The 125,018-nt window shown below is 45.1% G+C and overlaps 9 protein-coding genes and 1 long non-coding RNA gene across 11 annotated transcripts; 6 read left to right on the top strand and 4 right to left on the bottom strand.

The window, feature by feature from the left end:
• Window positions 1–5,741: 5,741 nt before the first annotated feature.
• LOC131879376 (protein l(2)37Cc-like) lies at window positions 5,742–7,067 on the bottom strand. Its single transcript, XM_059225676.1, has one exon. The coding sequence runs from the start codon at window positions 6,827–6,829 to the stop codon at window positions 6,011–6,013; it is 819 nt and encodes a 272-aa protein (XP_059081659.1). The 5' UTR covers window positions 6,830–7,067; the 3' UTR covers window positions 5,742–6,010.
• Window positions 7,068–14,731: 7,664 nt separating this feature from the next.
• On the top strand, window positions 14,732–19,174 carry LOC131879274 (peroxidase-like). Its single transcript, XM_059225548.1, has 10 exons — window positions 14,732–15,028; window positions 15,107–15,361; window positions 15,432–15,569; window positions 15,642–15,902; window positions 15,971–16,357; window positions 16,799–16,977; window positions 17,129–17,315; window positions 17,371–18,041; window positions 18,113–18,423; window positions 19,030–19,174. The coding sequence occupies exons 1-10, from the start codon at window positions 14,878–14,880 to the stop codon at window positions 19,097–19,099; spliced, it is 2,610 nt and encodes an 869-aa protein (XP_059081531.1). The 5' UTR covers window positions 14,732–14,877; the 3' UTR covers window positions 19,100–19,174.
• Window positions 19,175–19,315: 141 nt separating this feature from the next.
• Window positions 19,316–22,739, top strand: LOC131879171 (chorion peroxidase-like). The gene is made up of 11 exons (XM_059225419.1): window positions 19,316–19,431; window positions 19,486–19,698; window positions 19,761–19,901; window positions 19,982–20,242; window positions 20,318–20,698; window positions 20,770–20,942; window positions 21,003–21,189; window positions 21,258–21,519; window positions 21,590–21,995; window positions 22,061–22,371; window positions 22,436–22,739. The coding sequence occupies exons 4-11, from the start codon at window positions 20,215–20,217 to the stop codon at window positions 22,563–22,565; spliced, it is 1,878 nt and encodes a 625-aa protein (XP_059081402.1). The 5' UTR covers window positions 19,316–19,431; window positions 19,486–19,698; window positions 19,761–19,901; window positions 19,982–20,214; the 3' UTR covers window positions 22,566–22,739.
• A 2,267-nt stretch (window positions 22,740–25,006) lies between these two features.
• On the top strand, window positions 25,007–27,704 carry LOC131879170 (alkaline phosphatase 4-like). 2 transcript variants are annotated; one of them, XM_059225416.1, is made up of 7 exons: window positions 25,007–25,217; window positions 25,311–25,540; window positions 25,611–25,800; window positions 26,262–26,506; window positions 26,580–26,822; window positions 26,890–27,472; window positions 27,549–27,704. In XM_059225416.1, exons 1-7 carry the CDS (start codon window positions 25,091–25,093, stop codon window positions 27,686–27,688), a joined length of 1,758 nt encoding a protein of 585 aa, XP_059081399.1. In that variant the 5' UTR covers window positions 25,007–25,090; the 3' UTR covers window positions 27,689–27,704. The 2 variants fall into 2 exon arrangements, with proteins under 2 accessions (XP_059081399.1, XP_059081401.1); XM_059225418.1 differs by having other exon boundaries at window positions 26,890–27,482.
• Window positions 27,705–28,170: 466 nt separating this feature from the next.
• On the top strand, window positions 28,171–43,843 carry LOC131879222 (abnormal cell migration protein 10-like). Its single transcript, XM_059225481.1, has 5 exons — window positions 28,171–28,613; window positions 31,730–31,986; window positions 36,897–37,173; window positions 39,697–40,901; window positions 41,695–43,843. The coding sequence occupies exons 2-5, from the start codon at window positions 31,865–31,867 to the stop codon at window positions 42,626–42,628; spliced, it is 2,538 nt and encodes an 845-aa protein (XP_059081464.1). The 5' UTR covers window positions 28,171–28,613; window positions 31,730–31,864; the 3' UTR covers window positions 42,629–43,843.
• A 4,673-nt stretch (window positions 43,844–48,516) lies between these two features.
• Window positions 48,517–65,882, top strand: LOC131878729 (uncharacterized). The gene is made up of 8 exons (XM_059224836.1): window positions 48,517–49,434; window positions 54,429–54,573; window positions 60,371–60,447; window positions 60,852–61,112; window positions 61,886–62,185; window positions 62,565–62,784; window positions 62,906–62,970; window positions 64,006–65,882. The coding sequence occupies exons 1-8, from the start codon at window positions 49,200–49,202 to the stop codon at window positions 64,785–64,787; spliced, it is 2,085 nt and encodes a 694-aa protein (XP_059080819.1). The 5' UTR covers window positions 48,517–49,199; the 3' UTR covers window positions 64,788–65,882.
• A 124-nt stretch (window positions 65,883–66,006) lies between these two features.
• Window positions 66,007–69,319, bottom strand: LOC131878728 (ATP-dependent RNA helicase DHX33-like). The gene is made up of 9 exons (XM_059224835.1): window positions 68,979–69,319; window positions 68,189–68,487; window positions 67,788–68,112; window positions 67,453–67,716; window positions 67,237–67,366; window positions 66,889–67,172; window positions 66,654–66,822; window positions 66,358–66,561; window positions 66,007–66,277 (listed from the first exon to the last, which is right to left on the bottom strand). Exons 1-9 carry the CDS (start codon window positions 69,224–69,226, stop codon window positions 66,083–66,085), a joined length of 2,118 nt encoding a protein of 705 aa, XP_059080818.1. The 5' UTR covers window positions 69,227–69,319; the 3' UTR covers window positions 66,007–66,082.
• Window positions 69,320–71,370: 2,051 nt separating this feature from the next.
• LOC131878730 (chitin deacetylase 8-like) lies at window positions 71,371–80,374 on the top strand. Its single transcript, XM_059224837.1, has 4 exons — window positions 71,371–72,003; window positions 72,072–72,289; window positions 76,244–76,510; window positions 77,842–80,374. The coding sequence occupies exons 3-4, from the start codon at window positions 76,244–76,246 to the stop codon at window positions 78,697–78,699; spliced, it is 1,125 nt and encodes a 374-aa protein (XP_059080820.1). The 5' UTR covers window positions 71,371–72,003; window positions 72,072–72,289; the 3' UTR covers window positions 78,700–80,374.
• On the bottom strand, window positions 73,452–75,720 carry LOC131878731 (NPC intracellular cholesterol transporter 2-like). Its single transcript, XM_059224838.1, has 4 exons — window positions 75,546–75,720; window positions 74,682–74,792; window positions 74,422–74,603; window positions 73,452–73,676 (listed from the first exon to the last, which is right to left on the bottom strand). The coding sequence occupies exons 1-4, from the start codon at window positions 75,637–75,639 to the stop codon at window positions 73,575–73,577; spliced, it is 489 nt and encodes a 162-aa protein (XP_059080821.1). The 5' UTR covers window positions 75,640–75,720; the 3' UTR covers window positions 73,452–73,574.
• A 29,498-nt stretch (window positions 80,375–109,872) lies between the features above and the next one.
• Window positions 109,873–110,656, bottom strand: LOC131878732 (uncharacterized). Its single transcript, XR_009373065.1, has 2 exons — window positions 110,435–110,656; window positions 109,873–110,366 (listed from the first exon to the last, which is right to left on the bottom strand). It is a non-coding gene; the product is annotated as an uncharacterized LOC131878732 (long non-coding RNA).
• Between the last annotated feature and the right edge of the window lie 14,362 nt (window positions 110,657–125,018).

The raw sequence follows: 125,018 nt of genomic DNA, 5'->3' as shown, positions 1-125,018 counted from the left end.
AGTGGGGTGATCAATTGGTTTTTTGAGTTGAGCGATAAAGTTTGGAGTGCATATTCATGATAAAAACAGGTCACATGGTTGTACAGGAATGCTTTGTGCTTTTCCTTGAGGAAATTGACATTAGGTTTGACATCCATCTTGGAGTTTGAACTATCTTGCACTTAAACTATTTTGATTGTTCGAGTTCTGGTAATATGAGAGGTGTTGAACAAAATATGTAAGATTTGAACCTATGTTGTTAATAGGATAATTAAGAACATTCCATATAAAGCCGAGACGTAATTATGTCTATTTGAACGAACGAACGAAAGAATTACAGAAGTCTAATAACATACCCATTGTTGCAGTAGGTTCCGTTGAGACACATTGATTTAAGTTAGAAAGTTAGAGCTACACTTGGAACTCGTTACAATTACAGGATAACCATTTTACGTTAAAAGCATGCATTTCATTATTCATCTTACAAGCCAACGAGATGCTAATAATCTTGAACTTTCTTTGTTTTAAGAACTGGGAATCTTGGTTCGAAAACCTGCGACCAGGACAGGGATGCATGCCCCTAAAAGCAGGATTCTAGCGACGGGAAATATCACTTTGCAAACCCTATTTGCCATCGAGGCAGATCATGTAAGATAATTGGGTCAAAATAATCAAAGAAAACTCATTCATATTTCAACGATGACGGTCCATCCGTTGAAGCGCTTTGTTCATAACTCTGATCTTTTGCGGATCCATAAATTACTAGGGTTTCATCCCATCAAAGAATATTTGCCAAACGACGAATTGGGTTATAAAAACATTAAGATTAGTCATGGACGGTATTTGAAGACATACAACAAAAAGGTATTTGCCTTGGCCTTACTAACTTGAAGGCCATAGCATAGCCACTAGACCCCTCTGAACTTAATGAGATTTACTATCAACCAATATGTGACATGACATGGGATCGGCAGCAAAACCTTAAACCATCTCTGAAAAGTTTGACCAAACGCCTCAAATTCATAAAGTTTTCCTCAATCATGAAGGAGCATCGGCAAAAACAGGCCAAGGAATGTGACCATCTTGACCTTCCTGAGATCTCATCTCACACAAAATAGCACAAAGTAGACCAGTCTGGTCGCAAAACCACAGCTAATGGTTGTCTGAAACAAATTCCGAAGACGAAGTCGAAAACTGAAGAGTCTAAAGCCAAAGTTCCGGATGCTAGCAAATTGGAGGCCAATGTTAAAATGACCGTGTCCTCGCATATCAAGGTACATCCTGATCAAACACACACAAGGTATAAAAGAAAGGTAGACCTAAATCAAGTTCCTTGACCAGACTCCACTTTATTTTGCTTATTTATTCCATACACACTCACTGCATACCAAATTTTTCATTCCCAACTTTGGGTGGACCCAACCGACCAGACCGAGACTGCATTGGCCGCTGGTGGGCCTCAAGTGTGTTTACTTCTGCACGTACGTTCGCCAGCCTCTATCAGAGTAAATGTACCAGGAGAAGGATGGATAGACCACCCACCACCACCCAACCACCCATACAAAGCTTGTCTCAACGAGGTCCAGGCATCGTCTATCTAATGTAATGTATACCTGCGGTACGCCGAATACTGGTCCACAAAGAACTTGACCCTCTCAAAAACACTCTGTTTATGGACTGCTTTGACCGCAACTTGAATTTCCTTCCTCCTACAATGTGGAACCCAAAAGAACCCTGGTCAATGTGTAATAGGCCTCAAGTATTGAGGTAAAGTGCAGGGAATGATCTGTCCTAATGAACAATGCAGAGGATCGGTTAGTTGTCTCTCTCTCTCTCTCTATCTATCGCGGCATGTTTTTTGGTAAATAAGAAGGCTTTTACCTGGTATGGCAAGATGTTTGGGATCTTCTTCATCGCATGGAACAGAGCCAAGCCTTCTGGGGTTTTTTCCCTCGTGTTTCGTGTTGTCAGCTTGTCGTGTCATGCAATTTTCCGATCAAAGACAGCCATTTCTTTTCTCCCTCACTACTCAATTTGAGGGGCTCGTAAAATTAGCGGATGACGTGGAAACGCGTAGAACCTTGGTAATTCAGGTGGGACGATTGGCATGCACCTTTTAGAGGAAGTGAGAAAAGCAATATTGGACGGGGGACGTATAGACATTACCTCACACATGCTACTTTTAAGCGTGTTAACAAAAGACCCTGAAAAACATGAAGAGCCAATTCGAGCTCTCCAAAGCTCTCCGAGTTGCGTTGGAGAAAATGATTGAGCTGAGATTTATCCTCTGGTTAGTGGGAGTGTCCCACATTTCGAGGTGACATAGTGGATCCATGCTGTTTGCCAAATCAGTTCCAGTGAGAGCAAAGGATGAGGAAAATCGATGTTCGTAATCAAGAGCTCGTAAATCAAAGGTAATCACGGGAAACGAAACCGATGGAAGCAAAAGCTTCGGAGAAGACGCCCGGAGACCCCCTTCCCTCCAAGTGTCTGTGAGTTGATGAGTTGAGGAGGCGCAAAGGGGGAGGGAGGGAGGGAGGCAAAGAAGAAGACTTTCATCATCAAAAGACGGTTCATCTCCATCTCATGCTTGCTCTATCTTGCTTGTTGAGGCTGTCCCCGGGCATCCATCCTCTCCTCTGGTCGATAAACCCGGGGATTCTTGAACATGTATAATGCACACCGGCCTCGATTCTAACACGTCTGGCTCTCCTGATATGAGGTCGGGTTCGCTCATTTTTGGCCATTACGGGAAACTCGAGAGTTCGCTACACATCAGGCTTGCATAGATTTTAGTGCAAATGAGAATGATGTCATTAGGGACCCCAAGTACGAAATAGGGATAACCATAGGGTACGTCCAAGAAATTGTGGTTTCACTTTGAACCTTCTTGTCATTAATGCATTCGTAAAAGAACTAGATGCTCAGATTTGTGCTCTGAATTTTCAAATGTGCCGTCATCTTGACAAAAGGATTTTCTTGTCCGAGTGAACAAAGATCTGATGGGGGCATTAGGAAATGCGCTTGAATTCCTCGGAAACTGACCCATGTCCAACTGCATTTTGATGCGTGCCAATGGACACAAATGACTTTCTTGGGGTGATTGTTCGTGATTCAAATCCAGCTTTCGAAGTAGAGGAACTCCTGGAACGGGTATTTGAACGGTAGCGGTTAATCAGGTGAGCACAACAAAAAGATTCTTCATTGCCCGTAAACCGATCAAGTGGGAAGCTAATTCGATCGAACCGATACACCAAAAACTCTTTGCCGGAAAATGCCTGATTAAGAAAAACAAAACTCAGCGGAAAATTCATTGAAGGATAAACTTGCCAAAGCCTTGAAAGAAAAGCTGTTTGTTCAAGGCAGTTCCTTTCTCTGCATGAAGTTTATAGACATGAGGTTCGAAGACAGCTGATATGGTCAAGGCATCTTTTCATTTTGAAAAGAAGGACAAGGGCTTGGGCGAGTTTCCCTTCAAACGAGAAAACGAGTTTAAAGTGTTGACCATGTTAACTTTTTGAATTCCAAACTTGAATAAATATCTTTCCAAGAGAGTGACGGCCATTGAATAGTTTTCTTTTGTGATTTTCAAGGTATATAATCTTGGCTCAATTAGAAGACAACGTTTGATGTTATAAGATTTGCATTCTCTTCACCAGTGACTAGAAACTTACATTTTTAATGCTATCAGTCACCAATTGGCTCGTTGTAGAGTACAGGCTTCAATAGTGACCTAAGTGGCCACCAATCTGTCATGGTGAGAATATTTGTTCGAATCATGATCATTTTATTGACAGGTTCCTAATTTTCCGTTAGCCAAGGACGCTAGTGAGTCCATGCTTTGGCATATCCATTTGAACAATGTACTTTGAATGTTTTCCTTATTGGCGTGGGGGGTTCTCGGTCTAAAACATATCTGGGTTTGTTTTTAAATTTCCTTGGAGAGGAAGGGGAGGCTGGATTTGGGATTTTGTTTTAGAATTGAGTTCTTAAACCGCAGAAATTCCAATATTTATTTCTATCGTTCTAACCAAACTTCAGAAGCGCGAGTGACGTTTTTTCAGTGAAATGTTAAAACGGTGTAGAGTGCAGCAAGGATTCTGTTCATGATGATTTGTATTAAAATATCAAATTTTGAGAGCTTATCTATCCACCATTCAATTCAGCCTTATAACCAGAAAGCTTTTTCACCTTGGGATGATTCAGTTCGACGACATTCTCTGTAAATATGATCTGTGTTTCCATCTCCAATGCAATAGCTATCACAGCAAGCATAAACTTGAAACAAACGCTATTCAATCTCTCCTTACTATTTTCAGTACAAAATTAAAAGCTTAACCTGCAAGTTCTTCCCACAGATGTACAATGTTGGGAATTACGCTCCCAGTAGCTGTTTAGGAGTGCGAAAAGATGACAATCTAGAAGAAAAAAATGACTTCAAAATAAAAGCCTGTCGCCTTTACTAGTATCCATTCTCTTTTACTCATATCCGTCGATCCTTATATCATATGATTTCCCTTCAATACACTCAATTGGTCTAACATCTCTCATTCGTTCGGACGGCCTTCCGGGTTAAGTGGCCTCCGTCCAAAGATGGCATTCGGTCGAGCTTGGAGCCCACCAGAGCACGCGGTTTTTTGTCCAAAATGTACATTGTAAATGCCATCCGACTACTGTGGTTTGTACAACCAAATAGTTTCTAAAAAAGATTACTCGCTTACTTTCATGAAAAATCCAGGCACACCAAACGCATGATTTTAAATGATCATTCTTCTTCTTGATTGAACAACTTCTTGCGTTAGGATTGGGAAGAGATGTTCATAGGATAAATAGTCTTGATGACAAATATTGTTTCCCACACAGATACCCTCAAATTCATTGTTTTAGACCAACTAAGTTGAACAAATTGGTTCCGATATTCGAGCAATAACGTGTAAGTACTAAAGCTACTCTATACTGCTCTTTTAAAGTTGATCCCTTTCACCCTTAAAAGGATCTGTATGTAATGAGAACAGTTTTTTATTGCTCGGTTGAAAAAAAGCAAAACATAGTGTAAACGGTACGAGGCACCAACAAAATATGCTGAAAACAATCTTAATCTGTGGGTTGCAAATGAAGAAAAGATTATAAAGCCAACAGCAAAACAAAAATCTAGGCTAAATAAGAGTCATCGACATTCTGCCCATGCAAACTCTGCCATTAGTATTCTTTCCAATTGTAGAAAACTGCCTGAACAGTCTCGTTTTAAAGGGAGAATTATCATGATAGAATGGGACTTTTTTCTACTTTGTAACAGGCTTACAAACCTCAGGACGGCTGACCTACCGAAAAATAATCACTAGGTAAGCATTAGACACTGAGGAGCAACCTTTGAAAACGACCTTTGGTCAGGCCCTCTAGATTCACTCACACCAGTCATTAGGTGATATATTGGCTCTAGGCTCAGGCCTCGCATCGGCCAAGTCAAAATAATCGCTTCAGGAACGCGATCTCGACCTAGAGTTGTTAAAAGGGATCAACACGAAGATAAGTATCCACTTCGCCACTTTAAAAGGGTGGCTTTTCTCGGGCCAAAAATCATTAGTACCTCGACTTCCGGGTGAGCTAAATGGGAGCAAATTTGTTGCCCAACGGCCCCATTTAATCCAAGCCAGCCCTACCAAGATCCTTATCAGCATGATGGAGCATATCGTAAATCGTGGAACTCGAACCCTTCCAACAAGGACCACGCTGCGTGCAAAAATAGGTCAAATCCGGTGAAGCAGGATTAGATAATAAATGTATTCATTCCTCTGTATGCATTTTGTGTCGGTCCTGATAGAGTAGCTACTCACGATCAGGGCCTAGCCCGGATACAAAACAAAAATTTATGTGAGGCGGCACAGGGTGGGGGGGAGGATATAACCTGGGTCCGGATACGAGCTCGGACAATACAAATGCTCAGACACCGACCCCACGTCTTTCTCCAGACTGGTGGAACGAAGGCTCATGGTTTCTGAATGGGAGGGGCGACAAGAGGCGGGTTTTAGATTCATTGAGGCAACGACAGCAGCGTTTGTTGACCTTGCGGCAAGTAAACCACATTGCGCGAGGCGGCCATTTGTCCTGAAATCTCCTCGGCCGTTTCGATACGTCGCAGCTCGACCAAACCCTCGCCGGCCTTTCCGAAAGCCTTGGCCAACAAATCCGCAGCCTCCGTGTCGCCCTCAGCCGAAATAATGGCGGCCTTCTTGGTCTGCTCGGCCATCTCGACCAAGAATCGGGCCTTCTCAGCTTCCTGTTGGGCCACCTGCTTCAACTCGACGGCGTGCGTAAACTCACGGCCGAAAGTGCAATGCGTGATCGAGATGTCATCCAAAATGAGCCCGAATTGCTGGGCACGATTGGTGAGCTCGTGGTCAATGCGGGCCGAGACCTGTTCCCGCTGCGTGATCAGCTCGCCCGCATCGAATTGGGCCACCACGGCTTTCAAGACCTCGTTGGTGATGGAGGGCAGGACTCGGTCCTCGTAGTCAATGCCCAAGGTGGTGTAGATATTAGGCAGGGCATCGGGTTGCGGGCGGAACAAGACACGGAGCGTGATGTTCACGTTCTGCAGATCCTTGGAGCCCGTGATGGAGGGCACGTTCTTGGGACGCGACCGGATATCGAAGATGATGGGCTTCTGCACCCAAGGGATCATGAAGTGCGTGCCTTCGCCCATCACGTCCTGTTTGACGCCGCTGAAGCGGTCAAAGATGACGGCCCGGTGACCGCCATCCACGTTGTACAATGCGGATTGAGCCACACCTCCGGCGATAGCCAGCCCCACGCCCAATTGCCCCAAACGATTAAAGAGTTGCGCCGCCATGCTGGCCCAGGCTGATGGATCCAATGAGAGAAAGAGAACGGTCGATCAAATCCAAAAGAAGGGGCGGGAGGGGCGGGAGGGGATCAGTATGAGCTGTGAAACCGAAACGTCCGGTGTTGTTACTTGTTACGATCAGAACAACGCAAGTTGTTCGGAAGTTCGGCCATGTGATGTGTTACCCACAGTCCACCCACAGCTTGTCCAGGTGCCATGAACGTAAAAGCGCAAAGTGGCCTCCATATACTAGATCGATGATCAAGCTCCGACCATTTATGAGTTGAACAGGATTTAGTCCAGCTGGGCTGTGGGGAATATGAATTGTGATCAGGGGTCTAAACGGTCTAAACGCTAAACATGGAGACAAGGGGCGATAGGTGGCGCCGAAAATCCCCCTGTTTGGAGACACTGCTGAAGTTCTTGAGCTCCGTGAGCTTCCCACAACAGACAGCAGCTGATGAGGGAGAATCAGGGCGATCAGGGCGAGAGAAGGAAAGCCATGCTGTGATCGAAGGCTGTTGGTGCGGACAAGGACCATGCGGAATCAGGGCTCCCAAATCAGTCTTCGTCAATATTAATAGTCGACGCAAGTGTCAAGAAACAATCACAAAACTTAGGCCAAAGCCAGAGCTGATTTCAAGCCTTAGCTAAATACTTGTAAAACTCACGCACTAACGCAATTTTATAAGCGGTATTAGTTTAATATACTTAAACTATATCACACCCAAAGCACATACTAACTTTTACCGTTTGACACAATACAAACATAAAATCTGGACCAGTTGAACAACATGGCCCATGTGACAATGCAAATAGACGCGATACTGCTACTACTGTTAAAAAAAAGCATTTATAAGATGCCATTTTCAAAAAGCTGTTCCATGGAAGTTAGGAGAACTCTCAGTCAGTCCCTTGAGAAAAAATCAGCATTTGATAAGACATTTTTCCAAGTCTGAAAGTCAGACTTGGACAAATTTTTAAATAATATTCCAGATTAACCCTATATTCAAGGACTAACTGAGGTTCATTATAGAGACGTTGGCTCTGGGGAAGTTTGCTCTGGGCGAGTTTCCTTGGGTAAAAATCCATCTGGAGAGTGTGGGGAGAGTTTACAATAGGGGAGCTAAGCATCTTGATAGGTGACTACAATATCATCTAATTGCTCAACTTGACTAGCCATGGCAGTTTCAACAAACTCTCGAGTAGATTACGCAGAGAACCACTTCCTTTACAACTGGTGCATCAAATACCTTTGGTGAGGATGACTGAACTTGTTTGGCGTGTAAAAAAAGTCGAATCATATTTCGGAAGGATAAGGTGCGTTTCCTACCAGATCAAAAAAAAGATTTACTTAACAGAATATTTTCTTGATGGCAAGTGTAAATATGGTTGAAGGAATCATACATGAACGTACCTAAACCTCACCAACTTTGGACTGAATCTTTGTCTTGAATTCATTGGGCACTGATCTTGATTAACTTGATAGAGATAGCGAGCTTGCGTCGACTAAGAACTACAGGGTTGGGCCTTTTTAAGCGTGCACCACTTTACATTTGAATTTTCCCACCGTTTCGTTACTGGCGGCCTCTGAAAGCTTCAAATATGTACCACTGATGTTATTGTGAACAAGCGAATCCAAGTTGAGAGACTAGAAACAATGGTAGCCTCAAAAATGGACCTGAGGTGTTGTGTGATTGACTTGTTTAAGCAAGGAAAATCTAAGGGCGATATTCTGCAATCTCTCAAACCCTCAAAGGTTGGTCAAAACTCTCGAACAATTAAACGATAACTTGAGCTCGGGGCTTCATGTGATAGACCTGGGAGGGGACGAAAAAGGACCAAAAGGACCCCTGCCATCATCAAGAGAGTCCGCGAGAAAGTGCGTAGAAATCCCATGCTGCCTCAAACTGATTTGGATAAAGACAATGAAATGTCCCCAAAGACCATGAGAAGGATGCTTAAAGAAGGCCTGGGATTCAAGAGCTATCGGCTTAAGCACCGGCACTTGATTTCTGCCTCAATCAAGGCCAAAAGGCTTGACCGATGCAAAAAGCTACTTCAGAGGATAAAAAATGGCACGCTCCCAAACCCAGTATTCAGTGATGAAAAACTTTTCACAGTCCAGGCGAAGTACAATCGCCAAAATGATCGAGTCGTTTCAGGTGACATTCAGTCCCTGCCCATGGGAAAAAAAATCTGTCCTCAGGCGCCAGAAACCCGCCTCTGTCATTTGTCCAGCTCCCAACCCAATGCCATCAACGTCGGGAGCTGACAAAAGATGTGTTCAATCTGACCCATCCAGTCTAATGCAATGACCAAGATTTTCATCATTTACCTCTACCCACTTGTTTATGTACCATCTGCAATTTCCCTCTTCACTTTTTTCACGTGCACAAAACCAATCCTAGTCAAACTCATTGTGATATCACTCTCTAGTCAACTCTTTTATCAGTTTTGACCATTTTATTCTTTTATCAAATGCTTTTTGTATATGATATTTATACATACAGTTGTATACATTTTACAATCTGACAATGACCAAGAGTTGCAATAAAGTTTATTATTATCATTAACTCTGAACATGAAAACCATAGAAAAGTAGAATGCTTAAGTCCACAGGAGCTGTACTGGATGAGCATGATTTTAGGTAAGCTGACGCTGGGTGGCAAGGGACAATGGCACTTCATGAACTCTTGCTTTAGGCAAATTAAGGTGCTGTCAAGTGAAGAAAATTCAAGGAAAATGTGGTCCAGCACCTTGATTTTTGGCATTTTTTGGAGAGGGAGAACTAATGGTGTATTTAGACGACACTTGATTGTCAAACTTGCATCCCTGACTCTGGTACCAGCAAACAAATGAACCTGCCAGAGCTTGCCTAAACGTCCCCATAATGGGGCTCAAATTGCAGTTTTTATCCATGTGGTGGAAACGTTTAACTGAAACGCAAAGAACAAGCCTCAGTTCAAGCGTCCAGAGGTGTCGGAATTACCTTGATTACGTAAAGTGCAATCATGTCGCCCGCATTCAAGCACATTGTTGGGAGATTGACACAAAGTTCCGAATGCCTCATCATTGCGTTGCAATCTTGGATACATTTTCTGGCACTTTCGAGATGCATTGCTAAACAAGGGCATTCAATAGCATATGTTATTTGCTCTGCTAATGTCCGAATCTTTGTTTGACATGTTACGTGTGTTATGCTCAAAAAAGCATGTATTGATTATTCTACTGCTCTTTCTACATGCATAGTTGTAAGATTCAATGGAAATTAAAATAAAACAGGACTAACGCACGTTTCATGCGAATAGGGCTAGTCAAGTAAACGCGTTCATGAACAACTGACGTTATTCCATGGAGAAAAATCAAAGACAACATGCCCAACCAAACCGCACTGTGCATGCATTGGATTTTGACATTTTTTCCATTTTACATGCTTGTATAGGCAATTAGCCTTGTGGTATTGGGCCAATTTGATAGTGCGTTCACTGATTAACACCAAACATGTTCATTTAGTAGGGTTTTGTAACACAACTCGCTCAAAATCACTCGATTATTGAAAATTCAATGGGCGAATGGTGTGAGTTGACTGTGATGTTTGTCTTAGTTTTCTCTCCCCAAAATACCCAAAATCAGGGTGCCGGACCACATTTTTCCTTGAATTTCCTTTACTTGACATCCCCTATAGGGCTTGTTTAGTGAACGTGTTCATGAACAACTGATGTTATTCCATGGAGTAAAATCAAAGACAACATGCCCAGCCAGACTGCAATGGGCATGCATTACATTTTGACATTTTATTTCATTTTAGCTGCCTGTCTAATAGTGCATTTAGACGACACTTGTTTTGACATCTATTGTGGTCACATACGGCTTTCACATAACATATTCTCGAACACAAGGCCACTTATTTGATTTGGAACCTGCTCCAATTTTCTGCGATATGTGAATCAATTCTCAGGCAAGGTCAGCGCAATCGCCCAACGCAAGATTAGGGGTGACCTTAGGGATACAATTGCAATTGGGATTTTTTTTTTCACGATCCTCAATCCTGTTTGGGGCGAAATTATTTAATGACTAAAATTCAAGTTTGAATGTGTTCAAACTAACGGCATCTGCGAGATATGTTGGAAATTTGAAGAAACAAAATGCATTTTGACATAGCTTTGAGTGGTCAGATATGGTCTCCCCTGGAGTTTAACAATTGACGGACAAAGAGCTCCCATTTCAACCAGCATGACCAGCAATGAAATAAATCAGATGCTTTGGTTGTATCAAACAAGTTTTCACATGAATGGGTGAAAATAGCTACACCTACAATTTTCTACCCTATTCCCCACATCCAGGACCTTCCTTGCCAATGACAGGGCAAGAAAGTCATCTCTAAGGTACATTTGGTCAAGGTTATGTAAGGTTAGGTTAGGTTAGTTCAGGTCAAAGCCTCGTGTCGAAGTCTAAGATATCCGGCATCACTGAGAGGACCACTCTTCTGTCGTGGAGGCGCGTTGTCCATTTTAGAGAATTACCCTTTGAAGGCCTGGCCGATGCACAAGTTGCTGTCCCAGAGACTCGTGCTTGCCACACCTCCATCACTGGTCTCCTGTGGGAGGAACCGCCGCTCACTAAAAGTGCTACATTGCTCTGTGACACTTGCCCATTTGTCCTTGCAGCATGACTGCAGCGTGTTTTTCAGGCTTTCCATAACCTCTCACATCCTGGTGCCCTAGCAACCTGTCGCCTCCTGGACGTTTTGTCTGGAACTGGATGAACAAGGACATTGCCCAATGGTTGCACAGTTGTGTGCCGTACCAACGTTCCAATGTCTAGCGCCACACCACTGCACCCCTGCACTAGTTTGACCCGCCTGGGCATCACCTCAAGCACATCCATGTCGACATTGTTGGTCCTCTTCCCGTCTCTAATGGGTTCCAGTACCTCTTCACCATGGTGGACAGGTTCACGTGTTGGACAGAGGCAATACCCATCAAAGACCAAACATCGAGCACTTGAACGCAAAATTTGTTGCAACATTGGATCTTCCGCCATGGCGTTGCACTACACATCAGTTCTGATTGTGGCCGCAAGTTCATCTCCAGTTTGTGAGGTGCCCTAGCCAAGCTTCTTGGGTGCCGCCTTACCCAAACAACACCGTATCACCCATAGAGCAATGGGATGATTGAACAATTCCAGTGACAGCTGAAAGCTTCACTTCGTGTAACTGACCTCTACCACTTGGACCACCGAGCGGGCAATCATCATGCTGACCATGCTGCGCCAGCCACAGCTTCGTGAGATCATGCAAGGTCTCAAAGCTTCTGTCCCACTCTTATATGTCTGCCCGTGCTCACATGTTTCCACTACTCTCCAGTCTGTAGACTACGTCTTTGTTTGACTCAAGGCTGGCCCCACGCCCTTGCAGCAACCCTACAACGGACCTTACAAGATGCTGGAATGCCATGACAAACATTTTGTATTAGACCTTTGCAACCGCTCTGACTCCGTGTCCATTGATAGGCTAAATCCGGCCTTCATCTGGAAGCACTGCCCTAGCTGGCTATAATGTCTAAAAGGCCTAATTTCAAGGCCAAAAACCATAACAAAAGTGCCGATTAGGACCGTTAAAGGAAACTTAATAAGGTATTTTTAAAACAAAAGAGCATGTCATCGAACTCAGTTGGTTCAAAATAACCGCTTACAAAGTTGCAGTCTTTCATTGAAAATGTTATCCACACTGACAGGCCCTCTTCAGGGGAATCACGCAATTACTCGTACTTCAGGTTTCGTGGTAGTTTGAATCACTTCATATTCCCCGTCAATCAGAACATTTCTTTGTGACTTAGTCCAATGTTTTATTATTGTTCATGACTCGTCCGTGGCACGTGACTCCGATAAGTACCTCAAACCTTGATAAATATATGTCTAAGAATTATAGAGATGTTTGTTTAAAGTGCCCTTGGAGAAAATTGAAACGCTTTTACACAACAACAAACAAATGCAGAGTGCTCGCTTAAAGAAGTAGAAGATAAAATGTCATGAAACAACATATTTTCTGACGTTTACTGTTTGCTTTTATCAGGGTAAAATCATCAGTACAATCATCTACAATCGAGTTCAATGTCCGAGTACGGCATCGATCCAAAGGCTCGTATTTTGAAAAAGTCTATGCAGATGAGATGATGAGTAAATACGGCCAAACATTGCATCATGTCACATTTTGAATGCTAAAGTAGGATTTTTTGCATTTTATACATATCTTATATTTCTTATGCACATTTCTATGCACATTTTGACAGTGGCCAAATCCCAAAAACATTGTCCGTATTTTTCCGTCAAGTTAAGGGGTTGTAACTGAGTGGCTGAAAATGGATCGCAAAAAAACAAGGCAAAAACCCTCCACTCAGGTGCCGTGGGTTCAATTCCCACCGTCGGAAATTCGCGTTTTTAGAGAGGATATGTGGCTAGCGCAAAATCTGAGTGCCAGAGAGGTCCCCAGTTTGATTCCCCATCTCAACTTTTCCTACCAAGACTTCAAACTACCAGCAACATTCACAGAAAAGGAACCAACCTTAAGTTGGACAATAACATTGCTTATTGGAAACGTTGGAAAGTGTGATGGCAGCTCTGTTTGCCGACAAGGCTCACATCTGAATATTTCAGCAAAATCAAGGGGTTGTGACCATTCTAGTTTATTGGCAACTTGCTAGTTTGATTGTCAACACAAATTTCCAATGAACTTAACTGAAGATACAAATATAATCAACTAATGATAATGTAATGGAATTCGGGTTAGCTTGAGGGAAGCAAATGCACATTGTTTTGCACAAACCTGGCATTTGCCTTTTTTGTTGCTTAAGTATTTAGTTTGCGCTGATTTGTCCTTAATTTGCTTCTTCAAATTTAAAACATTTTCGTAATTTTGAACCCAATTTCCTAGTTGCAGACCATACCGTTTTGTATGTTTTGATCAGTTGTGCAAACATTAGATTTTAGTGCAAATTTGTTTTCATACGTTTGTTTGCATGTTTAAGTTCTTTACATACCTTGTGTCAAAAAATGAAAACAATTCTACATATTTCGGCAGTTTCAAATGATGAGTCACTGAGACCGATACTTGTGTATCTGCCCGGTCAAATCTTGTGGCTATCTTTTGGCAGTTACGAAACAGGAAACTTTTAAAGGCCCATATATGGTTTTTTTCAAATGGGCGGAATTTTGGCGTGAAAAGAAAGTGCACTCTTTTGTTTGAGACCATCCTAACTGATTTGTAAGTTTGGTCAGTTTAGGATCAGACCGTTTGACGCGGGGAAATACCAAATATTTTTTAAGTGAAGGCGGCGAGAGCTCGAATGAATTCGGGAATACTTGCTTGCTTGCAAGTGCCAACTTCAGAGAAATATGGGTCTTCCCAACAAGTCAAACGCATGAAGGACCATGCGCAAAATACGCTTCTAAAATCATTGATGGTATCCAGCAACTTCGATCCCAACAAAATAATGTGGCGTTCTTGCTTGGCTATGCACCTCTTAAAGACCTATTCAAGACAATCGTTTGAAACAAAGGGCAACCATGGCTATTCTCAGTTGGGTTTGCTTAAGGGTTATCGAGTACTAGGTTCAGTTCACTATATCGTTATATACGAATAACAAATAGGTATGAACAATAAAAACCAGATTGGCTATCAATAGTTGGGATGGTATGGTTCTTCATGCTTTGTAGCTTGATTGACCAAGCGCAAGTTGGTGAGTGTATTTCAAAGCTCTTTTTGTCTTGGTATGTCCACATTTGGTTGGAAGTCTGCCTCATCCCTCTTCGTACTACACTCTACAGGTACCGTACATACATACGGAGATGCCGGAGATATATAAATGGGCAGACAGGTCTCTCCTCCATCAATCTTCGAACATATCATAAGGCGTTGGTATTGTAAAACTGGATTTGGTCGCGAACCCAACTGGAGAGTGTTCTCCAGGCATTTATTCAGTCGGCTTTGGGTAGCCGGATGGTGAGCATCTCTCGAAAAAAAAACAGTCGTACAGAACAACCTAGCTAACAAGATGAGACAAAAGTGCGCGGAAGTTGTTTTCGTTGTCAGTTTGTGTCTTGCATTGGCTTTTGCACAAATCCAGTTTGGCGGTAACACGAGAAACTCTGGATTTACCAACCAAAATGGAAGGCAATCCTCCAATTCCGTTGGTGGTGGAAGAGGTTAGTGCTAATGATTGAAACTTGCGTAATTGAAGTCATTGAACTGTTACAACTCTCTTGATTATGAATCCTCTCTAGGGAGATGTTCTACTGTTAGCGGTCCCAACCCAGGAAAACCTTGTATCTTTCCTTTCACATATCAAGGGGTGACTTACAAGGGGTGTCCCATTGATCCCGAAGATAGTTCTAAGAGATGGTGTTCCACTCGAACGGATCGAAGTGGAAATCACGTCACGGGACAAGGCGAATATGGCCATTGTGATCAATCGTGTCCAATCCATAGGTCCCAGAGCAACAATAAAAGAAGACCCGGCTCTGCACCCAGATCTGAAGGTATGCTGTATTACAGTTCCTCATTCTGAGATTCAATGGGATCCATAACCAGATCCATTTATCATCTCAGGCTGTGCTGGATCCGAAACTTGCCATGCCATTTCCGCGTGTGCTCTTCGATACAGAGTGGGCGAATTATTGTCCAAAGCTTGTGTTCAATCGAATGGTGCCGCTGGATTATGTTGTAATGATGTGACAAGCAATCGAAGTAAGTGAATTTAGGCCTACTCAAGCGATTGCCACATCCTGCTCATTGGCATGTCTATTAAATGTTCCGCAGACATTGCTATCCCCAGATTAGCGGAGGTTGTATCCTTGAGGGGTGTAAGCAACGAAATCATTCCTAATGGAGAGACTCGGCGAGTCCTAGACATTGGAGAGAGCTTCTTCTCGAATGTTACGAGGTCGTATCCCAGGAACGTGTTACCCAGAAACAGTGGGACGTTTACCCATACAAGGCTTCAAAAGCCCAAGAAGGGCACGCAAAGACTCCAGAGATTGGCGGTAATTGCTATGGAAGCGGCTAGATCACTTCGGAATGGTAATAATCACTTTATATATATACATGGGCTGATTTGAGGTGAGGACCGCAATTTATTTTCACTTTAGGAGGGAAGGTCCAACCGAATACCATTGCTGTGCGGGGAGCCGACACTCGTAATACGGTTCTCGAGGACTGCTACGATCCGATCACTTGCGATCAGTCTATGAGGTATCGAACAATCGATGGGTCATGCAATAACCTTCGAAACCCGTTGCAGGGGAGAGAATTTACACCTCTCAACCGCATTTTGGACAATGCATATTCCGATCACATGAACTTGCCTCGATTGAGCTCCACAGGCTCCGTTCTCACGTCTGCTCGAATTGTCTCAACTGCCACCAACCCCAACTCAAACCAGCTAACATCTTCAGCTCAAAATACGGCTCTCTTCATGAGTTTTGGACAATTCCTGGATCATGATCTCTCGCATGTGCCCATTCAGGTCAACGATGGTAAGTTGCTCAGAAGGCAGGTTTTTTTTCTCAGAGACAATGAACAGATAATTTTAGTTATGTCCGCTCTTAAAGGTCACTCTTTTCTAATATTTAACTGAAAAGGCAAGTGTTTGATGAAAAATATTGTTGTGATGAACGCTGATTGGCTATGCATTATATTTGAAGTAGATCATGTTTACCATAAAAATATGGTAAACTGAAAATATGTTGTTCGGATCGATCAATATGACTTAAGAAACTTTTTTTTCGAAAGTCGGCTCACGAATTTTGATGGCATGGTGTTTCCAGGTGTTTCTGATACTTTCAATTTCATTTTGACGAGCAGAGAGACGCCATCGGGCAATTTTCTTTTGCAAAGTGTGATGGCCTTCGAGGGACAGCCAAAGTCATTAACTACTGTAGTACACAGGGACTAAAATCATCATCTTTCTTTTGAAGGTGGAGCAGGAATCAATTGTTGTACCGAAGATGGCCAATTTGCAGATGACGCTGAAGTGTCGTGTTTTCCCATCAAACTTCCAGCCAATGATCAAACGTTTGGGGGACAAAGTTGCATGAACTTTGTACGATCTCAAAGTTCACCTAATTTTGAATGTGTCCCAGGGGCAACTGAGCAGGTATTGTGAAAATTATGCAGTTTATCACAATTTTATCCTGAACAAATGTAGACGGAAGATTGTAACTGTGATTAAAGTTTATGCAAGGTTGCTTTTGTCAGGCACTCCTTGAAGTGAGCTTCACTATCAAAATTGTCATTTTTCGACCTAGATGAACCAAATCACTCATTGGCTGGACTCGTCTAATGTGTATGGATCAAATGAGGAAGAGGCCGATCGTTTGAGAAGCAAAGTTAATGGCTTACTCAAGACCGATTTTGATCCCAGCGGCAAGGAGTTGCTTCCCACCAATGAGAACGAAAGCGATTGCAAAGGAGACAAGAAGTGTTTCTTAGCAGGTAGGTCCAATGCTTTTGGAAAGAAACACTTTTAGACACTCGATTTCATTGCCAGGCGATGCCAGAGTAAATGAACAACCCAATTTGGTGGTCATGCACACCATATTCGTCCGAGAACACAACCGCGTGGCCAGAATATTGAAGTCCATCAATCCACAATGGAATGACGAAGTCGTGTACCAGGAAGCCAAACGTGTGGTCAATGCCGAGTGGCAACACGTGGTCTACAATGAGTACCTCCCAATCCTTTTGGGGTCGCAGTTCATGGAAGTGTTCGGGATCCTACCTTTGAACGGCGTACATAGCACGGATTATCGTAATGATTTCGATGCCCGAATCACGAATGAGTTTGCCAGTGCTGCTTTCCGAGTTGGACATACTATGATTCCCTCCTTGGTTAAACTTTTAACCGCCAGACGGCGCCAGGGGAGCGATTCAAATGGACTAAGCAGATTTTTCTTCAACGTGGACACAATTCGAGAGGGGAAAATTGACGATCACATTCGAAGCATCATAAGTGAACCCATTGAGGAGGTGGACAATAAGTTCACGCCCGAGGTCACAGAGCGACTTTTTGATGGAGCCCTCAACGGAATGGACCTGGTGGCCCTGAACATTCAAAGAGCCCGGGATCATGGAATTCCCAGCTATGTGTCTTATAGGCGGATTTGCTTGGTGGGGAATGCGCGGACTTTTGACGATCTCAGCAATGTCATTTCCCGAGAAGTGAGAACCCTCGAAATCAGTCGAAAATGAGACGATGGCAGAGCAATTTTTTTCTTTTTCTTATCCCACAGAATATTGAACTGCTGAAGAGAGTCTATGATCGTGTGGAGGATATCGACCTTTTCGTTGGCATGAGCATGGAAAGGCCTCACACGAGTGGGGCTCTGGTGGGCGAGACCTTCTTGTGCTTGATTGGAGACCAATTTGCTCGTCTCAAAAAGGGGGATAGGTTCTTCTATGATCTCAAGGATCAGTCGGGCAGCTTCACTCTGGACCAATTGGAAGAAATCAGGAAGACTTCAATGGCTAGATTGCTTTGCGACAATTCCGACGATTTGAAGGAAATTCAACCCTTGGCCTTCAGAATCCCACTTGGATCCACGTAAGTTTGCGGGTTATGGCTGGGGTCGGAAAGATCTTGGTTAAATGAAGGGTCAAGCTATTTAGGCTACGTTTGGTTAAAATTACCTTTTGTCATACACAATTTGAAATCGATGACCAGAAATGAAAGGTGAGGAATTTCAATTATTTTATGAAGAAACTTGCGTAGAAAAAGCAAAGATTTTTTTTTCTCTCACACACACGAAAAATGCCGTTGAAATAATTGTAACCAAAACTGGTTTTTTCCTGATTGATTTGAATCTGTCGCTATGCATCCTTAATGTTGGCCGTATGTGTCTACCGGCTAAAGTCATATTTGTAAATGTTAAACTTATCTAAGCACTGGATCTTTAAACTGTAATAGATAAAGCTCGGTCAAACATTATTCGTCGAGTCTTTTGTTCGGTTTGACTCAGGTTTAGCTAAAAGGAAATGTTGTTACCTTTTTAAAACTTATTTTAAAGGCATTTGTTGTGACTGGCCAGAACTAAAGTAACCCCCAAAAATGGAAATTTTTTTGTCGAAATTCATATCTTATCGTTCCGACCCTCAGCTAATACAGTTCTGGTATTGTTATCAATCTAACAATTGGAATTTCCTCTTTCAGCAACCAACCAACAAGTTGCAATGATTTTCGCACCATTCCATCAATAGATTTCAGTCCTTGGCGGCAGTAACCCAAACTGGTTCTTTTTTTTGTAAATTTAAATTAAGATAATGTGAAGCAAAAATAAAGCTAATTCTCAACCGTCTCCACTGATGATCTCTTTGTCTTGAAGTGCACAGAATTGATCCGTCCACTTCCATTATGACAAAATAATCGCAACCAGAATAGAAGGTAATAAAAAACCAGTTTCAGCCTACAAAGACAGCCAGTTTAGTTTGCCAAGTAACTTTTTCAATGCAGAAAGGATGGTTGTCGACCAATGTTCTCTGGTTAAGATTTGTCTTCACATTCTGGTGCTTTTAGTAGCTCTAAAGTCGTCCAACTCGCAAAATACAACCTCAGGTAACCATTGGTTTCATTTTTATGCCTGATTCCAAAATGACCCATTCAGATCAGTTTGCTGGACCGTATCTGGTCCCAATCCGAATGTTCCATGCGTGTTACCATTCAAACACGAAGGAACCCTGTATACAAGATGTCCTCAAGACCCTGTTGACCTTAAAAAGCATTGGTGTTCCACCAAAGTGTCCGAGGACTTGATCCATCTTACGGGACAGGATGAGTATGGCCATTGTGGATCCGATTGTCCCCTGGAAGCTACCACGAGCGGTTTGTATCATCAACTTGTTTGAAAGTCAACCGCATTTAAAGGCAATTGTTTTTGGGACAAGGTTGTCGACAACCGGAAAAGTGCCGTCCTGTCTCAGCTTGTGCCTTGCGTTATTCACAATAGACTGCCAAAACTAAGATCTGTGACCTGCCAGACATACGAGGGCTTGGCCTTTGTTGCTCAGAGTTGAAGAATTCCGATAGTGAGTCTCAAATTTTATGCTTTGTCTTCGGACAAACAAACTGCATTAAGAAGAGTTGTGTCAATGGTCTATTTGAACAGTTCGAAGCGTTTTCCCGGTCCCCAGTGAGCTCTCAACGAGAGTGGCCAATGATAACTTTGTTTCTCGTGGGAACACCAGAACTGCTTTGGCAGCAGGATCCGATTTCTATCAGCACCAAACTGATGCTATTCCCAAGGCCAGTTTATCTAATTCGACGGAGACCTTTGTCTACTGGCATCTCCACAAGGCCAATCCTGGTGTGGACAACATCAACAGACTTGGTCTGATCGCCATGGAAGCGGCCAGACAACTTGAAAAGGGTACCCACCACCACATATTCCCTCCATTCCATCAAACTATGTACTGATATACTCGTAACATGTAAAATATCTTAGGCGGCATGATTGATTCTGGGACAGTTGAGGTCCGAGGTGCAGACATCTCGGAATCGATCTTAGATGATTGCTATGAAACACCAGTCTGTGATCCAGAAGAGCCATACAGAAACATGGATGGAAGTTGCAATAACTTGAGGGAGCCTGTTTTCGGCAAGTCGCTCACTCCCTTACAACGAGTGCTCAATCCAGCCTTTGAAGACCATTTCAACCAACCACGTTTCGCCGTTTCGGGAGCCTCTCTGGAATCTCCTCGCAAAATTTCATCCAATATCGTGTATCTGGAACAGGAATTGTCAGACCAAGTGTCTTTGATGTTCATGGCGTTTAGTCAATTTATCGATCATGACTTGGCACATGTTCCAATTCAAGAGGGAAAACGTGAGACTGATCATCATCCTTAGAAAAAAAAATTGCTTTCAGGCAATTGACCCTTCTACTTATTTTTTTAGAGGGCGAGGGAATTGATTGCTGCCTTGAAGGCAAAAAGGAAACACCCAGCACGTTTTGCTTATCCGTGGATGTCCCACCTAATGATGAAATTATGCATTGGAGTAACTGTATGAACTATGTTCGTTCAGCCACTGCTCCAAATTTGGCTTGCGTACCAGGAAAAAGCGAACAGGTTTGACATCGATTTTAATACGCAATACTGGTCTTCAAAGATGAATGTGATTTATTCCAGATCAATCAAATCACCCATTGGTTGGATTTGTCTCTGGTATATGGTTCCTCCACGAATGAATCCAAACAATTGAGGCTGTTCGTTGGAGGCCGTTTGAAATCCGATCGTACGGTGCCAAACACAGAACTCCTACCTCCGGATTTGAATACCCCAATTTGTAAAGGAACCCTCCCTTGTTTCTTAGCAGGTGAGGGATTTCCGATTTAAAAAGCATTGAACAAGCATGACCATTGCACTTAATGGATCTGGTTCCAGGTGACGCAAGAGTAAATGAACAACCGTATTTGGCCATTCTTCACACCCTCTTCTTAAGAGAACACAATCGAGTGGCCAAGACCCTTCAGGGCCTCAATCCCAATTGGAACGATGAGACGCTTTTCCAAGAAGCCAAACGTGTGGTCACGGCAGAGTGGCAACACATTATCTATAATGAGTACTTGCCCACCCTTTTGGGACCCAATTACATGCAGGTGTTTCAATTGTGGCCTCTGACCAAGGGATTGAGTCAAGACTACCGGTTAGTTAGTCAGGCCATCTACAGGTTCAAGTGTATCATTTGAAAGATCTCTTTGACAATCCAATCTTAGCGATGACTTTGACCCCCGAATCACCAATGAATTTGCTTCAGCTGCCTTCCGAGTTAGTCATAGCATGATCCCGGAGAGTATCAATCTTTATTCGTCTGACGGACAACAGACCTCAACAATCCAAGTGACCGAAATGTTTCAAAATGTGGACCTTCTTCGAAATGGATCTTTGGACGATCTAATCCGAGGCTTGGCGTATGACTCATCAGGCATGGTGGATGACAAATTCTCTGGGGACATCATTAACCACTGGTTCGGAAGCCAAAAATCTGGCTTGGACTTGGCAGCCCTCAGCATTCAACAAGGAAGAGACCACGGTATTCCTCCGTATAATGAATTTCGTCGGGTCTGCAAGATTGGTCAAGCCAAGTCTTTCGAAGATCTGTACGGAACAGTCTCGCAAGAGGTTGGCCATCTAACATAAGAATAAGCAGGCTCTCTCAATCACTTGATAACATGATTATATTCTAGAATATTGACCGACTAAAGATCGTGTATCAGAGCGTGGACGATATCGATCTTTACACAGGGATGCACGTTGAAGAGCCCGGTTTCAATGGAGCTTTTGTGGGCCCCACATTTTTGTGTTTGATAGGCGATCAGTTTGCTCGATTGAAAAAAGGTGATCGTTTCTTCTATGATCTTGGCAATCAAACAGGCAGCTTTTTAGACGCTCAGTTAAACGAAATCAGAAAAACCTCCATGGCCAGAATAATATGTGACAACGCGGATGAAATCCAGTTTATACAGCCCTTGGTGTTCGGTTTACCTTCCAACCCATTGTAAGCCTTTCGTTTGTCACATAGAATGTGGCTTTCTGAACTGATCAGGGATTTTTTGTTGCAGCAACGAAGATACATCATGCACCAACACGTGGTCCATTCCGGAAGTGATCTTTTCGCCGTGGAAAGAGAAAATTAGTGGAGGAAGAAATAGTATCAGAAGCGGCCAAAGTGATCCATGGGAATTGTTTTAAGTTATAGAAGTGATTTATGACACGATTTAATCATTGCGTCATGGGCTCAAAGCATAATCTGTTTGTGGCGGCTTTTCCTTATCGGCTTATTTTCTGCGCAGCGTTTATTGAAAAATGCATCATAATCTAGTCCTACAATAAATCTGCCAAAGAAGGCATTTTCATACCAAGTAACTCTGCAACCGTTCATAAAGGTACGTTAACCTTATGAGACCTTGAATCCTTGTTCGTTTATTTATGTGTTACAACGTAGAAAACTTGTGCGGCCAAATCATGAGAGCAAAAGTTAATGTCATTCTGGATTCTATTGCAAAACAATTCGGGTTTCCATTCCTAAAATCAAATGCATATAAATTCCAAAAACAGACGAACGATTGAGAGCCTGGGTCAACACGCTTTATAAAGACAAAAGACAACCCCCAAATTTGTCAAGTCAAGGACACACTTAAGAGCCGAAGATGGCAAATACGGACCCATGTCCTTCAAAGTAATTCGAATTCGAGATGATCGTTCACATATTCCCCTCCCAGCACTCACAGTAATACTTTCCACTCTCTACTTCTTACATAGACGACTGGGAGATGAAAAATTGAAGCAGACATGAGGAGTTGACAGAAAAGCCAAATAATCGGAGAGTTTTTTTTTCTGATTAGTAGGTGTTCGGGTTTAATCTTGACCTGCCAACATGACTGGCCTTCACAAGGATCCATGTAAATTGCGCGTAAGGAGCGTGTTGTCGTTTATATTTTCCTTCATGAAGGTCTGTCAAAATAATCGAACCCGGGAATAACTCCTGCGAGAAAATGGTTTATTCACTATTTTTGTTCAGAGCATTACATAACAAGGTTATGTATTAATCTAACATGGCTCTTCCCCATCTAGTTTGGGCTGACTGGAAGGCTGATGTTGGAAATACATGGAACCTTTCCTATTGGTTTTAAATCCTTAGTATAGCGGTAGCAGCCTTGATCTGATATTTGGTGCCTTTCCCTTCAGCGTCCAAAGTTTCATTGAATCATTTCATCTTACAATATCACAACTCAAGGCTTCTGATTTGTACTTTTCTGTATGTAAAAAAAGCTCCTCTCATGCGTTGCTAAACAAACAACAATCGACAGTTTTCTTTAGGGTTTCACTGGACTGACCTTTAAAAAGGGTTCATCTTGTGCATCTATTGAGATGATGCTTGCACGCATTTTCATAACTTTGACACTAGTGAAAAAGTCAATACAATAATTGATGATAAGTTTTGAATTGTACGTTAGAAACGTCAGGGCTTCGAATCGTAGATAATGCCTCAATTATTCAAACACGAAAAGAGTCCCGATAAAAACATGTTATCTAACACAACTCAACATCAATGTTTCCCTCATAGAACGGTTGTTTTAAGACTTTTTATTATTTGCAAGCAGTCTTAAGTACTGCTAACGATCTTGTAATAACACTGAGGAGCTTTCCTGAGTTCATTAAGTGCGCAATAGTTCTCTTGCTGTCTGTGAAATTGATAAGCGACGCAGACGAGCTTTGGCAGACATTTCTAACCGTAAAGGAACGTCTTTTTATTTCGAATTGTTCTTAGTTAATCTAAAGAAATCAAATGAAAGAACCAAATATTACCATGATCAGAAAGCCGTTGAAAAATGAAAGGGTATTTTGTACATCAGTATTGTCACACTGGCCACTGATTCAAGGTCAAAATCAGAAGTTATGTTCACAGTATTATAACTTTATGAAAAAAGTACAGAAAATTCGAAAAATAGCATATTACAAGAACCTAATGTAGCTGCGTGGTCTCAAAGGGAGCGAGAACAATACCAGAATCTTCTTGGTATGTAAGAATTCCCGGATTCCCGTTGCCGGATGTCATTCTTTTTAGTGAGGAGATGCTGCAAAGTGTCAGTGTCCTGGTATGAGAAATGTATAGGGTTCGATTCTCCTCCCCAACCTTTCTCAAAGATACCACACCCACAAATGGAGAACCAATCTGATACCAGAAAAGAAAAATTGGCTTCGTTGGCAGGCAAGGTCCTAGCACATCAAACCTCTCAAAAAGAAAAGACATGGACAAGACAATGTACAACTTAAGATAACCAGCATGCACAAATTTAATGCACCGTCTCCTGCGTTTGAACAACACCTCTGATTTTCCCTGCGCAAGTCCGATTATTCTAGACCACGTGCTCCGAAAACAGAGTTATCGATTTTTCAAGTTGAAGACGAAAGTAACGGACCAAAAACGATTTTCGTTTGACAATTTGAATCAAGATCATTCTGGTACGATGTACGTTACATTGTACTTCTATTTTTAGATTGCTTGCTTGCCTTCGATCTTGGTAGACACGTGGCAAATCTTTGAGTGTTTGTTCTATCTCTAATTTTGGGCCACCTATTAAACATAGTGTGATATGCGAAGTCAAGGCTTATCTTGAATTTCCTAATATAAATAACATTAATGTAACGATGCTCTAAGTAAAATCGTCATTGTGATCCTCGCTTTCAACGAGTCAGGTAGACAATCAATCAAGATGAAAGGAGTCTCATTGGTCCTATCAATTGTTTTGGTCCACCAAGCCTTGGCCTTCCAGCATCATGGCCGCATCAGGGATGAAATGGTCAATATGAAATTCAATAAGGACCTAACTGAAGCTGAAGGTAAGACCTACCAATGGATTCGACTTGGCTTCGTTTGGTACAGATACTCTTTTGCCACGATAAATTACATTTCCTCTCTATCGTTATTTGTAGACAAAGACTATTGGGATGAAATGGGCATCGAAGAGATTGACGCAGCAATGAAGGCCACGGTTCTGAACACACAGCAGGCCAAGAATGTCATTATTTTTGTGGGCGACGGCATGAGCATCCCGACTTTGACGGCTGCCAGGATTTACAAGGCTCAAGTTGGTGGGAACATGGAGTCATCCGAGAAGGAATATCTTACATTTGAACGATTTCCCCATCTTGGACACTCGAAGGTGAGTTGCACTCTGACAAGTGTATCGCAAACGAAACGGCATTGGGATCGAAATACGGGTTCCATTCCAGACCTACGACATTGATTACCAAACCCCGGACAGTGCCTCCACAGCCTCGGCCATTTTCACCGGGGTGAAGACCAAGTATTACACCATGGGTTATGACTCGGGTATTGACCACTATGACGTGACCAGCATGAAACGAGCCACTAAGGTCGATTCCATCTTAAAGTGGTCTCAAGACGCTGGAAAACACACTGGTAAGAAATCTGTCACCATGTACTGTACATGTTATTGTGTGTTCCATTGCTTGAAGACGACAAGGTAGTTGTTTCATTCCGTTACTTTTCAATGGGTAATGTTTTTACTCAAAAATCGCACTGAAGTAAGAGATGTTTTTTTCATTGCCGTTTGAAGAAAAGCAAATCTCGATCCTCATCCGAGGAATGTCACTTTAACACAAAGGACAAAACGGAACCCATTTGAAGGCCAACGTTTCACTTCTTCAAAGTGTTGGAACTAAAGTTTCCCTATGTTTTTTTCCCATGGAAATGTTGTGCATTTGTTGTCAAAACCATTTTGTTTTATTCATTACCCAAATAAGATTGTTGTCTTGAAATGGCTTTACTTATTACCTCCTCTGAGCAACGTGTTTTTCAAAGTCGGTTTGAATTTCCAATCGGTAATTGGCTCTTTTCTTATTGATTAACCTTTTAAATAGGCTTGGTGACCACTGCCCGAGTAACACATGCCACACCTGCAGCCCTTTATGCTCATTCCTTTGATCGGAATTGGGAATGTGATAGCAAATTTGAAGACCCAAATCTAGAAACTGCCCCAGACGGGTTACACGATATCGCTCATCAATTGGTGTACGATGCCCCTGGAAACCAAATGAAGGTGGTTATGGGTGGTGGATATCCATCTTTCTACCCAAAAGAGGCACGAAAGTCCCTCGAAGCTGAGGTATCTGTTTATTTATGGTGTTTTTTCGAGTGGGAGGTAAATGCGAATTAATGCCGATTTTCCTCGCATACAGGACATGAACCGATACGATTATGATTTTGATTGCTTCCGGAGCGATAATGAAAATCTGGCCGACAAATGGCTGGCCGACCATGAAAACAGCGTACTCCTACGAAACTTGACCTCTTTAAGCAATTTGGATGTTGCCAACACCGACTACATTATGGGACTCTTTGCTAAAACTCATGTTGCCTTTGAAGATGCTAGGACTCCGGAGGATCCTTCCCTCGAAGACATGACTCGTGCCGCTTTGAAGGTACAGGCTTCCGCAATATTTCCGATCGCTCGGGGAAGATCAACAAACAAAATGTTTTTTGTTTTAGATTTTGCAAAAAAATGAAGGCCAAGGATTATTTTTGATGGTTGAGGGTGGCCGCATTGATCATGCTCACCACAATGTTTGGGCTCGACGAGCTCTGTCAGAAACTGCTGCCATGGATAAGGCTGTGGAGGCTGTGCTCGAGGTCTTGAAAGACGAGCTGGATGAAACCTTGATTATTGTCACTGCAGATCATGGCCATACTATGTCCATGAGTGGTTATGCAACACGAGGTCAGGACATTGCTGGTCTCAATGGCGAAATATATGACGATGGTCAAGGCTACACCACGCTTAGCTACGCTAATGGAATTGGATACTACTATCACAACTTGTTGGACGACAGCAACACCAACGTGACTCGAAGAGAGATCACACAAGAAGACACGATGGATATGGGGTTCCTATATCCATCAACAGCCTACAAAAAGTCCGAGACCCACGGAGGAGATGATGTCGCAATCTTCGCTCAAGGACCTTGGAGTCATCTGTTCCATACGACTCACGAGCAATCCTACATTGCTCACGTTATGGCCTTTAGTTCTTGTGTCGGACGGTACTCCGATTATCCCCATTGCTCAACTACTCGTAACTAGATGCAAGTTCTGCCGCATATTGATTGCTCAAATTCTGATGTGTTTCCATTCTATAACTTCCCTTTTAGAGAGCTCTTCATCTGTCGAACCTCCGAACTCGTCGTCAATTATCTCTACCTCCAAGATTCTTCTCGTTTTCGTTACACTTTTGGCCTTGCTGAATTTATATCCTGTGGTTGAAGCCATGAGTTTGACCTGCGGCAAATAAACTATTTCATACCAAACAGAGCGTATCTCGTGATTCTCATCCCTCCCTCCCATTGTCCTTCTCGCGGCATCCCGTTTTTTCCCAACAATATCGCCTCAGTAATTAAAGCTCTTAATGGGCATCAAACTGTATTATTTGCCTTGATCCTACAGGGAAAGCAAATGTTCGCATTTCCCGCGCTCACTTGCACGGCTGGAACATAATGTTCTAAGTTCTCATTGGCTCTCGAAAGGGGTTCCTACCGTTCCTGCAAGCACATCGCTGGATCGGTCGGGACGGGTACCTCCTCCTTGAGCAACCCAATGTTATGGGTACGTACTACGTACGTTCCATAGGTACCTCATGCAAACAAGACGAAATAAGCGGGCAGTCTCATCCCACACGTATGAGTACCTGCCAACGTCTGAAAGTGGACCTCGTCGGACCAGCCCCCCAACTCGTGTTTGTTAGACCTCCAAAGCCTACCCAAATCCCTGAGCTCACAGAGCTATTCATTCCCCGTTGACGAGCCCAACGAGCGTTGAGCGCTCCTCATCTCGAGGAAAAAGTACTGTGTCGTTGGTAGCTTACAGGGTTTACAGAGACGGCGGCGTGCTGCTCAAACCGATCGAGATGGGAAGAACACTCCATCCAAGAGATGTCAGTCAGTTCGTCCCGAAACGAGGATTCAGCGACGAAATCACATCCTGGCCCAAAGTTTGTTGGTGTTGAGAGACTTCTCCACTCAAAGTGTGGTGAATCATGTGATTTTTACCATTGCATCCACATATTACAGATTCTCAATTCATGTGTTAAGTGGGCTTTGTACCCGGAGTGTGTGAGTGCGTTTCAGATCTTGGACCCGTTTACATTCATGACCGCGCTGTAGTCTTCCATTCTTCCGGAGCAATCTGAGACCACCTCCCACGAAAAAATCCTAAGAAGGGTGAGGAAATTTCCCCTTTTTTCTTCGTCTGGTCCAAGGGAATAGGAAACAGTCGAACAAATACCTTTCCAAGAGAAATGAGCCGCAGAAATTCCTTGAGAAATCGAGGAAAAGGCACAGGTGCACCTACTACACACTACATGCTTCCTCCAATCTCGTACTACCCATGCAACATTACAGCACTCCAGTCCACCTGAGCCACCTGAGAACGCTAGTAGCAGTAGTAGTAGTTGTAGTAGTAGTGGTTAGGTAGAATAGTAGCAGCCATTGCTGGAACCTCGGGAACAATGTCAGGAAGGGATGAGGCACTGTACGCAATACATACAAGTAGAGAGGTACATTGAGTAGAAAAAAAGTCATTCTTTGGACATACCAAGCTTCAAAGGAAAACATCTCCAAGAGTTAAAGCTCTGTTGCTGAACAGAGAACGACCGAGAACGGCCTTGGACTTTGGAAGACCTTTCCATGGCCTTCGAACAGGGTGAATCCAGATATTTTTTGTTGATCGCCAGAATTTGGATTGCGGAAAGCTCTCTGAGAACTCTGGACTTGCTCATCCTTCCCACGAATCGAAATGCCAGGAACATTGCGAATTAGTCGGCAGGATTTATCATTTTTGACAACTGGGATTCCGAGCGGAAATCCTCAAGCTGCAGGGTCTGGTGCAAAAATCATTGGAAGACAAATACAAGATGTTTATGAAAGGGGTTTTTGCTCCCAAGGAGCGAAGGAACGACGAAAACATGAGCGTGGACCCAGTACGTCAGTCAGCCACTTTATCAAATGAGCAAACATTGCGTACACACTCACACACACTCGGTACTGTACTACGTAGCACATGCAATGTTGGGGGATTTGAATCTTCCAAAAGGGGTGACGGGCCAGACCATATGCCCATTTTGGCCCCGGGGGGAACCTGTCACAGAGATTAGCCTACTTTCAAAAGACTCGTCCGAGAAAGAAGATTAACTTATCCTCTGAAAAAACGGTTGATTTCCGTCCCCATAATCAGATACCATTGCGCTTAAGTATGTACTAGTCATGTACTAAGAACGCATTCCTTCCTCTGATTTGACTGGCTTCGATTCCTCGTTTGAGAACTTGGATTTGAGAGCCTGATGAATCAATCACTCGCTTCCACTCAAGCTCATTGGATCGACCAATGGGGGAAACATGGAAAACGCACCCACATTCAATCGAACGGATATAATGTTTCAGAGCCAGGTGTAGACTTCAGGTTAGGTGCGAGAAATCAGTCAAGTCCCTCGACTAAATCCGAAGTAAAAGAGAAACAAAAACACCCGCACTTTAAAGGTCATCGGAATTGGGAATCTTTTGCCACTCTCGCCATCGAATCTGTCCATTTTCAAGTCGACAGTAAAGTAGGAGAAGGAAGAAGAAGCAGTCATTGAGATTTGATTTCCTTCTCTTGCTGGAAGTCTCATTTTAGAAGCTCCAAGTGACAAGAAGTGTCCGTCAACATTGCGTCTAAGATGTTTCCTCCAGTCAGTCAAGTCAAGGGTTTTTAACCTTCGGACATCTCCATCAAATCTACGTTCGAAATCGTTATGAACAGTGTACACTAATAGATATTGTTGATTCCTAATCCTAACCTAACCCATTTGCGAGTTTTATAGTGTACAACGGTGGAGATAATGGCGCTACAAAAACGTGAGAGTGAAAATGGAAGGAAAAAAACAAATGGAACAAGTGGAACATAAACAAGGGCCGCCTGTTCCATACTTGGGAGAGAAAGAGACTTCAAAGCTCATTAAAGACAGAATTAGAGGCGGGGTTTGACTGTTCGTTGTTCCCCTTGAAATATTGTTCCCCCATCCCTTTCGTCCCACTTGTCCCACTCGTCCCACTCCACTCCCTCTTTGGGCGAAGTTTGCCCGCATTGGACTCACTAAAGAGAGAACAGAAACAGAAAGGGAACGAGCACATTTTGCGAAACGAGGGACAAATGCCATTTCCATCTCTCATGAAGAGTGGCTTGACAGACAACTAGTGAGCTTAAGCTCCATTCAAATGAGCTTGTTCCATGGCAAAAATGAGCTCTTCCTTCATTAGCATGGTGTCAAACCTAGAAACATTGCTTTGCAAACTATTTGTTTCCAAAGGATTTTAGACATATAAAATTAGTGCGTGTTTATGCTTTACTCAACGTCAAGTGGTTATTGTTTTGACCTGCCGTTGGCTTATTCCCATAATAAAGGTTCAGCAAGATAATATAACTCCAAGTCAATATCGTGAGTGTATTTGGCAAGCAACTTGATCCTTGACTCACTTATACCGTACTTGTAGGCAAGAGCGAGTAATATCCTCGGCGTTTCTTGGAAGAGGCAAATATTTAAAACGCCACCCTGAACAAACAATCCTCCTACAAGTTAAAAATTAAGTCTCAGACGACGGCTGATTGATGGATCAGACAACATCTTGGATCTCATCGCTCCTTGGGTTGATGATCTGGAATTCACAGTCTTGACCAAATTGATATGTTTCAAGCAAAATAAGGAGTGACACCTTGCAACTGTGCAAGATTTGGCTCCAAATCCAGCCAATGTGCGTACATACGTAGAGATCAAGATTCGAATTTGACCGACCACACATGGCTCGTGATGGATGTCCAGATTTCTACCAAGATTGATTGTTCATCTTCGTCACACCACCAGCATCATCATCATCTTTATCATAAGACACGGATGAAGAATGCATCTCGTCATTATGTAACTCTCCAGTTTGGATTGTTTACATTGACAGGGAAGCGTGATGTCGATTGCATCTTGACATCAAAAAGTTCCATCCAGCTCTTGGTGTCCTTTGACGTACCAGAGGCATCATTGGCAGCTTTGGCTAGAATCCTTGATCAGACCCCAGTGCTCCTTGGCAAAGGAAGAGTATTTCATTTCACGAATTGCTCGCCCAGGAAGACTTCATTAGTGTGATGGTCGTTTTCCTGCCTGCCGTCATTAAGGCTATTATGATTGTCATTAGAGGGGTGTAAAAGTTCAATTGCGTTCGAGGAAGGTGCCGCCGCATTGTCAGTCACCTTCTGGCGCACAAAGTCCCGTTTCAAGCTCGCAGTCCTAATCTGGGTCTCAATTTCGTTTCAGATGATCCTAAATTGGGGGATGGAATGATGGCGGTTGCATGTTTGTCCGATTGCCCTCTCCAATGAGCAATCCCCCGCCACTCATTTCCCAGTCAATCCTACATTTCGGCTGAAGCCAGAAGAACTCCCCGTCAAAATGTCCACGACATCAGGGCGTAAATCCGTGTCAGAGAAATCCACCAAAGCAGATAAGAGGCTTCCAAGTTCGAGTCCGACGAGGCCAGTTTTGGACTTGCTGGATAACCAATTGGAGCAGTTGTGAGTATTGCCTTTTACCGTTTACCGTATACCCAGACACTGTAAATTGACAAACCAAGAGGGTTGGGTTGTGTTTGAACGTTAGAAATGGGTGTTGCCAATGCTGTTCCTGCCATCTGACGCATATCCTTTTGTTCGCTAATGAGACAGACACATTCATTATTTCTACGACTCAATTCCCTTGTATCGATACGCATGGTTACAAACTATTTTTGAGCAACAAACACCACACGAAATCCCGTTATCCCGTTATCCCTGCACATGGTCAAGGGTGACATTGTAGGGCTTTGAGGCCGAATCGACTCGCTCCCCATAATGCTTTACAATGGATGTTCAGAGTGCAACAACTCTGACGGTTTGACCTTGGCGTTTTGAAACTTGAGCTGAGCGAAGAAGCCGGCTTCTGGGCCTGATCTTTGATGGCTCGGTTGGTTGGTTGGTTGGTTGGAAGGTAGGTTGGTAGGTCGTCTGGTTGGACTTGGGTTTTGCTCAAAAGGAAGCGACATGACTATTCAGTAGCAGCAACACCATTAACAGCGACAACAGCAACAACCTACACTTACCTGCCCGACTATGAGGGTGACAATCCTGGGATGCAGGATCTCGTGGGAACTGCTGTTGCCTCATCTATGAGGAAGTGTTTCTAACCCGCCGGCCAAGCACGTTTGATTACACTGTACGTAGTGCAAGAATAACCTCAATTCTTGATTTATCCCAATTGAATTTTTCCTCCTTGTCATGTTTTATTCTGCGGAAGGAACCTCTTTTTAAATGGAGCCATTTCAACCTTAAAAAAACATATCAAGCAACGGGAATCTAGTATTACATCTATGTTAGGAAGGACGTTTCATTAAAACGTTCAAAGTGCTTTTTGCTTTGGAAAAGCTTCCAATAATTGAATTTTGCCCTGAAAATGGTCCTTCTGAAACCAGTTTTCCACTTCCAAATCCAACTAGAGTGCCGTTCATCATGTGAAGGGCCCAATTACATTGGCATGACAAAGTGGACAAGGTCGACAACAATGACGATGACGACGATGCTCGCCGATCAACGTAAATGGTACTTAAACATTGGCATTGTTTTTCAATAGTGTCCTGCGCAGTTGAAACCGCTCAATTTGTTCGAAATGAGTATGTGTGTATGTGTACCTGTTTGCGGTTGAACGAGACGTTTTGGCTCGCCTCATTTGTCGAACAAATATTTGAAAATAGTCGAGTAAAGTGACACGGATTGATCAGATGAGATCTTCATGTTTGTTTCTTCGGAAATCTTTGTTTTAGAGACCGAGTCACTCGCGCATGGCTTGACAGGAACAAATACGTGCATAGTACCTCCACAGGCAATCACGGATGGATTACCTTGCAGTCAAAAAAGTTGAAGGACGCACCAGATTTGATTCAAAACTATTGGGCGTCAAATTATAAATAGACAATATGTTAGTTTCAGGTATGATAGGGACACAATGGAATAAGAAGTACTTCTCTCTTAACTTGACCATTAGTTTGTAGCTTTTCACGCGAATCAGACATGGTAAATTGGATACATTTTGAGCTCCCTATTAAAGAAGTTCTGTCCAAAAGTAAGCGCCTGTATTTTATGTCACCGCTTCCTATATTCCCAAGAAAAGCTAGTTGAATATATCAACACTCTCAATTCTTCTCTGTGATTCGTAGTGCTTTTATAAGTATTCACATATGTCGTTTTTTTACCGGGTGCGCAATAAGTTCTGCAATCTAACTTTAAGGACTACTAATTCAAATAGCTGTTTTTCAATTTACAATTTATAAAACCGAAGTGACACATTGGTAATCTTTGTTGTGGGAAATGCAACAATAAGATGAATGGTCCCTGGAAATTCCAATGAACACAGTATTGAGAGGAATCCTATAGTATATGAAATAATAAGAAGGGATACTAGCATCTTGGGAATAGTCCATGAACAAAACATAACGTTTATTTATCAAGAAAGTCCTTGAGACAATTAATCAAATTCCCTGGTATGATGTTGCATGCGAAAAAGAGACACACATCCCTCAACATTTAAGAGCTATCATCAAAAACAAACGAAGTCACATTGAAAAAGCAATTGTTGTATTTTGTTAAAATCATTTTGAACCTCAATTTTTCAAAAATATCAATCATTGCATGGAACCCTTAACCATTTTGTACAACTCAGATAGCGAACTTATAACCCACCTTGTATATGTATACGATAAAGCTCATATTCTCAATCAAAAAGTCTTCATATTGAAAAGTAGTTAAAACAATAAGAAGCATAGTTGCGAATAATTTTGAGCATTGGATCCCCTTTCAAACACCTTTCCCGAATGCTTTATGATTAGGGTTCGCTTGTATTCATATGCGTCGTGTTTTTTTGTCAACGGAAATAACGACAAAGCAACCCAAGACCAATCGAACAAGTCTGGATTCTTATTCAGTCTTCCTCCTACTGCCCAATTCAACCACCGCTAATTCTAATCTCTGACGAGAGCCTCTTTAACATTCCAACAGCACGATTGTTGGTTGCCCACAATCCCGATTTGGTCAAATTAATGAATGGCGTATTCGAATGGTATCTGAACTACCTAGAGTACACCAGTACCTACTTTACACAATGAGTTCAAGAAGCACGTGCTCATTTCTTCAGCCACTCGGAAGCCCGTTTCGTATTCAAACCACCACGTCCCCCCCACGAAAGGGGTTAAAATATACCAAAAAAGGACTCCACCCTTGAAAGTAAAAAATGCTTTTATCGGGAAATTTCTCTTGAAGTGATGGCTTCCAACTCGATCTGAGTGTCAAAGTTCTCTGGTGCCAAAAATACGTTTTCAACACTACTGTATTCCGTTCGTCTTTTTTATTATCTCTCCTGGTTGGTTGTGGGTGGTTTCCAAGAATAAGACTGATATGTTCAAACCTCGTGTAAGAAACAACTGTTGGGCCAAATCGAGTAGTGAATTCACTGTCTCTCGTGAATTTATCTGGCTTTAAACCCGTCCTACGCTTTCTCAGAATGAACTACCTTCATCGATTTGGGTCGAAAACAAGCTCAAGCATCAACAAAGGAGCATAAAAGTTCAGATGAAATTGCTCTTGGCCCACGTCCACGAGAACCTAACCTCGGATTTGAAATGGCCGTATAAAAGATCGACCTCTTGACCAAAGAAACAAATAGCCATGTCAACTGATCTTGAACCAACAGCTGGTCTTGAAATGATCGACGACGTGTCAAAAGATCCGACGACTCCAACCCTGCCCGATTCATTCTTTGACCAAAATGAGGCTAACCTCGGGTGAGGCCATTGAAGGGTGATTGTGGGAATTGGAACCACAAAAAAGGGAACTGGTACTACGTACTACATAACAGTAGCTGGACAAAGGGAAGAAGGCTGGGAAGAACAAAAAATCCAATCAATCAGATTTAATGGACATGTCAAAAATTGCGTCTGATCTTGACAGAAAGTTAATTCGACTTTAAGATATGGCCTCCTAAAAAGTGAAGAAAATGACAAAAATCCTGGAATTGGGATCGGCACAACTGAGTTGTTAGCTTACTCGCACATTGGCATTTCTACTGCACTCAGATTATGAAGGTTTTGAAGGGGAATAAATGCTTTGTATTTTATTATTCCGGGTTCCTAGAATGCATCGTTCTTTAAAAATAAATGATATTTCATTCAGCATGCCTTAGTTACCAGCTATAAGGCTATATTAATAAATATCACTTGATATTAGTAAGTCTAGTTTTCGGCATTCTCTAAGCGATGGTCGATACTAAGAAACTTGGTACTTTTTTATGGAACATAATCGAGACTCCTGTTCCTTTTATAAAGTTACAAATATGTTATCTATGTGTCTCTTTACCTTCAAGAACTACGATACATCCATCAAAAGCCAATTTGGCCATCAAAGCGATTGATCTAAAAGATGAGATGGGATGCTTGGTTGATTGATTAGGTTATTAGGAATGGACGATTCCATCTGTAAAAAGGTTTCATGGACATTGCCACTCCACTGAAAATTGAGTGGGAGATATCAGGATATATAGGGCAAAACGAGATGGTATTTGGGGTTAGATTGCCATGTTAATGGGAAACAGAGCTTTTGTAATCATAAAAAAATGTGTGGCGCAATCAAATAATATGATGGTTTTAAAGGATGTGATACATTCGATTGTATGTATGTATGTATGAATGTGTATGTATGTATTTCGGTCTCAATTAGAAAAAAAGAAAAGAAAACAGTTAACAAGACGAGTTTTAAGGATCCCTGTATGGAACCAGGGTTTCCATTTTCATGACACTATATTACACAACGATCTCGGTAGTTCCCAAGGATCCCTAGCGAAAGTGAGTCAAATTAGATCTGAGGTGAACAATCTTGTCACAAAATATCTAAACTGATCCCTTTATGGAACAAATAAAGTACACGGTACTTATTGAATAAAAAACCAATGCCAATGTAATACCACTAACCAAAAATGTACATGATAGCTGCGTTGTTGTGTATGGGATTGACTGATCTTTATAGTGTAATTTAATTAGTATAAGAATGTATTTATTTTGTTACAATCTCGTACGACTTGTGTGTAAATCTAAATCAAAAAGGTCTATTGAATGTGTTGTTTTGACGAATTTGAGTTGGCACATTGAGGTTTACTTAAAATGCACTTATTTACAATTGACTTGAACTTAGATTTCATATATTATATGAAAACGTGTGTTTTTTTGCCTTTATCGCGTTCGATTTCATTCCACTATCCTATCGCTCGTTTGTAAGGAATTCCAACCGAATGACGAGAGTAAGCGAGGTTTGGAGACGCAGCAAAATCTTCTTCCGTCAAATAACCTGTGGCTTCTTAGAATATTCTTTGACATATATCACCTATTACTATTTCAATCTATTTCCAGAGCCGACGAGTTGCACCGTCGTCGTCAAGGTCCCAGTCCAGGAATGAGATCTTCGTCCGGAGACGAAGAGATCCTCTCGAAAGTTCCACTCGGTCCATCTCCGGCCCGAGGAATGACGTCCCAATCGCGTCTCGCCAATGGATCATCAGGCGAAATCGGAACTGGAAATTCAACATCCGCTCAACGGAGGCCCACCCAGACCCCGATCAGCATCGAAGATCAGGATCCCACCCAAATGCTGAACACCTGGCTGGGAGAACTCGATCTCCTTCAGAGGGTGCGTAGAAAAAGAATTGGAATTATTGATGAGTTCAGGATGCATGCTTTTTGTGTCTGTCTTTCTTTGGTGAAAAGAGCTTTTGGGACTTTGAAAATGAGATTCCTTTTTTTAACGTGTTTTTCGAAGTAACAGATGTGTGTCGGACTATGGAAGGTTCTGAGGCTCAATTTCGAGTCAAAAGTTCAAATGGACAAAGATCACACTTGGAATGCATGAGTAAGCATTTAATCGAACACTCGACCAGAGCAACGCCCATAGAGTTGAGCTATTGTTGTTATTGGAGGACCTTTGCTTACATGGAAGTGGATCCTCTGAATTATTCCGAAAACACTATTCTGCGATATTCATTTGCACTACATCCAATTCTTATTCAAAAGCCCAAAGTGTGCGAACAGGTCGGCGGTAATTGTACTTTAAGGGTCGAAACTTCAACCGTCTTTACGATCCCTCCTTTTTAATTCTTCCCCATAATCGTTTTTTTGTGGTTGACACCTGCGGCAAATTGGAAATTTTCTTCCCAACAAGATATTCTCAGTCTGTCTTTGTCTTAGATCTAATGTGATGGCATGGTTTATGCCAACACAATACATCCTATTGTTAATCCAATTTAGGAAAGTAGGCTAATAAGACATCGCTGTCGCCGAGGGATCAAGTTGGGATTTTCTTTCACACAAAACAAGCGAAGAAAACAAACTGTGCGACAGATTCATAAACGACAGATTCCAAGATGAGCTTTTCTCTCTCTTTTTTTGCTTGTGGCACAATTTGAACGGCGGCGACAACAACAACAACAACAACGACAACAACAACGGCGACGACAACAGATATAGCCACCCACATAAGGGTATTGTGAAGCCATAACAAATATTCTCTGCCTTCGAAGGGCTCTTCTCGAGCTTAATATATCAATTTTGAGGGTACCAACAACCCATCTGGTAGTTCTGGCTCCTTTGTTGAAGGCAATTGAATTACGATTATTTATTTGAGGCATCTTGTATCCTTTTGGGACGTAAGACATTGAACTTTTGTGCACGAGTGCGTCGTTGTGGAAGAGGGTGGCTAATGTGTTGCTATTGTAACCTTGTTAGCCCACACACATTTGTAATCCACACCCACTGACATATGAATCGACGTGGAAAGGATTCATTGTCAGGGTTGTGTTTATTCCACTTATTTTGAAGCCTTGAGATCTCATGTCTCGTCCTGATCTCGTCAAAGAGCTTTCTTGTGACATCAACCACTTTTCGAGACTCCAATCTTCTTGGCAAAGTTGGTCATAATGATGATTTTGATGATGATGATGATGATGATGATGATGATGATGTGATGATGGCAGTGTTGGTTAGATAAGACAAATTCTAATGGTGTTTTGTGGGTGTGAGAAGTTCAATACGGTTTACATTTCCATCTTTTGCTTGACGTGGCCCAACATTGAATGCTTCGAAGAATGGTAGAGAAGAATGTGCGTCCAAGACGAGTAATGCACACTTTTTGGCACGCTAAAGGTACACAAGGACCAAACTCGACCTTGTAGACCATTCTAATAATAATGCTTGGCCGAATGTTTCCTCGACAGCCATTTTGCACAACTTGAGCTTGACATTGGACAACTGGGATTTTTGTCACGGTGCTTTCAATTCATGCACAGGGAAGTTGAGAGTGAATGGTTCAGACGACGTCTCATCAATCATGGCTTGGACATCGATGGTTGCGAACAAAGTTTGCTCCAATCTTCACGAATTAAGTTGTTAGAGAAACTCGAGTGGTTCGACCATGGGGCCTGAAATATAGCTACATGTATGTCGTACTTCCAGTATGTAGGCTCGACTTGAACCCACCGAGAAAAAGAGACCGACGAATAGTGAACAAGCAAGCCCAAATAGCTAACAGGTGTTTAGCCATTTTGACTTCTTTTCTTCATCTTGAAGGACCACTTAACCAGCGGGGAGATTCTTTCCTCAGAAGAGTCCAAAGACTCAGAAGACTCAGAGGAGGACGTCGGTGGCGTGGCCTGGCCTGGTGGATGTGTGGTCGGTGAGGATGAGGCGAATCGATCGTGGGCTGTTCAAGTCTCGCTATCTGTATGAGCGTACTTGCGAAGTCAGTTAGTTGCACGGGTGGTGTCTTGGCCCTTAGAAGTGGAACGTGCTTAGCAGATTAAACAACCCGAACCAAAGTCACGACAACTCGGAGTGAAAAACGCTCTGTGACATTGGATATATTCTCTTCGGAAATGTCACCCTTTGAGCTCCAGAGAGAGTCCCGAAATCGAGTGAGACAGAAAGTGCTTGCTTGGTAGTGTAACATTGTTATGAGTGAAGTTGTGTGGGGTGGTGGTGATCTTGTCATAGTCGCATAATACAAGGGTCGGTCTTCGAGTCTACATTACCGGTTGTACGATTACCTACGTCCTGTAGTAGGTATCTGCATTGAATATTTCATTGGTCTCGATCATGCTTTCATTCCCCTCGAACTTCTTTGTAACCGACGTCATTTTTTTTTATTATGATTACTTTGCAGGGTTTGCAAGAAACACCAAGTGGGTTTGCCAGCCATCAGAACCATCGCAACCACCCCAATGGTGGAGGAACCAGTGGCAGCATTATCAGCAGCTCAGGCATTAGTATGACACCTTCTCCCTTGTCGTCAAATTCTACATTTGGGAGCAACGCGGCAATTCTCTCCAAGGGGAGCAATAATAACTGCAACAACAACAACAACAACAGCGGCAACAATAACCCTTCCTCGCGAGAATCCTCAGCCACGCCCATTCACATGCGCAGAATGTCTACGCCCCGGGTGGAATCGCCGAGATTGGATTCATATCGCTACTCGCTGATCAACTTGGAAGAGACGTTAGACAATGACCTCGATGCCATCTTGGGCGAACTTTGTGCCCTGGAGAGCAATTTGAACCAAAAACCAGCGAGGAAAAGTACCAACTCGTCGCTTATCCCTGACGTCCATGAGGAGGATCGGGATGATCCCACGGACTTGCCCCCTCCTCCAGCTCCACTCCAGTTGGAGGAGCTCTTGGCCTCAGAACCTCAGTATATCACTGCCGAAAGTGTGAGACAGAACAAGTTATTGGCCAAACGCACGGACAGTCCGGATAATGACTCGGCGTTCTGCGAAAATGCCTCGAGTGACTCGAGTAACACAAGTGATAACACCACCAATGCCAAGAGCTCGTCCATCCTCATCCAGAGTGCCATTGGAAACAACAACAGCACTAACCCGCTTTACTCTAGTCGTAAACCTTCAGTTGGTCAAGAAACGCGATCGTGTTTGTCCTCGGCTGGTGGTGCTTCTGCCCACCACAGGGTTTCGTCGTCGGCGACGGTTCATCCGTCCATAAACGAGCAAACGTGTCTGAATGCCGCGACCCAAGCCAAAGCCGAGAAGATCCGATTGGCATTGGAGAAGATCAAAGAGGCGTCCATTAAGAAGATCTTCATCAAGGTCTTTGGCGAGGATGGTTCCACCAAATCCTTACTTGTGGATGAGCGCATGTCTGTCTCACAAGTATGCGGGATGCTGGCCGAGAAGAACTATGTGAAACGCGACACGTCTTGGGCTTTGGTTGAACTTTTGCCCGACCTTCACATGGAACGAGCCTACGAGGATCACGAGTGCCTAGTGGAGAACCTGCTCATGTGGAAGGCAGACTCTAAAAACACTCTTTGGTTCATTAAGCGACCGGAGGTGTACGATTTATTCAATAGGTAAGCACAATGGAGGCAGACGTCTCGCTTTTTTTTCGACTGTAATTTGTCCATTATGGGCTCACATGAAGACTGCACATTCGTCAGATCATTCTAATGCACGTTGGTTTTACGTTCATGTCCCTACAAGGCTTATTGTGTAAACTGTCGAGGACTTGATGGATTTCGTGGCTCTTGGCTATTCACTTCATTCTTGTCATATCCCTAGTATTGAATAAGCCTTTGGATCGTACCTATAATAGGCCACTCACTATATTGTACGGATGGCACTCAATTACGAATGAAACCTCTGAGCATTTCAAAGACGGCAGAGCGAAGACACCTATTCTTGGTGCCTGCTCCGTCTAATTTGCCGCTTATTTGGACAAAGTTTTTCTCCCCTTGACCGTCTAATTTGCCGCTTATTTGGACAAAGTTTTTCTCCCCTTGACATTCGTTCATTCTCTGTGAGGAACGTACCCACTTGGACGAGACCCTGGTACGGGCACACATTGGTTGGTAACTAGTACACCCATCCAACTAATCTCAACTAGGGCCACAAATTTTGTGCGGTGGGAGTTTGTCCACTGGAGGACAACAGGAGCGACGTAGCCATTAATTATTACATAAGCATTTCAGATGTCGTCTGGCCTGTCAGTTTCGGTAACTTTTTTTTCTGTTCCCGTTCCTTCTCTCCCCCTGAACCTTCTTGATCTTAGTAGTGAGGTTATCCGCCGTTGCGTCGTTGAGTCGTTGAGCCGAACCGAGTAAGTTGTAAGTTGTAAAAACCCTTCTTGTTTCCGTCTATTTTCAGACCCGAGCTGTACCTTCTGGGTGACACGAGTTCACAAATTGGCACCAAAATGGAGGAACGCGCCAGATCGGAACTCATTGAGGAATACTTTTCCAGCACGGGTGTGGGTGCGCCAGAGGTGGAGGGATATCTTTGGCTCAAGGCGGAGGGGAAGAAGACGTGGAAAAAGTTCTACTTTGTCCTCCGAACTTCGGGACTGTATTATGCGCCAAAGGGGAAGAAGACCTCCAAAGACTTGGTTTGTTTGGCTCGCCTCGATATGAATCAGGTCTACTTTGGAGTCAAGTGGCAGCCCAAGTTCAAATCGCCCTCCAAGCACTGCCTGGCCATCAAACATCCCCAGATCCAAGCCAAGAACCCCAAGTACATACGCTACTTGTGTGCCGACACCGAAATCGAACTCAACAAATGGGTGACGGGGATCCGGTTGGCCAAATACGGAAAGACCATCTACGCCAACTATCGAGGCATTATCGAGGAAATGACCCACGAGGATCTGGACCGCTTGGCCTCGGCGAGAAATTCACTCAACACGTCGACCTCGCCACCTGGTGACGATCTAGTTGACGAGGCCATAAAGAAAGGTCCCCGTTCACATCTCAGCCATCTCTCGAGCCATCCATCCAGTTTGTTATCTCATTCCTCGGATCCCCGGGGAGTTCTGTCGAGTCCGCCGCCGGTCACCACAGTGATTGTTCACAGTAGTCATAATGGGGGTGTCCAATGTCGGTCCAGTCGATCTAGTTCGGCAAGTTTGAGCGACAGATCCATCGGCTGTGGAAGTGTGGGAAACGGCGGTGTGGGCGGGGGTCCTGGTGAGCTAGGCTTCAGCTGCGATTCCCCTGAGGGTGGAACCATTAAGAAGAAGCCCATCGCGAAAAGTTCATTGCTCTCTTTCAAAGCTGAATCCGAAAGAGAAACTAATGGCGAATGAATGACGGCCACCACCAACACCACTCCCACGGCCCCTACCCCAGCGAAAGAAGTCAAGGAGGTTCGCTTCAAAGACCACTTCTCGGTGCTACCCTTGGATTCGTCGACCCCTTATGCTACCATAAGGCGAGAGAAGACTCCTCAAAAGCAATTCAGACATGGCGAGACAGCCGTGTTCCAAAACATTGAAGACACTTTAGCCAATCATAAACACATCTTGGAGCAGAGTCACATACATCGGGGAGACTCGGGCGTTCTCAAACGACGATACTCAAACGAGAGTATTAATTCCATCCCAGCCTCAACCATGCTACACTCGGGGGTCATCATTTCGGATCGTCAAGAGGATCTCACCGAGAACCAACTTAGCTCTGGTCAATTAAGTCCACAACCCGAACGACCAGCTCCCATTTTGAAACCGCTCGTGAGTCGAAAACCAATCGTGGATAAAAGCATTTTAAAGAAGAAGCAAATTTCCCTGGATCAATCCCGGGAGAATTCCCTCGAGCGCAAACCGACTTATGAAGATACGCTAAAGAAATGTCAGTCCCTCACCCGAAACCATTCCTCACCAGGGTCCATGAATGGTGGGAGTGGAGGAGGGGGAGCGCACCAGATTCCTGTCTCGAGGCATAAATCTTGCCCAGAAACAGGAGGCACGACAGCCCCAAAGCCTTGCCCATCCTCTTCATCACCCGCTACCCCATCTGTGGCTCCCTCGTCCTCCCCTCCAGTCCCACCCAAGCCCAGCTTGGCCTATCGCGCCATGGCCAGTTCGAAATTAGATAATTCCAAGAAAATATCCCACCTTCCACCCACAGGATTAGGGCACAATCGAGGACTCGCAATGCGATCCCCCACGGTCCTTCGGCAGAATTCCAATAATTCCAATGGACAGGGAGAACTGAACGGGGACGTTAAAGAGAACCTAGAGGAAACGCGGCCTTTTCCCAATCGACTTAGCTCGGGCGAGTACGACAATGTGAATCGAGTGTCGTCGGGGCCTGATAAGGCCCCCAAGAGCCAAGGGCCGGACATTCATGAAATGTCCACGAAGTCGAAGAAGTCACCCGCCCCGCCTTTGCCAAAGCGAAACGAAGAGACCCATCTCTCTTGGAACCGATCCTAAGAAAAAGGGCAACGCAGACACACACCATGAAAATTAGCATGAAGATCTAATTGGACTCGTTTTTCTGAAATATAAATTTGAATGGTCCTTTGAAAGTGTTTCATTGTGCCATTGCGAATCTTGGCGAAATAGGGAAACAAAGAGATACGAGGAAGGGGAAGGGGAAAAACTAAAACTCTCTTCAAGTACATTAGCAAGTTTTACCCATTTTGCTCTTTCCTTTTTCACCCAAGTTTTATTGCCCAAGGGGCATCACCCATGCCCATGGGCCCTCATTTCATCCGCCCCGAGCACACACACACAAGGCTAGCTACAGGAGCCACCAACAACACTTTACCCCTAATATACGTACTATATACGTAGTGAGTGAGAGGATCTGCTCTCTACCCCCACGTGCAAACTACGACCACGTCTGAACAGCATATTATGCACACTACACTAGTTCTCGACTAACACTTACACCACATACGTTCGCAGCACTAAAGCAAGGAATCGCAGAGTAATGTTTAGTAGTTGTCTTGCTGTGTGTGGATGTGCTTTTCTCACTACTCCTTCTCAGTGCAGAAATGCCCTTCGGCTACAGGATTGAGGGCTTTGACTGCCTTTCTAGATCCAACAAATGTATTCAACACTTTTTACGACTCTCCGAGACGAGTGAAGAGCGGGCGAAAGAGAGAAAGAGCAAGAGAGAGGGAGAGAGACAGAGAGAGAAAAAAAAGAGCTTTTATTTCGCTTCTGCGCCTCGAAGGCTCGCTTTTATAGGAGTTTCTCTCAAGTGGACTCAGGTGGTGTCTTTCAATGATTCAATCTAGTCCCACTTGGTCCCTTCTCCCCCGCTCAGATGGCATCTTGTGACTTGACTATAACAATGAAGAGACGACGCAAACAATTATGCGATTTCAATCGGGATACATATTTCTTGGTCTCAAGCTGTTGCTCTCCATTTGATTCGCAGCAGCATCGTTTTCTCGAGCACCGAGAAGTTCTTGGCAAGATGAGACCGAAAAATGGGTGAGATATGATCCGCCTCTCACGATTGGAGTCAGCCACATGGGTACCCAATACACTCCAGAACAGTTTTGGGTGGACGTGGACGGACGCGCAGAAGGGGAATGGAGATAGGATCGCACCCTTGCAGGCAGAATTACACGGTTGGCTTCCTCGGATTTCAATTTTCAAATGATCTGATTCCTCTCGATTCTATACATATTGAACGGAGCACTCACTCGAGCTCGATCAAATACTGAAGTCAGCCAAGTAACCGGCTCAAAGAACGGATAGAGTTCTCTTAAAGAAAGAGTTCGCCCACTATCCTTAATATGGAAGTACACAATGTGATAAGAGCTCATGATACCAATATGACATCTTTGATAGGTATGTGGTTAGTTTCTGACTTCCATCATGATGCACTTCGATCAGTCACATCAAGATGAAAAGAAAATTCAGTTGTTGGTTGTGATTCTCCCTTATAGAACTCTACTCTATTTGAGACCAATATACACATCGTCTCACACAAGACTTATAGACTCTCTTGTTCGGTGTTGAATTCATTGAATAAGAAAGACCATTTGTCTTGGTTTCCTATCTTGACGATCAAATCAAATATACTCCTCATAAAATGGTGTGTTCACCAGTCACCCTTTCAATAGCGAAAACGGAGAATAGGGCTGGTGAATCAAAAGCAAATAGAACGAGAGCCAAGAAAAAAGCCTGGCAGACAGAGCAATCTCATTTCTTTATCTCTTTACAGAGTGGAGTGTATGCGAGTGGCATAAATAATATCAAATAATGCTCCCCTGGCTCAGAAGTACCTAGTAATACATGCGTGCATTCACTCGGTGGTGTTTAGTTAAGAGGTGTTCGTGGAGAGTACGTATGCTCATAGAGATGGATAGATAGCCTTTCAAAGCGGAGAACCCAAAAGAAGATCTCAAAGAGTCAAAGAGAGAAATAAAAATCAGGGTAAAACACACCGACAGGCCACTCCGGAGGTCCCGACCAACCCAAATCATCGCCTCCGACCTTGAGGTAGGGCTATTTGGATTGCAATTGGTCGAGTGCTAGACATTGTCATATTCGCATGTAGACTGTCAGATTGGATTGAGTGGGACCAAATATGGTTTTGGAAAAAAATCCAGAGAGACTACGATCAACCGTTGGCCGGGACTAGAGGATGAAGGCTTGCCTCTTGACTTAAAGGGAATAAGGTTTACATCTTGCCGCTGGTTTGGTTCTCTCACAAATCCGACGAGAGGGGTACCAGAAGTCGGCTAAGTGCATGGGAATATCTGGGAAGGCTCTTTTGATCACATTTTAAAAAGTTAAGAAGACATGTCTTTGAAAAGGAGTTTTTAGGGGGGCTCAGCCAGGGGAGTTGTTCAAGAGGAGGACTTGGCCATTCAGGAAGGAACAAGAACAAGACGAAGAAAACGTCGAAAGGAAAAGTTTCCTTTGGGTCTTGAACTCATTGGGATCGATGTGGTGGAACTAGACGAAGAAGCCAGCCAGCTTCCACAGTTCGAAATCGTGAGAGGAAAGCAAATCATCACTGACATCATGCACGATGGCTCTTTGAGAAGCCGGAGACGACGAAAAAACTTTGGAAAGTCCTGAGGGAAACACGGGCTAAAGCCGCTTTCGGGAACGAACCCACCAACTACCTAGTCCCATCCAGGGCATACTCACGCACGGACAAATGAGTGTTGGCACTAGTGACCAATCTGTAATGAATCATTCGCCAACACCTCTCCTGAACCGTGGAGCAATATGCGCACTGAAGCGAAATAACATCGCCAACTTATGATGGACCAATCTGGACCTAAATTACCACCAGGTTTCCCTCATTCTGATCACACCCGCACAGATGTTGTCCAGGGGGACACAAAATAGGAAATCTGATTACAGAATGAAAGGTGTAGATTCTCCTTATTCCCCAGGGATGCCCGATGGTTTGTCTATGGCTCAAAAAATGTCTACTCCTACTACTCTGAGAAATAAATGATGATCCTTTGGGAGCGTGCCCATGAGATTTGGCAACGACCCCGGAGCCAATCCTAAATTACGGAAATAATCCGGTTCTTTTGACATGTGAGTAATGTATGAGCAATCATTTCAAGGGTTTCTCTCCCACCACCACGATCCTCATCATCAGTTGGAAGTGTCGCTTGGCCCGTCTCGCTCTCACCATGATGGGTTTGGGCAAATTTCTAGTAACCAGATTCAAACGATCTCGGTCTGGTCATCCGCCCTAGCAAGATGAGGCGCGTCTCCTTAGAACTAAGTAGGCCAAATGGCCGAGGTCTGATGCGAAGAAGAGGCCCCTTCTCAAGGGCCTTCCAAGACTGGAAAAGAAGTGGAAAAGAAAGAAGGAAGAAAAATACGAAGCTGGCGGCTGTCAATGACTTCGAGTCGTAATTCCAGGCTTTGGCAGCACTCTGCCTGCCAAGTACCTAATTCCCTTCCTTCCCTCTTTACACGGAGGCCGTAGACTTTCCCAGACTGACCTCCACATTGCCGATATGTTCTCAAATTAGGGCTTACAAGATGGATGTACTTTAAACTAGGGACCGGATTTGTAAACCTTTGGCCAATCAATCAAGCTCTCCTCACTTAGCACACACGGACTCTTGAAAAGATAAGTGTTTCTGACACATTTGCATAATTGCCATTGAACAAGTTCGCATATGGCATAGCGATAGAGGAAATCCAAACGTTGAGACGAGGGGCGGCAAGTGGCTCTTGAGGGAGACAATGACATCTCAAGTGCAACCACTACATTATTATAATCATCCTCGTTCACCACAAACCGCCCATCCATCTGCCACACTGAGATTCCAATCACCAATCACCTCTTGGCCAAGAGCTTTGTGTTGTGGTGCACTGCCCACCGACCAACTTCAGTACAAGAGAGCAAGAAGCAACAATGTTTTCGAGACCATGACGAATATGCTGCCAAAATTACCCCTGACATCCCTTGTGTGCATGCACGCCGCATGGTGGGGTGACGGGTTCCCCATTCGCGTTGGCTCCACTATAACATCTTCTCTCCTCTCCGTCTCTCTCAACCATCTTCCTCATGCATGGTTTGGGAAGTAGAGGCGAGCGAATTTGGGCGATAGAGTGCCTCCACTATCCATCCATACGCCATCCCTCATTCTCACTCTACTTGGGTGCTCTCTTCTTGAGCGTCCAAACTACATGCAATAAGGAGCTCTTTCGTTCTCCTACTCTCTTTTTTATGTTGCAATTTTCCCCTGGTTGCTACTGCCAAATTCGGACCATGACATGAGCCCTGTGTGGGTGCGTCTACTTCACTGTGTACACTACGTGAGCCTAAAGGAGGACTCTCTATTCGAGGCTGGGAACTCAGTTGCCGGTGTGCAGATCTACCACCCCAAGTACGTACGTATCTCGTTGTCGCTTCTCGGTTGTCGTTGTTGTTCCCTATGCTTCCGACTGCCATTGCCAAAAAGTATTACAGAGAAGGAGCAGACTACTTCTCCGCGATCTCGAACCCAAAGAGAGGAAGGAGGAGGAATGAGAGGAGGACGAGGAGGAGGAGGAGAAGGAGAAGGAGAAGCAGGAACATCGACAACCCAACCGGGATTGCGACAACCGAGTCGTGGGTCACAGTTGTGCACACCCCGGGTGCATTGGATCGAGGACGAGAAGAAGAGGAACATTATCAAGATATTGAGCGCACGCCAGGAGGCTTTTCACGACATTCCCGGCCAGCCACCGAGGCTCCAAATCTCAAGTCATGGTTGACAGACGCATTGTCGAACTAGTAGAACTTGTACATTGGAGTGAGGCACTTCTACCCAGGATCGCGCAGTCAGCCAGCATTACGAGTGATTTCCGAGACACCGCGCAGGTCTCCTAAGCTGACTTCCAAATTCGGACGCATCCTACGAACTGAACAGACGACTATTCAAAACCATTGGACTTGAGTGGAGGTGTCCATGTAACTTGGGTCGAGTGCTCCGATTGGCACCAAGGTGTGCATGTGGGCATGGGATAAGCGGGCTCATTTGCCCTCCTTGATGTTTTTGGTCTGTCCCCTAAGATCTTAGTCGTTGTGTAGCCTTCAGAGTGGGTAAAAGGTTTAATCAACGATGTTAGGCGTGAGTGTGTGGGAAATGGTGGTGTCCACTGCCTCTGCTCAAATTTGATGCCACAAGGAACCTGCCTGCCTGAATGACTGCCGAAGTTTCGAGCTCGGCTTGACCATGAGTAGTAATTAAAGGAAACTCGCTGCAAACACTTTCTTCATGTGCTTTTCGTCAACGGTTGTCCAAGAGCAACCACGGATGCATCGTTGGGTGGCTCAAAGTGGAATTGTTCTCATTAAATGTGCCGTTGGTGGTGACCTGTCAGAATGTTTCTTTCTTTATCGTGCTTTGACATCTGAGCAAGTCGAGCAAGAGAAGCAGAAGAAGCAAGAATGCTTCACGACTTTGACTTAGAAGCAATGTCAAATACGCCAACGACACCGAACACAACAACAATAACAACAACAACGCCAGTAACCACAATGCGTTCTCGCCGAAGACGAAGCCACCATTTCCATCATCATCGTCATCATCATCGTCATCATCATCATCCTTTCTCGCACAGCTTCTCCTACTACCAACTCGTTTTCTTATGTCTTCAATTCCTTCTGGCCCTTGGACGAGCAGGTAAGAAAAACGAGCAAAAAGCGTCATTCGTTTTCAGCTATCGGACTGTCTATCTATCTATCTGATCGCATATGTAGCAACTTCGGCCGGAAAAATGCAATGGAATGTAGACCAAAAAAGTTTCATGTGCGTGCTTGTGTATGAATATAACGAATTCAACCGATTTATTGGACCACTGTAACGGGCATGACGGGATCAATAACATCTGGTCCTGCGGTCAGGTGGGGGAAAATGCTAAACGATGAAACAATGATGGCCAATTTTCCCACCTCAAGAGCGCCTTCATCATCATCATCATACTTTAGCGGTCCTGCAATCGATCCCTCAAGTGTGGCACAACATGTACAGCCAGAAGAAGTGTCGTTACCCAGGATCATTAAGATCGTCTGAGTTTGATGAAAAATGGGCTTGAAGCACACCACCAAAGTCCTCCTAAACATAGGAGTCCGTCCAACCAGTCCTCGTATTCCTGATCGCTCTTCTTTCACCATGACGTGAACGATCGAATGCAATAATCCCATATATTTTGGACGTGCAAGATCTCTCCCCTCGTCCATCGTCGATACGATATAGCACTTACTTAGCCCCGATACAATCCACTGATGGTTCTGGAATGTCCTAAATCCAAATGGGGATGGTGAAGGTCCAGTCGAATGAGTGCCTTGGGCTCCAAATGAAGTGGCTAGCATGAAAGTGGACAAAATTCTCCTCCTCATGATTAAGTATTCGTCCTCTTCGTCTCTAGACGGCATTGAATATTTGTTGGACAAAAAACAGTGGATCCGTCCGACATGCTAACTTTAGCTTAGAAGATGAACCTTCTTTGGCGAGGGGTCCAAATTGGAATGGGTGCATTATTTAATCTTGTCGTGGTCATCACGTGGGACGAGCTTGACATGCAAGACGATTGAGGAAGACAATTTTCGGCCTCGTAATTGGGACGGCGCTATCAATGTGACTCATTATGCTGCCTCATTTCACGAGCAAAAAAAGGAACGAAACGAAGAGCCAGAGAAAGAGAGAGCCATAAAAGTGTCAAGCCCTAACCTAAATCTCGGTGTTACAGCGGTCTTTCGCCCAATGGCCAAGTTGACTATTACTATTATTAGCGGCTGTCTATTGACAGGTATCTGGGGTTTTTCATTAGCCACCACCCCCTCGTGGACGTCGTCGTCTTTGCTTACTTGGTCGTGTTTGTCCACTCGTTCGTTCATCCATCCATCCTCGTAGCTTGCGTACCAAGTAAGCAAGTAGGCAACGAGGTAAGCAACAGGCTAATCCCGGATTAGCCATGTTTCCAGCAGCCACCCCCGCAGTCAAAGTAGGTACGAGTACAATACTTGAGACTGTGTCTTTCCCCTTCTTGTTGTCCATCCGCCGAGAGTGACGCGCCCAAGGATCATTAGGGTTGTAAATAGCTCATTGAGGGTGGTGACTGGTGAGACGATTTTCTCAGATCTTCCATTATGAACGCTGGTCAAACTGACATCTTACTCGGGTGGGCTGTCAACATTTGACCGAACAGGACAACATTTTCACAGCGGTCATCAATGAGTGAATGGCAGGTCTCACTGTCATTCACTAACCAGATTCCCCCCCCCTCTCCTCCTCCTCCTTCGTATACTTTTTTTTCTCTTTCTCCTTTTCCCTGTTTTGTTCTTTTCGGTGCAAATCTGAGCTGTCGTGTTTGTTTCCATTGAGTTTCCACCAAATCTGCCTCGTTCTCGACCTTTGTGGGTGTCCCTCAAGCCACAAACAAGTCCAAAAACGGACAGCCTAGTACCTAGTACAATAGCGACTGTTGGAGGAAGGGGATGGAAGGAGGACCAGGAGGACCACGACGAGACGATGATCCCCTCTTGAAATTTGAAGAAGCCCCTTTGGCTGGCCTTTGTCATTCTCTAAAGGAACGCACATTGAAGAATGGCTAGAGGGCAGCGGAACGGACTTGGCCATTGGTTCCACAAAACGGGAACCGCTAACATCTTGGGCAACAAACCACATCAGGCACTGAAGAAGATGGGGGTCTTTTATTCCTCCTTTTTGCCCTCTGTCCCACTCTTTCTCTTTCTTTTTCGACTTTTCAGTTCTCAGTGCAGTGCTCTGTGGGACTGTGAGTAAGAAAGTGAGTGCTGAAGGGAACGAAACGGATCCATATTTGTGGCTATAAGCTGAACGGAACGGGGAGAGGGCTTCTTTTTTCACTTCTGAAAGGACCGCCATCAATCCACCCACCCATCCACTTGTGAAGTGCAGCGCGTAGCAGTCGTGGGACTGAATGCTCGTGCAAACAAACAAAACACAACCCATGAACCCTGGGCTTCTGTATGTATTGAGTTCTGTACATCGTCAATGGGCAAGACAGCGGGCAGTAAGGATGAAGGGGCAAAGGGGCAAAGAAGGGGGAGGGGGGGGGGGGGGGGGTCGGTGTCGCTGAGGAAGGAGACTATGAAGGAGACTTGCAAGAAAGATGAAGCAAGTTAAGGCCGAATCTTGGTCCGTGAAGAAGCCGCTCCTCGATCTTCTTGACGATGACAAGTTTGCGAACGAGACTTGAATACAAAAGTACCCGAAACTCCGGAATGAGATGGAGAAACAGAAGAGACTTAGATGATGAAGGAGTTTGTATGGAAAACGGACGAGGGAGTTCAAAAGTCCTCTTCGTCGAGGCTCAACGGTTGACTGTGTGCCTTTGGCATCAATGTAGCACTGCACGTACATACGTGCGTATGTATGTATACTGTATATCGCCATGTACGCTATTTGTGCTGGATGAGCCACGATTTGGCTGGAAGCATTAGCCTGTATCCCCCAAACAACCTTAGGCCAGGATCCCTCTCTTTCTCTCCCTTTGATACCCCAAGGGCGTTTCTCCCTTATTCCTTTGGTCTGTCAAGAACGGTAATCTGGCTCGGAAAACAGCCCTCCCGGTCGTACTCGAGAGCTGTAGAGTATCATCGCCCGCAAAGACCTTGAAGTCAAGGTTCTAAAAATAATTTCAAATTACGTTCACCAGAGCTGATGTGTACGTGGTACTGCAAGTTGTTGCAATTTGTTGGTACCGTTCCTGCCAAACCTACATTTAACCTCATTTGTTATATGGCCTGGTTTAATGGAGAGCCCTAGATCTGTCAGTGACCCGTGTTATTCAGCTAGCCAGGCAGACCCTTGGGTCGCCTCGAGAGGAGGAGAGGATCCCATGGCAAAAAGACAATTAAAGTGAGAGAAACTCACGCAGAGATAGATAGAAAGATGGATAGATGGAGGGGAAGGAAGACAACAGCGGGGGGAGAAACCGGGACGGAGGAAAGGATGCCCTCTTCCCACGTAGTCGTCCACTCTAGTGCACTGTATACATTGTAGTTGTTATTAGGACTTGTCGTATTCCAGGCACAACTCACCAGGGCTACTTTTCCACCTGAAGCCCAGAGTGGATGCTTTCAAGCCTTTCTTTCTCTTGTTCTCCACATGAAGCCTTTGATGTCCTTCTCTCTCTCTCTCTCTCTCTCTCTCTCTCTCTCTTTCTGTTTCTCCCCGTCTTAAGTGGCCGTAACGTGTAATAGCTTGAGAGGGCAATAAACCATGTCTTGGTTAAGGCAATGTTGTTTCATCATAACAAGAAGAGCTCTTTGACTCAACCTTTCAAGGATGACTGTTGTTTTTAGTGCGAAAAAAAAGCTTAATCTTATTGCCTGGCCACATTAGTACCTACTCACTTTTAGGCAGTCCATTTTGTATGGAGTTGCTACTTTGAGATGCATTCAAGTGACAAACCATGGCTACAATATACGTAGCCTTGACTTGGTCGCTTGCTCCAGAATTCACATGAATATCACATAGAGCTGGTTCGTTGCAAAACCAAGATCGTGAAGAGTATGGTGATGACTTGAGCAAGGCATGTAGGTTTTATGAGGACCGTACATCAGTGGACTCATTTGTATGTGACTCGCAAAGTGGCAATCCTCCCTCAGCAATGACTTGAACAGGCCATAAGCATAATTGCTCAATGGGCGAACTCAGCTCTCCTTGGCCTCTTCTCTCCATACATCCCTATACGTACAAACAAATTGTGTGTGTGCTAGATCTCCATGGTAACTTTTGCCGTTGCTGTCCTTCAAAAAGCGAACAAGTACCTCAACGTTCAATTGAGATTAAATTTTCATTTCGATTGTCACATTTCCATTTGGAAAATGAACGTTGTGGACAAGTTTGAAAGGTCTTACTTAGGGGTATGGTAATATTAACCTTTGGAGTATTCTCAATGGCATGCGCACATATACATAGTAGTAGACACACGAAAATAACGCCTCGACAGAGATGGGAGTGACAAAAAATGAGGCGAAGAATAAAATATTCATCTGCATTCAGCATTCAACATGGCGAGTCTCTGGAAGCAAGTTGAAGTGCCTGTCGAGAAGACGAGAGCATCATCATCATGATCATCATCATGATCATCCACCTCAGGCGAGTTGTAACCAAGGAACAATATACGTGCAGTATGTAGATGTTCGCTGGCAAGCAACAGTATGTAGAATGCCAGATGAGGAGCGACCCTACCACACCTTCTTTATACTATGCTATGTGTGAAGATCGGCTAGATCTGTCTCGAATAGCCAACCCTCGTCCCTTGTTCCAGGATCTTGAACACTCGTAACGTTGGAACGTCTGGAACGGGTGCACTCGAAGCTCCCAAACTGAGACCGTTCTCATGGTGGGTCACTGAACAGACTATATATAGTTCGTATGTGCTGGGCAATGGAAATCGAGATGGGTTTAAACTTGGGCGAATGAAAACTTGCTGCCTGGTTCCTTCATGAAATATGTATGAGAGCTCAAATAGACACTTGAATGACAGTTTACTTTAGTCGGCCCTAACCAGTTCATTGGACGAATTTTCACTTTAATTGGCTTGGAAAGAAATCAATATTATCTAGCATATTTTTTGATGTACGGAAGGGTATGATTTGACATGGGCTCTCTATTTCCGCTTTCAGAATGCCAACTTCCCCCAGAATGGTTTGGAAGATGGTTCCACCTGGGATTCTCCGAGCCTCTCCAAATCTCGGCTCCCGAAATCCAACACAAAGGATTCTGCGTCCAACAAAACGTCGACAAAAACATGTTCCTTATGCGAGACAGGTAGGAAGGGCACCGGAATTCAACTTTATGTACATTGTTTCTTCTTTTTCTTTCTTTTCTTTTTCCACCACTACCTTCAAAGGCATTGCGATGAGATTTCTCGCTGACACTTTTTGTGTCTCGAAGCAATAATTGTCAGTGTAAAGCGTTCAAAGTGTGAGTGATATGCCAAAATGCGAGAGATCTCGTAAAGATCTCCCCGAAAAGGGTTTAACGTTGCCATACCTCGTTCTTTTTTCGGGCAATTTGCCACTGTTTCAGTGGGATCGTCGTTTGCTTTGTCATGCTACTGTGGTGGAAAACAAGCTTGTTTTTCCACTTTTGGACGATGTTGACCAAATTTGTAGCTTCTTCTTTTTCTTGCTCTGTTGTGTCTCTCCTTTTCTCGCTCTCTCTCTCTCTCTCTCCCGCTCGCTGTTCTTTGGGTTTGACAATGGAGTTCGAGTTCTTATTTCATTTTGGCTACCACTAAATTGGAATCCAGGATCCAGGGGGATCCGATCTGTCTTTTCCCGCCAAGCGCAACATCTGTTTGAACTCCAGTCGATGTTTACAACAGAAAGTCCAATGTTTATTTAGGTTACAGTTGTACTCCTGTGAATGAAGGGCGAAGCCGAAAAAGAGAGCTATTACTGTACAATATACATTGAACATTTATGACAAAAGGTGGCGGTGGCAGTGGCGGTGGTGGTGTATGTCGAGGTGCTGCTGCACTCCTCTGACATTCACATGCAACCAGTCTAGATTGTCGTAATGGTTCTATCAACCATTAAAGCCAATAGGAGAGCAATCAGTGCTAATGGTGACTGATAGGTCTTGGATCTGGAGAGTAGGCTCTCTGGTTAAATCCTGGGTGCAAACAGGGAGGAAGTCATCGACCAGTTTGGACCCTACACATACTCGGTATAACATCACAGGGGCACGTACGAACGTACTATTGCACGTAGATAAACAACGTGCGGTGCTTAACCAATCATTATTGGCTCATCGAGGGCGAACAATAATGAAAATGATTACTTACCTCCAACGATCCAACCTGAATGATATGATATTTCGCGAGTTCTTGCTCTTCTTTTTTCTTCTCCTTCGCCTCCTCCACTACTCCCAAGAGAACCGCAATGGCCATTTCAAATCGATTCATTTACTCCAAGGGCTCACCACAAATGCAACCATAACTAAGAGCAGCGTGTACGACTCCTGCTGCAGGAGTATATACGTATACAGTATTCACAGAAGGGCCAAGTGGACCACTGCATTATATATTCCACTACCTCTTCTTTCTCCTCAACCTCTCTCTTTCTGTGGACATTTCCAAAATATGCAACATTCGATTGGTATTCCTTGCGAGTTCATGGCGAAAATGAGATCATTCGGTTATTTGGATCCCTTCTCTTGTGACTTTGTTAGTATGATACTCTCGGTGTTGGAGTTGGTGTGCCTCCTCGGCTTTTTGCTTGGAACGAACGACTCGTCCCTTTGTCCGTTCGTCCGTTCTGCATACGTACGTATGTACATACAGCACAGTACGTACTGAAGTCGGATTGACGGCATCCAACGAAGGACACATGTGTACAATATGTGTGTGTATTAGGGAATAGAATTACTCTAGGGAAAGAGCTTCGAGCCGAAAAGGAGAACATAAATTGTAATTGAAAGCACCCTTTCAACAAGAGTGAACACGAAACTAAACCAGTAACCACTATGCCGAAGAGGATCAGACCAGAATGAGGGAGAGAGAGAAAACCAACCTAAATTTCCCGGTGTGTGTCTATCCGAGGACCTGAGGCACAGTGGTTGTCCAAGTAGGTGTAGTAGGCCAGAGAAGGCAGGGGGGAAATGGTGGAACGACGAATGGTTCATAGGAGGGCTATTCCGTTTCCCTTACCTTGGTCGGGTTTGGGGTGGTATGGTGGTGAAACTAAATAAACAGTTCTCGGGATGGCAATATCATGGAACGCACGATTGCCTACTACCCCAAAGGTAAATGAGATAGTTTGTTTTCCCCCTCGGCCAAGTAAATTTGCTAGATCGACGGATCGATGTCACCCCTCAGCCACCGAAGCTTCTACTGACCGATGGTCGTTTACGACTTGTGTGGATCATTTAGCATGAAATTAAGGCTGAAAAATAGGAACGCGACCAGAAACTTGAGAGAGTGAAATAAAGGATGCTATCTAGGCGACAACAACCAAAACGAGAAAGTCATCTGACCTCGGACTGAATGCATTATAACAGTGTTTTATGGATAGAGAAAGTGGAAAAAGCGAGGTATATGTGGTGGCGGGGGAAGGGAAATGAATGCCAAAAGCCTCTTCCACCTTAATGAGGCAACACATGTCAAGAATTTGGAACGGCTTTGTCAAATTTGAAATTCAAATCCCGGAACAACAGGCTAAGACACGGCTTGACTGGGATGAAATGGATGAAAGAAAGAGGCGTGTAGGTAGAAACTGATCCTCTGGCTCAAAAGCCATTCTCGTCGCGAGGATGATGATGATGGTGATCATCATCATCATCGTGATCATCCACTTGTTTTGAAGGGCCACTTGTGATCCAACCTTCTTAGTTCAATCCCGAACAAGCAATCTTGGACCACTCGACTCCACGCTCTTATCTAATAGCAAGTTCTGTTCTGGGAACAGTCCGTTCCTTCGCTCGTACGCACCACTCACTCTTAGTGTTCAGTAGATCCTCCTGGTTGTCGTCGTCGCGGTTGTCGTCTTCTTGGTCGAGTCATTACCTACAGCTGGATATCGATTTTCTTCCCACTTCCAGTGAACGAACAACCATCAAAACTGAGATGGAATTCGCCTCAGCTCTCTTTCTTTCTCTCTCTCTCTCTCTCTCTCTCTTTCGCTCATCCGGCTTGGCTCTGTTTCCCTCTTTCTCTTTCTTTCCCTCGGTTTCTCTCCCAAAGGAGCCCGGATGCGACGGTGTGGCCATGGTGATGGTGGCGGCAAAGTAGAACTAATTATTCTCTCACACACTCACTCTGCCTCAAGTGAATTTTATAGCTCTTTCTCTCTCTCTCTCTCTCTCTTTCTTTCTGCATCACCCTCAAGCCTAGGCTTCGTTCAGAAGCGGAAGGGCCATATGGATCGCATCGCTCTTGATGAATTGTTCGAGTGAGATCTCTCGACAAATTTGAAAAAAGCATCTCCTTTTTGGGAGCTCAGGGAGCTTCTCTCTGATTGCATGCTCACCATCCACTGATGTTCACCGTGTGTACACTGTACGCATCTGTTCCACTCGCCCATATCGTGTATTTGTGAGTCTCAATTTGAAGGGGAATCCGTGGAAAAAGGAGGGGGGAAATTTTCCCCAAATGCAAGGGGATGAGATGACATTGGGGAAACTAGCCAAAATAACGACAAGACCACTTGAATCGGAGATAGCACGTCTAATTCATACGAAGTGATTGTGAATATAGTATACGTACTCACTCACAGTTCCACGTCGAGCAGTGTCATATTTGTGTGCATGCTACACTGGTACATTGGGCAGCATCGCCCATAAATTCCACTTGAATTGGGAAAAAATGAAGTAAACACAAAAAGAGTGGGCCAATGTCGATAGTATGAAACTCTAGCCGAAAGTATGAGGGAAGCAAATGTGTATTGGCACTTTTTTCTTGTTCATGTTTTCTCCACATTTCTCCGTCCTCGCTTCTCGGAGGCCAATTTTCCAGCAAAATATCCTTCTTTTGGTTCGGCTCCTTGGGAATAAGAAAAGAAACGAAAAAAGGAAGAATAAGAATAAGATACACAGACAGACAAGGCAGACAGAATCAGGCGGGCAAGCAACAACTTTTGTGCCCAATACTCAAGCAGAAGTGGCAGAAGCCAGTTGGACCTCAACTTATCGACGAATAGAATCATAGCCGAGGGGAGGGAACTCTTACCAACCTCTCGTTGAGAACTGCTCACTGCATGTGCGTGTGTGTGCGTGTGTACGTGTAGATATATGCTCTATACGAAACCAAGGCCAACCAGAGAGGTTCCCGGGAGCGTTGTGCCAAGTGAAGAGTAGGTCCAAAATATAATTACATTACTCCGCACTTTCGCCTCAGGGATTTTGAAAGCCGCTTGTTCTCAAGTGTTGTTTGAGGATCAGGTCTTGAAGGGAAGAAGGAAGGAAGGAAGGAAGGAAGAGGGATGGATAGATGGATGGATGAATGGATGGATGGACGGATAGGTATTGCACCCAATGAAGAAAGTCTCTGGCGTTGAAAGTAATTTGTTGCGGTGATCGGGGGGGGGGAGGGCAACGACAACAACGCCGAAAACTTGAAAGACAGAGAGAAAGAGAGCGAAAGAGATTTCATCTCCTTTCCAAATCTTCATCTGCTTGCTGTTCCGGCTCGCTTGATTTAACCTTTGTTGAAAGGAGGTTCGAGAATTACGTTTAGTGCGTAGACGAAGCTCTACTCTATTGAGGTGCATGAAGAGCTGGAGGGGGGAGCAGCAGGTTCGGATCTTTTTCTTTCCAAGAAGGGATCAAACCTTCTCATCGTTTGTGTACTCACTAAACAGAGTCTCATGGTGGGATTGAAGTAGGTCCTCCACATTCTCATCGTGTCCTCCAGTTTCAAGTATCCCCGATTTGGAGCTTACTTATCATCGGACCAGATTAAACCGAGCAGACCTCTCTAATCTTCTTCCCCCATTGACGAGGGTCATATTTCAAAGCGTCGATAGGAAAAGAGGTTTTTCTCTCATTCTCTCTCGCTATGTCTGTTCCCTCTCTCTCTGTGTTTCTGTCTCTCGCTTTGTCCACAACGAAACATCATTAAGTCGTTTTTATTTTTGGGTCATTAAGGCGACATTGCCGAGAGAGCTTCTGAAGAAGAGGTTGTTGAGCCCCCCTGGTGTTTGCACAAGTAATTAGCGGGTCATCCTAATACCACTCCCAGTCATCACGCTCGATTACCACACTAATACTTCGGGTAATCGTCCTTGGCCAATGATGAGGTCGAGGTACCCTAGAGCTATTAGTTCTACATGGTGCTAGTAATAGTAGTAGTAGTAGTAGTAGTAGTAGTAGTAGTAGTAGTAGTAGTAGTAGTAGTAGTAGTAGTAGTAGTAGTAGTAGTAGTAGTAGTTGTAGAAGTCGTTATTTATTGGATGTCTGCAAATGAACAAGTGAAAGCTGACCAGTCTCCCGCTGCTTGACGGGGTTTATGGCAGATAATGGTCAATCACAATTTCCCAGGGTTGTCTTGAAAATTGAAGGTTTATGACACCTGGGTTATGGGAATGACATGGCCAACTTTTCAGACACAGACAGAGAGGACAGAAAGAGAGAAAGTCGTCCGCAACTAACGGCGATACATTACCACGATTCTAGTTCGGATTTTATTGCTCCCAGAGTGGCTATGCAAAGTTTGCTTTTAAAAGCGGACTTTTCCCCCCCCTGTCGGTTTGTCGGCAGGAAATTGATTAAAATGGCCTCCGAACTTGGTAACTTGGTACGCTCCACGTATTACTACTAGCACCACCACTAGCACTAGCTAGCCTCATCCAATTCCTCCAAGAACCATAACCAGGTTTCCCCTAACTCGTCTTTCTTTCGTTCTCTTTCTCTCTGGCTATTCTTGGCTTATTTCGATAGGCCGCGAAGATGATGGTAGTATGCAGTGCACTCACTGAACCGCTAAGGACAGTGGTTTGTACGTGTGTGTGTGTGAGTTCGGAAGGAGCAGAGGGAGGGGGGGGGATTTTCATTCTCCTTTGCATTGTGTCGAAGAGCCATAAATCTTCATTCTAACCGAGTTTTCTTCGTCTTTCTACACTTTCAGCGGGAATTCCTTTAGCAGTTGCTATCGCTGTATGATGATCTACGAGAAGCATTTCAACGTCCTACAATACAAAGAAAGTAAGTTAGTCGGCAAACATTCCCATAGATTTTCCCTTTGCCAAACCCCTTTCCGCAAGTTTCTTTTTTCCACGGCGGTAAGTCATAGTCAAGATCCAGCCAGACATTTCCTCCCGATCTCCTGTGGGCGAATTTTCAGCACAATTGCTATTAGCGGAAAGAAGGGCCCCTTGGCTTGTCATGCATCCCAATTTTCCCTCGTTGGGTCTAAGTGAAGGAGGCCATGTTCTCACATACTACACAGATCACCAAAAGAGACCCCCCCCCCTTCCCCTCCCTGTTCTTTTGCTACTGACTGCCCTCCAATGCAATGCATGTCCTCCCCACTCCTTACCGCACGTGGAAAAAAAGAGAGTGAGTAATCCGCTTCTCTTGAGATTGAAGGCTTCTTGTTCCAATTACAGGCTATTGCGAGGAGAACATCCAGTCGATGGAAGCTCTGTGCAATACCATTCCCGGTGACGCCCCACTCTACACCATGTTCAGGAAGGATGCCCAATTGGTGAAGTGTCCATTTCGGGGCCCTCATTCCTTCAGTTACAGCAAGGGCGATGGGAGTCAAGTGTGCGAATATCCCTCCTCCTACATGGACACTTGCAGTGGGAATCGAAGGATCCAACTCCAATATCAAGCTTGTCTGGATGTGGAGGGCTCGGAAATTGCCCGTAAGTACTTACTTGTGTGCATGTGTGCAAGCACTCACTATCGGCGACTTTACGAATGACATACCGTATTAGCGGGGAAGGGGGGAGGGCTGCTTCTACGTGGTAGCACGAAAGTGGAAACCATCATGTGGTATTGGAACGACCCACTCGACAAGCACATTCGTTTCTCGGTCGACACTAAAGTCGTCGCCAATCTGTCTACACTCGACTCAGTTGGAGCACGACAAAGTGGGAACTAGGAAGTGGGAAATGGCTCTGGGCATAGAATAGTTGAACGATCTGGTGGTGGTGGTGGTGGTGGTGGTGGTGATGGTTCCACTAGAGTGGTATAGTAGTAATAGTGGAACCATGCCGAGAGGTAGTGAACATTCCGAGAATTCGAATAGATCTTTTACTGGGGATGGCGAGGAGCGGGATGGTTCAGAACAATGCGGGCTTTGAGGTGTTGCTATCGACTGAAAGCTCACACGGAATGCAGATGTGAAGAAGCTCAATGCAGTAAAAGGAAGTCTAGAAGTCGGTCGAAAGAGGCGACGGGAGAGACAAAACAAATTATGAACTTGCTTTCAACTTCACAGATGTAATCTGGCACGTGACCCGTGAGAAAAGTTCAAGGACTTTTCCTTGGAAAAGTGATGAGCACTACCTACCCTTTGGCGATATTGGTAGTGTCTCCATATCAAATATAATAATACCACAGTCATCCATGCCTCGTTGTAAGCAGGAAGAGGCTTCTCGGAAGCATTATTTTTTATGATTCCTTGGTGTTGCAGAGGAGGAGCTCTCGTGCCTGGCCACTTGGAAAGAGGGTTCTTCGCATTACCTCGTGGCCTCCATGAATCACAGCCACATCTATACCGATAACGAACGCTACAGATGCTTTGTCTACCAACGCCAAAGACCGCATCACCAACAGAATCACCATCATCATCATCATCAAATCCTCGAAGATGAGGGAACAGGGCCCAATGATTCCCCCGAGGTCATCTATAAGATGGCACAATCCAATCAGGCCTCGTGTCTTGGACTCTGGAGCGTGGATGAGGGATACAAGACTTTCACTTTCAAGAAGCGTAAGGCTTTTATGCATCATACGATACGTCCATATGGGAGCGCACATACCCATCTTTACACGGATGAGAAAACTTTGCGCTGCTTCGAACTTGAGAGTTCCATTTTTCAAACCTAGCACAAAGACGTTCCATGCCAGTTTACAACGCATGTATTTACGTACAGTATGTACTCGTAGTCTTTACATACACCCCACAATGCCCGCACAATTCAGATAGGGCATTCCACTCCATCATTATGATGAGCTTACCCCCACCAGTTGTGCGGAGGAAAGTTTTTCTTTTGGGAATAACGGGCGGGATGTGACACCTTAGAAAGTCAGTGAGACATGAAATGAACCTCTTGATTGACCTGCTTTTCCCTCGTTCGGTTTCGTTCCAGTGCAAAATGAGGGTGACCAATGTGTGTTTCCGTCCTGGTTAAGTACCCACCATGAATGGGTCTCCGTGGACGAGTCCACCTCGATTCATCTGAACAAGAAAGAGCATTCCCTGAAAATGACCAATCACACCTCCGGGATTCTCTCCCACGTCACGTGCCACAAGGTGGAAACACCCGCCAAAGGCGTGGCCAGGGTCGTAGCTCACGTCAAGGCTGAATGGTAGGTCACATTAACCAGTCAGTTTTCCCTGCATTCCATCTTGGAGGTTGATTTATGGCCGGGTCATGATTAATCACTTGCCTTTGCGTTTATATATTCATAACGACTGTTTTGTTTTCAGTGAGAGCGGGTACGTGTGTATGGAGTTCCATATGCGTGACAAACACGTGGTCCAAGTTCGCCATGGTAAGGACATACACTAAACTAGCTACGGTACACGCATCCACGGATATGTTGCGTACGTACGGCAAGGCAACAAGAACGAGTAGCAGAACAATTCCATTTCCTTTTTCCCTTGATGATAGACTATTGATGCGAGAGCGTTGTTGCTAGATAATAGCATTACTCTGTGCATCAAGGCGCTGGAACACGATGTGTTCATATATGTACCATGCTTCAGGATGGATCCCTATTTCCGTTGGGATAAATAAGATGCATTGTTGTGGCCTCGCCTACAGGTGCATTGTTGTGGGAACAACAACAAGAATGGCAGCAATAGTAATAATAATAATAATAATAATAATACCACCAACAATAACAGGCTCCATCGCACTTCAGCAGACGATTGCTCTCGGGCAGGATAGAGCAGATTATATGGAGCTCAAAATTATTTGTCTTTCCTTTGTTCCATTAATTGTATATTCATGGCCGCAAATAGCCATCTGTCCCTCTGTTTGCCTTAGTTCGGCAACTAGGCCACGTTCGCTGGCACACAGGAAGAACTTTTCAATATTACTGTGACAAAGACCGTCTGGAACATCAATGAATAGAGAGAGACACTAGAAGCGGAACCGTGTCCATTTGGCTCTACTATCGACACGCACACTACACTCTTGGGTGTATCGAGCCCATAAAACTGTACCCTTTTTGAAATGCTTAAAGGACGAAGAAGGGTAGGGCTGTTTTGTACTTGCCATTTTAGGAGCATGAATTATTTAAAACCAAGGCAAATTGAGGGAGAAGGAAACAAAAGAATTGTTATTCCCCCTCCTACCCATCAATATTGCTAGTGGCAAACTAGCTGAGGTTTAGGGCCCATGGATCAAAACGTAGCATTATTCTTAAGCCCCAGAATATTCCGATACCAGAGCTGCACGTCCTGAGTTCCTCTGCTCCCCAACTCTACAGAGTGTGTTGTATTATTGAACATGTGCAACTAGGACACATCAGTATGAACGACAAGAGTGCGTAAACTTTGATTGCTTGGCTCCTTTTTTTCAGGAGGCCAATCTCGTCATCCATCAGAGGCTTGTGGAAGATATTACTTTGACCGCGATCTCAGTCCCATGACGACCCTCGTATCCAAGCATCATAGTTCCACTTTGTGTCCGTTCTCAGGTCGATACACTTTGAGTGGGCCAAGGAACTCGATTAGGCCACTCTTATCGGAGGATATCGCTCGTCGACTCGATGATGAAGACGACGCCGATCATTTCGGAGCATTGGAACAATATGCACAACCTCAGCATCATCTGAGTAATGGTGATGATGGGGTGGAAGATGAGTGTTCCTCCATATCTTTGGTGATGCATGCAGGTTGTGGGGAGACGGCCACCTCGTCAGAACTTCAAATGGAGGCCATCTGTCACAACCTTCGCGGAGGTTCGAAGTCCACCTCGATATCTCTTTCCAAAGGGGTCCGCAGCAAATTCCGATGTCATGGACGATGGAGCGAGAAATCGTCGTCCTCCGGAGATCGTCAAGTGATCGTGCTCTCTAAAGGTGCCAGCTCGCAGACGATGATCAAAGACAATTCTCTGGCCTCAGAGCATCTCTGCTTGTCCTACATTGAACGCGATGGCCTCTTGACGGGCTACGCGAGTCTCTCTGCTTGTACGGACACAACCTCGACGTATGTCAACTATTTTAATATGAGCTCGAGTGGGCCTTGTCTTCAGGCATTGACGGGAAATGCAATGTCCACCTGGAATCCTTCTTGGGCCATGATGGTTCCATCCATGGCTTTTGTGGCACTCGCGGCCCGTCTCTTCTCCCTTGTCTAACTGTGATTTTTCTCATCCCCTCAATCCAAGGTCATTCCCATTTTTCACGAAAAAAAACCAAGCTTGTCCTAAGAACCGTCTTCATTACTTATCAGCTCATCTTGATGTTCTTTTATTTCCAACGTGAACTCTCAAGTTTTGTGGTAATGCAGCATGAATTCCAAAACGAAAATGAGATCGTTCCTTTCCCTTCCCCCCCAAAAGAAGAGCACCAAACTTGACCCACGTGATTCCGATAGTCCAAGCCAGACAACCAAATCAAAATCGCAGACCATCCAAGTGTAGTTGCTTCTTTTCGATCATTTGCATGATGTGCCAACCAACCAATTGCAACCAGCATGACGACCAAAGTGGTTGGTAGTTGATATCTATTGCAGAGATCTGCTCAAGAGAGATGGGAACCAACCAGAACTAGAATCTGCTCTCATTCGGTGTATTCGTGTGTGTTTGCGTGAAGTGCCTTTGTTGTCAAAGTGAGGACCCAACGAATACGATAATTATCCATTACTTCAACCCCCATTCTCTTTCTTCAAGGCCCCCCTTCGTATGCTCTAAATGAACTAACTAACACACACACAAGTGACATCCTAGAAACCGCCCTCCCATCATCCCTGTCTCTTTCTCTGATCTCATTCGTATCAAACCCCCTGATTACCCCTTCATTAGGAAACCCTATTTTGTACGAGTATCTGTGTCCTCAAACTACCGAGTATTACTTCATTAGCCTGGCCCCCATGCGTCTATACGTACCTACGTAGTATACAGTGCTTGTGTTGTATCTTACCACCATTTCTATTCTGCCTGGCTGTGAATTCTCGAACATTATCATCATCATCATCAACATAATTACAACTACCACTATTATCGGTACCACTTCTGTAATATTTACAATGTGTCTTGACGGTGGGTCATTGCAGGTAGGTACGTACATACCACTCCCAAATATTTGTCATTGTGTTTTTTGATCCTCTCTCTCGTCCTTGTTTTACTTTGGTCTCCTTTTTGACTCTCGTGCTGTGATCTTTTCAAAGATTTCATTATGTATTGCTACTACATCAACCATGAAATATACGAACGTCTACCACCCTAATGAAATTGTTTGTCCTTGCACATTGGACGTGGCACTTTGTGCTACTTTGATAATAGTCCATAAGAAACAACATACAATATATGAGAATAAAAATACACGCTCGCCTAGCTAAGGTTTCTAAACAAATGATTGGCTTCTTTTAGCTTTCATTTTCTTCTTTTTCAAAAGTGCATCATTTCCTTTTCGAGAAAAAGGACAATTTTGATCAATCGCCAGTGACAATCCGATGTTGGCGGTAGTAATCAGGTTGGGCTTCCAAAAGCCAATTGGCATCCACGAGGGTCAGGTTTCGGATGTAGTTCTTCTGGGTGGAGATCAGTTCGGTGAACACAACCAATTCGGGTTTCGTTTGAAACATCACAGACGAGGGATGAATCCTGGCTTGTTGCCGTGAATCGAGCTAGAATATACACAAGCTGTATTGATTCAAGCATTCTCATAAAAGCTGGGCACTTCTCTCGTTTGGTTATTGACACTCACCGTGACGTAATAACCTTCTCGTGTGAGTTTAGCCACGTTAACAAACATGCCCTCGGCAATGGCTCGACGAATGAGATCAGTTTGACCAACATTAGATTGGATGGGGATGTTAAGCTTGTGACAAAGATCTATCAATTGCTTTCGGATCTCCAGGGCAAAAGTCATATTCCTTTGATGGACAAAATGCTGTTGACACCATTGATCCTGTCACAAGAAAATCATTCGAGCGGGGGAATTAGGACGAGAATCTCAATGATCTCTTGTGTCTTGATCGACTACAGTTATCCAACACCTACTTTGTTGTTGGAGGACTTGAAAGCCCTAAATATCTTGAGATACGTAATCAGATCCCCTTCTGAAGACACAAATTTTCTCCTTGAGTTAAGAGCCTCTTCCTTTTTAGCCGTGGGGGTCACCAGAATGGATTCTCCAGACATCAGAGCCACGATGCTCACAATCTCCTCCCTGGAATCAAAGTCTTTCAATGATCACAAAAGGCATCGTCAAAACAAAACCAATGCAAAAGCTTACGTGACTCCCAAATCTTTTGCTCTCAGGATCATTTTCGTGAGCTTCGGGTCAATGGGAAACGCCGCCATTTTCTTGCCTTCAGGGGTGAGTTGATTCTGATCATCCACACCTCCAAGTAGTTTGAGTTGACGAAGGGCTCCTTCGATGGCGTCGCCAGGCGGTCGTTGCATGAAATCGAATTTCAGGATGTCCTTCACGCCAATCGACAAAATCTGCAGTATCACATTGCTCAGATTGCACCTCAAGATCTCTGGAGTGCTGTCCTTGGGTAGACGATCGAATTCCTATGAAGCATAATTCGTGACTAGCGAGTTTCGACTACCTCCAAAAATAGAGATCATTTCTTACAGCTCTAGTGACCATTCTGTAACATTGACCTTCGGCATCGCGACCCGCACGACCCGTTCGTTGCCAAGCTTGAGCTTGGGAGATCCTTACCACTTTCAGCATATCCAAACCTGTGCTAGGTTGATGAACTCTGAAAGCGTTATTGGAACATAAACAAATCCAATGTTGGGCCATAAAGACCTTCTAATATCATTTGCCTCAGCAATCAATTCTCACTTGGCCTTGACTCGACACGAGTCGATCACATAACGGATTCCAGGTATGGTCAGCGACGTTTCGGCGATATTGGTGGAAAGCACGATTTTGCGACATCCGGCTTTTGTGGGAAAGAACACTTTTTGTTGTATGGCGGTCTGTTGAGCCGCATAAAGGCACAATAAAGTCATCTTCGGACCGGATATATCTTTAGCTATGCGTCGGATTTGCCGCATCATCGTCTCGATTTCCTCTTGGCCGGTGAGGAACACTAACATGTCATGACTGCATCAGAAGAAGGAATAACGCCGTTAATTATCCGAATTTTAGATCAAATTAAGGGATCATCATCCTACCGCTCCGGAGCCTCTTGATGGATTTGAAACAAGGTGGAGAGTGTGGCACTTTGCCAATCGTCCTGGGAATCTCGGACATGGCGAACATCAACAGGAAATTGCCGCCCAGAAACGAACAGTATAGGAGCCTTGTGGAAGTAGTCGGAAAACTTATCCGCATCCAAGGTAGCGGACATCACAATCACTTTGAGGGGGCACAAATTGGTGGTGGTCACTCTGCGTTCGCGTTGAGCAGCCTTCACCACTCCGAATAAGATATCCGTACTGATGGTCCGTTCGTGGGCTTCGTCCAAGACAATCCAGGAGTATCGACTCAAAAGTGGATCTAAACATATGAGTTTAGGATGTGATCGAGAATGGCAGATTCTTAGCACGGTGGCAGGGTTCTTATTCAAATCTACCTAACATGGCTTCTCGAAGCAACATTCCATCGGTCAGATAGATGAGTCGGCTGACTGTGTCCGTGCAATCTTCGAAACGTACTTTGTACCCGACCAGGGACCCGATACTGACCCGCATCTCTTGGGCCACGCGTTTGGCGATGGAAATGGCCGCCATACGACGTGGCTGGGTGATGGCTATGGCATGGGGAGCTTCTAATCGGGCTTCGTGGAGATATTGCGGGATTTGAGTGGTCTTGCCGCAACCCGTTTCGCCAATGAGAATGACCGTTTCGTGCTTGGCGACTTCACTCAGAAATCTGGAAAAAATATGGTTACTGCGCTAACGTGAAGACAAACTGTAGTGTTGCTAATTGATATGCCGGCAGATGCAGATCTAAGAAAATCGATTTTCCTGGGGTTGGACAACCATTTTTGATGGTAACAAACTATATCATATACCGTTAACCTTCACTAATTCCTAATATCAATAGAATCACTCTTGGATTTAAGTACTACAAGGATTCAAAATCAGATAGAAATCAATTTATCGATGACTTTTACTTTCTATGATTTATGATATACATCATCTATTACCTATAAACAGTCAACAAATGGAAACAAAAATATGGTTGTTCAATCCAATAGATTTGGGCTACCCCAAAACACAATGACCGACCGGTCCCAAGAGGATTTTTCATTGATACGCTTCGGCAAGAAATCCAACTCGAACTCATGTGATTCATGTTTGGAAACCACCTCTTTGGTTTGCGTCAATAACATGACAATTTCATAAACCACCATCATTTACCGAGGTCGGGCTGCAGCCATGGGCAGATTCCGTCGCTGCTGGAGCATGACCAAATCATTGGCACTCCCCCCCTCGGATCCGGATCTACCCGATCCCCCGCCTAAGGCCCCTGTGGGCATCATCACCCGACGTGAATTAGGCGAACTGGTCGAATCGTCCCATCGTGGGTGCTTAAATCCCGCAAGGGTGGGACTAGAGGCGGTTCGAGGGCCCATCGTGTTCCAGTCCGAGCTGGTCTTGCGTTTCATGACGCCTAACCCAGGGCCAAAGAACCAAACAACCAAACTGAGATGGTACAAGAGACGAAACCAAGAGTTGACTTGAATGAGGAACTATGTTTGTTGTTGTTTTGGGACTCGATTTCAACGTGGGTTGAGTGAATTCAAAGGTTGCGTGGATTTGGACGATAGGGACGCAACGGAAAGTTGGATTTCTGACTCCTCTCAACCTGTGCTGGTTGATAAAAAAAAAAGGTAGCGAAATGAAAAGCCACACCTTTTGGTCGAGCTTGGGAGATGGTTCAGCCATAATGATGTAGATTCTGGTTTGGGAGGTGGATGTTGCATAACCGGAATATCTAAGATGTCCATTAAATCGATATTTGGAAGCTTCAGTCTGAGCCATGGTTCCCGGTTTCTACTTTACCTGGTGCTAAATTGCCTGGCTCATGGGTTCTTGATTATTAAAAAAATGGGCAGATGAGTTATTATGTCATGTATGTGTTTACATCACGCCATTTTTGAAATAGGTCAATGACTCGTGGGCTGGGAGGGCCAGTTCAGTGTGGTTAATCTTCTCAATTGAGCGGATTCGACTGTTGTCGACCAATGGTTTTTTTGTATTTGATTAAAACCACCGTTATCAAACACCACTCACTATCTTGGCGAGGTTGGATGCCAACATCATCAAATCTGTGGACAAATCGAATTTGGTTCTCAATGATCTCGGTTGTCGGAACTCGGAACTTGAAGTGAAAAAATATGAACAACAAGGATCCATGATATTTATTCCCAGAGATTATCGACTATGCGGTTTTTGCTCGTGACTTTTCCTCTCCCATTGCCAGTAATTAGCCAATCTTCGGATTATGCTTTGAATGTGGTTCGTGCGCTCGTTTCCCAATGCAGATGTCGAATTCTAGGTATAATTGCACATTTTCCAAATTCTCAGGAACAATCTGACAGGACTGAACGAGGTACTTCACAACACTTTTTCAAGGCCTTCCACTTCATCTGATGATTGGGGCCTCGCATGACGCCAACCAGCCCTCTTGATTCATTCTAGAGATGAAGATTTTTCAGTCTGATCACCCATTGCCAGTGCTCTATGTGGTAGTACTATTCATTGAATCTAGGAGGATGTAGAAGGAGAAGGTACAAGTTAGCATGATAGGGCGTGTCTTTCTATGGATGGGGCAAAGAAGCATCACCCATCCTCGTGCTACGAATATTGATGGCTTCTGGTTCTCTCTGAATCTCCCTGAGTGTGTTTCAACTACCGGCAAGGTACGCGTATTCAGTGGGCCTTCTTTGGTGGGGCGAGGTCATTCTCTGCCTGTAGGGGGAAGTTGTTGCCCGAACTTGGCAACTTGTAAATAATGGGGATGTTCCATTGTTCACCACTTCTCGAACTTTGCACCTACTCAAATCGGAAACGTTTCCAAAGATGCTTTGATCATCCAAAATAGATTTACCGGTGAGACAGGGAAGCCCCTAGAAACAAATTCCTCCGCCTTTGTTTACACCCCCTACATGGACTAAGGAATGGCGAGTCGCACTCCTGGATCTGACATTATTCGACCTGGATCATGAGGCTTTGGAAGCTTCAATCTCAATGTGGTGTGTATGTGCTTGTTCTTGTTCTTGGCAGCAGGATGCCGAACACCTGTGCTCGTCTCTCGCACCTGGGAGGACATCCCATCCGATCCCGAATGGATGTCCTGTTCGAGGGTAGGACTCGTCGCCCTCCTTGGGTTGCACATTGGCCATGGTAGTATGTGCATGTACGAGAGGGCTCAAACCACGTATAGTTGGTAGGGAGAGGGGGGGCTAAAACATGGAGGGCTAAACATTATCCTCCTACCCCGTTTCGTCAGTCAGAACTTGTCAAGCGAGTACTAGTTTCTACTGGCATGACTGTCATGAGTTGGGAAGCAACAACACTGCCAGAAGCTGGAGCATGTACGTACGGACGTACGGACGTACGGACGGAGATCCATATCCATGTGGCGTGCCTCTTCCATCCACGGCTTCCAAAAGACTCACGATGTCGGCTCTAGTTCGCGGTGGATGGTAGGACGACGATACCTGGGCGGTTCGGGAACGGCGATATGTACGTACTTCTGACTGGCACGCATGCACGCCCACGGTGATGGCCAAGGATCTCCAATTTGAAAAAGAAGACAAAAAATCAAAGTCATATCAGTTGGTCCGGGCCCATAGTGACAAGATCTAACAAATTCGCCACCTCAGAGAGACGAGATTCCTCCAACCTCTGAACACTGTTGTTGCTCAAGAAGGTGAACAGTTTGCGAAGACGCCCATCCCTTCTCCTGCTCCTCCTGGACGTCATCATCCTTGTTGCTTCTTCGTCTTCTTCTCCTATTAGTACTGCTACCCCTACCACTACTACAAGAAGAACAACTGCTATTGTTTAAGCGAGTGAGTGGTTCATGGTTGGCCCATCTTTCAAGGCAACACGCTCATTATATCCAACAACATAGAACCATCGTCGTCATCTCTTCGCCTTCTTCGTTCATCAAGGTAGCGAAACCCCGAGCCCAGACCAGGATCCACGTTGTTTGATGCATTCTTTGTGTTGCCCCAATCCGGCTGTGATATCTGGTGACACAAGTTTTCCGAGTGCCTCTTGTGCTTAGACCCCCAAACCCCGACCCACGACCCTCGACCCACTCTGGTGCTCTATTTGCCTGTTCAGTCGTCGATCTCAGCAGCAACGTGAGTTTGTCGTCTATGCCCAACGAATCATTGGAGGGAGTCAAGCCGCGTTTGAACCAGTCATAAAGGTGCTCGATTTGCTCCCGATTTGGATAATTCCACCCAAGCCATCTTAGCAGTTCGTCTGTTCATCCAGGTGGTGCGACAACGGCAAATCTCCACCCAAAATTGTCTTCAACCATCGAGAGAACAACCACGAGCTCAGCCACCCAAGCCGCCAGCCAGCAACAGCGTCGTCGTCGTTGAACTCGTCGTGAGTCTGACTGACGTCAAGTATCCCAAGCATCTCTCATCAGTTGTGGCTGGGAGTTTACAAGGATATTAGCTCAATCCTTCAACATTTAACATTTAAAGGTAAGCCAAGGACCCTCTAACATTGAAGATTTCAGCAACACCATCCAAATCAAGTAAAAGGCCTAGGTACTTGATTGGACCGACCACCATCAGTTCCGGTCACGCACGAGTTCAGGTTCAAAGGTAACGACGAAGGTTGTTCAAATTGAAATACCAACAATGTTCATCGTAAACTCAGAGCCAAAAGCGGAAGAAGTGCATCTTTGGCGCCTCATTCCGTGATCGACAACCCTCCCGCACGACTTTCATCAACGGGAAAGATCTTGATCACCCACATTGAAGGCTCCATGTCAAAGAAAGAGCTTCCTTCGCCAGAACTTAGATACTAGACCGTGATCAGCCTTTACAACCGCCTTCCGTTTAGGACGAGAGAGTCATGGGAAAGGGAGGGATGTTACTGTTGCTGTTGTTATTTTCGGCTGTGGTTGTGGTGTTGGAGTTGGGGACTGGCCCATGACCCACCCTCGACGCGATCGTGTTCCTTTGATGGGCTTAGAGTGTATTACAAGTTATCATGATGGATGCAGAGGTGGTACGGAAGAAGACGCTGGCTATCAATGAAATTAGGACATGATACCAAGATCAGATTAGAGTTCTTCTGTCCCAAACGTAACAGGAGGAGGTAAATCCTGAAAGCTGTCGAGAATTCCAACTCATCTTTGTTTGAAGCTCTTCCGAGGGGGGGTAATAGGATAGAAGAAAAGAAACGTTTCATTTCCTGAACCTTAGTAGAAGGTACGACATTTGCTTCAAATGATGGTGATCATAATGGTCTTGGTGGTTGTGGTACATGTACCGTCGTTGAAGAAGCGAGAGACGAGTACACAGTGGCAGTGATCAGGGACAGAGAGAGTAAGAAAAAGAAAGAAGACCGACACTTTCACTTGAAAACAAATTGGTATCGTCACTCTCAGCACGACAGGCAGCAAGAGTGGTTTGACAAAATCCAGAGTAACAATCGGCTAGCTGGAAAAGTGTGTTCATGTGGTTCGAGCTTGGTCTGAGGCGATATTATGACAGCACTGTGTGTATCAACGTATTTTCAAGGGGAAAATTGAGATTCCACACATCAGAGCTCCTTACAAAGCTCTATGTTTTCGATCATAAAGCTCCTTTTAGCTTGTCTCTAGCTACCTAAAGTACATACGTAGACCTCGTCAACTCGTAGGTTGTTGTGTTTATTGGCTCAACTCCTTGGACTATGCAATGACAGGGCAAAGTTTTTAACTTAGATAATGAGCAGATCATCTGTCACGATGACGACCGACGGAGGTCAGAGCTTTGGCTATTTAGGCAGGCCTTCGATGAGGGCTGCTAGAGCTTGGAAGCAAATCTCGGAGTTGTCTTGGTCATCCTTTAAGCTCCACTCCACCGTGATCGACGGAATCTGAAAAGAAGACGGCAAATGGACATTTCAACTGACTGAGATGTCGTCTACCCGTAACGGTGGTAATGTGATTTGAGTTGGGTCCGTTGCTCAAGCTTGTTGGCCAAATATGATCCCAAACCTCGATAGACAACTTCCTTATGGAGGTGAGCCCTCGAGCTCGGTTAAACGATGACCTTTGAGTCAAATGTCACGAGATAAAGCGGATTGAGAATAATGCAGAGCTTTACTTGCCGATGCGATTTAGATTAACTGCCTTGTCACGCATTCGTATTCGAGCCGGATCTGTACGTATAGTGTACAGTATAGCAGTATTTGAGAGTACGAACAGTACGATAATTACAACACGTATTGCCAAGCAACCAGTCCACCACTCTTTGACTCGGTCTGATGTTGACCAAAGCTAACTGACATGGGTAACATCTGCATTCTACTCGTATTCATTGCAATAGGTGGGAGAATTCGAAGCAGAGCAGAAGAAGGAACGTTTCCTAAATACTCAATGGGCAAGTGTGTGTTTAAGCAAGAGGACTTGGCTAGTTTACTGTCGTGTATTTGGGTGGAGGTCATTTCTGATTAGAAACCAGATGTCGCTAAACCAGATGACTCGGATTGATTGCTTGACCTTCTCCTCATGGCTTTAGCATGTGTAAGCACGTATCTGCTACCTATCTACCTACCTTCCTACGTATGAACGTTCGCACGAACATAAGAAGAACAAATCTAATAGGTGCAGCACACTTACCGCAGGGTATTCCTCACGGACATCTGCTTCGAAGGCATATGTTGCCATAACCCCGGCCTCAAGGGGGCATGCAAACCCGTTAGCCAAGGTTGAGCAGGTATCTTTTGGTACATCCTCGTACTTGTTATACACGCCAGAAATGATGCCGTACACCTCGGTGTTCAAAGTTTCCAAAGAAGCACCTACAAGTCAATGTGGAAATGATCCACTGAATCGCCGGCTAATGCTAAGAGAGAGATGACAGATTGGTAGACACTCACTGGGAATGAAGTCAATCTCGACCATGACTTTAGTCCCCAGGACTAGGTCGCAGAAATCCTCGGAACAATCGGTAACCCTCACGTCCAGAACCTCACCCGAAGATCCCGAAGCTATTTAGAATGAAACGAAGCCATCAAAATCATTAGTCACCCATTTCACCCTGGGAAATCCCTTGAAATCAGCCACACATCTCTAAAGGCGGGTGTGATATATTGCTCGACTTTTATGGCACACTTTGAACCCTTCTGGCTCGAACATCAAAGCCACGAAGTGAGTAGCCGGGATTTATGTGCCCGTTGAGGACGGCAAATAATGGTCTCTTAGCCTTTTTTCTTTCTTTCTTTCTTTCTTTCTTTCTTTCTTGACTCGCTCGATCTTCGCTTCGCTCTCGCGTGGTTGTTTGGTATTAGGAGGTAATCATTCCTTCCCAGCCTCTTCAACCCCTTGCTGTTCCGAGTATCTTTGAATTGGATAACAAATGAGCCTGCCCCATTTGGGTGGTCTTCACCAAGTTGCAACGAGGCTTGGGCCGGACATTCGGTCATGGTCAGACCATGGGGAAGGGAAGTGCTGCTAGTTAAAAGGACCATCATTCGTGGTAGTGATGCTCTACATTGATCTACAATCACTACTTCTGGCCGCTCAATAGAGCACTCGTGCACTATGCAGTCAAGCTGGGGAAAAGGGACCACAATAACTACAACGGGGGAAAAAGGCAAGACGATGACGTTGATGGCGTTTCTTATCCTTTCTACCAATGAAACGGATGATGGTGTGTCTCCGTGGTCGGCGGATGGTCATCTTTCAATCCAGAGGGTAGAGGGGGGAAATGAGGACAACGTGAAAAATGGGTCCGAACTTACGGCAATCGTCAAAGAGTAAGCTCCCTCCAAGGGCACTTTGGAAGCTGGACAGGGTCAAAAATGCAAATAGGATAAACATGGCTCCTCGCGACATGTCGAGCTTGTTCAACGTTCAGCTCCTCAAACACCCGACTTACAGTGACTGATGGGGCCAAGCAAGATCCGGTTGTCGAAAGCGAGACACTTTATCTATTGCAAGTCTTATCAATTGAAGATGTCCCAGTAATAACAGTAACAACGATGACAACAACAATTATGATTCGCCAGTTTAGATAGTAAGTAAGGCATGTCCCAGTTTAAGCCTTGCTTGACCATGAGTGAACGATGATAAGAAACAATCTGTGCATTGCATGTATAGAATTTCATTCCCAATGTGCTTCCACTTTTTCATGCTAGAGGCTGGATTCTTGATCGAGATTGGTTCACACTTGGGTGTGTGTGGTTAGTGCACACTGAACACCGACCAGGAACTGGAATATGCACGCAGCCAAATCATACTTCCTTCCTTTTTGACTTTGATCACTTCTTGTCCTTTGAAATCTTCCTTGGCCATTTATGCAATTACAGTATAAACTCCCAATCCCACGGTGAATTTGGTTGAATGCAAGCATTCATTGCCACATGCTCCAATGCCAAAAACTGTCCACGTTTGGCAACGAGATTTGGATTTAAAAAAGAATGTTCCTGTCATTTTTCAGATGCATCTTGTCCCGTCATTGATCACGATCTCCGTTCTGGCTGCTTTGGCTGTGAGTGGACAAAAGTCCGCCGAGCGTTGCGACCCATCCGTGTGTCGGCTTCCGGATTGCTATTGCGGAGGCAGCACCATTCCAGGCGGATATGCCGAGGCTGACATTCCCCAATTTGTCTTACTTACCTTCGACGATGCTGTCAATGACTTGAACAAGGCCTTCTTCGAAGACCTCTTTAAGGACCGGACCAACCCCAATGGTTGTCCCATCAAGGTAAAGACTTTGTAGACGTGAACCCCATGCTTTGTTCAACAGACAGACGACGAATTGAGAATACCCACATAACCAGCCAAACCAGTTAGGAACGAAGGATACTTGGTTAGGGACAGGCGAGCTGAGGTCAAGATGAAACTGAATATACCACTTGAGGGCACTTTTCTGGAAAGGAGGCGTGGTTGTTAATGAAATTTCATGGGGATCTTAATGGCCTCTGAACATGAAGCCACGGGAGGCCATCCATCCATCCGCCCATCCATCTGTCCAGTCTCTATTCAAGTCTGAAACAGTAGCTTTGGAATTTCCTATTTTTCGTTCTTTTCCTTCTGGCTTAGCTTTGAAGGATGGCAGCCCTGTTTAGCTGGTTCAGCTATCCGGCACACAAGCACTTTATCAACGAGTGGAAATCTGTGGATATCTGTTACCCTGAGTGGTTCTGGTGGGGGATGTCTGGCTAAAGACGGTGGCCGATGAAAGGAGCGCATAGTTCAGAAATGAATATCCATTCATTTGCATAAGAATGATTCCCCTTTCAGCGCAGGTTGAGCGTTATCTTGATGAGCAGCCAGGCTCAAATTAAATCTGAGCACACACATCCATACACTCACTAGTCGACAACATAACAAACACACAATGCCAATCATGTTGAAGTCGACAATCATGGCGGCTCAAAAGCGGCCTTCATGCAAAGACAGAACGAACCTCAGTCTGATTCTCGAGGTGCAAAGTTCACTTTCCACGAATCCCTAGCGTGACCAATGACTTACTCAAGTATCCCAAACCCTGTGGTGTGTATTATGTGTGTGCGTGGGAGCAGAGGGGAAAGGGGAGTGGCGGGGGGGGGTGCTATTGATTGGATCATTTACGTGCCTTTTTTCGCCACTCATCAATGGAGCTGTCATCCATTTGACAGAGAAAAAGGTGAGATGGCAATTCTCTTCTCTTGAAGAGTGAGGACCCTAATCCCGCCGCCGTTGGCTCAGCTTGCTAGAAGTCCGTCGTCCATCTATCCAACTAATGGTCGGACATTCTTGACGCGTTTTAGTAGAACTTCATGATGATGACCAGTGTGATGGTAATACAGACTGGTATTCCAGGCAAGTTCAAGCCAAAGATTGTCGTTATTTAGGGGCCATCAGTGTCCATCATACATTGTGTCGAGTAGAATGGCCTTTGAAAGGGGAACTTTACCGACGTCGCTCTCCGGCGTCTGTCTACATAGTATGCACGATAATGTTGATGAGGATGATGAGGATGACAATGCTGACGGTATGCCAATCGCTCGTTCTTCCAACCAACTCATCCTCGTGTGCCTTCTCGACTTTCAGGGCACGTTTTATGTCTCCCACGAATGGACGGATTACTCGCAAGTCCAACATCTTTATGCCAATGGCCATGAGATCGCGTCGCACACGGTCACCCACAGTCACGGAACCAACTTCAACGAGGAGAAATGGGCCAACGAAGTGGTGGGCGAGGCTGAGATGCTCGTCCGATACGCTGGAGTCAACCCCAAGGATATCAAGGGCATGAGAGCACCCTTCTTGGCCGTGGGCGGCGACACCATGTTCAATATGCTCAATCGTTATGGGTTCTACTACGATTCGAGTATGTCCACCAGTGGTCCTAGCTGGCCTTACACTCTGGAGTACAAGATGCCCCACTCTTGCGCCGTCAAGCCTTGTCCCAAGCAGTCCCATCCGGGTATGTGGGAAATCCCCATGTCCACATTGAATGATATCCGAGGAGGAACCTGCTCAATGGCCGATGGATGCTTTTATGAGGAGGATGCCGCGTCCATTCAGAAGATCTTCACCCAAAACTTCTTGGAACATTACACAAAGTCCAAAGCCCCATTCCCTCTCTTTTTCCACGCTGCATGGTTCTTCAACCGAAACCACAGGAAGGAAGGATTCTTCAACTTCTTGGACTCGATCCTGGCCCTGCCCGACGTGTACTTTGTCACCAGTCAGGAGCTCATCAACTGGGTGCGCAACCCTGAGCCCTTGGACACCATCCACAACTCCCCGGTGGTGGGTTGCGATTTCCCCGATCGACCCGCCTCTTGCGGTCCCCGGAAGAACAAATGCCAGCTCAAGCACAAGGGCGAGCAACGACAATGGGCTTCGTGTCAAACCACCTGTCCCAATCGATACCCTTGGGTCAACAACTTGAACGGCGCCTAAGGCGCTTATGACCCATTCCGGGTCAAGTATGTAATCTGGCTCGCCCGTCAAACAGCGGTAAATGAAGAGCTGCTGAATCCAGAGGACTCTAAGCTCCCGATATTTAGCGCACAAATATGGCCCCTTCGCAGTTATGCCATGCAGTATTTTTTTATTTGTCTCTTTCATTTCCCTATGTCGTCCCTTCCCCCTTCCTTCCTTCCTTCCTTCCGTTTCCCTCATCCCCCATCCTCTCATCTTGAGACTTTTTTCTGGACCTGATTGTCACCCTTTGCCATCATTTTCCTCATCCCCATTACTTCCTCCACTTTCTTTTTTCTTTCATTCTCTCTTTCTTTCTTTCCTTCTTTCTTTCCTTCTTTCATCCATCTATCCATCCATCCTTTCCGTCCTCCCTCTCTTTGGTCCTCCGTTCAAGCCACCCTCTTCTTTTGGGTTTCCATTGCCAAACTCACTTTTGTCCGAGGTTGCCAGGGTGGTGGTGACTGGCCCAAGGAGCCCAGCCTCCGTTCTCTCCTCCTCTTAATTCCGTTCCTCGGTTCTCTCCTTTCCACCCAACAGATTTACTTCCCATCATCAACTGCACTCTCAGATAAGAGCGAGAAGCCGAGGACTTTTTTTACTCTTCTCAAAACGAGACTTTGCAGCTCCAGATTTCTTTTGTCCTGCACGGACGGACACCTCCAGGAAAAGCCACGAGGATGATGGGATTCGCCATCGTCCCCTCGTTAAGTTTTCCTGTCTCATCTGGAACAATAACATCATTAGCCTTAACAGATGGGAGCAGTCACAACACATCGAAGAGAGGACGTTCCAATTCAAGCGATCCTCTTCAGTCAGCTCATCGAAATTATGGACGGCCTTCCTTTCGTTGGCCTTCGAAGGTATCGGTGTTCTGTATGGCGCTCCATTTCTACCGTGTTTGCCACTGGCTCCTTCTCAACCATGAATGTGATATTAACACATGACCCCTTGACTCGTCCCATTTATCTTGTGTCCCTCTCCGTTTCTCTCCTTCTGTCCCATGAGCCAGACAGCCATATCCCACCAGTGATAAATGAACGAAACAATCTGTGCAGAAAATGGCAAGTGATACCCCGATGATGCACTTGCAGTTGTTAATGTTAAAAGTTTTGGAAACTCCTTTTGAGAACTGATTAACCCGTGCGTTTAGCCGATCTATCTAAACGTCAGAGAGAAAAATGAAGTCCACAAATGCGTTTTTTTGGGTCCAGTTCCAATTCTGGGACGACTGGGAGTTGTTCCAAGACCGTTCGACGGCTTGTGTGTGGGTATGATTGCGTGTGATTGCGTGTGTTCCTTCATTCAAACGAGAATAATATACATTCACACCAATCCCATGTCCGCCTGCTTGAACGTTTGTCCGTCTGTCCGTGTGTCTACCTACCTACTATTTGTGCCCAAGATTTCTTGTTCTCTCTGTCAATGATTGCTTATTGTCATAATCCCCTCTTGAAAATGGAGGCCCAATCCAATCGCACTCAATCGTCCTCCAAGTCCCGATTCGAATTGGAAAAATAACCATGAACAAACGGTCGGTCAAACACTCACGAAAATTCCAAGTAGACTCAGCGCCCAACACGTCTCACCCAACTATTGATTATTATCAAAGTCCTGAAAATATATAAACACAATTTTTTTGTTCGGACAACCACACACAAACACTTACACTCTTTTAAAGTGCCGATTGCTTTTTTTCGAATCGGACCTAGAAATACGGGCGTACTGCACAATGGATCCGGGGTTCGAGGGGAAACTTTTTCTGGGGTTGTATATTTGACCAGTGAAGAAACTGCTCTCACTCCCCCTGGCATTTTACAATGTTCCACAGGTGGACAGATGCAATATCGAGGTCTATGAGGCTTAGAACCGGGATATTGAGGGCTCTTTATGGCTCTCATTTTTCTCTTCCCATCCCGACCCCCTCATCCACCAGTGAATAATTTGTGTTAACCAGGGGTGCGTTCTACACGTTCTGCATGCAGCACTGTACTATGAGTATACTGTACAATAGGATACTACTAGAACGTGTTGCCCAGGAGAACGCTCACTATTTGTCGTTAGGAGAAGGACCCCTGGTCACCATAATTCTGGGATCATAAACCTCGAATTCTACCACTGAGGGACGAGGCGAGAGGTGACCAGAGAGGGTCTCGGGGTCAGGCTCGAGGCGATGGGTTTGACCGTGCCATCATCCTCATCAACTTCTCATCATGTCACTCTCGATCAGCTCAGGAATTTTTTTTCATCGATTTTTGTCAACTCCTGGAATGACGGGAATCTGTCACCAACAATGTTGATAGAGTCCAACGGGAACCAAGGGATTGAGATTGAAACGACGGAAAAGATGTTAATTTCAATTCTCGAACATCTGATCTAAGTCACGCGCTTTGAATTTGATACTCGCCGCTGACGCAAGGTGGCGTTGTAGATTGTCCAGGCTATGGGTTGCGCCCGTTGCGCCGCAAAGAGTGCCATCTACTGTGTCAAAAGCCCATTCACTCAAAACAATAGTAGTCGCCATTTTTGTTGGTTTCATCGATCTAAATTGGATTTAGTCTTCAACGATTAAATGGCGTACAAGCATTTCATCAACCTTCCAAGAGATCCCATGCCCCCTCCCTGTTTCATCCGCTAGATGATTTAGCTTGGCTCAAGCATACCGATAATTCACATTGAATAGAAAATTTGAAACGGAATCACCTCGGATACACAAAGCCTTATATTGTGCCACTCATGGGGAACCAAAATTCTCACGAGCTGTCTATTCTCACAGGGTCCAATAGGCAGCAAAATCCGTGCATCAGTGTGTTGTATGTGACAAAATTACCAAGGGGGTTCGTCGCCAATCTGCACTCAAAACTCAAGCGGGGTAAAAATACGAAGGGAGGGAATGAGGGTGGAACAGGGTGGATGAGCTTTAATGCTTCCTTTTTTTGGAACCCATGGGCGAATTCAGGGAGGTATGCTTAGAAAAATGAGCTCCATTCATTCAAGGATGGTTTTGTTTTCTGGTCAAAACTTGACCAGCACAAGTTATTTTTGTAGAGGATCTTTTAGAACAGCTACCCGGTTCTTCTAGGACCAACGCGATGTAGTACGTAGATGAGATCTAAACACGGATCCGCATTCAAAGAGGACAATTTAGAACTGATTGGAAAGGCAATCAGTTAACAGGAGAACAAGGACACTGTGTGATTTCTCAATTGGCTTATTCGCATTTTTCACAATAGGCTATCATAGCTTTGAGGTTCATACTACACGCTAAACGTTTCTCTTTGTCCGAGTCACTTAGGTTTCGAAAAGGAGAATTACTAATTTCATTGGCAACACTGGAGTGAAATCTCTTTCAGTCTGAAGTGGAGGCATTCTCTATAAACCATTGAGTAAGGGCTTTATATTATGAATAAGGAAATTCACAACTGGCTCATCCGAAAGTACATAATAGCTCCCATAAACGAGTTCCTTTCTGAGACAGTACATACATAGAGTACTTCAGTTTTCATTAGTACAATGTTCATTTGCGTCTTCGTATTCAAATTGTCCAAAGCGTGCTCGACTCTCCACGTGACGTCAGACATCCTTTAGATTGACGTAGGTAAGCCAATTGGGAATGATAGTGCCACAAACAAAGATATATTCGTCTCGACTAAGCACTTAGCACGGACAATGGGCAGAGTTTTATGCACGTATAAATATATTCCAGGGCCAGCTGTCCATCAATCGTTCGACTATTAGCAACCTTGGTATGGTTTCACATTGAGCTAGTGACGTATCCTATGCGGTATACACAGAGTACAGTAGAACTTACAGGATATGAGGCTGGACCCATGATGAGATCAAAGCGATCTGTCCACAGAAGTTGGACCAAATCACTGCCATACGCCGCTCATGATTGGATTCGAATAGAGTTCTACATACATGGAGAGTGCACATAGAGGGTAGAGCATCTCTTTGGTATTCAACAAAGCCTCAATACGGCACATATGCGGGATGCTTCCCGTGAGTAGTCCTCTAGAAAATTGGGGAAATTGGGGGGGATTGGTTTTGCTTGCAAATAACCGCATTACCCTTTTAAGTCAGGAGCATAACAGGGAGAAGGGACTGTATCATGACGATGAGATGATGGTGCTGATAATAATAAGGGTAGCCAGCCAACGAGTTCTGATGTCTTTCGGATTGGCCAGACAGTGGGTCCGAGTCCGAATCCCAAATCCCGAATCTCGTCCGAGGATGAACCCAATGGGGTTGAATGAGATGGATGGCTGCCGATTAAATGATTTCGGATCAAAGTGTCAGATTGGAGTTGCCGTTGGTGCTTGGGTGTCTCTGTGTCTCTGTCGGGTACTTTATTGGAGAAATCTGTAATATTCAACAGCTGCTCTGAATTCTTTCTTGAGCCGATCCAGGGATGACTCTTTGAGTCTTCGAGGGTGGTAGAATTCGTGCCAATGACTCGGCCGAGTCATTCAGAGGGTTAGATTGGGGACAAAATCCCAATGAGATTGGTCATCATCATCATCATCATCATCATCGTGGCCGGGGTCGAATCACTTGCAATGGCTATGGATAATGCTCGCAGTCTAATATATTGAATTTTATGAGAACCATGTCCAAATCCAGCTCCGTTAGAGCTCAGACAGGATGGGGTGTTGGATTCCGATGGATATCTCAGCAAAGTAATACTAGCTCGGGAAAAGGCAACACTCGACCGGGTCTGTCACAGATACGACCAGTTAATAACTTACCAATGAGGCATATTTGCCGATGTCTGAAAAACGATATAACCGTTTTCCAAGCCTGACGAGTGAGGAGGAAAATAGGAAACGAGAAGCCCTATTTGTTCGGGAAGAAACTCCATTAGTGGCTGCTAATATCATTATGTGAAAGGTGCCAAGCAAACTGGTTGGTGAAGGTGGTGTGGGTATGTGGCGAACCAAGATCCAAGGCTACTACTACTACCACCACTACTATTACTGTTACTCCTATTACTACAACTAGCAGCACCAACACTTCTACAACAACTTCTAGCCAGGAGCTTTCATGTTCTGGCATCGACGGAGAATATTACTCTTCACTCCGTTTTGGTTGTCGTCGTCGTCGACGACGTCGCCGTGTTCTTCTCCATTTTGGTCCACGGTGTTTTAGTGGCCGTGGAGAGAAAAGGTACTATTACGTGAGGAGGTTTGAGTGAGTGAGTGAGTGAGGGCCAGAGCAAGCACTCTAAGCAGAGTATGTATGTAGTATACACGTAAAACATTTGCTACTTAAACCATGACCCAATTTGTCAGCCAACATAAATCCTGGATGGAGTACGTATTAAGCACTACATGCTGCATACACACTCACTCACTCACATTTAGTCGCCAAGAAGAGAGCAACCAACGACGACCATCATCGTGGCGAGCACCCACAACATCAATGTGCCAAGGGAACATGTCCGTGATATGGAAGTAGTCACTTGTGGTACTGATGGTTGGTTGTGTTGTTGTGGGTGATGATGTCGGAGGTTGGAAGTTCGAGGTGGTTGTCCCTCTCAAGCACGGTGAATTGAGGAGGGTAGAATATCAAATCCTGCTGAAAAAGATTGGAGGGTGTTCATTGATTGATGACAGGTACTTTTAGTTCTTCGTCGCCCTCGTCTGGGCGGATTGTCGGACAAGACCTCATGCGCCAATCCATCTACCATCTATCTAGCCAGCCAGCCATCCATCCATCCATCTATCTATTTATCTATTTATCTATCCAACGATATACTGAGCAAGCAAGGAGACAAGCAGGGATCGAGAGATCGAACCTCTGATGCGGAATCGGTTCCTTTTAAATTGTGTCGAGCTTTCAAAAACCTCGGGACAAGGAACAAGTTCCCGCCTGACTTGAACCAATGATCCTTATCGGTGCGGCGGCGTTGAACTGGTCCCAACGTAAGAGCGGTATTAATATCTGGCAATTTCATCCAATCATGAACCCACAAGGAGACCACAACCACCACCGTCACATGAGAAATTCATTTTTTCTGACTCATTTCGGAACCATTTATTCGGAGATTGGGATTGCTCTGGAATTTGACTCGACGGAATTTGTGTCATCATAACTTTTTCGGCAAACCCGTCACGATTATTATTCCCCTCAACGTGGATTGCCACCATCACTTTCAATATTGGACACAATCACTGTTCCCCGTCAATAGGCAAGTCGAAGTAGTAGTAGATGCGAAATGTGATTATTACAATGCATTAATGGCTCGACAGGAGACTACGTATGTGCTCGTACGTACATGATACGAGTGTGTGCTACTGGGTAAATACATGCGTAGCTGAATTCGATACGTCCATCCATCTATTGAACAACGAACGAGGGGAATTGGTTGGAACCTCAACCCGAACTAAAGTAGAAGAGCTGCCTGCTTGCTCCATTGCTAAAAGAACGAGCTCGTTCGTCTGGAGGAAAGAAGAGAGCCTCATAGAGAGGAGGGGATCGAGTTGGGTTATGGATGTTGGCATATTTGTAAAATTGATTGAGGCAATTTGCTCTCATTACGGCAATCTGTTTTTTTTCTTCTACTTCATGGAATTTTGACGCCCTCTAATATTCAATAGTACGCGCTTGTGTACATACACGCACACACACTCACTCGTTCAGTCAGTTAGTTAGTTAAATAGTCAGGATCGAAGGGATGTGTTTTTTCCATGAATGTGTTGTGGAGTCGCCGTGGTATTGTGGTATTGGTCGTGGGTGAGGTAATGATTTTCCTTCAATACAGCTGAACCGTTAAATCAATGAGTTTGTGGGGCATAAATAAAATAATGATAAATCTTGAGAGTGGATAATCCGTCGAACTCAATCAACGAAGACCATTCACTACCAAGCAGATCGCTTCAGAAGCGCGAACGATGGAAGAAGCAAAGAAGGAGCACAAAGAAAGAAGAAAAGAGAGAGAGAAAGAGAAGGAGAAGGGCGAAAGACTTCGATGACGAACAAGAGGTAGGGAGCAGGGAAATAGGAATACCTCGTCGCCGACAATAAGAGCAGCGAATGAGACCGCAACCTCGCCAAAGACGGAGATGGAGCAAGGGAGCATCCGAAGAACTCACGAAGACGACGACGGACGGACCGACGAAGGGGCTGACTGAGTGACGGACCGACAGACCGACGGACCGACGGATGGACGGATAGCATGGCGGCCTGATCGGACGACGAGCACAGAAGGAGCAGCCCTTTGGAATTCCATTAAAGTGCTGCAGGACTTTTTGACAATTCCACCACCACCACCACTAGTACCATCTGACTTGGCAGCGATTTCATGGTGCCAAATGACTTGAGAAGTAAATCGGCGAGGCCCTTTGGAGTTTTCCTCTTCAGACAACATACCACTTGTCGGTCAATCAGAGCATGCTCAATTGGAGTAGCAGTTAGGTCTTTTGTCCCAGTTGTCGATTCGAATTGGTCTCAACAGTAGCCTACTCCAGAACCCACCGAGCTGCCGATATGGCTTCCCTTGATTTTTGTCGCTCAAGACGCTCACAGCGAACTACGGACGTACATGCTAGATGCACTTTTTGATTGGGTTGTACGTACATCGTAAGTTGTCCATAGGGTTCGTAAGTACAATATGTTTTGTTTACGGTGTGCGAGATGAGTCCAAGCCTAAGCTATGAACTGATGGCTGTTGCAGTTATTGTTGTTCTGTGTACAAAATTCTTTAGTTCCAAGCCACGGACCATCTGAGCCCCGAGAAAATTCCAAATCCAAACAAAGAAGACGCGACTGGCTTTTGAGAAATAATTTTTATGACGACATTGAGAAGGAAGAGGAGGAAGGGAAGGAAGAATTTTAGCACTGAGAAGGAGAAGGAGGAGGAGAACAAACCCAAATTGGAATCTCTGCTTCTCTTTTCTTAGTGGTTCTTCCGTAAGGAGTTGGGCACACTAGCTTGGGCACTATGGTAGGAGCTCCCACACCATCCAACCAACCATCCATACTCCGGTGGATGTGAGTGAGTGAGTGAGTGTGTGTGTGTTCTACTGCTATAGCAGAGTTTGGAGCAACAGAAGCAATTCGACCCATCCACGTAGAGAGAGAAAGAGAGAGAAAGAAAGAAAGAAAGAAAGAGAAGTTCTAGACTGCCGCTCCCCATGCTCATGCTCTCACCAGCACTGTGCTGCTAGGTCTACTTCCATCCCAGGCACACTAGCCAAGTAAGGCATCACATTAGCATATGAAAGAAGATCGTCCAATAGAAAAGAAAGACGTTGAGACGTTGATGCAGTTCCAGGCTAGCTTCTTCAATGGCTGGCTAGTTGCTCACTAGTAGTAGTGGGCTACATTAATAGTCAGCTAGCCAACTCACTAGCTAGCTCAGGGGGTTCCAAGAAAAATTGGTCCTCTTCGTTGTATGCAATGTACATGCGTACGCACAACCGCACACATATTCACCCAAGATGGGCCCAGAAATGCCCACTCCCGACCTTCGAATAAGCTCATACTACACGATTTCCTTTTCTCCCCAAGTACGTACGAGAGCATTGAGAAGACCTCTCGAACTGATCAATTCTGAAGGGGTCGAGTATATATGCATGTACATTGGACTGGACTGAAGAGTCAAAAAGCAGCCCTGAACTGTGAGGGTAGTGGAGTAGCACCATACCTACTGAGAGATTGGGAAGATGGACGTCAAAAGACAGAAAGGCACGAAGAAAAAAAGAAGAGATAGTGGAGACCCCACACAGGCTCAAATTGAAATTCGAATTTGCCGCATTTCCGAACTGCCAGTCTTGAGCCTCATATTATTACCCACCCGACCGACCACGAGGTCCCTATGGCGGATACAGCTATACAGATACGTAGTACACGGGCGACCCCAATCGTAGCTCATATTTGACACTTTTTTAGGTGTAAAGTTCCTGCCGGACCTTGTCAAGGAACTTCGGGCTATACACGAGATACCTTCGGCACGAGAAAATTATACTCCAACAAACACGGATTGGTCCTTATTACAGTGACCGACCAACCAGAGTGGTCTCATCTACTCGACTTCTCCTCAACAAGATGGCAAATAATTTTGAATCAAGCCGGTCTATTGCAACTGTTTCATGGCGATGATTTGAGGCTCGGAATGAAAAGGCTTGATGCTGGTTTGTTATTTGTGTGAAAGACATGAGTAAATCCACGAGGGTCGTCCCTCAACCACAATGGAAAGAGCCCTGTCCCAAGCAATTGAACCAGCAGGTCAGTAGGCCATGCGGTCTGTCTGTTTCTGCTTGATGAGGATGATGACTAAGATGATTACGGAGCGTGACTGATGCTGCCTTTCCGCCCCTTCTGTCCCTGCATGGTGGATATTTGAGGTACAGCATGTACCGTCAGTGATCCACTATATACATTTGTACGGTAGGTTGACTGTAGTGCATAGTACACGTAGTGTGAGTTTGCGTATGCACATCCAAGCAGCGCAGACGGGTTTATTCGGCCGTTTCGGAGACAGCCATTCTACGGTGTAAGGTAAGCAGACAAGCAGACCATCCCCTTTAAGTAAATCCATGACAGACCTCTTTCCCGTGCTCTCTAGCTCTGTTACCTGCTGTCATGCTTGGGGCGTGTCAGCCTCATCATTACTTGAAATACCGAGCTAAAATTCAACACTCCATCCGTGCGACAGGCATGTTGGATATAAAGGGCTGTCAAAAGGGCTCGGCCCATATCATCCACGACAACGACGACGACGATTCTGGTGTTACCGAGGATGGTGATGGGGTTCATCCGTGACGACGAAGCAGAACGTCATCAAGCAATTGAATTCTCTTTTCAACCATCAATCCAGCCATGCCTTGGACTGGATCCAAGCGGGCAGAAAGTCTAATTTGTTTTGCATTCCTCAGGAGTCGTCTTATGCGTTCTCACTCACTAACTCACATATATGCATACTCCCATACTGTATACTATCAGTGAGGGCTTACGAGCAATGGCTAAAGACTCACTGAGTGGCGTTGGGACCCGTGTTTATCGCGAAAGTAGCCGGCCTATAAATACCCACTCTCTCCCAAGGTTCAAGGTTGCTGTCACCCTATGGACAAAAGGGACATTAGTGGGAACCTTCAGGAATGAAAATATCCTCTTTCTCTCCACGAGCTCCTCTCAATGAGAACACCCGATCTGTGATGGTTCTGGTCCATTGCTCGGAATGGAATGCGAATCGCCCTGGGGGCTCCTCATCATCTAAGCGTCGAGGAGAGACAAAAAGTGCTGATGAAGAATGTACAAAAATGTGACACATAACAAAGCGAGCCCCAGAAAGTGAGATGAGATGGCAACACAGGGCTCGCGCCTGCCTCGCTATCACCATCCACCCATCGATGAGCCAGCGCTCCCAATAGATGGGTCTCTCCGGTGGGTGGTACAGGATTACTTAGTAAGTAGTCCCTCAAATCTCCTCCCCGGACGACGTACGCACATTAAGGTCCACCTGGGCTCGGAGAGGTTCTCGACATTGACCTAAAATAGGGCAGTAGGAGTTTTTTAATCCTCCCCTGTCATCTTCAATTTATTTCAAGCTAACATCGCCTTCTTTCATTCCGAGGTCAATGGGAAAGGCGGGATTATCAATTTGTTTATCAACCGTCGGCCTTTCAATTTGTGTTAGCCCTTCCTCCCTCTTTGACTTCGACTTGACTCTATGCACCGCTACAGTAGTTATAGGTACTCCTCGTAGGTTGTTGGTTTGCTGGTTGGTTGGTTGGTTGGTTGGTTGGTCCGGAGTCTTTGAGAGGCGATCAAGCCATGAACGTACGGCATATACCAAGAGTTGTCTACTGGGAGTGAGATTGTTCAACATTTCCCAGGACTCTTCTGTGTGGTCCTTTTTTATCTCAATCATTGAATAATAAATTGTTTGCCATGACGACGAGGAATACGACAACCAAGCGGGAATCACCATCCGTCCGTGAACCCCGCTCAAGTGAGGCCGACGTGATGCGAGAGCAGCCTTATGTGTACGTATGTAGTACGTAGGTATACCACCACCATTACCATCACCCCGTATGTACTTGCTCTACGGTATGTGGGTTGTTGACTTATTATTCCAGGCTCATTTCAATTTGATGGCGAGGGATTTGTTGTTGCTTCAATTCAAGCTCCAGGAGCAGGAGGAGGTGGAGGATGGTGAGTGTGGATATGGAATCGAACTCCTCGAGGTTTTTGTGTTGTCCGATTCACGTCCATTGAAGAGAGGGAGAGAGAGAGAGAGAGAGCCTTGATTGATATTCCCGGAGTGAACTCGAGTTGTCGGAGTTTTCTCATTTCCCAGGGTGAGTTATCTGTCCCAAGCCCGCCAATCAAAAGGTGTTTGTTGAACACTAAAACGGATACTCGATCAGCATGTTGTCACTTCTTATCCCCCGAACGACACACAAGGAGGAAGAAAGAGAGACACTGCCACTACCTCGACAGCAGTTGTTGTTGTTGCTGTTGGCTGCTGTTGGCTGCTCTCCTGGTGTCCCCGGGGTGGATCAGCGAATGGATGTGAATCGCCGTTTCCGTGCTTCCTCGGGTCCAGCCTCGCTGCCGCTTCTTTTCTTTGCCACTAACTCGGAGCTTGATCTGCTTCTGGTTGGACTCATTCTGAGGAATTGACCATCGCTGTTGAGTGAGCGGGCAGTCTGATCAAAATCTTAATACGGCTCAAGGTACTGTATATACGATTGAGCAGCCACCCTACCACCGTCCGTAGAAGCAGTTGTGCTTGGTAGTGATGGATGTTAAACTGAAAGAAGAAGTAGTCGTAGAAATAGTAACGCAGACGGGGTCAGAGACCAACAACCAACAACCAACATCATCCTGAACAGAGCGAGGCCAGGAGTCCGCTTGTCTGTGAACGCTCGGGTACAATGTGTATAAGAACGAGGAGAGAGATTAGATAAAAGTACCTACCAAAGCTCCTGACGAGGGATGATGATATTGTGCCAGACTGATTATATTTGGTTAATGCTTTTTCAATTACTGCCCGGCCAATTTCGAGGTGCCCTCCACCTCCATCTCGGATTCCAAGCTCATTTCACAAGTCCTTCTCTTAATTGTAGAGTGCGAGCGAGTTAAACACACTTGGAAAATTGCAGCGACAACACCGAATCCCAAGGCGGTCTGCCTTCCACCACTCCCCATCTCAGATCGACGACCCTCGGCCCTCGTTTCGAGCCCAAATTTCTGCTACGAGTGCCAAGGGTAATCATTCTATCCTTGAGTCTCTTTTTCCTTCGAGGAACGACGATTGCCGTTGTTGCGGTTGGCGGACCGTAATTGGCTTCGATTAGAACCCGTCAATCTAAAGTCGCCGCCTCACACCAACAACTCTCGATCCATCAGCTCCCCTCACGGTCGTCTTATGTAGGGACAAGTACGCCGAGCTCGTCAAGTGCTTGGGATGATGGTTTTGGTCAATTTGGGGCTACCCTCCGTCGTCTTCATCTTCGTTTGGATGGCACCGCCGAGTTGGTTCTAGTCCCTCGAATCGGTGGGCCGGGTGATCCCAAATTGTAGTTAAATTTCGAACAAACCAAGATAAATAAGGGGGCGGGAAAGTGTTTGACTTGAGTGAAGAGGCAATTGAATTCGAACCAGAAACAGTTAGACATCGTCTGAGAGTCGATTGACGATGCTGACAGTTCCCATCAAGGGTTACTTGTTTGACGACTTTCAATTCAATTGGAGTACGATTGATTGAGGCCAGAGAGAAACAAGGACGAGGGTCTCATGATGTTTCTACATTGAAGAAATAGTCGACTTTCCCCTCAATTCAATGTAGTAACTAATCAAGACTTCACCCACTGTACATATGTATATTAGGTACCCGCCATATTTGACAAGGTCCGCTCTTTTTTCCAAACAGAATGGGAGGAGGTCTCGTTCACTTTTGTTGTGCATTTGTATTTTCCTTTAGTGTGCGGGTTTGTGATAGACCAAAATATTGATTCGTCATTTCGTTTTACATTCGCTTTTTACTCTCCTTTATTGGAATAGTCCAAGGTCTCTTTGGACAGATTTGACTAAATTTGCTCAATCCAAATAACAAACAAGTGCATCCAAAAAAAGTCATATTCTATCTTATGCTGACTCGGTCGTGTGTTTGCCCTCCCTCTGCTAAAACGGGTCTACATTTTTTATTTGCCATAGATCGAACATAAAGTAACCTAGAGGGAGAAGGTGGTGCAAGGTTTTCAAAGAACTCTTTGCTTTAGTCGTAGGCAGGAAGGTCCACTAGCCACCAGGTAGGCTATTTGTATTCTTGAAAGATCTAATCAAACATTTGTCATTTGTTATTTTGACAGCAAACAGCCCCGTTCATGATAATGACATATTACTGCATGCAGAAGCAAATTACGTCCATATCCATACACACACACTTGCGCAGGCCATCCGTCCGTCCCAGCAACCGATTGACTGAGAGACCGAGCGACCTCCATACAAGGTTTGTTGTCCATGGAGTTTTTCCTTCTCGTCTCTCTCCCGCCCTTTGCTGCTAAGTAGAAAGTCCGCTGAATGCTCGACTGCGGCACATTGGCCTCCCCACATGTGCCAAGCAGGCGCTAAAGTGGGTAGTGCCTGGTCGTTTTCCCCCGCCCTTTCCCCCCCGAGTCAATGGCGAGCTGTTAATGATGCAATTAGGTAAATGAGTTGCCACCGCAATTGAACAAATGGATTAGATCTCGTGGGATGGGATTTTTCGTGGCCCCCATCCTTGGTTCCCATTTGTTATGAGGACAAATTCGTGGACCCTTCACGATTTGTAGGTGAAAGAACGACAACAACGAGTTGTTTTTAGTACACACAATGTACCTTTAGGCTCTTGTGTCAATGCGCACTTTTGGAGTTAGGTTAGCTTTTTATGAATCTTGCGTCGGATGGATTTCATCGATAAATCTGCAGCTTGTTTAAGGGCTCATTACTTACCAGATAAAATGTTGAACACCTTGTAATCATCATTACTATCATCATCATCATCATCATCATCATCGTCGTCGTCATCATAGCGTTGCTCTGGTTCGGTCCAATTTCGCTTCTTGTATTTCTTCTTCTACGATGGTCCACCAACACCAATACCTCCTCCTCCTCTGACTACTCGTTGGTTTACAGTGGTAATGATTGTGGCATTGCAATGGTGAAGTAGTGGAAGAAGGACGACATCTGAGCCGTGGAAACCAGCCTTATCACTTTATACCCCCCGTGACGCAGGTGTCACTACTGCTGGACTAGCTCCAGAATGTCTACTACCCCCAGAGCTATTAGAAATACCTAACTCTCTCAACCAGCCAAAGAGACGCTACCAGCATTACACAAAAGATACGCAAGCTGGTCGCCGTTGGTTCTGGAGTTGGTGGTGGAAGTTGGAGTAGTAGTAGTAGTAGTATTAGTAAAAGAGTGTCGCTAGTGCTTTTGAACCATCGGTGGACTACGAGGATTCAATGGTCTTATGTCTTCGTCCATGCCAGAGTGAGTGAGTGAGTGAGTGGGTGAGTAAGTAAGGAAGGATGAATGCCGACAACGGCAGCGGGCGGTTGCCTCTCCGGCTGCTTTTGAATTTCCGTTTCAAGGTGTAAGTTGACCAGCGGGGGGTTTCCCTCATACCCCAGCGGAGTCCCTCAGCTCATAGTACGCACCACTGTTGTAGTACAGTAGTGGATGGGACGAGAGCTTCAAGCTGCTTCGCTTCGCATAGCTTGTGATGGTCAGTGATGAATGAATGTTGGTTCAGCGCCCTTGGCAATGTTCCCGGAGACCGTGTCATAGAATGTACTGCTGCTAGAGTATTATGGTCTGTCTGCCGCTGACACCCTCTGGTGGCCCCACAAGCCCCTCGAGCCCCTCACCACCACCATCATCACCACCATCGGGTTTCCCTGGGCCGGAGTATGGGACTGAATGAAGAGGATGGATGTCGTTAGTGGTGTTGGGCCAAGACACATTTGTCCCACCACCATCAAGTCCGTCCGGACTCATCTGGCCTCTTTGATCGTAATGATGGTGACAAAAATGCTTTATTTTCTGGTCAACCAAACTTGGACGGAGGAAGAGGAATGAACGTACCCAATTCCATTCCATGGCATTTTCTCGTGGATGGTGGTGTTCTGAATGTCCCCCTCGGTTACGCGGGATCCTCTTCACCGAGCGTTTTTCTGACCGATTCGAGCCATTAGACAGGAATGTGCATCACCATCACCATAAGACGTTGCCGTCGTCGTCAACCAACGAGCGACCAACCATGGACATAACATGGTCCAGTATGCTGCCTGATGCAACCAGAGCGGCAATAATAATAAGACCAGAGTCCTTTTTCTTCATCTTCTTGAGGACAAAGTTTTGCTGGATGGATGGATGGATGGATGGATGGTTGGACGGACGGACGAGTGTAGGGTTGGTTGCATACTCGCTTACTTGTTGGCCCACTAGCTGGCTTGCTGCCTTGGATGGAAGTGAGTTGAATGAGTCAAGACAGCCATCCAGCCAGCTATCTGGATGGAAGGTGGGTTGACTGGTTGTTGTTGCTTGATGACCGAGGCGATTGAATAGGGGAAGAAGGAGAAAAAGAAAACGAACGATTTTTCCGCCAACGAAAAAATGTCTCCAACTGCTGAACGACCGGACGACCAAACGGACATCAAAGATTGAAGGAAGACGAGAAGGACCTCTCACTTCACCGTCCATGGGAATGAGCGTTGCCATATTAATGGTGAAGAAGCCTGCTGAGTTGGTTTTACCCAAAGCTCCCAGCCGAGCCCTTCATTTTGGACATGAACTTGAGAGATGATGTGGATGACTCGATGAGGAAGAAAAGCGCCCACAATGATTTGAGAGACGTTACAGGGCTGCTGGCGAACTCGGGATCCCTGTCAAGGGCTGGTGAGGAACGAGGTCCTTTGATTACCAGCTCAATCATGATGGTCCAAAGATGAGAGCGTGAGAGAGTGGAATCCGTGAAATACGAGAAATACCAACACTCTCAGCCTCGTTATCAAAGAATATTCAATCGAGGGTTCAAATCGTCGGGGAAGCACACCTCCGATATCTGATTGACCATCTAGTCCAAAACGCAATGGTAGCCCTCGTCCAGCTGAATCTACTAAATATACGTCGGTCGCATCCACGTCGCAGTTCGCAGGGTGAACCTCAAGCAAAAAAGTAGATTATGTACGCTAGTACGATATGAGTTAGGGGTGGTCTTGTAGCACGTAAGTAAGGCGAAAGAGGGGATCTTACTAATCTGCATGGCTCAGCAAATGTTACCCATAAGGCGATGGGGAGTGTACCAGACATGTGTTGGAGTCGGAGGCCATGTTCTCTGAGTACATAAGTGTCCTTCCATACATCGAAAGGGAGCTTAGAGCTATTTTGAAGCCTCTCATCACTCGCACTCTCCACAGTCACTTCAGTGGTTGTCGAAGTAATCTGGATGTGGTCGATGTCTAAGAATAATCCCCTGGCTTGGCGATCTGCAAAGAAGCAGAAGAAGCAGAAGCAGACGACCACGAATAATAGTCAAGTTGCTTGTACTATTTCGCAGTGAACCACTTCATACGTACGTCCAAGACGAGCCTTAAAAGAGGTTTCCTTCCTTCCCCTTGATCGCTTCGACTAGATTTAGCGAGAGTGGATGGAAGAAGGAGAAATAATCACTTCTCCTCCTTCTTCCTTTGGTCAGTCTTCACTCATTCACTCATTCAGTCAGTCAGTCGGTCAGTCAGTCAGTCAGTTAGCCAGTCTCTCCTCTCCATCCATCCGTTCTTTCTTTCGTTCGTTCGTTCTTTCGTTCGTTCATCGGTTTCTTCCGTCACTCAGCCAACCAACAAGCCAACCAATCTCTCCTCCTCCATCTCCTCCTCCTCCTCGTCTAATGATTTGAAGCCAAACCTGAAAAGGAACCAGGGCGAACCATATCTAATGATACTGCTACTCCCACTGGGACTTAATTAAGTTAGATGCTTTCCTCAATCCTCCACACCTTCCACACATCCACACATCGACAATAATACACGCACGGACGTCCATCCGTCCGTCCATTCCATGACTACCCCTAACTTTAGAAGTGAAGTGGTTGCCTGGTTGGTTGGTAGGCTGTACTAGTTAGCAAGTTCCCCCGTAGTCAATAATGTGCTTCCTTGCTTGCTCGTTGGTCGGTTCGTTGGTTAACTCACTCACTCACTCACTTACTCGCCCACGTACTTACATGCTCGTACTGTGTACTGTATGTGCATGCACTGACGATGACCCCTGCCACGGAGGCCAGGGTAGTGTTGATGAGGTCTTGTTAGAGCAGATTTGCAGCCATGGCCATGGACATTAATAATAGGTGTGGACTGGTCTTCAATCAAAATGTGTCATTAGTTTCAATTAGTTACTCAACAAGACCAAGTCAGGCTCGGGAACGAGATCAATGAGATCCTGTTCCAATAAGCAATCCATAGCGATCAACCAGTTTGAGAGCCGTCTTTCTTCAATACATGATGGAGTACAGTATGAATCTAAATCAGATTGCCTCACCTATCTGTACACACTGTATGTGTACAGCATACATATACAAAGCCCGCGTGAAGAAGAGAAATCGGGGGTGCTCTGTTGATGCTTATTGATGATCATCTCAGCACGAAGAATGCGTTCAACAAAGTCTCTTTTAGAACCCGAGTTTAAAATGAATTTAAATTTTGCGTGCCATTGAGCAAGTTGAATTTGGTTGGAAAGCTCCACGTGCCAGTTTCATTTGGAATTAGGCGAAGATGGTGTGAACTTGTGGAAGCGCGAATTGATACGATCTCTCGTCTGACTCGACAACGCTCGAGGTGAATGCTCGAACCTCCCAACCACTCGCTAGCCCTTTCCTTCCTTCTTTCTCTCTCCGTCTCGACACAACCATCTATCCAGCCATCCAGTCATCCATCGTTTGGGTGGACACGAACTCGGGAACGAAACGATATAGTGGACACACGGAGTTGATAATGGCAAATGTGTCAGTGTAATATTCTGATTGGATCAAAATGAGAACCTTCTGCCAGCAGATCGGAATTTGCTTTCAATCATTTTCTATTTCCCCTGGTTCCGTATGTACGCGCGTTTGAGGCGCATCCGTCAAGGCGTTGGGAGGGTTTGCTCGAACAAGAATGAGTCTGCCATCGGGTTGACTTTGAACTGGCTCAATTATGTCTTGAGAGATCTCTTCTTAAAATTCTGAAGAGAGTCGCCGCTCGTTCACTCGCTGTCTCTCTCTCATTCTCGCTTTGGCTCTGGTTGTGCCTCTTATTCTCTCTCTCACACCAGGGAAGCCTTTTTTGAAGGCAATTCAATTTATAACATTATTTTCCCTTGGGAGAACTGGTATGTAAACATTGAAAGCCTCATTGAAATTCCAACGCATTACCGATTTCCTTTGCAAGCATGTGTCAAGGGACACATACGCACACTCACCAAGCACAGAAAGGAACGAACGAGGGAAAGAAAGGAAAGAAAGAGAAACGAACCCAGCGGAGTGGATTCACTTCAAACTCAAAGAGATTGCTAGAGCAAGAAACGAGGATAACAACCTAATTGAAAAGTTACACACCTTATTGTTCAATGAAGCTGGCTTCAAAGCTGACCTTGTTCTACCTTGACGTGTCAGTGGAAAGAGGTTTATCATATTTTCACCTCATTTCAGTTTCACTCACGTTCTAGACCTTTTTTTATACATTCGTACGTGGAGTTCAACTTCATGAGGCTCCCCTCTTCATAACTAGATGGAGTACAGGGAATAAGCTCGGGCAAGACAGGCCGACCATCGCCCCTCTTTCCTCCATCCCCAACACCAAGACCTCATTTGGACAGCTCTTTCAAATCCCAAATTGAAAAGACTGATTTTAAAAAAAGATTTACAGCATATCCCAGACACATGATGACATTGAGGGGAGTGGAAAACCATTAAGATCTCTAGTCAAGAATTACTCGAACGGAAATTCTAAAACAAATATCTAGCCTTAAGTTGGGAGGAATGTGGCGAGGAATGTTTTTGGGAACTGTAAAGTCGAATAAAGAATGCCTTATCGATCAACGTACGAAATAATTGGTACATACACATTGATAGGGGTCGATTGTCAAATCTGCCCTCCAATCTGGTATGGTTTTGAGTCGTGCGCAAATTTATGGATCGGTTTACGTGTAATTGAACAATTCCAAGGGAAGCCATTCCCAAAAGTTCATTCTCCACCCTCTTCTGAGCGCTGCAAGAGCGAGGCGGGAAAGAAAGCCGAGATGATTGTTTTTGACTCCTTTGAAAATCCATCTCTTTTCTCTCCTCCTTTTGGATGCTTGGGTACATGGTTGGATGGGTGGTTGGTTGGTTGGATGGGTGGCTCTCTTTTTCACTTCGCCGAATTGGCATATGGCTTTTATGGAACAGAGGACACGCTTATGACTTCTCGATTTGGGAACACAGTGGATCTCGAGGACATGGCTAGGATGAGAGAAGGCTAACGTAGACCATACAGACTGGAGCGTGTACTTAGAGTTCTACAACATGAGAAGCTCTGATTCCCTATCAGCAAGCCATCAGCTGTGCATTTATGTCATACTTCAGAGTGGAATGCTTTTGTCAAATTTTGTTAAATGTCTCTGTTTCTGAATATGTAACTAAGCTCGACGCACAGTTATGAATCCAATGGTGGAAAATAAACCCTCGCAACAAAATGGTCGTCGCATCTCTGCTCGTGATATCTTCCAACCAACAAAGCTTTGAAGCGATGTTCCCTTGATGATGGAGGGAAATTTTCAGCACACGCGATACTCACGCGACAGAAAATCAAGAGAATCGAGGGAAAACGAATGAAAGAAAGATCATCTTTGGGTTATGGCTGTGTGAGTGAGCCCCTTGTTCCATATTGCTCGCTGCAATATCGTAGGTCTCCTCTCATAGTGCATGGTGCTCAAGGGAACATCATCATTTCGAGTAGGCACACACCCACACCCATCCAGTCATCGAGTAGGTCCTGTAAGTGGGACGAGGAACGCATGTGAGTCGTGTGGTTCTCCCATGCTGAATAGCTCTTAACGGCTCATCGGTTTTTTACTACAGCTAATTTGGACAAAAAATAGGAACGGAAATCAGCGAACGAGCGTGCTCTCAAGATGGGAATTGTCATTGCAATCAAAGAAAAGAACGAAATGCGAAAAAGGGCGAATGTTCCTTTTGTTATGGGTGCACCCAGACATGTCTTCCAATGGATATATTCAGCACTACAATTTAGGTAGCGAGCATGGCTACATATGTAGTACATAGAATGTGCAGTGAGCACCCAGACCCTCTGAGAGGATGTACACCCATACGTACGTACGTAAGTACGTACGTACGTACACACACTGTCCCCAGTAAAGACCCGGGCGGGAAATCGAGGACGTCGTTTCGGATTGTGTACACAATTGAGTGGGATCCACGAGAGATCAATAGAGAGACTAAAGAACACGCACCCACTATGACAATAATACCTTCCCGAAGGAGTTCTGTCATGACTATTTATGCCATTATTCTTTGTATTCATACAATTAGGTGGCAAATTCTCACTTGCCATTTACTTTGCCAACACCAATAGACTTGCAATTGTTTGTCGAGTGGAGACCCCCACTCAGGTGCTTGGATTGTAATTATAATTGTCTTTGCAAACCATGTGTGAGCTCAGGTTCAAAGTAATTGGATGCATCAAATAAATTTAGACACTGATGCCATTTGATCAAGTGAACAAGTGAACATGTGCCGGGCTCAAACAGAATTAATCAGCCTTACCACAGCGAACAATGAAATGGCAAATCCGGCTCGGCAGGAGAATAAATATGACAGTACTTTGGACCAATTTGAATGTGTGGCCGGAATGATTCTAGTCGTTCGAATATAGTGTACGAATTTACCAGAACGCCTCACTCGAGTTCGAAGAATTTCGTTTTTTTCCTTTTCATTTCACCTGTATCACCTTCTTGATCGCACATTTGGCCCCTCACACCTCATTCACAGTCCAATCAATTCAACATTAGGATCCGTCACATGCCGATACTTAGCACACTTATACTGTAGTAAAGATCGAGAGTAGCAACGTTCCCAGCATCTGTGGACCACGTGAAGTAATAATGAAACAAAATTGCTCGAAATAATGACGATGCTCGTCAAAAGTTGTTGTGCCACAGGTGTGAGTTTTTTTATCTGATGACAATTTTTCAAATGATTCTTTGACACACACGCTCACATACATAGAATACCCGAGTTGATGAGGGCAAGCTCGTGATACACGAAGATTTCGAGCCTGATTTGCTGAATTCGTTGTCGGAATCGTGCCTCGTTTTGGGGAGAAATGATAAAACAAGTCCGAATGAACAGTTGTCATTTCTGCCACCAAATACAGACCTAACCAAAGCCAAAAAAACCTATGAATTCTGCAGGGGTAAACAGTGATTGACACGAATTTGTGCCAAAGTTGATTGGTGCTCACATTGATGCGAATAAACCCATGAATGGCTGGTTCTGACACTCGAAGCTATCGTCAATGGATGATGCTTATGCCAATGAAATGAATCTGTGGCACAATTGGATGAATGAAATTGTCACAGTGCGATAAATGGGCCAAGCAATCCATACACGATCCTTACAAAGCTCTTCTGAGAGGCTGAGAGAGGCTATGAGAGTCGCTTGATCTTTGCTTTCCTCCCTTTAAGAATTCATTCGAGCCCATCGAGCGGTAGTAAATGAGCCAATCAATTCAGGGGGAAAGACCCCCATGGGAACCTGCCCTATTAATCGTTGGGGGCCTTATGGGAAACAGAGCATCACGAGTCAGTCGGGAATTGCTAGTCAATCATTCATTCACCCAAGAGCGCGCTAAGCAGAGCGAAGAGGGAAAACCAAAGTTACCAGGCACCTTTCTAAACCAAACAAACCTGCTGTATTGCGTTTGAGGGGAGTTCTATCTTATCGCGACCGGTCATGTTATTTCGGCCCCTGAAAAATGTACCCCCACACGACGAGCGAGTCGGGTGATAGGCTGAACTATTTTGAAAGGGGCCCTTTCGTCACGTTGAAATGGAGGTGAGGCAATCATCTTGCTCTTGCTTGCTCATGACGACACGTTTTGTCTCTAGGTCTCTCTTTTTTGATGGATCAATCGACTTGAAGTGGCTCAGTTCCGCCTCCTTCTTCTCCTCCTCCTTGTCGGCCCAGCTTCTCTAGGTTCACCTCCACTGGATAGTACATGGGGTGATTGGTAGTTCTGATGGGCCGCTAGCCATAGCACTCTGGTACTTGAGGAACAGGTCGACTTTGATCGTCGCCTTCGTCATCGTCGCCGTGTTCAAGATCTTGTTTTTTCATTCACCTATTTTGGTTGGCCATCCCCCCTAGTGGGTGACGAAACGAAGAAAATAACATGGATATGATTTCAGGAAGCTCGGAAAAATTGAAAGACCTTCGTTACATACAGTACGTGAAATAACCTTTATCAACCCTCGAAGCTCACATTGCATTTGATTTTCGGCCATGTCCTGAGTTTTGTATTTTATCGCTCAGAGAGAGAAAGACTGCATAGACGAGAAAGAGAGAGAGAGAAGGATTGAAAGGATTTAGGCTGTGGTTGCCAGAGTTCTGCGTGTACATGCACTTGGTTGATGTGTACAATGTACATGTGTGTGTATTTGTACGGTTGTCTACGTAACATGTAACGAGTCTTTTTCTTTTTCTTCTTCGTCGTCGTGGTCGTCGTCTTGGGTCTTGTGTGAAGCCTGGAGATTGGAGAGTGATTGCGCGAACGAACCCAGGAGTGCAAAGTCGAGCGGAACGGATTGCCGTGCAATGATGGATGAGCCAAAGACAGAGCACAAGAAAAAAAGGAAGAAGTAGCAATGGAAGCCAAATTGCATGTGGCTTCTCCTTCGTCTTCTTCTTCGTGCTCTTGCTTTGCTCTTGCTTTGCTCTTGCTTTTGCTCCTGGCTCAGCTCCGTACGTACGAAGGTAACAGGCACAATCCCTCAATGATGATCAGCACCATCAACATTTAAGCTTCTGTAAGTAGCAAGTACCAAACCCACCTTCTTCTCATGAGGAGTCCAAGAGAGAGAGAGAGAGAGAAAGAGAGAGAAAGAAAGACCACCGCAAAAACCTGAGCGATTTGTTTGCCACTCGTTGTTGTAGATCTTCTGAAGCGGATCTCAATCAGTCGTTGTGTCAAGGGGGGGTAGTAGATACATTCGCAGAGGCTTTGTCCAGGAGATCGAGAGAGAGAGACAGAGCGAGAGACAGTTCAAATGACCTCCGGATCTGATCCCTCGACTAATGCCACCGGGATCGAAATGCTCTACGTCGAGTGTCAAGGCCTCCTCAGTCTCCTCGTCTGCTCCTTCTTCAATCTCTTCCGCTCTCTATCGGTCTCTCGGCATGGAGTTCAATATTTTGCCACCAAGTGTGAGGGAGAAATTTAGGCTGGATCCAGAACAAATCGACTTCTAATTGGTCGACACCTTCCTCATCCAGGAAAGACAAATTTGACAAGGTTTGATGACTCGAATCTCACACTAGGGCTGTGTGTACTACAGCCAGGGAAGCAATTATAACATGGGAACTTTTTTTGGGATCCCAACCAATTGCTTTAGGGTGTGTCGAAAGTTTGTAACTTGGACTCTTTAAGACGACGAAGACGCATGATGATGGTGACGGTTTGGCTCAATTGCCTCGTCATGCCATCATCATCTAATCCCACCTCATTTACGTACTTGGCCAAGGAATATGGTTCGTTCAACACACGTACGAACAACAACAACAGCAACAACAACCACAGCAATTATGGGTACGTATGTTAGTCAATAATTGTTAATCAAGGGAACCAAATTGGTTTAATTTAAAAGCTGTCTGTTACTTCTTCAAAGATCGGAAGGATCAGTCGATGACCATGAAATGCCCGCTAATCAACTCTAAAAGTGACGTGTCATGAACGAGTAATAAACCAATATTCCTTCAGGACATTGGCTTGCTTGGCTTGAAATGACTAATTGGCAGAACTCTCTTGCGAGTTCAGATCAAATTGCATTATACGAAAATATGTACCAACTGTCCAACATTGCAACTATTTTATGGGGCTAGAGAACACTACTGTACTATAAAAAGTCCGTGTTTCGTAGTCAAGTGGTGGCTCATCCGATATGCACACAACTCCGACAATACCAACTCACTCTGTCCATATCTCTGAGTCTAAGGGCGATGTCGATGGTGGAGGCTGGTTGTTGGCAGCTTCTCTTGGTCTCTTGTGAATCTAACATGCAACTTTCCACCCTCGAGCTAATGCCTGAGGAGTGGTTTTTCAAGAGGTTTGTGGAGAGCCTCACTCACCACCATACGTAAATACATACCCCGCATAGAATGAGTGCCTCTCCTCCCCAAATAACCACCACCAGCACCGCCACCATCCAGTCATCACATTTGAAAGTCTCGGAAGTGCCGAAGGGGCACACATGTACACAAACGTTTATCATCACGGAGCCCTATTACTAAGGTTAGTGCCGATGACAGCTAAGCGACGAATTCACTCACTAACGTGCTGAGAATGGAGACCCTCAACCACTCTGGACAGGGACAAGTCAGCACAGGACATCGAATCAAACCCACCACCTACACAATCGGGTGCGGATTGGTTGGTACAAGCCATCATCTCTGAGATCGAGGAAACAGAAGCAGCTGGACCTCGTTATGTCATGTGCAAGTAGGTACAAACTTTTGCAATCAGAGCTCGAGTAAGCCGGTATGCAACGAGGACGGATGGACGGATGGTTGGACAGACTACTTCTGGAGGATGAGGGTGGGTTGTGGTGAAACTCAAGTGGTTGATTCTGTTTGGATTGAGGGACAACTAGTCCCACTTTGGACGGAGGAGCTTTTATTCCGTCACCAACCAGTACGCACTCCTATATGGATGGGACCATTTGTGTTGAAGGAAGCAACATTGAGGGGTGCTAGTGAGTGAGAGAGAGAGAGAGAAACAGAGCAATGGAGAGTCTCAATTGGTACTTCATTGGCTGTAACTCTCAGATTTTACCAAACAGGAATAACAGTAACAACAACAACAACAACGACAACAACGACAACGGCAATCCAACCACTTCAATAGGAATGGATGTTCGTAGATACGTGATGATAGATTGGAGCAGAGAAAGTTAGAACTGTGAGTTAGATGGAGTTTAGGGAAAACCAAGTCCGATGTTGGTTGGATATACGTAAATGTGTCATTTGTACCGTTGGAGACGAGCACACAAGCGGACGATTTGATGACATTCCCCGCCTGCACTAATACAATACATTATCTCGATTACTCATGAATGTCAGTCACGTGTATTATTAGGGGAACTGGATGATGACCCGGGGATTCGGTAAAAGCACTCGCATCCGTTCTTATTCAAAGCCATGACATCCATTAAAGGCCAGAAACCTCTTCAACCACTTTTCCTGCGAATAATATGTACATCTAGAATATACTCGCAGGCTGTTATTCCTTTCATTTGATATTCTTCATGTGAGGGCATTTTCAGGCATGCATTGGAAGCAACTGCATTAACCATAACAAAACGTGCCTAAGAGGTCACCTAATGGAACGGTTAAAAGGACAATAAACCCTATTTGAATCTGTGCATTCATTCATTTATTCATTCATTGCCCAACAGTAGAGAATTCCGACCTACTCAAGAGATGAGCCCTGCTCTGAGCCAAAGTTGACACAATCAGACGGAGCATGAAATGATCCATTCACCAATTCAAAATCAGTGTTTCTGACTCAGGATAATCAAGACACAAATATTATTGAGTTGTACGTACAATGCCCATGTATGACGTGGACTGGCTCTTCGTCTCCATCATATTAAGGTAGAAAAATGATGGTCTGTATGAGTCTCGTGCGTTCGTTGGTTCGCTCATCTTTGGTACGTCAATCAATTCTCAGGGGGGAGGAAATCAGGAATCATAATTGGAACCCACGTTGAACTTGAATTAGACCTAATTGCGAGCCTTGTGTGCAATGACGGTGATGATGGTGATGTCCTCCTGCTCCTCCTTCTTTTCTTTATTCTTTTCTTCCTCTTCTCTTTCTCTTCTCTTTCTCTCGGGTTGGCAACTCCTCTTTCCTCTCTCAAAGAAATACTGTCGTATTCCACTCCTAAACAGTCATGTGGTGGTCGGTGGTAGTAGTACGCACTTCGTACTCAAGTCTCTGTAGGAAGCACCATTGGGGTCACACATTTAGTGGCCCCCATTGGCACCACGAGAATGATAATTGATTTGTCAATACCCAAATCAAGACTAAGGGGAGCCAGAACTATAGTTTTAAATTGACGGGCACAGACAACAAACAAACACGCAACCAGCGCTTGTCAGATTTATCGCCACATTTCTCCGACTGAGACCCACCACCACCACCATGGCAGAAGTCTTTTCCCACACACACACATACGTTCAAGATTCGAAGGTTGGTTCGCAAGTGCTTATGAACAGAAAGAGTGGGTCTGCAACTTGCATGACCTGTCAAAGCCAGGCGAACTTGGGTCATATCCCCGGGTGCTCGCGGTCTTCTCCGTACATCTACGAGAGCGATAAGTCACAGAAATGTTTGGCTTATCCTTCTCACTGTCATGGCGTGAGGCTCATGTATGTGGGTGAAGTGAGATGCGATTCACTCAAGTTGGCTTGCCTCATGCCATCTTGCAAGTTTTTCTTCAATTGCTTACCAAAACCAATCCATCTCATTTCATTCGTGGCAATTTCCACAATTAGATGTATTGTGCTATTTTTATGTTATTGGATGACGTGTTTGGTCTGATCAAGTCCAGGAAGAGGAGACCTGCGTACGGACGGACGTGGGTACCTCCTTACCTCTCTAAATCGGGTTGGTCTGTGAGTGACAGGTTGCACTCTATAGAGGAACCCCACGAGTCATACTAATGCCCTACCACTAAGTTGAACCACATGATGTCGTCGAACTTTCGAATAATACTGCACACTTAAGTGTACACGGTATGTGGAAATAGTAGTGGCATAGTAGCAGTAGTGGTGAGTAGGAGTGATCCAACAACAGCTCCTCTAACACCTCTCTCTCTTTCTCTTTCTCTCCCAATGGTGTGGTAAGTAGTGAATTCTAAATCACGCACTGAGATGGATGATGATGCGTGGTGGAAGGATGGATGGAAGGAAGGATGGATGGATGGGTGGATGGATGGATGGATGGTTGAAGGGCGGAAGTGTCACATGAGTCGTTGTACTTATGTCATCCCCACTATACCTCAATCCTCGACTTGATGTCGTTGGAAGTCGAACAAGTCTGGTTGGTGAAGTTGGTTGGTTTTTCAATGATCCAAACCCATCATGGTCTTTCCCCTACAATTTCTTCCACAGGAACAACTAGCTTGTGCTTGTCCGCCTGCATTGAATGGAGGGAGGCTGGAGAGCTGGAAAGAAGAAGGGGATCAAATGAAAAAATCTGCTACCACTACAGAAAGAGTGTTGGGATGAAATTAAATGGAGAAGAACAAACCCCTTTAATCGGGTACTTTGCCATCACCATCACCACCCCATTGGGACACAGACCCCAATCCGGTCCAATTCAGTCAGTTAAGCAGATCCCTGTGGTTTCTCCTGCGACAAGAAAGGAAGATCGAGAGCACCCTCACTCAAAGACAAATCTGCTTATGACAAAATCCGAAGCAAAATCATACCCACGGAAATATAATCCCGCCATGGACGTTTGATGACGTGACAGATTTTCGGAGCTTCTTTCTCAAATCTCAATACGCTCGCTTGCCGATTACAACCCAGCCTCGCCAGGGAAATCAGCAGCAATACGGCAAACTAGTGGCCAACACGAGCAGTGCTCTCCATTTCTCGATCCGCCCAAAGCAACAAAGAAACCAGGTACTTATAAAGTGCTGCTTCTTCTTGGTACAGTACGGATTGCCCCTGCCCCACCTCCTGCACCTCATGCCTGCTCAGTGAGCTTAAGAATCGAGCATCAATGTTGATACTGTTGGTATTCCTACACGATTTGGACCAATACTCTCCATGCAACGGGGTCCAACGAGATGTGTGGATCTTGCACCATTGCATTGTACACTTGAGGTAAAGAAGCAGTAGTTCGCGGCAGTCGTCGGTAGAGACTCTTTTGACTATCATTCTCTTTCTCTTCATCTCTATCTCCTTGGACCAGCTGTTTTCATTCACACTGAACTCTAATCCGAGGGTCTGGATGTAAGTCCAGATTTTTCCTCTTTTTCCACCGCCCAACAACCATCAAGACCAGCTACAGCCTAATGCATAATCCCGACTCTAATAAGTACCCACTGGCACTCGGTCTACCCAAAAACGAGAACAGTTCGCAAAAGAGGACGAATGAGAACGGCTTGACCTTGAACCACGCATTCATTTCGTGGGCACAACGATCAAGCTTTCCAAGTCTCGCTCGTTTCTTGATGAGGTTCGGTCCAATAATCGTTGTCTAATCGAGGTTCAACTCATGAGGATCTCTAATGGTAGTCAATGTACACCATTGCTTGAGCTCCTCATATACGGCACCACGACATATTCTATAAACACGGGTAATGTAGTGGGTGCTCTGAGAATTGACAGAGTAATTGGATTAGTTCAGCCCCGGTAGATTCTTCCTCAATCCTCGCACAATCGGCATGCTTGCACGATAGTCCTCTCCGGTGGTGGTGTTAGAAGTAGTAATAGATTATGAGCTGAGGGGTGTCGTAAAAGACACTTGTAGGAACTGGCTAAATGGCATAAAGATCATTTAGATAAGTGTGGGGAACAATTTACTCCCGAGCTCCTTTCTTCTAGCACGCAATAGCACGGCAAATCCACTCGCTACATAAGTACGAGCAACTGCTCTTCCGAGTTCTACCACGTTTACCCTACTTCCTCAATTTGGTGCGAGTATGCGCATGTACACTATGTTCTATTATGTGAAGGGCTAGTAAGGAGATCTCCTCACAAGGGCCATTGCGAACTCACCAAACCAGAACGACCTTATGGATTGTGATTCTTGGAAAGAACGATTAATTAATGCGGTGTTGTTTTGCGGTGTGAAAAATCCGGAAGTTCAATGGTTGACTGCTGATGTGCCATGGATTAACAACCGACCATGGCGTTGGGAACTCAAACTAGTTATGAATCTGCGGAATCATTTTTCAAAGCCGCCCAAATGTGATTCGGGCTGACGCCTACTGCACTCAAATGCCAAGTCAGAGAAGAGTCAGAGAGTGGGAGAAGGGAGAGAGAAAGAAAGAAAGAGAATCCTTTCCGGATGAACTCCTCCTTCTCCTTCGTCACATACATAAAAAATGTAGCATTCCAGCCTTTGGCGCCAGCGATAATTTGTTTTAGCTTATTTGAAAGTGTCAACAAGGCATCATATTTCGTTTTCTCTCGTTTGGACTGGAATTCTGTTTTTTCCTCCTCCTCCTCCTCCTCCTTCTCGTCTTCTCCTTCTCGTTGTCCCCTTCCTTCCTCTCTTCTTTCTTCTTTCCACCACTACACAAGAGGGTACCCTACATCCAGTATACATACAGTACAGTGCACAGTGGGCATGAACGTAGTTTTTCTAATACTTCTTCTCCTCGTCTACCACCACACTACGTACATAGAGGGATGCTCGATCCTCTTTTGTCGGGTGGTGGGTGGTTGTATCTTTGTAGCAATGGACTAGGCATTCGCCGTTCGGTGTTGCCCAGATCCGAATTCTAAAGAATCTCAGCTCGCACGGACGGACAGCTCATCCGTACTGTAGTATAGTATACATATATATACATATATAGTATATATGAGTCTATGTGCGTGTGTGTAGAGTTTCAGGATGTACATGCATAGTAAAGGTTCGGAGTCGGAAGGGCAGAAAAGGCTGAGATCGGCAGCTCCAAGGAGCAGCTCAAAATGAAGCACTCACTCACTGTCTTCCCAGTTCTTTCTCTCTCTCTCTCTTTCTCTCTTTCTCTATGTCTCCCACACATGAACGGAGAATGTAGGGGGACCCTCAATTTACCCGGACAAGCCTGTTACAATCGTGAAAAGAAGGGAGAAAGGTTCGCTGGGGAGATGAAGAAAAGAGCCCAGGGAACGAGAACGCCGGGGACGATGACGTCGACAAAGACGACAACGGCCAAGAAAGGACCAAGAAGAGATGGAGAAGAAGAAAGAGGAGGAGGAGGAGAAGGAGGAGGGAGGGGGGAGACCCCAGACATTCACTCTCTCTCTCTCTCCCACATACACATACACACACACACATCATACATCCCTCAACCATGATTCATCTCAATTCTATTCTATTCATCACTTGGAGGAGAGGGAATAAGCAAGGAGGGAGAGAGGAAAACTTGGAAGATGGGAACAACTTCAAGTATAAAACGCTGAAGGTGTGGAAAAGAACGTGGTCCATATAACCTCGAAGGAACACCAATGGAAGACTTGGGGCCCACTAAAAATCGCTGCTAGGGACAAACAATTTGGAAATTTTGAACCAAACATTCCAGACCCATGAAAAGTGAAATGGCCAGGTCTGCTAGCTTGCTGGCATGTTCTAGCCGGTCTGAGTCGAGCAAAGGGATTCCTTTCACAGTAGGAGGATGGGCGTCACCAACATGAAGATTATGTTCCTGTTCTAATACGCGTTTTTCTCGCTCATTCGTGTACATTGGCACTCACATTTCCACTTCATAGTTCGTCAGTTATCAACAACAACAATATACTTTGTACATAATAAGGCAAGAAAGCTTTGGTGTTGGCCCTGAAGTTGTTCAATTGTTTCGAGTGCAAACATTCCAGAGCCGCACGTTTTTCTTCGCTTCCAATCAAAGAGAAGCCCACGAAATAACTTTTACCACAAGAGATCATAAAATGTGACAGGCCATTCTGACCTTTGGCATTGCAATAATTATGCTGCTTCCTATATCAGGCTTCATTTCCGAGAGGGCTATTTTAGACTTGAACAAGCCCTTTGAGGCTTGAGATAATGGTTAGTGAGCAACGAGTCTGGTCAATGGTGATCCCATTTGTATGTCAGTGCATAGTTGTCAGTGTCTGCGTGCGTGCGTGCGTGTGTGTGTGTGTGTCTTGACACAAAGAAAGATCATTCATGTGGGAAAGTGTTTAAATTTTCATTAAATCTTTCAAAAAGGTAAAAAAGCTCAATTAGGGCCCATTGACAAGAGGGCTATTGTTTTACAAAAATCCTTTTAGGGAATCCTCTTCGCCGTCCCCTTGGTAGACATCGTCTTCATCTTGGGTACTGCTTTAGCGGTGTTAGTGTTGGTGGTTGTTGTTGGTGCTGTTACTGCCGCTATTGGGTCTGGTGGTTCCTTAAAAGGCACCAAGAGGGTTCTTCTTCGTCTTCATCATCCACTTCTACTAATTCTTTTGAAGAAGCATTCTTCCTTTTCAAAAGGAAAGTTATGTTGCCATAGCGAAGGCATTCATTAGCCTTGCCACAAAATCAATTCAAATGTAGAGCTCTTAACAAGTTAAGTGGTAAGTGGTCGTGGTGGGTATCGTTATTATCATTATTAGTGGGGGTAATCATAAGACGGCCACAGTGGACTCGCTACCCGATGGAGTGGCCTTCAAGGCAAATTATTGGCTGGAGCGAGAACATGCATTATGAGCAACAGTTTTTTTTGTGAAGTGCCTTCTGTCTTTTTCTCTCACCATCCGGGGGAAAAAAATGAGTTGGCGCCTTGTGCGTGGTGATCTCGTCGCTATAGCCCTCAAGACGGTCAAGACGGTGGCTGGCAAAACTTCGCTTTCCTCGGGATAAGAAGTAAGAAGCAAGAGGCAAAAGGCCTCAAACCCTCAGTCAGCCCGGTTCAAGTTCTTCCACAAATGGCGACCGCCTCGTTGTCCCTGGAGGCTCTCTCAAGAAATCAAGCCCCTACTAAGGATTGCCCCTAAAGCAGCTCCTTCTGCTGATTTGGCTGTCTTTCGTTCATGTGTGGATGTGGGTCTGCAGCAGCTTCTCAGTTCTCACTCGCTCTAAAAGCTCGAGCCACTGCCGACGAAGAAGAGGAAGGAACGGACGGACGGACGGACGGACGGACGCGGAGACGGGCCAACAAAGGGAGAGAGAGGGCAGAAGGCATAAGGAGTGGAGAAGAAGCCAAAGGAGGCGAAGGAGGGATGAAGAGCCAGAGAGCGAGGCGACACGGAAAAAAGGGTCCTCTTCGGGAAATGATGATGTCTTGGCGAGTGCGCAGAAACAAAAGGCGAAGATTTTAATTCCACGACGAGCATTGGTCGAGGCCGAGTCACGTGACCAGCGCTTCAGAGAGCGAATGCGGAAAGGCCGTTTTTGCTAACGCGGACGTCGCAGCAGTTTCTGTAGATCAGACCCAGGAAAAAATGTCAGTCACGCCACGGAGAAGAGACCGAATGAGAAATAATGTAGAGTGGGAGAGTGGAACAAAAAGGGTCCCCTTCTCGGCCGGCGGATTTCAATGCCGCACCACGGGAAAAATGGGTTCAAGTTTGGCCAAAGTGTCATAACAGATTTGACAAACGTGCATGAAAGCAACCCAAAGAGGAGCTGATAGATTGGGCTCATAAAAATCTTAGGAACTCGCCAAGTTTTTGGAAAAGGCCACAAAGGACACTCAGTACCCACCCACCTTTGGGCCTGGCCCAATTCAGTATATTGGTGGCAGGCATTTATCAATCATTTCAACCACTTTGCGATCATTTGGTGCCTGAGGGAATGTTTTCCCTCTTTTTCATGTGATGCATGAAACACGGATTGAACCTGATTTTTCTATTGATGAAACAACGATTAAAAACACTCACTTCTAGGAACACATATATGGAAATGCACAAACTTCATGCTAAACTCAATTCTAGGGATGCAATAAGAAAAGTGAACGATGATATAGCCCCATACTTTCTTCATCTCCCTAGATTATTTCTTTCAAGGACATGAATGTGTGGCAAATCGTTTGTTGTCTCTCTCTATTCACCTCTAGATCTAGTTCCATTTCGTTCCGAACATCTGGTCTCTCATGGAACGGATTTGTGAAAGTGCAGAGCCAAACTTGTGACAAACAGTCAGTCATACGATAACTATTTTTTTCTAGTGTAGTCAATCAGAGAAATGATATTCATGATTCTGACTACATGGAATGCAGACTAGTTATGCTAAAAATGGGCGCTCATTTATTAATTCAAGAAACTACCAGCCCGAACGTTGAAAGAGATTCTTTGAAAGAGATTAATGGTGAGATTGGAAATCATACCTAACATTTCAAACTTCTTTGAAACATTTCACATTAACGACCTTAATCAATGCTTTCACTCCATTGTTCGTTTTCTGTTGGTATTCAAATTTATTTGAAAAAATGGAACATCAATGGCCGTTTTTCCCTGCTATGTATGCGATCGCCTCATATTGTAAAAGCCTTGGCGTTTATGTAGACCCAATCTTTCACTTTATCGTAAATGAACCCCCAGGAGGTAACTAAGTACATATTGTACACGTAGTTCATACCGAGGTCTTTGGAGCATATCATAAATAAATCATCTGAGCTTGGTCAGCTTGTTCAGCTTGGTCGCTGGAGGAATGCAACTACGAGGAAATTACTTCCGAACATTCAGGAGAGAATTAGTATCCTGGAACATCCTTAACACCAAGATTTACAACCACGCACGTTCACGTGCTCGTTTTTCCTCTCTCCCTGCTCTGATGATGTCAAGGTGTAAAGCAAACTTCTGTACTGTTGTACATATTGGTACACACTGTACTTCTTACTAAGTGAGTGAAGTACACACAGTGAGTGCCCTGCCCTTGATCGTGGTGGTGATGGTGGTGGTTCCGTGGGCAGCAGTAATTTGATGATTCTTTCGCATGCGATTCCATCATCAGGTTATCAATTGTGTTCCTGCCAGAGACAAATTGGATCAGCCAGAAACCATCGCTCTCTGGCTAGGCAAGCAACCAGGCACACGAGAACCGCCTCCATCCTCACGAGATAGACAGGGAAACGAAGGAAGAAACGAGGAACGAGAACCAAACACCCAAGCTATGGTTCGGGTATCAAATAGTGGACAGAATATATCGTACGTGGATGATTCCACGGCTATTTTGGAATAGTGGCATTGCGTTGACAGCTGTGCCGATGTGTTGGTGTTAGAAGGCCCTCTAAGTTAAGAAATCAGACGCTTGTGGGGCCTTTCTTTAGCCAATCAAGTGTGTCACGAGATTCAGAAGTCCAAGACAGACGGACGGATGATGATGACTGTCTGATTGTGTTTCGTTTCTCGTTGATCTTTGGCTATGGTGACAGATCATCTCCTGTGAACGAAAGTCACCATGATGGGAACGTAATACATCTTGATACGTCTTGGGACGACAAACCGTACAGTACGTACTAAGAGAATGCACCTAGTAGGTTAGTACGTCCACAGCACACATATCCATCATTTGAGAAGTTTCTTGATGAAAAGCAAATGATGGTTTTAATGGAAGCCACGATGATGGTCATGAGCAGCATGATGGTGATGATGATGATCGTCTTCATCATCCTGGTCTCTCACGGTGATGTGTGTGAATGAGGGAACTTGCACTTAACACAGAGCCAAGCAAAGCAACGAATAGTCAGTGATCATGGTAAATGATGTCATTTTCATTACAATCGACATTAAAAGACATTTCACTGAGGGCGGCCGCCGAAAAGCGGCTGGGAGAGACAGACAGAGAGTGAGAGACCAGCCCTCCAGAGCATCACGATTACCGATTCACATCGCTCAACCTTGATGGCTGAAGAGATCATTTCTGAGAATGATTACGGAACAACTTTTTGCACACCTTCTTCTTCTTCTTTATGGCCGTTTTCAATGAATTTCCTTTTCATGGAATACCTTAGTACGTACAGCCTACTGTACGTACACACTCCTCTTTTAAAGCATTCGAGTTGTTTCTCCCCACTTTCTGGTCTTCTCATTAATCTGTTCCAAAATCTCGCTTAAGCGAGTAGAGTGAGCTTTTTATACTCCTCCTGCCCGTCTCTTAATGATTCGCCGAGAAGGCTAATAATGGTAAAAGATATTCTAGGACCAGTACAGTAAATCTACTATCCTGACAGGCGAAGTCGACTTCTTGTTTATTTAATGCAGGAGAAATGAGTTTGATCGTAGAAGGATCTAGGGGGAACCTCTGCAGGACAGTCGTCGACTTCTTCCTCTCTATGCAGACGGAGTGGTAGCACGAGTAGAGTGGTACGTAGCAGTGGCAGGGTGGCATGGTGGCACTAGCCACTGCTATACTTTTGTCGAGCAGGGGAAACCTGTCTTTGAGTAACATCAATTTATTTTCGAGGCTCCCCCTAACCCACCACTCTAAAATCGACCCAACAACAGCCACCACGACGTCGTCGTTGTCGGATGGTCCTCTTTCTCTATTCAGAGGGCTGTGAGTTGCTGCTTTGCTCTTAATGGCCCAAGGAAAGGTTGGCTAATGGTTTTTGAATGTCAGGCTTATGTGTGTATCATTGCCATTTGATTGCCATCATTGAGCTCGATTTCAATTTGGTATCGGGATGGATGGAGAGACGAGCGAGCACACCGCCACAATACGGTACAACAATTCCTTGGTCGTTGACGTGGTCACCAACCATCAATGGTGTTTTCGGGGAAAATCATCTCTGACAACATTACCATCCCGCATCTGAAAGAGAGGAGCAAAGAAATATACCATAGCCATCATGATCACAAACATCATGCGAGAACCTTAGGTCGATGGCTGATTGTTGATTGCTGGCTCGCTGACTGCCTGGTTGGCTGAGGGGCTGGTTGGTTGACTTGGTAGCTGGGAGGAAACCTGTTCATAATTTTGTCGTGTTTGGGCGGTCGCAAATGATCCTTTGAGACTGGAAATCGTTCACCTTTCAAAATCACAAGTCCGTGACAGAATTTTTTTCCCAAATACGACTGACTGACTGACTAACCAAGCAGGCAAGCGGGCAACCAAGCAACTTAGGCAACCAACACAGAATTGCAGAAGCATGGCTTTCAAGCCACTACCGGTTCTCAATTCAAGTTCGATACTTACTTCGGCTTGAGATTCCCACCACTTGTGACATTCTTAATTTGCTTCTTACATTCAGGGGCACGTTCTTTGAACAGATTGACCCAGGTTAGCTAATGTATGGACGTGGACGGATGACGACGATGATGATGATAGCTTATGGGAAATGGACTCGGTTCATTTCAAGACCCTCTGGCTGGATAGAGTTTATTCAATATCATTACAAGAATGTTCTGATTATGGAGCCTTGATAACATTTACAGCTGAGGCATTCAAGAAGACAACAACGAGACTGATTGGACCGAAGACCCTCAATTTCCGAACATTGTAACCGACTGTCTTGTGTGTGAAGGTGTGTTTTTGCTCTGTTATACATTTCTCATCAAGTAAGGCTTGAGCCATCATCGGCCATGGTTCTTTTTATTTTTCCCCCACCACATACGTTCGTTGCCGACGTCCGTATCCAGTACTCTGGTATACGGTAGTCCGTCGTACTACATACGACACAAACTCTACGGACTACCGAATTGCAAGGGTAGTACAAGAGAGAGGGGGGGAGCAGTGGTGGTGGTGGAACCAGTAGCAGTATCTTTAGGAGTGGAACCTAATTCTGAATAGCTACTTAATGAACCCTCGTCGTTGGTTCTTTCGTTCGCCTCAGCCGTCTGTTGGTTGTTGGTCGACCGACTTCGTGGCTCTCCTCGTCTTCAAAGTAGTATTTCTTCACTACACTGTTCTCTTTCCTATTCTGAAACACTTTTCCGGAGCCCTGTATTCGATAACCAAACCAAAGAGAACGAAGACCGAGAAGGGCTGGAAAAACTATGCAATGGGGCCTTGGTTCGCTTGTTCATTGGCCAGGGACTGTAAATTGTCAAAGGCCAATTACATCGACTTTAACTCGAGCTTTGACTTTCTTATCAGCTTCCCTTCCATAAATAGGAAAATATTGCTATGCATATGAGAATCGCATTCGCTTCATCACTACGTACATTAGTCATCTACTGGCTATTTGTCTGTGAATCCAGTGGTTGTTAGTGATGTTGATGAGGGTGCTCTCCTTCGGAAACTAATTCATTACTTTTGACACCAAAAGCCAAGGAAAACTTCCACTGATGAGGAAATCCAGAGCAATTTCCCCGATGATTCATTAATGTTCCATTTGACACAATTGATTTTCCCCGGACATAATTATGTTGATACTCCATCCAGACTCGGATAAAGAGAACAAAATAAAAAAGAATCAAGAAACCAGCCCACATTTGCCACTTCCGGATAACAAGGGTGAATGAACAAATGGAACTCTAGTGATTTGTGTTATGGAACACGTACTGGATCTTTCCGTCCTGTACCACTACGTACACTATTCGTTCCGCGCGTTAAAAGGCACCACCATGTCGATCGTCCGGAGCACCGAATCACATGCAGTGCCCCATATCCAGAGGGCTTTTTGTGGGTTGAACTATCGAGTTCATTTTCGACGATGATGATGACAACAACAGCAACGACGACAGACGCGGCACTGGCTAAAACAACAACAACAACAGCAACATCAACAATGAGCAGTCGACAAGTGGGCAGTGGCAGTTGGCACTTGGTTCCGGTGGAACACAATTGGACACGGGTGAAGTTATGTTGTACTAAATTCAAGAGCTTTGAACACCAAGAAGGACTCAATCAATGCCAGCCCCACCAAGCTAAAGAGAGGAGAAATATTCATGGTTCCAAGGGTGTCAAAATCATTTATCACTCCGCGCTAAAAAGAAGGCAGCCCTCGATTCCCCCTCTGATTTTACGCAGTGCATGATGAGCCATGATGATATGCGCCATAATTTCCTGGAACCCTGGGTTAATGCCAAACTCTGTAAGATAGATAGATAGAGAGCGAGTGAGTGAGTGAGTGAGTGAGAGTGAGAGAGAGTAAGAAAGAAAGAAGAAAAAAAAAACGACGAAGAAGACGGAGCAATGAAAGTGGAAGAAAAAAAGGGCGACCCGATCGACCCTCTGTCGGAGATGCAGGCCACCACATACGTGACCAACTCATTTTCACTCCCCGCTTGTTTTTGAGGTCAACAGGAGATCTCTTTAAAGGAGTAGTTGCGGGCGCTCAAGCCCGGGTTCTCCTCGTTCTCTTGGTTTTCTGGTTCTCCTGGGTGGTATGCGATGGTGGCAAGGCGGCAATAACTCAGCAGAGCTTAGCACTACTTACGAGTTACCCCATACGTGGTTGCATCGGATGGGTTGATATGGTATGTGGGTGTGTCCGGTGTCTTGCGAGGCCCCATGCTGCTTTGTGAATTAGAAGTCACCACTCCTATGTGCGGAACATTGTCCTAACCATGTCGTTTGATCAAGGGAGTATCACGATATCCGAGTATTATCACACTCACTCACTCACTCTCTTGCAACCTAGCTCAATACGAATAGCACATGGGAGAGGCTTGGTGGAATTGCCCCTCGAAAAAGTTCGGGGAATGCTGTATATACTCTTGGAAATGTTCTTTGTGTTTGACTTCTGAATTTGAAAGACTCCGTTTATCATACGGGTTCACGGTCAGTTTTTTCTTCTCTCTTTCGACTCCAAGGTAAAATAAATGTCCGAAGACGGCATTTTGTTCGAGTAAACAGAAGCCATTCATTCATGAGTTTTCCATGGGGGTTGCCCCATTCTCATCATGGTCTCCTCGGTGGGCAGGGGTGGGGGTCCGATCCGATGGATGGTCTTAGTTGGTTAGTTGTCGTTCAAGCGAGCATGGGACAGTTCTCTCTCTCCTCAGCCAGAGCAGCGTTCACCCATGCCAATGGCAGGACTACTTCCATCATCATCATCATCACACCTCATTCCAATAAGCCTCCCGCTGATCCAGAAACACCTCCATGCTCATTCATCTTGCAGGCTCAATGAGGATCGACACCGGGCCATTGGACTCGAACGAACCACGGAACCAACCAACCAACCAACGAACGAACGAACGAATGAACGAATCAACCAGACAGCCTGGGAGACTCGGGCTATGTCTCTCGTCCGACGATCTGCTCACTAATATTTACTTCAATACGCACTCTTGGGACCACGTAATCAATGGACATGCTTTTTGTCTTTACACTTTTCACAGCCGTCTGCTCGCATAGCTAAGTTTGGACAACAACAAAATTGCATCGTATTTCTTCTCATCTCAGAGAACTGGGTACAGAGTATTTGAGGACAACAGCTTTCCTCAGCAGAAAAATTCAAAGCATTTCAACCTGTTAGAATATATTTTCAGAGTGCTTGATTGGCGTAAATACGATGATATATCCTGATTTATAGGTCCATTCCATGGAATAAGACAGACCAAGAGGACTGCGAAAAGGGCGTTTTTTGATTTGCTTGTCACACTGTGGAGTGAACTTATTGAACTTTCCTAAGTTCTAGCCTACGCTATTGGGAAATTTCCCGTCATCATCATCATCATCACCACCACCACCGCCGCCACCTCCCCCAACAACAAGACCGACATCATCATGTGTGGGTTCGTTTTCCCTAGTCTTCTGTGGCTCTCTCAATTACGTTATTGCCTATAGGAAATGCGGGAGATTCATTATTGGATGCGTCAAAGTCTAATCCAATCCATCACTCCAGTTTTGTAAAGACTCGTCAAGCCAATTCAGATCGACGAAGCCAACTAAGTTAGTCGTGGAGCCCTGCCTAAGCCAGTGAGGAGAAAAACACACGTGTGAGTAAATGTTCCTGCTCGAACTGAAAGCCATTCGGATTTAAGATGACACCTACTGCAGATTCAATTTTCCAACCCGATATGAATGTGATGGGGCTTGATCAAATCATAGCTACTAAGAGATGGCCTGTTTACACGAATTGTTGAATTGTTGCAGTACACTTAGTATATGTACTCGTAGAAGCCTGTTACCTTGAGGTCCCCGGGGAATGCACCGAAGGTCATGGAGTTGGCGGTGGATCAAAAGCTGGGGGAACATATTCGTCGTTCACGGTCTTGCATTTTGCTTCTCCTCCATCCCAGTCCAAAGACATCTCGTTTCTGGGGCCAAGACGAGAATCAGGATGACGACGAGGACGACAATGTGCACGGATCATCAGTCTTCACTTGATTTTTGGCCCCTTCAAGCCTCCTCGCTTCCTTGCTTTCTTGCCGACATGTCTTGTCCCCATCGTGGGTCCATGCCACATATTGTTCCACGAGCTGTCTTGTCAAAGTCTGACATGCCCCCAACTTTACTTTTTTACCCTGGATTTTTCTCGGTTGAAAACAGACAAGAGCAATGAAGGAGTTATTCAAAAATCAATTCAAGTCTCTTTCGAGTTTCCCTAGGGGGAGCACGTCAGAGTCAAGACTGAGAAAGACTCGAGGAAACGCGTGTGGTCTTCTTTGGCCCAATCCAATGAGCATTCGTTAACCCTACTTGATTTATCCACTTTCCAAAAGTACGTCGAGTTCTGATTCTTCTGTTAAAAGCTCGGGAAAGTGGAAACACACAATCTCGGTCAACCTTTGCATCTCATTGACGATCAAGATTGCGGAGGTGCCAAGTTCCAGGGAGAGGATGGGAAAATTCATTTTCCCCTTTTTCCGACTTGGCCGGAAGCCTGCTGGACGACCGTGCGAGAGAATTGAAATGAGCTAGTTGGGGAACATTCGCACACTAATAAAATATTCCATCTTTTTGAAAGCCGTCCGTCCACCATCCGTCCACATTAATTGAAACTCTTAAAATTCTCTTTCGAGGCCACTCGAGAGAACGCATGCTCATGTTTTGCCAGAAGCCCAGGAGACCTCCTTGCCATCCCCGAGAAACAGGAGCTGGGGCCAGATTTCTGAATAGAATTAAGCAGTCGGAATTTATTTCCACACTGGGGTCCGTGGCTTCGGGGGATGGTACGTAGTGGTGGTGGTAGTGGTCTCACTCAATCTTTCTCTCTTGGAATTGCTTACAGCCATCTACCACTAGGGCCACCAATACCATTGGGTCGTCGGTCTTTCAAAGAACCAAGAGACGAGAAGACCTCCAGCGAAGGAACAAGGAACGAACGGCCCATCAGGACCATGACGGACTCCCTAGAGCTACTTACATTCCGCTATTACTGCCCATACTCACTCTACTCACATGACGTTCGTTCGTATACATGGAGCATACTTATAGTGCAGTACTTACTTCTTCGTACTACGTATGTGCTGTCTCTCGTACAAGAACAGTATATGCACATATATACTCGTGCAAGAACGCACCGAGTGAAGCTCTGACGCTCCGAAGCTCAGAGTGGACAATGTTCCAATTTCCCGCGAAGGATTTAGCTTTTGGTGCCACTTCCGGCATTACCGTAGTCTGTGCAGTATATGCTTTATTCATGTGGTCGTTCTGAGCCAGCAAATGGGTTGCAAACCATTCAACCGCAGTTCCCCTCCCTCAGGGCATCTAACCCTCGACCATAACTGAGTAAGGCCGCTCACATGACCAAAGGTCTTGAAGGTTCAATCAAAACTTAAATCTACCCACGAAGACATTGCAGGATTACCGTACAACAATTTCGACTTTGCTCCATTCAAGGGGACAACCGTGGGTCCAGGTTTAATCGTGACTCATTCCTACACGGATCGATCTTGTCACAAGAAAAAAAAGTGTCTTGATGCAAGCCAGCGCCCTGATTTTTCTCCTTGGATGCACGGGAGGGCATTTTCATTGTCATGGGCACTTTTGATCGTGCACCACAGACTTTGTACTACTACATAACGTCACACTGAACATAGAGTATCATCGGTGAATTGTGGCTTGTGCAGTAGGTAGACCCTGTAGNCGTGACTCATTCCTACACGGATCGATCTTGTCACAAGAAAAAAAGTGTCTTGATGCAAGCCAGCGCCCTGATTTTTCTCCTTGGATGCACGGGAGGGCATTTTCATTGTCATGGGCACTTTTGATCGACGCTCCCACCAATACCTACCCCTCTTCTTCCTCTTCCTCTTCTTCTTTTTTGCCATTCTGGAATGATGTGCCGTACGTTTGTAGTACGTGCATGTCCACCCTATGGGTGGGTGTCTCTCGTTCTCTCTGGCCAAAAACTCTCCTCCCCAATCCCCCAATCTTCCCCATAGTTCTCAACCACGAACCAAGTTGATCTCATCCTCATCCTAGTCGACGTCAGCATCATGATCGTCATGATCATCACCCCCTCGCCTTACTCGTTCTCTCCCTCATAGACCAGTCATTCACCGGCACACAGGCAGGAGATTTTACTTCACCCCCAAAGCCTTAAGATTGGTTCACTATCCAGTCCCCAACTTACAGTACGTTCATAGATCGTCGTGCAGTAAAAAGAATCAATCCATAGTGCACCACAGACTTTGTACTACTACATAACGTCACACTGAACATAGAGTATCATCGGTGAATTGTGGCTTGTGCAGTAGGTAGACCCTGTAGAGCACTAAACCGATAGTGAACGTACTCATACATACGAACAACTCGGAGCTCATATCATACGTACACAAGAGGGGGGAGAACAGAACTACAATGTTCACTCAGGCTTGAGTTTGATAAGCGTGTGAGATTGAATCCAAAGATTGAAGATGAAAACCAAGAACCGCATGGTCGTTGGTGGGGATGCTATTGGTGTTGGTAACTGGCTGGTTTGGTCGTGTTCATCGTCTTTTCCCTCCCCCCTTTTTTCGATCCTGGCCCACATAAACCATCGAGCTCAAATAATATGTCTTACATTTCTATTCACGATTTCATTTTCGAGTTTGCTCTCCGACGTCTAGAAGTACTTTCGGGCTCCCGTACGTGGCGGGTATTTCACACGTTTCCGTCTCAACTACTTTGGGTCCATACAGACTCGTGGAGGGAAATTGATACTCTTCTATCCCTCTAAATTTTGTCCCGATGTGGGAAAAGAAATATTGGTTCTTGCCCCTGACTTCTTCAGAGAGTGAGTGTCTCAGCCTTGCTGTTACTGTTCCCAGTTTTGCTTCTTCTCGTGTTCCCCACTCTGTCACTCTTTCTCTCTTCTACACATTCCCTATTTCTGGCACGATGCAATGCAGATCCCGCTCACTGACGACTCCTGCATAGTGATACGTCGTATGGCGAGTACGATAGAAGTCAGAAATGAAATGAACTGTTGGAGATAAACTTGCGTTGTGAGTGCACGCGTAGCCGTCAATCAAAGTGAATATTGGCTCATGTTCCGGAAGAGTACTAGCAAGGAAGCAACCTCGTTGGTCCTCCTTTTCCTTTTTGCGACCCCAGACAACATCCCTGGGTCCCCCCATTTGATCTCGTTCTCTTCCAGTCATCATCATGTTCTTATGTGGCACCCATGCAGTATGTGGCCATCAGCATATTATTCCCCTTGATCCGGGGTTTCTTCCCCCACGACACCCTATATAGCGCAAGAATCAATTCCCGTTCCAACTTCTAACTTTCAACCAAACCGAGGACATCAAGGAGATCCAGAGCAACCCAAAGAGAGCGACTCAATGAAAGGCAGGACGGAAAGAATAGAGCAGCTTCTCGATCTACTTCACTTCTGCCATACGGATCGAAACTGCTAGTGCTACCATACCGCGTTCATTGGAGAGAATACACGGTCGAGATTCCAAGTACGTCATCTACCCTTGTACGATCTTGAATGAAAAGGGAAGCCTTCTTCGGGTCCGTTCATACTATCATTGGAAAGCGCCGCTCATCGAGTTTTCCATTTGAGGATAGAGAAACACAGATCGGAAAAGAAGAAGGAGCTACTACATAGCTAACTCGAGAAGCAGCCAGCAGTAGGAGGGGCCATTTCAGACTTTCCTTTGATTGGGATCTTATGTATGCCCATTACGAGGCCAGGGAATGAGCCACTAGCTCTTTCGGAGAGATGCATACATAGTACATACGTACGAGCACGTCGTTGTTCGTTCAGGTTGATACGTTTAATCGGACTGATAATAGCGGGGGTAATCATAAAACCTCTAGATATACAGCAGTTGAAAGTTCGATGGCCACGCGGTTACCAAAGAAGCTCCACCAACACAATCGTAGTCACTTTGTGGATAAAAATACCCAATAATTGAATGAAACGACGCATACATAACTATTGAACAATATAATGAAAGAACACCAAAATGTCGTCATAATTTGAATTACTTTGTATGAATCTGTGCAACACAAGTTGTGAACACTGTACTAAAATAAAGTATGATGGTGACTGGTCCAAGATTCATTTCGGTCCTTCATTTGAAAAACCAAGTTGAAATGTGACATCAAAGTTATCTTCTAATGACAATCATTACAAGCTCCAGAGAAGCAGAAGAGGAGATGAGGGCAAAAAATGTTGCGTCTTGTCGTCTTGTCGTTGTAAATATGAGTGTCACTTGGGAAAGCCAATCCAATAGTTGATTGTCATCATCTCGTGCAATGCCCGAAACTGCTGAATCATCTTTCGTTTTTCTTCTTTCCACCCTGGATTTGGATCTAAAACACTAGAGGAAGAAAAAACGAGCCCTAGCCATGACGTCAGGGAACAACAGCAACAAAAGGCAACGATGCCTTTTCAAAGTTCAGAGGGTGGTTTATTCTCGCCAAATAATTTACGATTTATGAGTGTCTAGCCCACCCAAAAAAGGCAGTCTGGCAAAAGCGTCCATTCCAACACAAACGTAGTATAGGAGTAACTACTACCCTATCCTCTATTTGGGATGTGCATTGTGTCGAATTGGTGGCCCCGCAATACATGCAGATTTAAGTTGCTCTCCGCATACTGCAGGATTGGAAAAAAGGTAACCAACCCGTAAGCCTAAATTGATGTGGCAAGAAGAAATAGTGGTGGTAGGGGTAGAAGTGGTGGCTTTGTGCTCGAAGCTGGCCAAAAGCAATTCACCAATTTTACAACCTCCAATATTTTTCAACTCCTCGTTGGCCTGTTTGCCCTTCCTTTCAAACACTCGGGAGCGTTCTTATTAAGGTTCAAAGTAGATCGGATCGTCGTCTTAACCTTGGTCACAACCATAACCATAACCTTTGAATCGGAACGGAGCTTGTTTTGACACCCAAATAAACCGCTTGGGATGCATGTCAACATTTCAAGAAAAAGGGGTATTCCTATGACTGCCATACCCTATTCAGTTTAGTTGGTAGTACTTTAGTTGGTATGCTCGGAACGAAGAACTAAAGTTTGAATGCTGCAACCGGAAATTCAGTCAGTCAGTCAGTCTGTCGGTTCGTCTCTCTCCGATTTCCCGCTTTTCCCCGAGCTCCGTCTTCGCTCGAACGGCTTCTTAGCCGAGACAAGAACTGGGCCATGGCAATCTAGCGGGTGAGATGAAGATTGGATCGCCGTTGAGAGCCTCCCAGCCCCATCTTATACGAATCTATCGGCCATGATGGGAGCCGACAATGGGCTGACGACAAAAGGCAATCCGTGAGGAGCCCACATTCACATGAGAGCTTGGACGGCCGAGGAATTGCGGAATTGCGGACCTGCAGACAAACTCCAATACGTACACCGGCTCTACCAACTCCGAAGGTCTGAGGGATGAAGAGACGAGGAGAAACATTAGATATGCCTTGGCTGAGTAACTGAGTGTGCGTTTGGTTTGAGTGTGAGTGGCATGAGAGTTGGGAGTAGAATGCTGTCCGTCTTGAATGGCCTCTGAATGGCGTCGACGACCACGTCTTCTGGAGGCAACTTTCCTCCCATTGGTCAATGGCTTGAGCAAAGCAAGTCCTCCTTGACAAAGTGGGCCGTAGATAGATGGAGGTGCCTGCCACCACAGCACACACTACTAGCACATACGAAATACGTGTGTTTGCTCGGCCTCTACATAGTAGATGAGGAGTTCTTCTCCTTGGGAGAGAACCAGCAACCAAGCCGTCAGCCAGCAGCTCCTCGGCTACTTCATGGTTGGGGCTCATATTTCTGGGCGGAGGGGGGTCTGACTACTGCCAAGCCTCGTCCAAACGTCGAGAGACTCTGAAAGCTCCGCAGTGGTTGCTGTAGTTGTTGTTGGGGTGGGAGTTGTGAGAACAGAGGCTCTAGTAGTATAAGTGGTCGTAGTAGTAGCAGGAGTAGTAGTTGCAGCAGCGATGGTAGTTGCTGTAAAAGAAGTAGAAGATTGTAGGGCATGCTCAAGAATCTCCCTCAATGGAAACCAAAAGGAAGGAAGGTGGACAAAGCCCGTTGGGATCCAATTTTGATCCCCAGGCAGAGAGGTGGGATGAAGCATC

The sequence above is a fragment of the Tigriopus californicus genome, chromosome 4, assembly GCF_007210705.1.
Source record: "Tigriopus californicus strain San Diego chromosome 4, Tcal_SD_v2.1, whole genome shotgun sequence".
Taxonomy (NCBI): domain Eukaryota; kingdom Metazoa; phylum Arthropoda; class Copepoda; order Harpacticoida; family Harpacticidae; genus Tigriopus; species Tigriopus californicus.
Note: the sequence above shows the minus strand (reverse complement) of the source record. Positions and strands in the feature narration are given on the sequence as shown.

What these genes read in the sequence shown, in the direction of transcription:
- LOC131878731 (XM_059224838.1), bottom strand. Translation starts at nt 75,639, where the DNA reads ATGTCGCGAGGAGCCATGTTTATCCTATTTGCATTTTTGACCCTGTCC. An exon ending in CTTACTCTTTGACGATTGCC is followed by an intron (nt 74,793 to 75,545) that starts GTAAGTTCGGAC and finishes CATTCTAAATAG; the next exon opens with CTTCGGGATCTTCGGGTGAG. An exon ending in CGAGATTGACTTCATTCCCA is followed by an intron (nt 74,604 to 74,681) that starts GTGAGTGTCTAC and finishes ATTGACTTGTAG; the next exon opens with GTGCTTCTTTGGAAACTTTG.
- LOC131879171 (XM_059225419.1), top strand. Translation starts at nt 20,215, where the DNA reads ATGGAAGCGGCCAGACAACTTGAAAAGG. An exon ending in GGATTGAGTCAAGACTACCG is followed by an intron (nt 21,520 to 21,589) that starts GTTAGTTAGTCA and finishes ATCCAATCTTAG; the next exon opens with CGATGACTTTGACCCCCGAA. An exon ending in GGTTTACCTTCCAACCCATT is followed by an intron (nt 22,372 to 22,435) that starts GTAAGCCTTTCG and finishes TTTTTGTTGCAG; the next exon opens with CAACGAAGATACATCATGCA.
- LOC131879222 (XM_059225481.1), top strand. Translation starts at nt 31,865, where the DNA reads ATGTCCACGACATCAGGGCGTAAATCCGTGTCAGAGAAATCCACCAAA. An exon ending in GATAACCAATTGGAGCAGTT is followed by an intron (nt 31,987 to 36,896) that starts GTGAGTATTGCC and finishes ATCTATTTCCAG; the next exon opens with AGCCGACGAGTTGCACCGTC. An exon ending in AACTCGATCTCCTTCAGAGG is followed by an intron (nt 37,174 to 39,696) that starts GTGCGTAGAAAA and finishes ATTACTTTGCAG; the next exon opens with GGTTTGCAAGAAACACCAAG.
- LOC131879376 (XM_059225676.1), bottom strand. Translation starts at nt 6,829, where the DNA reads ATGGCGGCGCAACTCTTTAATCGTTTGGGGCAATTGGGCGTGGGGCTG.
- LOC131879170 (XM_059225416.1), top strand. Translation starts at nt 25,091, where the DNA reads ATGAAAGGAGTCTCATTGGTCCTATCAATTGTTTTGGTCCACCAAGCC. An exon ending in CCCATCTTGGACACTCGAAG is followed by an intron (nt 25,541 to 25,610) that starts GTGAGTTGCACT and finishes GTTCCATTCCAG; the next exon opens with ACCTACGACATTGATTACCA. An exon ending in AGACGCTGGAAAACACACTG is followed by an intron (nt 25,801 to 26,261) that starts GTAAGAAATCTG and finishes CCTTTTAAATAG; the next exon opens with GCTTGGTGACCACTGCCCGA.
- LOC131878729 (XM_059224836.1), top strand. Translation starts at nt 49,200, where the DNA reads ATGCTTCACGACTTTGACTTAGAAGCAATGTCAAATACGCCAACGACA. An exon ending in GGAGGGCTCGGAAATTGCCC is followed by an intron (nt 61,113 to 61,885) that starts GTAAGTACTTAC and finishes TTGGTGTTGCAG; the next exon opens with AGGAGGAGCTCTCGTGCCTG. An exon ending in GACTTTCACTTTCAAGAAGC is followed by an intron (nt 62,186 to 62,564) that starts GTAAGGCTTTTA and finishes GTTTCGTTCCAG; the next exon opens with TGCAAAATGAGGGTGACCAA.
- LOC131879274 (XM_059225548.1), top strand. Translation starts at nt 14,878, where the DNA reads ATGAGACAAAAGTGCGCGGAAGTTGTTTTCGTTGTCAGTTTGTGTCTT. An exon ending in CAAGAAGTGTTTCTTAGCAG is followed by an intron (nt 17,316 to 17,370) that starts GTAGGTCCAATG and finishes TTTCATTGCCAG; the next exon opens with GCGATGCCAGAGTAAATGAA. An exon ending in AGAATCCCACTTGGATCCAC is followed by an intron (nt 18,424 to 19,029) that starts GTAAGTTTGCGG and finishes TTCCTCTTTCAG; the next exon opens with CAACCAACCAACAAGTTGCA.
- LOC131878730 (XM_059224837.1), top strand. Translation starts at nt 76,244, where the DNA reads ATGCATCTTGTCCCGTCATTGATCACGATCTCCGTTCTGGCTGCTTTG. An exon ending in CCAATGGTTGTCCCATCAAG is followed by an intron (nt 76,511 to 77,841) that starts GTAAAGACTTTG and finishes CTCGACTTTCAG; the next exon opens with GGCACGTTTTATGTCTCCCA.
- LOC131878728 (XM_059224835.1), bottom strand. Translation starts at nt 69,226, where the DNA reads ATGAAACGCAAGACCAGCTCGGACTGGAACACGATGGGCCCTCGAACC. An exon ending in GCTTCGAGAAGCCATGTTAG is followed by an intron (nt 68,113 to 68,188) that starts GTAGATTTGAAT and finishes TCATATGTTTAG; the next exon opens with ATCCACTTTTGAGTCGATAC. An exon ending in CATCAAGAGGCTCCGGAGCG is followed by an intron (nt 67,717 to 67,787) that starts GTAGGATGATGA and finishes CTTCTGATGCAG; the next exon opens with TCATGACATGTTAGTGTTCC.